The 144,179-nt window shown below is 44.8% G+C and overlaps 1 protein-coding gene across 1 annotated transcript; it reads right to left on the bottom strand.

Annotated features, from left to right (window-relative positions):
- Window positions 1-59,653: 59,653 nt before the first annotated feature.
- LOC137380062 (zinc transporter ZIP12-like) lies at window positions 59,654-143,932 on the bottom strand. Its single transcript, XM_068051626.1, has 12 exons — window positions 143,684-143,932; window positions 123,865-124,152; window positions 122,963-123,170; window positions 120,880-121,070; window positions 115,211-115,388; window positions 111,412-111,584; window positions 103,582-103,734; window positions 99,025-99,126; window positions 88,678-88,753; window positions 84,040-84,198; window positions 78,234-78,421; window positions 59,654-59,782 (listed from the first exon to the last, which is right to left on the bottom strand). The coding sequence occupies exons 1-12, from the start codon at window positions 143,930-143,932 to the stop codon at window positions 59,654-59,656; spliced, it is 2,094 nt and encodes a 697-aa protein (XP_067907727.1).
- Window positions 143,933-144,179: the final 247 nt, after the last annotated feature.

Genomic DNA, 144,179 nt, shown 5'->3' with positions numbered 1-144,179 from the left:
ACATCTTCACTCTGTCTTACTTTTCTCTTACTTTGCTATTGACATTGGAGCTAAGCAAACTAAACCTTGTCCGAGAAGCGTGTTTAAACACTAACTGGTAAAGTGAGCAACCTGTTGTAGACTATGGGGTTACTCTGTAAGAGAACAGAAAATTGTTTAGCCTGTGTCAGAGACAAACATGAAAATTACTGCCTAGCTTGTCACCTAGCAAATACTTCTGCAAAGACCTCTTCACAATTTTTACATTTCTTTCTGCAGCACCATTTGATGCTGGGTGATATGTTGGTATTAGAGTGTGTTTGACTCCATCCTTACTCAGAAATATTTCAAACTCTTCTGATGTAAACTGTGGACCATTATTTGACATTAACACTTCTTGGCAACCCATTAATTACAGACCAGCTTCTCAAAACCTCAATAGTTTTGGCACTTGTGGTGTTGGGCATAGACTCAACATTTATCTACTTGCTATAGATATCAACCAAAACAAAATATCTTCCACTTCAAAGAAATCAACATGTACTTGTTCCCATGTTTTTCTTTTGTTTGACCAAGGAAACTTGGTTGGATTATTTCTCATTCTGGGACACACTTCATAGCTCTTCACCCATTCTTCAATATTTGTATTGTAATGGGCAGGTGGTAAGTGGTGTGGTTGGCTTCCACTTTTCACCTCCCAACTGACCACAATTGTGTTTTGTTAAAAATGTGTGTTAGTCACTGAGTGTTTTTAGGGTCAAATAAACAAGCAAATGACAGGTTTTCTCACTGGTTAAAAAAAGAAAGGTAACCTTTTTTTAAAAAAACAATTCCCGAAATGGTTACAACCTCACCCACACACACACTCACATGCATGCATACACAAGAATAGCTAGATAGAGAGAAAATGGGGGGATGCATTAAAGTCTAAGGTGATGAAAGAGTATGTGGTTTACTGTTGAATCTTCCTGGGAGGAAAATCTTTTTTAAAGGTGCAGGATTAGATGTTTTCAGTCTTGAACTTGCTGAGGTGCTGCAGCTTTATAGTGATTAAAACTCAGCCCAAAGTTGGTGGTAGGAATTTAGTTTACCTTCATAGATGGAGAGTCTCAAAGTCACTTTGTAATTTCTCTGCTGCAGTGGTTGTTCATTTCTTGTTCAGCAGCGTTCTTCTGTTGAGCTGGATCTCTCTCACAGCCTCCAGCTTTCTGTAATCTTGGCTTCATCTCTCTTCTCTATCCATTTATTACACTATATTCGCTGCTCACAATGTAACCACACAGTGTCCCAGACACTGCCATCACTGTCCCCGGGTCTGTTCCGTCCCACCGGCAGGACAGACCCAGCAAACGTGGCAGTACAGTGGTATACAGTCGGGAGGGAGTTGCCCTGGTAGCCCTCAACATTGACTCCAGACCCCATGAAGTCTCATGGCATCAGGTCAAACATGGACAAGGAAACCTCCTGCTGATTACCACCTACCGCCCTCCCTCAGCTGATGAGTCAGTACTCCTCCATGTTGAACACACTTGGAGGAAGCATTGAGGGTGGCAGGGGTATAGAATGTACTCAGGGTGGGGGACGTCAATGTCCATCACCAAGAATGGCTCGGTAGCACCACTACTGACCGAGCTGGCCGAGTCATAAAGGACATAGCTGCGAGACTGGGTATGCGGCAGATGGTGAGGGAACCAACAAGAGGGAAAAACAAACTTGACTTCGTCCTCACCAATCTGCCTACCGCATTTGCATCTGTCCATGACAATATTGGTAGGAGTGACCACCGCACAGTCCTTGTTGAGACAGGAAGTCCCGCCTTCACATTGAGGATACCATCCATCATGTTGTGTGGCACTACCACCGTGCTAAATGGGATAGATTTCGAACAGAACGAGCAATGCAAAACTGGGCATCCATGAGGCGCTGTGGGCCATGAGCAGCAGCAGAATTGTACTCAACCACAATCTGCAACCTCATGGCCCAGCATATCCCCCACTCTACCATTACCATCAAACCAGGAGACCAACCCTGGTTCAATGAAGACTGCAGGAGGGCATGCCAGGGGCAGCACCAGGCATGGTGTCAACCTGGTGAAGACAGGACTATCTGCGTGCCAAACTGCGTAAGCAGCATGCGATAGACAGAGCTAAGCAACCCCATAACCAACGGATCAGATATAAGCTCTGCAGTCCTGTCACTTCCAGCCGTGAATGGTGGTGGACAATTAAACAACTAACTGGAGGAGGTGGCTCCACAAATATCCCCATCCTCAATAATGGGGGAGCCCAGCACATCAGTGTGAAAGATAAGGCTGAAGAATTTGCAACAATCTTCAGCCAGAAGTGCCGAGTTGATGATCCATCTCGGCCTCCTACTGAAGTTCCCAGCATCACAGATGCCAGACTTCAGCCAATTCGATTCACTCCGCGTGATATCAAGAAACGACTGAAGGCACTGGATAGTGCAAAGACTACGGGCCCTGACAATATTCCAGCAATAGTACTGAAAACCTGTGCTCCAGAACTTGCCCCGCCCCTAGCCAAGCTGTTCCAGTACAGCTACAACACTGGCATCTACCCTGCAATGTGGAAAATTGCCCAGGTATGTCCTGGACACAAAAAGCAGGACAAGTCCAAACCAGCCAATTACCGCCCCATCAGCCTACTCTTAAACATTAGTAAAGTGATGGAAGGTGTCATCAACAGTGCTATCAAGCGGCACTTGCTTAGCAATAACCTGCTCAGTGACACTCAGTTTGGGTTCCGCCAGGGCCACTCAGCTCCTGACCTCATTACAGCCTTGGTTCAAACATAGACAAAAAAGCTGAACTCAAGAGGTGAGGTGATAGTGACCGCCCTTGACATCAAGGCAGCATTTGACTGAGTATGGCATCAAGGAGCCCTAGCAAAACTGAAGTCAATGGGAATCAGGGGGAAAACTCTCCGCTGGTTGGAGTCATACCGAGCGCAAAGGAAGATGGTTGTGGCTGTTGGAGGTCAATCATCTGAGCTTCAGGACATCACTGCAAGAGTTTCTCAGGGTAATAAAGAACAAAGAACAAAGAACAGTACAGCACAGGAACAGGCCATTCGGCCCTCCAAACCTGCGCTGATCTTGATGCCTGCCGAAACTAACACCTTCTGCACTTCCGGGGCCCATATCCCTCTATTCCCTTCCTATTCATATACTTGTCAAGATGTCTCTTAAACGTCGCTATCGTATCTGCTTCCACCACCTCCCCTGGCAGCAAGTTCCAGGCACTCACCACCCTCTGTGTAAAAAACTTGCCTCGCACATCCCCTCTAAACTTCGCCCCTCGCACCTTAAACCTATGTCCCCTAGTAACTGACTCTTCCACCCTGGGAAAAAGCTTCTGACTATCCACTCTGTCCATGCCGCTCATAACTTTGTAAACCTCTATCATGTCGCCCCTCCACCTCCGTCGTTCCAGTGAAAACAATCCGAGTTTTTCCAACCTCTCCTCATAGCTAATGCCCTCCAGACCAGGCACCATCCTGGTAAACCTCTTCTGTACCCTCTCCAAAGCCTCCACGTCCTTCTGGTAGTGTGGCAACCAGAATTGCACACAATATTCTAAGTATGGCCTAACTAAGGTTCTGTACAGCTGCAACTTGACTTGCCAATTTTTATACTCTATGCCCCGACCGATGAAGGCAAGCATGCCGTATGCCTTCTTGACTACCTTATCCACCTGCGTTGCCACTTTCAGTGACCTGTGGACCTGTACGCCCAGATCTCTCTGCCTGTCAATACTCCTAAGGGTTCTGCCATTTACTGTATACTTACCACCTGCATTAGACCTTCCAAAATGCATTACCTCACATTTGTCCGGATGAAACTCCATCTGCCATTTCTCTGCCCAAGTCTCCAACCGATCTATATCCTGCTGTATGCTCTGACAATCCTTATCATTATCCCCAACTCCACCAACCTTTGTGTCGTCCGCAAACTTACTAATCAGACCAGCTACATTTTCCTCCAAATCATTTATATATACTACAAACAGCAACGGTCCCAGCACTGATCCCTGCGGAACACCACTAGTCACATCCCTCCATTCAGAAAAACACCCATCCACTGTTACCCTCTGTCTTCTGTGACTGAGCCAGTTCTGTATCCATCTTGCCAGCTCACCTCTGATCCCGTGTGACTTCACCTTTTGCACCAGTCTGCCATGCGGGACCTTGTCAAAGGCTTTACTAAACTCCATATAGACAACATCCACCGCCCTTCCCTCATCAATCATCTTCGTCACTTCCTCAAAAAACACAATCAAATTAGTAAGACACGACCTCCTCTTCACAAAATCATGCTGTCTCCCACGAATAAGTTCTTTTGTTTCCAAATGGGAGTAAATCCTGTCCCGAAGAATCCTCTCTAATGGTTTCCCTACCACTGACGTAAGGCTCACCGGCCTATAACTTCCTGGATTATCCTTGCCACCCTTCTTAAACAAAGGAACAACATTGGCTATTCTCCAGTCCTCTGGGACCTCACCTGTAGCCAATGAGGATGCAAAGATTTCTGTCAAGGCCCCAGCAATTTCTTCCCTTGCCTCCCTCAGTATTCTAGGGTAGATCCCATCAGGCCCTGGGGACTTATCTACCTTAATGCTTTGCAAGACACCCAACACCTCCTCCCTTTTGATAATGAGATGATTGAGACTATCTGCACTCCCTTCCCTAGGCTCATCATCCACCAAGTCCTTCTCCTTGGTGAATACTGATGCAAAGTACTCATTTAGCACCTCACCCATTTCCTCTGGCTCCACACATAGATTCCCATCTCTGTCCTTGAGTGGGCCAACCCTTTCCCTGGTTACCCTCTTGCTCTTTATATATGTATAAAAAGCCTTGGGATTTTCCTTAATCCTGTTTGCCAATGACTTTTCATGACCCCTTTTAGCCCTCCCAACTCCTTGCTTAAGTTCCTTCCTACTGTCTTTATATTCCTCAAGTGCTTCATCTGTTCCTAGCCTTCCAGCCCTTACAAATGCTTCCTTTTTCTTTTTGACTAGGCTCACAATATCCCGTGTTATCCAAGCTTCCCGAAACTTGCCAAACTTGTCTTTCTTCCTCACAGGAACATGCTGGTCCTGGATTTTAATCAGCTGACTTTTGAAAGACTCCCACATGTCAGATGTTGATTTACCCTCAAACAGCCGCCCTCAATCTAAATTCTTCAGTTCCTGCCTAATATTGTTATAATTAGCCTTCCCCCAATTTAGCACCTTCACCCGAGGACTACTCTTATCCTTATCCACAAGTACCTTAAAACTTATGGAATTATGGTCACTGCTCTCGAAATGCGCCCCCACTGAAACTTCGACCACCTGGCTGGGCACATTTCCCAATACCAGGTCCAGAATGGCCCCATCCCTAGTTGGACTATCTGCATACTGTTTCAAGAAGCCCTCCTGGATGCTCCTCACAAATTCTGCCCCATCCAAGCCCCTAGCACTAAGTGAGTCCCAGTCAATATTGGGGAGTTAAAATCACCCACCACTACAACCCTGTTACCTTTACATCTTTCCAAAATCTGTCTACATATCTGCTCCTCTACCTCCCGCTGGCTGTTGGGAGGCCTGTAGTAAACCCCCAACATCGTGACTGCACCCTTCCTATTCCTGAGCTCCACCCATATTGCCTCGCTGCATGACCTCTCTGAGGTGTCCTCCCGCAGTACAGCTGTGATATTCTCCTTAACCAGTAATGCAACTCCCCCACCCCTTTTACATCCCCCTCTATCCCGCCTGAAGCTTCTAAAGCCTGGAACATTTAGCTGCCAATCCTGCCCTTCCCTCAACCAAGTCTCTGTAATAGCAACAACATCATATTTCCAAGTACTAATCCAAGCTCTAAGTTCATCTGCCTTACCTGTTCTACTTCTTGCATTGAAACAAATGCACTTCAGACCACCAGTCCCGCTGTGCTCAGCAACATCTCCCTGCCTGCACTTCCTCTTAGTCCTACTGGCCTTATTTACTATGTCCTCCTCATTTACTTCACTAGCTGTTCTACTGCTCTGGTTCCCACCCCCCTGCCACACTAGTTTAAACCCTCCCGAGTGACGCTAGCAAACCTTGCAGCCAGGATATTAGTGCCCCTCCAGTTTAGATGCAACCCGTCCTTCTTGTACAGGTCCCATCTGTCCCTGAAGAGAGCCCAATGGTCCAGATATCTGAAACCCTCCCTTCTACACCAGCTGCTCAGCCACGTGTTTAGCTGCACTATCTTCCTATTTCTAGCCTCACTGGCACATGGCACAGGGAGTAATCCAGAGATTACAACCCTAGAGTTCCTGTTTTTTAACTTACTACATAACTCCCTAAACTCCCCCTGCAGGATCTTATCACTCTTCCTGCCTATGTCATTGGTACCGATGTGTACCACAACGTCTGGCTGTTCACCCTCCCCCTTCAGAATGCCCTCTGTCGGTTCAGAGACATCCTTGACCCTGGCACCAGGGAGGCAACATACCTTCCTGGAGTCTCTTTCACGTCCACAGAAGCGCCTATCTGTGCCCCTGACTATAGAGTCCCCTATAACTATTGCTCTTCTGCGCTTTGTGTCCCTCCCTGCTGAACAACAGTGCCATCCATGGTGCCACTGCTCTGGCTGCTGCTGTTTTCCCCTGATAGGCCATCCCCCCCAACAGTATCCAAAACGGTATACTTGTTAGAGAGGGAGATAGCCACAGGGGATTCCTGCACTGACTGCCTGCCCCTTCTAGCGGTCACCCATCTATCTGCCTGCACCTTGGGTGTAACCACTTCTCTAAAACTCCTGTCTATGACGCTTTCCGCCACCTGCATGCTCCTAACTGCATCCAGTTGCCACTCCAACCGATCCATGCGGTCTGTGAGGAGCTGCAACTGGGTACACTTCCTGCAGGTGTAGTCGCCCGGAACGCTGGAAGCGTCACGGACTTCCCACATCTCACAGGTGAAGCACTTCACCCCTCTAACTGTCATTTCTATCACTAATTAGTTAATTGATATAAAATAAATAAATACTTATTAAATCCTTACTAAATTATGATACACTTAACTATGTGGTCCCTCGTGCTAGATTTCTACAATAAATATTAAATGTTGTCTAAATACAGTAATCTCCTCCCTCTAGTTTAGTTATTCTACTTATTAATTAGTTAATTAGTGTTTTAATCAATTTTTATCAGTTTTATTTTCAAATTTGGTACTCGGCCCAACCATCTTCAGCTGTTTCATCAATGAACTTCCTTCAATCATAAGGTCAGAAGTGGGGATGTTCGCTGATGATTGCACAATGTTCCGCACCAGACACTGAAGCAGTCCGTGTAAAAATGCAGCAAGACCTGGACAATATCCAGGCTTGGGCTGATCAGTGGCAAGTAACATTCATGCCACACAAGTGCCAGGCAATGACCATCTCCAACAAGAGAGAATCTAACCATCTCCCCTTGACATTCAACGGCATTACCATCGCTGAATCCCCCACTATCAACAACGTAGGGGCTACCATTGACCAGAAACTGAACTGGAGTAGCCATATAAATACCGTGGCTACAAGAGCAGGTCAGAGGCTAGGAATCTTGCGGCAAGTAACTCACTTCCTGACTCCCCAAAGCCTGTCCACCATCTACAAGGAACAAGTCAGTAGTGTGATGGAATACTCTCCACTTACCTGGATGGGTGTAGCTCCAACAACACTCAAGAAGCTCAACACCATCCAGGACAAAGCAACTCGCTTGATTGGCACCCCATCCACCACCTTAAACATTCACTCCCTCCACCACCGATGCACGGTGGCAGCAATATGTGCCAACTACAAGATGCACTGCAACAACGTACCAAGGCTCCTTAGACAGCACCTTCCAAACCCCTGACCTCTACCAACTAGAAGGACAATGGCAGCAAATGCATGGGAACACCACCACCTGCAAGTTCCCCTCCAAGTCACACACCATCCTAACTTGGAACTATAGCGCCGTTCCTTCTCTGTCGCTGGGTCAAAATCCTGGAACTCCCTTCCTAACAGCACTGTGGGTATACCTACCTCATATGGACTGCAGTAGTTCAAGAAGGCAGCCCACCACCAGCTTCTCAAGGGCAATTAGGGATGGGCAATAAATGCTGGCCTGGCCAGCGAAGCCCACATCCCATGAATGAATGAAAAAAAGGACTAGGATATGGAAACCATGGCTATCTATTGTTATCTGAATGGGGACCATCCTGTTATACTGGTTCTACTTCATACATAATCATTTTGGTTTTGGCTGTGAGTCTGTCTGTATCCAGAACCCTTTGTCAGTTCATTCATGTAGATAGGAGGCATCAATATGCAATGGTCTCCTTTAAATTTCAATGGGTTCTCCCCAGAGCTATCTCAGATGAGGTTAACAAGTTTCATCCTCAACAGATGGAGGTGTGCATTTCCAATACAGGAGGGGTAACCTGTTCGCTACTCCATTTTGTCTGTGGTACAAGTGTCCATGTTCTTTTGGTTCAGTTTAACAGTTGGCTTTTTTTATTTTCATAATTCTTCCAATTCATTTTTTATTTCATCATGGCTCCTTTTGAGCATGACACTATCTACCTTTGGATACCAAAAATAGCTTCTTGCTACTGCTTTCATACAGACTATCCTTGTGTGCTCTTGCTGAAATTCCTCTTGGCGGAATAATGACTCTTAAACCCCGTAGGAGACAGCCTTGATCTACACTCACTTCATTCCTACATGCAAAATACTCCTGAAATTTTTCATCATCACAATCTTTAGACCAGCGATTCATGACATAATTGAGTACTTTACTGAGCACCACATCCTGTGAGTTTCTTCACGACTTTTTCTGGCAGACACTGGCATTTTAGTATGTAAAGTAATTCGCAGGTAACTCATTTGCTATAAATGAATCAGTCTTCACGGGAAATCTTGAAAGAACGTTCGCATTTGCGTAATCTGCTGACTTATGTATTTAATATCGTACTGATGGGCCATCAAAATCAGCACCCATTTTGAAGCTGCTAGAGATGGTACTACCTTCTTGGTGGTCAGTTAACAAAGTGAACTTTCTACATACAGGTACTTATGGAACTTTGTAACGCCATATATGACCACTAATGTCTCTTTCTCAACTTGTGAGTAATATTGCTCTGACTTCATTAAAGCAAGTGAAATATTTGGTAAAGGCTAGTCTGCACTATTTTCCATATGCAAGATAACACCACACCTAATCCTTGTGGTGAGGCATCACATAGTAAAACTGATGGTTTCTTGGGATCATAGTAGGCTAAAACAAGATCACTGGCCAGCACTTTCTTCACTTCTTCAAATACTTTCTGACACTCCACAGACCATTCCCAATCTAGTCCATCTTTGAGCAGTTGATACAATGGAGTGAGTCAGGGTTGAACTTAGAATAATACACAACAATTCCTATTAATGTTCCACGTACTTCTTTGTTCTCTGGTCTCTTTGCTTTCAGAATTCCCTCAACCTTCTCCTGCATTGGGTGGACGCCTTCACCATCTATTTGGTGGCCCAGGCACTTGACACCATGAAGCAACACTTGTGCTTTTTAGCTTTGATGCCATACTCTTGAAGTCGATCTTGGACTTTGTTTAGCCTTACAATGGGCTCTTTCTCTGTCTTACTGCTAATTAAAATGTCATCCAAGAAGCAGCACACTCCTTTCATCCCACTTCGTACCTGACCCAAAAGGAACCGACTGCTTTTTGAACTATCACAATGGGTGTGGCCCATTTACTGCTGTTCACCTTTTTAATTACCCCTGTTCTTTCTAATCTATCCAGCTCTTTACTTACTGCTTCTAACTGTACATAAGGCACTGGCTTTGCAAAATATCAGCTGTACATTGCCCTGTATCTTGACTTTGGCCTTGAGATGCCTAATTTCATCATTTGGTCCTCCTTACTCAAAGACCAATTTGTGCTCTCTTAGCACTTCCTCAATGTCAGTCGCACTCTTACTGATCCCTACTGTAAATAACTTGGCCTAGTATAACGTATTTTCTTAAGCCAATTTCTTCCTATCAGGGAGACTTTGTTCCCTCCTCCTACTACCAATGGCAAGTAATAGGATGCATCATGGTATTCCCCCCAACATTAACTTCACCTAACACTTGAATACTGTTATTGGAATAACTAGTCAGTTTCACACCAGATTTTCGTAAAGGAATTTGACTTGTATTCTCCTTCCGAGGTAACAGACACTGCTGCAGCTGTATCAATGATGAAAGTAAGTTGTAAATTTCCGGCTTTCATTTTTACTGTGGGTGCTGGAATTATATCTTCAGCCCTTTTACTCTTATCTTCCATGCAGTGTTTTTCTTGCTCTCTGACTGAGTACAACTCTTGATCTTCCTGCTCGATAACATCAACTTCTAGTTCCATATCGATCATGTGTGCGTTCAAGGACTACCAGGTTCCTGAACCAGATATTAAAGATATCAAGGGATTTGGAGATAGTGATGGAAAATGGCGTTGAGCGACATATAGTCAATTAGGCCAATTAAGCGCCCACTTAGGGACAAGTTTCAGATGCTGACTATATTTTACCAGTAATGGATCGGCCACCTGCCGAGGCCAGAAGCTGGCAGCACCTTGGAAGCAGTCTCCCAGTAACAGGCTGGAGGACCATCAGTGTCTCCCCTCACTGGCGAAATGAATGAGCTGCAGGAATAAAAAGGCTACAGCCTCGGCCATAGCCCTCCTCACCGATGGCCCTAAAAACTGTAGGCCTTCCTCATTTTTAACATGTAAGCAGGCGTCGGAGAGCACCTCCATTTTTGAGGCCATCTTGCACTCCCCTACCTGCTTTAACTGCACTCACCTGTCCTGGTGAGGCTGCCGTCCATTTGATTCTCCAGGTCATCATATAGGCCTCCTGCCTCGGAACCAGCCCTCTGTCTTTAATTGGATGGTGAACACACAGGTGGTCTCTTAACTGGTTGCCTCCTGTAAGATTCCTCCAGTCGGCGCACCTCTGACCGTGTGGGTTTGGGACCCGGAAATGCTCCCAACCTGTGATTATAAACAATGTCGGTAAGATCCTGCCCACAGACACAAACAGATGCAAACACCAAGACGGTCAATCAGTCAGGTTTTCAAATAGAAAGCTGTATGGCCAAATTTAGGCCAGGCTCAGAAGTTGAAAATGCAGAAGGGTAATAAGGAATCATTTAGCTTAAGGCCAAGTAAGATGATCCATTAATACTGGGAAGCGTAGTGTGTTCATTATTTTGTATTATTACAGAAAGGCAAGTTGTACTGTTGGAGCTGTGTAAACTGTATCATAACAGTTGCTCTATATGTTCACTTGCTGTGAAATAAAATAGCTTAGTGATTCATATCTAGGTGCATCTTACTTAGTGCTTTCTCCATCCAACTTCAAGATGATTGCAGAAGCAAACACACAAAATGCATAATATCTGGCTCAGATCATGAGGGGGTATATTGCTATACTGTTGGATTGTGCTATTGTGTAATTAGATATTGAGCAATATGGGCAGAGCCACAGATGTAAAATGACCAGACTGCTTATGTGAGTGACTGGTAACACTATATCCAAGAGAAGAGAGAAGACAGGCCCTCAATTTGTACCGGAATAGTAAGACAGTTAGTAATAGACACTTCCTGCTGTCTATCAAGCCACAAACTTAAGTAAAGAGAGTGAGAAAATTTAAGATAATCACAAATAAAGGTAATTAGAAAACAAAGTCTTTACACTGAGATTGATTTGAATGTGGCATTGTCTGCCACATGCCCTGCTTGAAGCAGAGCCCAAGGGCTGAAATTTTGGGCATCAATAAGGGCAAGAACGGAGACGAGTAAGCGCGGAACTTCCCGCCACCTGTCAGTGTGCCAGTTTCCCGGCAACATCCCATCCCCCGGCCATTTTCTCAGAGGCGAGATAGGAAGTGGCAGGGCTACCCACCTACAAGCAGCGGCTAGCCAGTTAAAGCTGTTTAAAGGTCTATTAAGGCCTATTATCTGAAGCTGACTGGAATTTTCCAGTTGGCCTCCCAGTCCCTGGAGGTGCCAGGGAAGAGTGTAGCTGCCTTGTGATGGCCTCCCAGTGGCAGACCAGGAGCCCAGTACTCCAGGCAGGCTTTGAGGCCCTCCCTGCCTGCCTGGCTTCAGCTGCAGCCACAGGGTGCCCTGTGGAGGGGTTTCCCCTTCCACAAAGGTGGCCTGACTGCTAAGTACATTTCTTATTTTAGAGTTAAAAAGTTGGAGAGAACACGCCTCCATCTTGGTGTGCCCTCTCTCTTTCTTACCTGAGAAGGCAGCCTGCTGCTTCTTCAGTGCTGGTGGGCCTCCTATTGGCCCTCTAGCTTCGAGAGCCTGCCCGACGGCGAGCCTGGCCAAATTGGAGAAAATTAAAGTCAGGTGATTTTTCCCCACACAGTGCGGGCTTCTGACCCCCATTTGGCCTGATTGCAGGGTCCTGAAGCCCGCAAGGAAAATTCTGCACCGTAAATTCTCTTGGAAAGGAATTTGATAATTGCTTGAGAAAGAGGAATGTTAAACGTATGAGGGGCATATAGCACAGAGGGAGCAGACTAAATGGATCATGTGGAGAAAAGCATCAGTACAGATGGGCCTGGTAACCTGCTTCTGTGCAGCAACATTCTGTAATTCTTTGATTTATTTGACAGGAATGAACTCCTCGGGTGTTGTCAAAGAGATAATTCTTTTTTGGTGGCTCTTGCTGTACTTGTCAGTTGTCATGCTCAAAATAATATCAAAAGATTGAGCTGCTGACTTCAGTGACAAAACCATGTTAATCATTAATGTGCGATGACTTGATTAGCAGAAAGAAAACATTTGGAGCTGGTTTTTAGTAAATCATGGTATGATGTCTATATTGGGCCAGCTCAGGAATGGAGATCAGGTCAATAGAAACAATAGAAATTGGGTATGTTAAGACCTTAAAATGGAAGCAAATAAAATTTAAGGTGAAATAAATGTTTGATTAGATAGAATCAGAAAAAAAATGGTTAAAATTCAAATAGTCACAAGAGACTTAGAAAAAGAGAAAATAGAGGGAAAACTCAGGGAGTAGGGCAGATATAAATATTGTAAAATTGTTTGAATTGGTTTTTTAAAAATTAGGCCATTGATATTAAAATGAGAGCAATAAACAGTAACAAAGTCACTCCTGATATCTCAACGGTATTGTTACAGTGATACTAGAATTTGTTTTCGAAAATGTGTTGCCAAAAATATTTTCCTCTTCCTCAACCCTATCTCTTCCCCATTGCTGCTGAAACCTTATTCCCTACCTTTATCACCTCAAGGATCGATACCTCCAACATTGCTTGCCAGCTCCCCACTTCCGTCCTCCATGATCAATGGTCATCCATATTGTCACATCCTCAACTCTATAAAAACTCACACCTTCGTCCTGTCAAAGCTCTACTTGGGCCCCCGCCCCCGCCCCCACTCCCCGCTACAGCAAATTGACTTTAACATCCTCGTGTTGACTTTCAAATGCCACTCCAACCACAGTGTATTTCTTCCTCTGTTTGACCATTACAGAGCAACCCCAGTTTATTCCTCATTTCCCATTCCATTTCGCTTCACCATATGACAGCTCCTTCCGTCACTCTGCTCCCTCCAACTGAAACTCCCTTCTTTAACACCAGCACCTGGTTAGCCATCGTCCTGCTTTCAAAGACAGCTTAAAAAGTCTTGTCTTCAACTGTGTTTTTACAACCCCTTCCACTCTCTGCTGTTGCCCACTGTGTAAAGCATTCTGAGACATCTCTCAATGTGGGAGGAGAACTATACAAGTGTTTGATGTTGTTTAAGTGTCATACGTCTAGGCTGAAAGGGCTTATTTTCCTCTTAATTGCCTGGCTGCAACCCGTTTTAGAAAATCAGACGGGAATGGTCATACACTTGTAAAAGGGCCTGACAGATTTTCCACCCACTTATTTAAATGCACAGAAAATTGGGCAGGCTTCATTATTTATAAACAATCCTTCCCATCTGCCCATTTGATCTGCTGCGCCCTGGCATTCATTTATGTTCAATGTTCAACAAGAAAGAGTTCTGCCGGCAAATCTTTAAAGCCAGCTGACCTTGAGAGCACAGAATTACCTGAGCTGTCATCAGTCTAAGGGTTAATGACACTAATAACTCTTCCATTATATATTACATGATTAATTAACGGCAAAAGTGCGAAGAGAAATGCAGACTGGTTTCAATCTCATAATGAAGAGCTGGAACCTCTCATAGCCGCTAAGCGCATTGCACTTTTGAACTACAAGAAAGCCCCCAGCGATTTAACATCCGCAGCACTTAAAGCAGCCAGAAGTACTGCACAAAGAACGGCTAGGCATTGCGCAAACGACTACTGGCAACACCTATGCAGTCATATTCAGCTGGCCTCAGACACCGGAAACATCAGAGGAATGTATGATGGCATGAAGAGAGCTCTTGGGCCAACCATCAAGAAGATCACCCCCCTCAAATCTAAATCGGGGGACATAATCACTGACCAACGCAAACAGATGGACCGCTGGGTTGAGCACTACCTAGAACTGTACTCCAGGGAGAATGCTGTCACTGAGACTGCCCTCAATGCAGCCCAGCCTCTACCAGTCATGGATGAGCTGGACATACAGCCAACCAAATCGGAACTCAGTGATGCCATTGATTCCCTAGCCAGCGGAAAAGCCCCTGGGAAGGACAGCATTACCCCTGAAATAATCAAGAGTGCCAAGCCTGCTATACTCTCAGCACTACATGAACTGCTATGCCTGTGCTGGGACGAGGGAGCAGTACCCCAGGACATGCGCGATGCCAACATCATCACCCTCTATAAAAACAAAGGTGACCGCGGTGACTGCAACAACTACCGTGGAATCTCCCTGCTCAGCATAGTGGGGAAAGTCTTTGCTCGAGTCGCTCTGAACAGGCTCCAGAAGCTGGCCGAGCGCGTCTACCCTGAGGCACAGTGTGGCTTTCGTGCAGAGAGATCGACTATTGACATGCTGTTCTCCCTTCGTCAGATACAGGAGAAATGCCGTGAACAACAGATGCCCCTCTACATTGCTTTCATTGATCTCACCAAAGCCTTCGACCTCGTCAGCAGACGTGGTCTCTTCAGACTACTAGAAAAGATCGGATGTCCACCAAAGCTACTAAGTATCATCACCTCATTCCATGACAATATGAAAGGCACAATTCAACATGGTGGCTCCTCATCAGAGCCCTTTCCTATCCTGAGTGGTGTGAAACAGGGCTGTGTTCTCGCACCCACACTTTTTGGGATTTTCTTCTCCCTGCTGCTTTCACATGCGTTCAAATCCTCTGAAGAAGGAATTTTCCTCCACACAAGATCAGGGGGCAGGTTGTTCAACCTTGCCCGTCTAAGAGCGAAGTCCAAAGTACGGAAAGTCCTCATCAGAGAACTCCTCTTTGCTGACGATGCTGCTTTAACATCTCACACTGAAGAATGCCTGCAGAGTCTCATCGACAGGTTTGCGTCTGCCTGCAATGAATTTGGCCTAACCATCAGCCTCAAGAAAACGAACATCATGGGGCAGGATGTCAGAAATGCTCCATCCATCAATATTGGCGACCACGCTCTGGAAGTGGTTCAAGAGTTCACCTACCTAGGCTCAACTATCACCAGTAACCTGTCTCTAGATGCAGAAATCAACAAGCGCATGGGTAAGGCTTCCACTGCTATGTCCAGACTGGCCAAGAGAGTGTGGGAAAATGGCGCACTGACACGGAACACAAAAGTCCGAGTGTATCAGGCCTGTGTCCTCAGTACCTTGCTCTACGGCAGCGAGGCCTGGACAACGTATGCCAGCCAAGAGCGACGTCTCAATTCATTCCATCTTCGCTGCCTTCGGAGAATACTTGGCATCAGGTGGCAGGACTATATCTCCAACACAGAAGTCCTTGAAGCGGCCAACACCCCCAGCTTATACACACTACTGAGTCAGCGGCGCTTGAGATGGCTTGGCCATGTGAGCCGCATGGAAGATGGCAGGATCCCCAAAGACACATTGTACAGCGAGCTCGCCACTGGTATCAGACCCACCGGCCGTCCATGTCTCCGTTATAAAGACGTCTGCAAACGCGACATGAAATCGTGTGACATTGATCACAAGTCGTGGGAGTCAGTTGCCAGCATTCGCCAGAGCTGGCGGGCAGCCATAAAGACAGGGCTAAATTGTGGCGAGTCGAAGAGACTTAGTAGTTGGCAGGAAAAAAGACAGAGGCGCAAGGGGAGAGCCTACTGTGCAACAGCCCCAACAAACAAATTTCTCTGCAGCACCTGTGGAAGAGCCTGTCACTCCAGAATTGGCCTTTATAGCCACTCCAGGCGCTGCTTCACAAACCACTGACCACCTCCAGGCGCGTATCCACTGTCTCTCGAGATAAGGAGGCCCAAAAGAAAAGAAAGAATATATTACATGATTAATTATGTGGTAGGATCTACAATGTAATTTGGATATATTAATTTTAACATTTGCGGGTTATCCAGAATTGCCATTTGTTTTGAAAAATTAGTAAAACTTATACTATTAGCAGCGAGTATTAGCTGAACTAATTAATTCCTTAGTTAAGGCCAATTAGTTTGCGTTGTATTTATCAAATACTTTTCCTTTGTAATATAAATGTCCCCATTGTAGCAACCTAGCAATAGTCTACATCTTTATACAGTAAACAGTTCTGGATTCCAGAACTTCGAGAGTATCTCAGGCAGTCTGAATTTGTTAACCATGTTGTTTCAAGTGATGATGCACTGACACACCCCTTTTGTGATAACACAAAGCAGCATAGAGGGAGGTATAAATTCTCATGCTTCCTTACATGTAAGAAGATTGATGTTCATAAAAAAAAAACAATTGAACCTTTCTTTAAATCATTTTTTACAATAAAATGCTTTGAATAATAAGTAAATCACTGAGGCTTACCAGCCCCTTTAAATAATGCTAACATTTCAGGTCTGTGACCTTTCACCAGAACGGTCACAGACCTGAAACGTGAACTCTGTTTTTCTCTCTCCACAGAGGCTGCCTGATCTGCTGAGTGTTTCCAGCATTTTTTGTTTTTATTTTAGATTTTCAGCATCCACAGTATTTTGCTTTTGTTCCTTTAAATAATGCATTTGTTAGGTTGAATGGGAGCTTTCATGCATCACCATATGCTACGTTTTTTTGTCAACATCTTACAACAGCTTGGTTCCATATGCAACTTAATTAAACTCTGTGCAACATATTGGGCAGAATTTTCCTTCTGGGGGCGTGATACAGACTGTTCCTGGGTCCCGATCCCACCCCGGGGGTAATAAGTCACAGCCCCCAATTTTCATGGGGACAGACTGTTAATTGGCTGGAAGGCAGGCTGGGCAGCCAATTAGCAGCTGTGGGGATGAGAACAGAGGTGGGTCTGAAAGACAGCTGACCCAATTTATATCCACTATGAGGTTGGCATTTCACTGAATCAAATGCTGTTGTACTGTTACTGATGGAGCGAGAGAGGTAGAGGGCTAGAACCAGGCGCAGGGCTGCCTTTTGCTTTGCGGATGCCAACTTGGAGGTTCTATTGGAGGCAGTGAGGGAGAGGAAGGAGTTGCTGTATGGAGGCCTGGATGGAGGTTGCGAAGACAGTGTGCAGATGGAATGTGGTCCAGGGGAACTGGGTCAGTAGAGGAAGAGGTTCAAAGACCTCATTCACTCTGGCAAGATGAGTGCAACATCAGACCCTCAGGACAGGCCTCTGGCATTGAAATTCCAGCAGATACACCAGCTGAGGAGTGTGCATGCTACACCTGATCGTGGGAGGAATGCAAGCCGAGGACATTTACTGACCCCTCAGCAAGGTTCAGAGCCATAGTACTGTTGAGGATCTGCCAGCACTGTTACATGCAACTTCAAATGAATGTAAGCCGCTGGCATCATCTTTAGAGGCCAGCAGTGCCTTATCTCTCTCTCTCTCTCTCTCTCTTTTGTCTTTGCAGGAGAAATGGGCTCACAATGCTTGTGAAAGTGCCCAGACAGGAGGAATGGTTCCGTTCCTCCACATCATCACCAGCATGGAAGAGGGAGCCATGGAGATCACCAGGGTGGCTGACCATAAGCAAACTGGGGAAGGCGAGATGGGCATCTCTGTTGGACAGGGTGAATAGAAACTGGAATGCATGCATTACGGGGGCGCATTGCACTTCAGCCCATCTGACAGCATGCCGAAGACAGAGCTGCACTGGTAAGCCTCAGCACTGCAGAGGCTTCTGCTCTGCAACCTAATTCTCACGATCTCATCTTGTGTCTCCCACAGGTTCTCATGTTAAGATGCCAATATCCTGCGCCATCACCGGGCCGAGCGCTGCCAGAGCAGACCTCAGACCAAGTACCGTCACACCTTACAAGCGCCCTGTCCACCAGCACAGATACAGTCACCTCGGTGGGTCCTCGTGCGCAATTAGATAAGGTGGCACTGAGTGATGAGCACATCACAAGTGAGCAGGAGAGGTGAGAAAAGCAGAGGCAGCTGTAGGCAGTTCCCTTTGGAGAATGGAGGACAGAAACAGCCCTTATCAGCTTGGCAGGACCTTGGGAGTCACAAAAAGGAGGCTCTACTTTGACCAGTAGTGAGAGATGGGTGCCCACGTGTCAGAGATCCTTGAGGCAGTGTAAGGTCATGGGCTGAGAATGGAAGAGACCAGTCAGCTCATGTGCACTATCATGGCCTAGGGCTTTGAACACATGAGCTCCTCCATTGAGAGAGTGGCCAACCTCATGGAGAGCCTTATGCAGCAGCACCCAGGGTGCATGCAGGAACTACACGCTAACATTCACAAAATGCATGCCACACTATGCAGCCTTGATCGGTCAGTGACGCTGATGGTGCAGAGATGTCTGGAGGGGATGCCAGTTGCACTTCAGCTGGTGGTCCCCTCCAGCCATCTGGAGCACCAGCCAATTTTTGAGGCAGACACCAATGAGGATGAGGGTGCCACCCCTCATGGGGGTGCCATCATCATCATTGGCCTCTTTGGCCTCTCTGTCTGAGGGAGCATCTGTGCAGCAGGACCCAGTGTTGGAGGTTGGCCCTGTGATATTTATTTTTAAAGATAAAACTGCACACCTGCAAGATTTCACATGCGCAGGTTTAATCTGGGCCACACAAAATTAACAGTGCAGACTCCACAGAATCAGGAATCTGGGACAACATTGCAATATAAATAGTCTATAAAACTTTCTGTATACCAGAACACAAAGTTTCATTATTGTTCAATAGCTAATTGTAAATTCAGAGATTTATTTACTTTTTAAAAATTTACATTCAGTTATGGAGGGAGAAAGCATTTTTACCCGTGACATTGGCCGGCATTTTATGTCCCGCACAGGAGCAGGCAGGAGGCGGGCAGGAGCGTAAAATTGAGTGGGAGGTGGGGGAGGGGGTTCCGTTCCCATCGCCTTCCCGCCCCCACTGCAATTCTACAAGCAGTGATGGCGGCGAGAAGTGGCCCGTCTGCCCCAGGCCAATTAAGGCCCTTAGCTGGCCAATTAAATGCCACTTAAGGGCCTCCTCTAGCTGCTGCAGGTATATTACCAGTGTGGAGCGGGTGGCTCAAGGGCTCAGGAGGCCACTCAGTAAAACCTGGCGGCCTCCTTGTGGGTTGAGGGTGGGGCCCTCCTGATCAGGCACCCTGTGCCCCACAGAGGTCCACCGCTGGACACACGCCACCCAACTGCACAACACTCCCCCCCCACCCCAACTGACCTCCCTTGCCTTGCCAGGGCCCGGTCGATTGTCTCCGGTGAGGCCCCACACACTTACCCTCATTTAGGGCCAGTGTCCCTCTTGCTCCTCTCCCTGGTTGCAGTCACAGCAGTGGTCACCGCTCCTGGTGGTGCTGCTGGGACTGAGAGCTGCGGCCTGCTGATTGGCCTCAGGGGACAGTAGTCCCGCCCAAGGCCAATTAAGGGCCTGGGCCACATAACATCATAGCATGGCTTCCAGGGTCAGCAGAGGCATGCTCACCACTGAATCTTTTGGCTAGTAGGTGTGGCCTCCAGTCCAATGCTTAATTCTGGCCATGATTCATCGCTAAAACTTATTTTTGGGGCTTTTTATTTGGCTCGTCTATTAGTTTCCACAATACAGAAAACTGGGACAGAGGGCCTGATAGGAAAATTGTCTTAGGCCCTAGAGTTGGATCATTACTTTTTCACAAAGGAGAGTATTTGATTTATATATTGATTGTTCTTGGGTCACATGTGTGATATTGTACAAAGTCTTCTTTTTAAATAAAGGAATCTTTTTGATTTGCAGGCCTGAAATCCATGGCGACATAAAGCTTTTCATGTAAATCATTTGTGATTTTGAGGGTTGACTTTTTTGTTCACAATCACACAAGAAACTGTGGTGCAGCTGGTTTGATGCAATAGGTAAATGTCACTTACTGTCAGATTTAATTACATGTACTTTTTGTACTGCCAAATCATATAACATTAGATTGTTAATTCTGAAATAATTTCATATTACTGTAGCATCAAAATTATTTTCTGTCCAAGTTGAAATGGAAATATGGGACTACAATTTTATTTTAGCAAAGCTGTTTTATGAAATGCTTTCTTTAGTATGACAGCAAAATTCAGATATCCTGTAGTCTGATATAACTTTGCTACTTATCAAATTAGTCTGACTCTTATTTGGTTTATAGCATCGAAGATAAATTTATCAGAAAATCTGCTCATTATTAGATAGCATTTTCGATGTGCTGTTTTCAATAAATTGGTTAACATGTTCTACTGATATTTTACATTTAACTAAGTTAATGAAGTCATCAATCTGCATATAAGATGCTGGTAAATGCCCTTTCAGCTGAAGTTGATGATTGTAGAGATGGTGACACTTTCTACTCAACACTGGGATGGAAGGTGCAATGATATTATCCCAACTACATTACTTTTTCCTCACCACATATACACCTGGACCTTTGAAATGTCTTGGCATTTGCAATAAAAATAGAAACTGGAAAGGCACAGCAGATTTCTCAGTGACTAATGTTTCTGGTAGAGACCATTCATCAGCGAGCATTTCAAGAAGAACTGCATCTGGGTGAAAAGCATGGGAAACTATAATTGAACTGATTGCATGGTTTGAGAATTGCAGAATTTATATTCAATTGATATCTCAACTGTTAAACTGGTGAAATTGCAGAATTGCTATCAAATCTTTATCTTTCACTAGTCATCTCATTTTTATTTAGTAAAGTTGTAGACTACAGAGCAATAAACAAAACCAACATAATAGGGACAATTTTAACTCTAAAATAAAAACAAAAAAATGCTAGAAATATTCTGTAGGTCAGGCAGCATCACGGAGAGAGAAACAGAGTTTAACAGTTTCAGGTCAATAATCTTTCATCAGAACTGGCCTTTTTTTTGGACAAGGGGAGAAAAAGTACAGTTGAGATAGGAAGAAATCAGTTCAGTGGAGCAAGAACAAGCTGAAATGATAGGTCTACCCGAGCAGTCCTGCTTGTGGATTTTGGAAAGGAGGTAGAAGCGGGCTGTTCGAGGTTGGAGGACTATGAGGTCAGAGGCTGTGGAGGGAAGATCTCTAGAGGAGATCAATGACAGATGGCTTGATGTTCGGTGGTGGGGTCATGGTCCAGGGGAAGGAGGAGGAAGTGTCAGAGCGTTGGTGTTTGACCTCTTCAAGGTAGAGGTCAGTACACCAGACAACAACACCACTCTTGTGAGCAAGTTTGATGACAAAGTTAGAATTGGACCAAAGAGAACAGAGTGCAGCAAGTTCAAAAAGAGATAGGTTAGAGTGAGTGAGGGGAGTAGAGAAATTGTGTCAGCCGATGTCACACCAGCAGTTCTCAATGAAAAGATCTAGAAAGAGTAAGAGGCCAGACGGAGGGGTCCAGGTAGAGGGAGAATACTGGAGACGGGTAAAAGGGTCCACTGAGCAGGGAGAAGATTCCTGGCCAAAGAAGTGGGCATGGAGGCGAAGGCGACAGAAGAAGAGCTCAGCCTTGTGTCAAGCTCAGATTCATTAAGTTGGGGCATAAGGGGATGAAGCTGAAGCCTTTGAAAGGACAATCGTACAGAGTCAGAGAGTGAAAGTTCAGAGGGAATACGGAAAGGGGTAAGACTGGAAGAAGGTATGAGATCAGAGGGAAGTGAAGGGGAGAAAAGATCCAGAATGGCATTGGCACCCATGAGTTGTTGAAGCAGTTCTGGTGAAAGGTCATCAATCTGAAACGTTAACTCTGCTTCGCTCTCCACATACTGCCAGCCCTGCTGAGTATTTACAGCATTTTCTATTTTTATTTCAGATTTCCAATCCCTGCCATATTTTGCTTTTGCAATTGTAGCCCTAACTGCCATGGTGAGCAGTCAAAATCACCCAGATTACTTACCTGGTGAAAAGCTGTCTGGAACTTACTATTCCAAATGTTAACTTGCTGTCCTGAGCAGACGCCAAGGACTCCTACTCTGAACTGGCGGGATACTTGGCTAAGTACGTACGTTGGGTCCTGATGACATCATTAATGTAAAAAACAAAAGTACAAAGGAAGATGAATCATCAGTACCCAAGAGTGGATGCTCTGGTTTCTTTCCTGTCTATGCTTTTTATCATTTGACTACAGACTAGGTCTTTGTTTAATGAAAAGATTGAAACAAGTTTGTGGGTCATTCAGATGTAAACTATTTTCACAGGTGTTTACAACAAGTGTGACACCTAAGAATGTAAATGAGAACATTAACACAGCATCCACCTTCTCCATAACAGCACACTGCAATCATAATTACTTAAATTGCCATTTCACATAAGGAAGTGCAGAATATGACCCAGCAAATACACACTAACAACATACAGTGGCATGAACTTCAAATATACATTTTTTTGGCATGACACGCATAAATAGTATTCAGTCTATTACATATTGTTGAAGGAAAATATCTGCTTTGAGTTTAAAAAATCATTATCTTTTGGAATAATCATTTTTAGTTACAGAATGGGAACAGATTTTCTTAGCTGAATTCAATTAGGTAAATGTTAAAATGTATGCTGTCTTTCAACTTAATAAAAATAGCCTATGTATAATTCACATTTAATATACCAATGGCCTTATATTTTTTCTCAGATGATGGAAGGCATTTATACAAAAGGTAACTTTAATGCAAAATACAGATTCAGTTTTTAAATTCTTTATAAAGTATCTTTACAGAAATCAGAACATTGAAAGTAAGCTTCTAAAACCTGATTCAGTGGTTTGTTTAAAAAAAAAAGTATATTTTCACCTCTCTGAACTTAAAAATATTGCAGTAGTCATGTGTGTGACACACTGTGGTGACCTACTTACATAAATCAGTATGGAATGCTGCAGCTGACAAGAGTTCTCAGAATAGTATTGGTGATACTGTCAGTACACATTTACTATTGTTTTAAATAGGTGCGAGACACATATACTCCTTCTAACATATATGAAACTCTCATCCCTGAGAACAATGTGCCCAGTGAGACATTTTTCCATATAAAATGACTGAGAAGACTTTGTACTGAGTACAAAGATAATTTAACAGGGATATGACAGTATTCTTTGTTTTCCAACACTTCCCTCAATGTTTTCAGCAGAACTTTTAATTTATGTCAACTACTGGCTTCAAAGATTGTAGAAATGTCCTTCATTTAATTGGCAACCAATATGTTATTGCTTGAATAAAAACAGAAAATGTTGGAAATACTCAGCTGGTCAGATAGCACTGTGGAGAGAGAAACAGAATTAATGGGCAGGATTTATAGGTACTGATGGGGGATGGAATGTTGCTGAGTGGGCACAAAAATTAATGCCGCCTGGCATCGTGGCATTTTGACGCCACCATTCTGACCGCGGTTGATTTTAGGGCAGGACCCGGAAAACCACCTGATTTGGATAATAGGCCAATTGATCTTGTTAATGAGCTTTTGTCAGCTTGTCAAGGGCCTGTTTGGAATTTTGGTGGGGGCACATGGGTTACACCATGGATCAGGAGCGGTCCAAATGGAAGGAGGAGGCAACACTGCGGGAAGCCAGTCATGGTTGCTCCATGCAATTAGTTCAGCCCATAAAAAGGTGCCTGACTGAGAGGGACACTCAACCATTGGCACACAGGTATCATCGGGTGAGAAGAGTTAGCAGAGCAAGTGGTCTGTGTGCGCTTGGGCAGTGGAGGGGATTGTCACCTTCCTGGGATCGTGCAGCCAGTAAGTATTGTGAATCAAGCTGACTGCAAGCAAGCCAATAACTGGACATGGGATTAAGGTACTTGGAGGTAGTATTGAGTCGCAATGAGAATCAACATCCTCAGGAGAAGATGCAGAGACCTGGGCATAAGGAGGCCAGAGGAGAGGAATGAGGGCAGGAAGGCAATGGAGACTATACCCTCAGCATCAAGTGTATCACCAAAGAAGGAGCTACCTGGACATGTTGGAGACTGTGCCTATCTAGGCAGATGGTCACTGAGATTTGTGACCTCATTGAGGAAGACTTTAGATCTCATAGTACTGCTCGCCATGCCCTGCCAGTAGCCATGAAAGTCACTGTGGCCTTGAATGTCTTCGCCTCTGGCTTCTTCCAAGGATCAGCTGCAGACCTTGGTGGTGTCTCTCAAGCAGCAGCACGCCATTGTATCTCACAGGTCACTGATGCCCTTTTTGTGAAAATTGGGCAGTACGCACAATTTCAAACAGATGGGGTCTCACAGGCACAAAGGGATTGGCCTCCATCACTGGATTCCCGAAGGTGCAGGGCATTATTGATTGCACCAATGTGGCCATAAAGGTGCCGAGTGAGCGACCAGTGAAATCCGTCAACAGGAAAGGCTTCCAATTCCTCAATATCCAACTGGTCTGCGCAAGGGGCGGCACAGTGGCGCAGTGGTTAGCACCGCAGCCTCACAGCTCCAGCGACCCGGGTTCAATTCCGGGTACTGCCTGTGTGGAGTTTGCAGGTTCTCTCTGTGTCTGCATGGGTTTCTTCCGGGTGCTCCGGTTTCCTCCCACATGCCAAAGACTTGCAGGTTGATAGGTAATTTGGCCATTAGAAATTGCCCCTAATGTAGGTAGGTGGTAGGGAAAATATAGGGACAGGTGGGGATGTGGTAGAAATATGGAATTAGTGTAGGATTAGTATAAATGGGTGGTTGATGGTCGGCACAGACTCGGTGGGCCAAAGGGCCTGTTTCAGTGCTCTATCTCTAAACTAAATACAACAAGAGCTTCCTCCATGTGTGCACTCGCTTTCCTGGCAGCTGCCATGACTCCTTCATCCTCAGGCAATCCAGGGTTTCACAGCTCTTCATGTCACCACCCAAACTTTATGGATGGATTCTAGGGGGCAAGGGTTATCCCTTGAAGAGATGGCTTCTCATACCTTTATTTCACCCTGAGACAGAGGCACAGAGGCGCTACAACCGGAGCCATCTGCTCATAGGCCGTCGGGTTTCTGAGGATGTGGTTGCAGTGCCCAGACCAGTTGGGTGGTGTCCTGCTCTACACTCCTGCAAGGGTTTGCACATTGTGGTGGTTTGCTGTGCTCTGCATAACATGGACCTCCAGAGACGTGTGGATCTTGAAGATGGTGAGGCATTAGAATGACACAGCTCATCGGAGGATGAGGAAGAGGAGGAGGTGTGCAGGAAGGTGGCCTGGGCTGGTTTAGGAGTCAAAGCTCTCATCAGGATGGCGTCATTATCAACGAACATCTGATCCAGGCAAGTTTCACCTGAGCGATTCTAACCTAGCTGGACTGCCTGCTCTGGAACACAATTTGATCTTCCATTGAAGACACAACCTTGATTAAATCTACTCCTACTGCCAATGCTTGGTGCGCATCTGTCCAGCAGTCTCACCATCTCCGTTCAAAGAGCTTTGTTTCCCTTCACCACATCATCCTTCTTTTCCAGTTTTGTCATTAAAGAATGGAAGCTCACGTATCTGGGGTCATATGTTAACATTTACAGTGTTAACCAAAAGTTATAAAGTGCACAGTAACAAGTGAAATAGACCCAGTGACCCACTCAGTGCTCTGACTAACGCGATGACCTCCAGTCTTGCCCACTTCTACACGTTGCACCCCTTATGACCTCAGATGAGGTGGAGGAAGCCTACTTGCATGTGTCTGTTTGTGACTGAGATGCCCGAGGTGGTCGTCCTCATCATGGAGGTGCCAGTAGGGGCACCTCCAGAGGCTGCTCAGTCTGAGGGGCAGAGGAGGCCTATGATGATGATGACATGCTGTGAGGTGTGGCACCCTTCCTCTTCGACGACTCCCTCAGCACTTGGATGGCACTCTGGATCATGAAAAGGGACCACCAGCTGGGGCGCAACTGACACCAACTCCATGCATTTCTGTGCCATCAGCGCTACTGACTGGTCCATGCTACAGTGCGTGGCATATATTCTGTGCATGTCAGTGCGCTGTTCCTGCATCGACTCCACGTGCTCTCCACCGGGTTGGCCACTCTCTCAATGGAGGAGCTCGTGCATTCAAAGCTCTGAGCCATGGTGGTACACATGAACTGAATAGACTCTTCCATTCTCAGCCCATGACCTCACGCTGCCTCAGGGAACTCTGACACGTGGGCACATTTCTCTCGCTGCGGTCAAAGTAGAGCCTCTTTTTTGAGACTCACCTGCATCTGTGCCCAGCTGAGCATGACTATGTTTTTTTTAAATTCATTCATGGGATGTGGACATCGCTGGCTAGGCCAGCATTTATTGCCCATCCCTAATTGCCCTTGAGAAGGTGGTGGTGAGCTGCCTTCTTGAACCGCTGCAGTCCATGTGGGGTAGGTACACCCACAGTTCTTTTGGAAACGGAGTTCCAGGATTTTGACCCAGCGACAGTGAAGGAATGGCGATATAGTTCCAAGTCAGGATGGTGTGTAGCTTGGAGGGGAACTTGCAGGTGGTGGTGTTCCCATGCATATGCTGTCCTTGTCCTTCTAGGTGGTAAAGATCGCCGGTTTGGAAGGTGCTGTCTAGGAACCTTGGTGCGTTGCTGCAGTGCATCTTGTAGATGGTACACACTGCTGCCACTGTGCCTTGGTGGTGGTGGGAGTGAATGCTTGTGGATTGGCCAATCAAGTGGGCTGCTTTGTCCTGGATGGTGTTGGGTTTCTTGAGTGTTGTTGGAGTTGCACCCATCCAGGCAAGTGGAGAGTATTCCATCACACTCCTGACGTGTGGACAGTCTTTGGGGAGTCAGGAGGTGAGTTTATCGCTGCAGGATTCCTAGCCTCTGACCTGTTCTTGTAACCATAGTATTTATATGGCTACTCCAGTTCAGTTTCTGGTCAATGGTAACCCCCAGAATGTTGATAGTGGGGGATTCAGTGATGGTAATGCCGTTGAATGTCAAGGCGAGATGGTTCGATTCTCTCTTGTTCGAGATGGACTTTGCCTGGCACTTGTGTGGCGTGAATGTAACTTGTCCAGGTCTTGCTGCATTTCGACACGGACTGCTTCAGTATCTGAGGAGTCGTGAATGGTGCTGGACATTGTGCAATCATCAGCGAACATCCCCATTTCTGACCTTATGATTGAAGGAAGGTCATTGATGAAGCAGCTGAAGATGGTTGGCCCATGATGCTACCCTGAGGAACTCCTGCAGTGATGTCCTGGAGCTGAGATGATTGACTTCCAGCAACCACAATCATCTTCCTTTGTTCTAGGTATGACTCCAACCAGCAGAGAGTTTTCCCCCTGACTCCCATTGACTCCACTTTTGCTAGGGCTCCTTGATGCCATACTTGGTCAAATGCTGCCTTCATGTCAAGGGCAGTCATTTTCACCTCACCTCTTGAGTTCAGCTCTTTTGTCCATGTTTGAGCCAAGGCTGTAATGAGGTCAGGAACTGAGTGGCCCTGGTGGAATGCAAACGGAGTGTCAATGAGTAGGTTATTGCTAAGCAAGTGCCGCTTGATAGCACTGTCGATGACACCTTCCATCACTTTACTGAGAATCTGTCCTCCATCTTCTGAGGGAGATTGCCACAGTGCCTCTGCATCTCTCACCTCCTCCTGCTCCTGCTCACTAGTGCCATGTTCTTCGCCTTATCTAATTGTGCAGGAGGAACCACCATTGTAAGAGTATCTGCGCTGGTGGAGGGAACGCTTGAATGATGTGACGATGCTGGGTCGCATATTATGGATGCTTGAGAGGCCACGATGATGCTGCTGTACCTTTTCCCTCTCCCTCCACCACTGACCCTGTGGGAGACACAAGAAGGACATCATGAGAACTAGCCTGTGACAGCAAATGTTTCTCCAGTGCTGAGCTTTCCCAATGCAGCTGAATCTGTCTGACAGGGAGCAGTTCACTCCATCTCCTTTATCTTTTGATTGCAATATCTTTTCACCCTCTCCTCCAGGTATTCCCATCTCTCCGTCGCTCACTTGGTCCTGTGGGGCCACCCTGGCAATTTCCATCGCTGCCTCCTGGGTGGGTGCGAGGATGGTAAGCAGGGGCACTCCTCCTCTTGTGTGATCTCTCTCCCACAAATTATGTGCCCTCTTCTCCGGTAATGGCAAAAGCGACAGAGAGAGATAAGGCACTGCTGGCCTCTCTGACCAGTTCCAGCAGCTCATTTATAACAGAAGTTGCATGTATCAATGCTGCCAGGCCCTCAACAGTGCTAGGGCTCTGAGCCTTGCTGATGGGTCAGTGATCACCCTGGGCACACCTTTCTCCCATGTTCCAAAGCACCATGTGCCCTTAGGCTGCTCAGCGGGTGTGTCTGCTGGAGGCTGCAGAACTGGAGGCCTGTTATCTGGGTCTAACATTACACTCACCTTGCCATAATGAAGAAGGCCATTAAACCTCTTGTGGCACTGGACCCAGTTCTTCCACACTACACCTGCTGCTCAGTTTTTGCCACCTTCTGCCAGACCTGCTTTGTTTGGCTGTGGCCTTCTCCTGCTACCATCTGGAAAGAGGACCACCCTCTTCCTCTCTCACAACCTCCAGCAGCACCTCAAGGGCTGCATCAGTGATGCATGGGACAGCCCTGCCTCAGGTGCCAGGCCTCTGCCTCTCCTCCTGGTGAGCTGGAGCTTGCATAATGTATCAAAATGGCTGGCAGAGTGATAGCTGCCATGATGCCTTTAAATCAGGCCCAAACTCTACAAGCCCCACCTCTATCCTGCACCCACCACCGCTAACTGGCAGACAAACCCACTCTCCAGCCAATTAGCAGCAGAGGTCAGGGAAAATCATGGGCTGTGACGACATTCCTCACCACTCTCACCCCCCGCGAGGAGGGGGTCAGGACCCAGAAATAGTTCTTACTTTGGTTTCCCAACCCCGGGGCAAAATCCTGCCACATGTTATGTTTCAGGTTGATGACCTTGCGTCAGAATTGGAAGATGTTCTGGATTTAATATATTTTAAGCAAGTACAGAGGCAGGGAAAGGGACAGGGAAGAAGGAAATAAAACAAGCAAGATCTGTGATAGGGTGGAAGGCAGGCCTGATTAAATGACAAAAGGAATGAGGGAACAAGTAAACAAAGAAAAGATGGGTCTATAGAGGGTGTAGATGACAACAGCAGAGCCATTACCAACACCTGCTATTTGGGGCAATGGCAGCAATGGTTACGATCTGAAATAGTTGAACTCAACGTTAAGTCCATAATGCTGTAAAGGGCCTATTTGAAAGATAAAGTGCTGTTGCTTGAGCTTTCATTGAGCTTCATTAGAATAGCTGTACCCCTAACCAAGCTGTTCCAGTACAGCTACAACACTGGCATCTACCTGACAATGTGAAAAATTGCCCAGGTATGTCCTGTGCACAAAAATCAGAACAAATCCAACCCAGCCAATTACCACCCTATCAGTCTACTCTTGATCATCAGCAAAGTGACGGAAGGGGTCATTGACAGTGCTATCAAGCAGCACTTGCTCAGCAACAACCTTCTCACTGATACTCAGTTTGGGTTCCGCCAAAACCACTCAGCTCCTGACCTCATTACAGCTTTGGTCCAAACATGGACAAAAGAGCTAATCTCCAGAGGTAAGGTGAGAGTGACTGCCCTTAACATCAAGGCAACATTTGACCGAGTATGACATCAAGGAGCCCTAGCAAAACTGGAGTCTGTGGAAATCGGGGGAAAACTCTCAGTGGGTTGGAGTCATAACTAGCACAAAGGAAGATGGTTGTGGTTGTTTGAGGTCAATCATCTCAGTCCCAGGACACCAATGCAGGAATTGCTCAGGGTGGTGTCTTAGGCCCAACCATCTTCAGCTGCTTCAACAATGACCTTCCCTCCATCATAAGATCAGAAGTGGGGATGTTCACTGATGATTGCACAATGTCCAGCAATATTCGTGACTCCTCAGATACTGAAGCAGCCCATGTCCAGATGCAGCAAGAACTGGACACATCCAGGCAAGTGGCAAGTTAAATTCGTGCCACACAAGTGCCAGGCAATGACCATCTCCAACAAGAGAGAATCTAACCAACTCCCCTTGACATTCAATGGCATTACCATTGCTGAATCCCCCACTATCAATATCTTGTCGGGTCACCATTGATCAGAAACTGAACTGGACCAGCCAATATAAATGCTGTGGCTACAAGAGCAGGTCAAAGTCTAAGAATTCTGTGGCAAGTAACTCACCTCCTGTCTTTCCAATGCCTGTCCACTATCTAAGAACAAAGAACAAAGAACAGTACAGCACAGGAACAGGCCATTCGGCCCTCCAAGCCTGCGCCGATCTTGATGCCTGCCTAAACTAAAACCTTCTGCACTTCTGGGGTCCGTATCCCTCTATTCCCATCCTATTCATGCATTTGTCAAGATGCCTCTTAAACTTCTCTATGGTACCTGCTTCCACCACCTCCCCCGGCAACAAGTTCCAGGCACTCACCACCCTCTGTGTAAAGAACTTGCCTCGCACATCCCCTCTAAACTTTGCCCCTCTCACCTTAAACCTGTGTCCCCTAGTAACTGACTCTTCCACCCTGGGAAAAAGCTTCTGACTATCCACTCTGTCCATGCCGCTTATAACTTTGTAAACCTCTATCATGTCGCCCATCCACCTCCGTCGTTCCAGTGAAAACAATCCGAGTTTATCCAACCTCTCCTCATAGCTAATGCCCACCAGAGCAGGCAACATCCTGGTAAACCTCTTCTGTACCCTCTCCAAAGCCTCCACGTCCTTCTGGTAGTGTGGCGACCAGAATTGCACACAATATTCTAAGTGTGGCCTAACTGAAGTTCTGTACAGCTGCAACATGACTTGCCAATTTTTATACTCTATGCCCCGACCGATGAAGGCAAGCATGCCATGTGCCATCTTGACTACCTTATCCACCTGCATTGCCACTTTTAGTGACCTGTGGACCTGTACGCCCAGATCTCTCTGCCTGTCAATACTCCTAAGGGTTCTGCCATTTACTGTATACTTCCCACCTGCATTAGACCTTCCAAAATGCATTACCTCACACTTGTCCGGATTAAACTCCATCTGCCATTTCTCCACCCAAGTCTCCAACTGATCTATATCCTGCTGTATCCTCTGACAATCCTCATCACTGTCCGCAACTCCACCAACCTTTGTGTCGTCCGCAAACTTACTAATCAGACCAGCTACATTTTCCTCCAAATCATTTATATATACTACAAACAGTAAAGGTCCCAGCACTGATCCTTGTGGAACACCACTAGTCACATCCCTCCATTCAGAAAAGCACCCTTCCATTCATTCATTCTACAAGGCACAAGTCAGGAGTGTGATGGAATACTCTGCACTTGCCTGGATGGGTGCAGCTCTAACAACACTCAAGAAGCTCAACACCATCCATGACAAAGCAATCCGTTTAATTGGCAGACCATCCACCATCTTCAACATTCGCTCCCTTCACCACCAATGCATAGTGGCAGCAGTGTGTACCAACTGCAAGATGCACTGCAACAACTCACCAAGGCTCCTTCAACAGCACTTTCCAAATCCGCGACCTCTACCACCTAGAAGGACAAGGGCAGCAGATGCATGGGAACACCACCACCTGTAAGTTCCCCTCCAAGCCACACACCATCCTGACCTGGAACTATATCATGGTTTTTCACTGTTGCTGGGTCAAAATCCTGGAACTCCCTTCCTAATAGCACTGTGGGTGTACCTACATCCCAAGGACTGCAGCGGTTCAAGAAGGCAGTTCACCACCACTTTCTCAAGGTCAATTAGGAATGGGGAATAAATGCTGGTCTAGCCAGCGATGCCCATATCCCTCAAAAGAATGAAAATTATAGTGTAGGATGCCTAGGACAGAGAGATCAGAGTGGGAGTGCAGCAGGGAATTCAAATTGCTAGTGGTTGGCAGCCCAGAGTCATGCTTGTTAACTGAATGAAGATGCTCAGCAAAGCAGTCACCCAATCTGCATTTGGTCTCCCCAGCGTAGAGAAGACCGAATTGTGAGCAACGAATACAGTATACTAAATTGAAAGAAGTACAAGTAAATTGCTGTTTCACCTGGAAGGAGTGTTTGGGGTCTTGCCTGTTGGAAGGGAGGATGTAAAAGGGCAATTGTAGCATCCTCTGTTCTTGCACAGGAAGGTGCCCTAGGAAGGGGAGGGTGTGTTTGGAATGATTGAAGAGTGGACCAGAATGTTGTGGAGGAAATAATCCCTTCAGAATGTTGAAAGAGGAGGGGAGGGGAAGATGTGTTTGGTGGTGGCATCATGCTGGAGAAATGACAAAGGATAATTTGTTGAATTTGGAGGCTGGTGGGGTGGAAGGTGAGGACAAGGGGGACTCTATCGTGGTTTTGCAATGCAGGGGGAGGGGTGACAGCAGAAGTCTGGGAAATGGGATGGACACGGTTGAGGACCGGGTCAACCAGGAGGGAATCCTCGATTGAGGAAAAGGGAATGCATATCTGAAGCATTGGTATGGAAGGTGGCATCACCAGAACAAATGCAACACAGACAGAGAAACTGGGAGAATGGAATAGAGTACTTATAGGAGGCAGGTTGGGAGGAAGTGTAATCAAGGTAGCCGTGGGAGTCAGTGGGCTCATAGTAGATATTGTTTGACAGCCTATCACCAGAAATTAAGATAGATACGCCAAGGAAAGGAAGGGAAGAGTCAGAGATGGGAATCACGTGAAGGCAAATGTGGGGTTGAAATTGGAAGCAAAGTCAATGATATTTTCCAGTTTGGGAAGAGAACAGGAAGTCACACTGACAGTCAGTAGTGTACTGGAAAAGAGGCAAGGGAGGGGAGCTGTGTAGGACTGGAACAATGAATGTTCCATGTATCCCATGAAAGGCAGGTACAGCCAGGACCCATGCAGGTTCCCATGGCAACAACATTTAGTTTGAGAAGTTGAGGGAGAAAAGGAGAAGGAGAAATTGTTCAGTGTAAGAATAAATTTAGCCAGGCAGAGGATGGTGACAGTGGATGGGGACTCTTCTTTGGCCTCCTTGTCTCGAAAGACAATGGATAAGTGCCTAGAGGTGGTCAGTGGTTTGTGAAGCAGCGCCTGGAGTGGCTAGAAAGGCCAATTCTAGAGGGGCAGACTCTTCCACAGGTGCTGCAGATAAAATTGGTTGTCGGGGCTGTTACACAGTTGGCTCTCTCCTTGCGCTTGGGGACTGGTTGGGCTCTATTCTAGCAAGAAGCAGAGGGTCCACAGAATGTTCTGGTGGGAAATAGAGGTATGGAGGGACTGGATGTTCATGGTAAAAAAGAAACAGTTAGGGCCAGGAAACTAGAAACACTTAAAGTGGCTGAGGGCATCAGAAGCCTCATGGATGTAGATGGGTATAAACTGGACAAAGGGCGAAAGAATAGAGTTGAGATAGAAAGACATTCAGTCAACTAATTAAATCTGTATCTGTATTAGCCATTGTAAACCATGTAACTACTAGATTACCATAAAAACCTGGCTCACTAATGTCCATTAGGGAAGGAAATCTTCCATCCTTACCCAGTCTAGCCTAAAAGCCAGAAGGCTTTCGATAAGTTGCCACACAAGAGGTTAGTAAACAAAATTAGAGTGCAGGGATTGTTGGTAATATACTGGTATGGATTTAGAATTGGTTAACAGATGTAAAGCAGAAAGTAGGAATAAATGGGTCATTCTCAGGATGGCAGGCTGTTGCTAGTGTGGTACTGCAAGGATCAGTGCTGGGGCCACAGCTGTTCACAATCTATATAAAGGATTTGGATGTGGGGGCCAGTTGTAACATTTCCAAATTTTCTGATGACACAAAACTAGGTGGGAATGTAAGCTGTGAGGAAGATGCAAGCAGGCTTCAAGAGGACTTGGAAAGGCTAAGTAAATGGGCAAGAACATGGCAGATGGAATATAATGTGACTAAGTGTGACGTTATCCACTTTGGTAGAAAAACAGAAAGACAAAATATTTCTTAAATGTTGAGAGGTTGGGAAGTGTTGATGTCCGAAAGGACTTGGGTGTCCTTGTTCATGAGTCACTAAAAGCTAGCATGCAGGTGCAGCAATCAATAAGGAAGGCAAATGTTATGTTGGCCTTCTTCGCAAGGGGTTTTGAGTAAAGATGGCTTGCTGCAATTGCATAGAGCCTTGGTGAGACTGCGCCTAGAGTATTGTGTATAATTTTGGTCTCCTTATCTAAGGAAGGATATACTTGCCATAGATGCAGTGCAAGGGAGGTTCACCAGATTAATCCCTGGGATGGTGGGATTGTCTTATGAGGAGAAATTGCAGAAACTGGGTTTGTATTCCCTGGAGTTTTGAGGAATGAGAGGTGATCTCATTGAAACTTACAAAATTCTTACAGGACGTGACTGGGTGGATGTAATTAGGATATTTCCCCTGGCTGGTGAGTCTAGAACCAGGGGACATAATCTCAGAATAAGGGGTCGGCCATTTAAGACTGAGATAAATTTTTGGAACTGTTTACCCCAGAGGGCTGTGGAAGCTCAATTACTGAGCATGTTCAAGACAGAAATCAATAGATAGCTGGAGAGAAATGACATTTAGGGATATGGGGAAAGTGGCATTGTGGTAGATGATCAGCCAAGATCTAGTTGAATGGCAGAGCAGGCTCGACAGGCTGAATGGCCTACTCCTGTTCCTATGTTCCTAAGTGTAACTCCAGACCCACAGCAATGTGGTTGACTCTTAACTGCTCTCTGAAATGGCCTAGCAAACCATTCAGTTGCCAAAAAGGCAGTTCACCACTACCTTTTCAAGGACAATTAGGGATGGGCAATAAATGCTGTCTTTGCCATTTAAGATAGCAGCTGGGATTGCCTGGCAGTACTGCATGATAGTCCAATAGCATCTTACAGAATAGCTCAAGGTGATGTGCTCTGTTCCTCTAAGTTTGGACTACTCTGCTTCTTTGCTACCTCAGTTCTGCTTCAACATTGGTGAAAGAGCATTCATCCATCATAATCCAGTATTCTGGAATTGTCTTCTGAAACCTCTCTGCCTCATTTTCACTTTCCTCACCTTCAAAACTTATCCCATTAACCAGGCCTTTGGTCATATCCTCAAAGTATTTTTCCAAATTCCTTCTCCGTATTCAATATCCTCCCCCTTAGGAACCTTGGGACATTTTGTTACTTTAGGGCATTGTATAGGTGTAAGTTGCTGATGTTATGCCAAGGATGCAAAACACCCTGGCCCCAGCTCATTGGATCTGCAGAGGTTTTAGGATGTTAGTAGCAGATTTTCATGTTATACTTAAAAGGTTTCAGACAAAAATAAATGATCCTGAGGGCTTCCAGATGAATAATAGATGCACTGCAAGTTTAGAAAATCATGGGCTCGGAATTCATGTGTCCCAATGTTTGGGCATCGTTGCCACAATTCGCAGCGTGTCTGCATCCGTTCAGATAGAGGTAAGTAAGACACAAAATTCATCTACCCACCGCATCTGAAAAATTAAGGCATTACATGCCACATCTCCAGCACTGCTCTCTCCTTTTCAAAGCTGACAGCGAGCTCTGCAGACAGCAGGAGGCCCTGGCAGCATTGCTACAGACCATGGGGTACTGCCAGCTGCACTTTCTTAAAGGCAGGCTGCCTCTTAAAGGGAAGCTGTACAAAAAGATTGTTGCAATGGAAACTTGAGAAAACTGAACACCAGGGCAGATAGAGGAAGCAAGCCTGACTGGACTGACAGATGTGGCGCTGGTGACCTTAATGGTGTAGGTGGGAAGAGAAACGCCATTGGCCTGTGAGAGGTTTGGAGACCCTCAAGGACACCCTCAGAAGGGAGTGGGAAAAGGTGGCCAGGAAGATCAGCTCCAGGAGTCTGGACCCAAGGACTTGGCAGCAGTGACATAAGAGGTCTGATGACCTCACGTAGGTGGTCAACATCAGTGAATGCATCTTCACATGACATCTCTTACCCGCCACATCACCAATTCCTCACGCTGCTCAATGCACCCCCATCACTCACTGATCAGCACTTCCTGGCCCACAGGACTCATGCATAACATCCAAACACTCCACCTCACCCTCACACACCTACCAAAGCTGCCAGCCTCACATCCACCTCTCGCTGCCTCAACATACCTTCAGCTATTCAGCTCTGGCAGGTACATGACCCAAACATAGTGCTACACAATCACTGACCTTCTTCCCTCTCTCTTGCAGGAAAAGCTGACACACAGAATAGAAGGAAGCAGAGCAGTGTTAGCAGGGCACAAGGATGCCTGCATCTTCTGAGCCTTATGGTTCTCAGCGTCATGGGTCTGGCTGCGATGGGGCCTGCAGTATCTGTCATCGCTGAGAACATTGAGGATCTTCCTGCGTTATGTCCTTCTCATTCCCAGATCACCCTCATCCTGCTATCTGACATGATGAGCAAGCTGCTGACCTTACTTCCCATCCCACTCACTTCCCTCAGAAGAATCTTCCCCTTTTGAGTTTCTGCTTTCAGACATCCAAGAACTGCAGCTTGCCCAACCACAGGAGTCCCAAGAGGAGGAAAGAGAGTAACAGCACAGCACTGATGAAGAGGCCCTGTCGCAGCCTTCAGCTTAGATACTGGTACCGCACTTACCTGGCTGCATGAATATTAGCTGCTGTTTTCCAGAATGGCCAGCGTAATTTTAAGTGCTTCCTTGGTGGGTTTTGCAAGTCTTCGTGAATGGGAAGGTCAGTGTTGCTCATGACCTTTTCTACCTGACGGAGCATCATGGCATCATGGCAAATGATAGGTGGGACAATGTGGGACAGCACCAGAAGCCACTCAGGCAGTGTGGACTTAAGTGTCCCTGACACCATCCTTGTTTAGCTGCACATCCACAAGCTTTGTGTAATGGCTGCAGGACCATGAGGCAGAGCTCAGGAAGTTGTTGACAACATGCACGTGATCTCCCCATGTGTGCTAGTCCATTGAGACCTTGCCAGCTAATGTCATCAGGAAGACGACCAAGCGCCCCAAGTGGGCAGCCGGTCTGAAAAGCGTGAAGTGGAATAGTATAACTCCCTCACCATGAGTCTTAATTTCATCCTGTAGCAGGACTAGTTAATGTGTTTACATGAAATTGCTTTTTGCTCTATTTTAACACAGTTGTTAGCCTTTTAAAAAGAGATGAATTTATGACTATATTAATGCAGTGCACAAAGGAATTTTAAAAGGAAAGTATTAACCAGTGTGTTATCAGGAGAAAATAAATCTTCTGCAGAAAAGGAAAAACGATGGAAGTGAGTCCTGCCTCACAGAGATGGATATTCTCAGGTAATCAGTAAGGAGCAAGAAGTCAAAAATTGTTGTTAGAAGCTGAGGATTTAAACGTTCAAGAGGAATTAGAATTGGCTGTGGCAGGTGCACAGAAGACAGTTGCCTAGTTACAGACACATGATTTTATAACTTGCAAGGAAAAAGGGCTGTTAGGAACCATTAGACTGAAATAAATATATCACCAACGGTACTTTGTTCTTGCAAAATTAATAATTAATTAGTTATTTGTGGCTTACTGTGTACCGAAATAGGATAATAATTAATCTTATTTGACGAGAAAAGTAATTATATTTATTTGAGCTGCCAGTTGATTTACTCAAAAATCGCATGAGGTGACCGCTGTCTTTTGTAGGTGCATATTACTTTATATAGGCAAGATGGTTCCTGGGCTGTAAGCTCCCTAGGAAGCTCCCTTGCTGTTCAACTCTATCCATGGCCATCTGCTCCCATTCTTAGTGTTTTCTCCCCCAATCTACCCTCTTAAACTGTTTAAACTCCCCTGGCTCTTTAATCAGTCCATTTTAGCCCTAACTACAAGCTAACAGCTAGTTTATGTTACTTGGGCCCACTGCCCTCCCCCAGCCATACCTGCTCGTTGTTTTCTCAATGAAATTGAACGTAATCCGGATGAAACTGCAAAGTACAGCTGTTGATACTTTGATCTCCGATCCTGCTGTCAACACCGTCCAGAGTGTCCGCGGCCACGGCGTGCGGTAAGTCCATTGCAGAGAAGAAGGAGCAGCGGGACCCTAGGGAAATAAGTCTATCACAGAGGGGAAGCCCCGAACACGCAAAAAGCCACGAACGGCTCCACGGCCGCAACTTCAAAGCGCCCGCGGGAGATGGCTCGGAGAGCATCTGCAGCGCACTGTCGGCAATGCTGGTACCGGCGCCCGAGGATGTCGCTCACCTCCCAAAGGACGCGGATGAACTTTCCAGGCGTCGATGGTGGGAACTGAGGAAATGGCTTATTACCTGCATCCCCTTTCCTCCATTTCCCCTTCCACCCCCCCCTTCCCCTTCCCAGCTCCACTCTCTCAGCTCACCACCCCCCCCCGCAACCCCCTCCCCCCTCACAACCCCTTCCCAGCACCCCCTCGCACCATCTTCCCCCTGCACCCCCTTCCTCTGCACCCCCCCCACCCCCTTACAGCCCGCTTCCCAGATCCCCCTCGCACCCCCTTCCCTCCACCCCTCCCCCTCGCACCCCCTCCTCCCACCGGCATCCTCCTACACCTGTGTAGGGGCCCTAACAACCCCACTGCCTTGTGGGCGTCTCGGGAGAGACCAAGGCTAAGGGAATATACCCTAACAGAAAATCCGGAGCGGAACCCCGTAGGCGGTGATGTGTCACCTTTGGCATGTTTCCGGCAGTTCCTGCAGCCATACCAGTGCCAAACGTCGTGCTCTGCACTCCTTTGGACCTCACCAGAAAGGCTGAGAGGGGGGTTTTGACGCTTGGGCAACTCTCAACCTCCATACATTCGCCCAGGCACGCGCCATGGAGAGGTCACTCCATAGTCGCCTCACAGCGACTGAAACAACACGGAAGGCAGCAGTTATGGGTTATAAGTCCAGCTAAATTGGCGTAGAGATTGGGCGCCACGGGTTGCCTTTGTCAGTGAGAGAGGTCAACGCACCTCACTGGACAGCTACTGCCCGCCTCAAAACGGGCAGCCCCCGGTCAATAAGGTTCTGTCCCACCACAGTCCACCTGCTTCAATGGGTGCTTGGAGCTCAGGGTCATTGCCCGAAAAGTGGACTGCAACACCGCACCAAACAACATGGAGAAAGGAAAGAAGGTACCAGCCCTTCGCTTTGCAAGCTGGAATGTCAGAACTATGTGTCCTGGCCTGTCGGAAGACCTTACACAAATCAACGATTCTCGGAAGACCGCCATCATTAACAATGAGCTCAGTAGACTCAATGTAGACATTGCAGCACTTCAGGAGTCACGCCTCCCCGCGAGTGGATCTCTAGCAGAGCAAGACTACGCGTTCTTCTGGCAGGGCAGGGATCCTGAAGAACCAAGACAGCATGGAGTGGGCTTCGCCATCAGAAACTCTTTGCTCAGCATGATAGAGCCTCCCTCAAATGGCTCGGAACGCATACTGTCCATCCGACTGCTCACCACCTCTGGTCCAGCACACCTACTCAGCATCTATGCTCCAACACTCTGCTCCCCACCTGAAGCTAAAGACCAGTTCTACGAGGAACTCCATAATATCATTAGTAGCATCCCCAACACCGAACACCTGTTCCTGCTGGGGGACTTTGCCAGGGTTGGGGCCGACCATGACTCATAGCCCTCCTGTCTTGGGTGCTATGGTGTTGGAAGGCTGAATGAGAATGGGCAGAGACTGCTTGAGTTGTGTACCTATCATAACCTCTGCATCAACAACTCGTTCTTTCACACTAAACCCTGTCACCAGGTTTCATGGAGGCACCCAAGATCGCGTCGTTGGCACCAGCTGGACCTCATCGTCACAAGGCGAGCCTCCTTAAACAGTGTTCAAATCACACGCAGCTTCCACAGTGCGGACTGCGACACCGACCATTCCCTGGTGTGCAGCAAGGTTAGACTCAGACCAAAGAAGTTGCATCATTCCAAGCAGAAGGGCCACCCGCGCATCAACACGAGCAGAATTTCTCATCCACAGCTGTTACAAAAATTTCTAAATTCACTTGTAACAGCCCTTCAAAACATTCCCACAGGGGATGCTGAGACCAAGTGGGCCCACATCAGAGACGCCATCTATGAGTCAGCTTTGACCACCTACGGCAAACGTGCGAAGAGGAATGCAGACTGGTTTCAATCTCATATTGAAGAGCTGGAACCTGTCATAGCCGCTAAGCGCATTGCACTGTTGAACTACAAGAAAGCCCCCAGCGAGTTAACATCCGTAGCACTTAAAGCAGCCAGAAGCACTGCACTAAGAACAGCCAGGCGCTGCGCAAATGACTACTGGCAACACCTATGCAGTCATATTCAGCTGGCCTCAGACACCGGAAACATCAGAGGAATGTATGATAGCATTAAGAGAGCTTTTGGGCCAACCATCAAGAAGATAGCCCCTCTCAAATCTAAATCAGGGGATATAATCACTGACCAACGCAAGCAAATGGACCGCTGGGTTGAGCACTACCGAGAACTGTACTCCAGGGAGAATGTTGTCACTGAGACTGCCCTTCAATGCAGCCCAGCCTCTACCAGTCATGAATGAGCTGGACGTACAGCCAACAAAATTGGAACTCAGTGATGTCATTGATTCTCTAGCCAGCGGAAAAGCCCCTGGGAAGGACAGCATTACCCCTGAAATAATCAAGAGTGCCAAGCCTGCTATACTCTCAGCACTACATGAACTGCTATGCCTGTGCTGGGACGAGGGAGCAGTACCTCAGGACATGCGCGATGCCAATATCATCACCCTCTATAAAAACAAAGGTGACCGCGGTGACTGCAACAACTACCGTGGAATCTCCCTGCTCAGCATAGTGGGGAAAGTCTTTCCTCGAGTCGCTTTAAACAGGCTCCAGAAGCTGGCCGAGCGCGTCTACCCTGAGGCACAGTGTGGCTTTCGTGCAGAGTGGTCCAATGGTCAGATCGACCATAGACATGCTGTTCTCCTTTCGTCAGATACAGGAGAAATGCCACAAAAAACAGTTGCCCCTCTACATTGCTTTCATTGATCTCACCAAAGCCTTTGATCTCGTCAGCAGACGTGGTCTCTTCAGACTACTTGAAAAGATTGGATGTCCACCAAAGCTACTAAGTATCATCATCTCATTCCATGACAATATGAAAGGCACAATTCAACATAGCGGCACCTCATCAGACCCCTTTCCTATCCTGAGTGGCGTGAAACAGGGCTGTGTTCTCGCACCCACACTTTTTGGGATTTTTTTCTCCCTGCTGCTCTCACATGCGTTCAAGTCTTCAGAAGAAGGAATTTTCCTCCACACAAGATCAGGGGGCAGGTTGTTCAACCTTGCCCGTCTAAGAGCGAAGTCCAAAGTACGGAAAGTCCTCATCAGGGAACTCCTCTTTGCTGACGATGCTGCTTTAACGTCTCACACTGAAGAGTGTCTGCAGAGTCTCATCGACAGGTTTGCGGCTGCCTGCAACGAATTTGGCCTAAACATCAGCCTCAAGAAAACGAACATCATGGGACAGGACGTCAGAAATGCTCCATCCATCAATATCGGCGACCACGCTCTGGAAGTGGTTCAAGAGTTCACCAACCTAGGCTCAACTATCACCAGTAACCTGTCTCTAGATGCAGAAATCAACAAGCGCATGGGAAAGGCTTCCACTGCTATGTCCAGACTGGCCAAGACAGTGTGGGAAAATGGCGCACTGATACGGAACACAAAAGTCCGAGTGTATCAAACCTGTGTCCTCAGTACCTTGCTCTATGGCAGCGAGGCCTGGACAACATATGTCAGCCAAGAGCGATGTCTCAATTCATTCCATCTTCGCTGCCTCCGGAGAATACTTGGCGTCAGGTGGCAGGACCGTATCTCCAACACAGAAGTCCTCCAGGCGGCCAACATCCCCAGCTCATACACGCTACTGAGTCAGCGGCTCTTGAGATGGCTTGGCCATGTGAGCCGCATGGAAGATGGCAGGATCCCCAAGGACACGTTGTACAGCGAGCTCGCCACTGGTATCAGACCCACCGGCCGTCCATGTCTCCGCTTTAAAGACGTCTGCAAACGTGACATGAAGTCCTGTGATATTGATCACAAGTCGTGGGAGTCAGTTGCCAGCGTTCGCCAAAGCTGGCGGGTAGCCATAAAGGCGGGGCTAAAGTGTGGAGAGTCGAAGAGACTCAGCAGTTGGCAGGAAAAAAGACAGAAGCGCAAGGGGAGAGCCAACTGTGTAACAGCCCCGACAAACAAATTGTTCTGCAGCAGCTGTGGAAGAGCCTGTCACTCTAGAATTGGCCTTTATAGCCACTCCAGGCGCTGCTCCACACACCACTGACCACCTCCAGGCGCTTACCCTTTGTCTCTCGAGATAAGGAGGCCAAAGAAGAAGATTACTTCCACCCTTTAGCCCTGATTTTAACTCTTGGCCAGGAATTGTGCAGGCAGGGGCTAAGGTGGGCAGCAAACTCTCAGGCTTCCTCTGCACAGGCCCCGTCAGTCTCCCATGTCTCCCACCTGGAGCTGGTGGGAAGTGATGGCTGGCTCGATGCTCAGAGCAGAATTTTGTATGGTAATAGGCCAATAACAGTGATCCAATGAACAATCATCAGCCATAAGGTAAGTAGTTTGTGGGAGAGGGCTATATGTTCAGGGGAAAGGGAGGGAAGGCCACGGCAGGGGAGGCCCAAGCTTTCTTTATGGAGCTGGGAGGAGCATAATAAGCCAGAATTTACTGGACCCAGAAAAACCGGTGCAATCTATTTGTTGAACTTGCCTTGCACATTTAATTTTTCTAACCATTTGCACTGGAATTTGCTGTAAGTAAGAGTTCTATAATGGCACTGTGGCCTCTACAGGGCATCTGGGACCTGTGTGAACAAAACAAACAACTATAGGTCTCCATAGCCAATCTGATTGAAGAATTTTTAATGAACAGCACAGACTCTGAAACAGGAAGTGTAAGTTAAAATAATGAATTCAATGTCAAATGAGGTACAGAAGTGAAATAAATAGAGAATAAAGATTGGATTAAGTGTGAGAGAAAAAAGAGACAGAAAAAAATTCAAACAATTAATTTGCATTTTGTTAAAAATCTCCAGCAACAATTAAAATCTGAATACATAAGTCTTCACACTTGTAAAAGTGTATTTTAAATGCTATTTTCTGTGATAGCAATTAAGACTTATCACATTTTTAAAAAGCGTACTTAGATTGAAATGGATAAGCCCTAACTTTCCAGGGTCTTTTGAAAGGTCAAACAGACCTGAAACATTAACTCTGTTTTCTGTCCACACACTGTCTGGATTTTTACATTTAACTGTGTATCTGCACTCGCCAGAAGTTGCTGTCCAAGTTGAATATAAATAACAGTGAGCGCTGTTACTTTCACAATAAATTCTTGCCCATGATTTTATGCTCACAGCACAAAGGGACTGCATTTACCGGGAAAAATAGCAGTGATACATTGAATATAGACTGAATTAAATTTTGCCAAATCCAGTAACAGCATTTCCATGTAGTTCCACATTCTACTCTTGGTGGTTTGCTAACAGTTTAAAAGCTCTGAGAAAACCATACATTTGGTCCTCTTCTTTAAAATTTCAAAAACGATTCAAATTGATAAAATTATTTTCCAGTTATAGGTTGAATCAACTGGATCCCCATTCAATGGTCTCATTGTGTTTAAGCTTTTCTTTATCAGTTCAAGAGCACATTACTGCTATTTTCCTTTTCCCCTGCCTTGTATCTGTACAGAGCCTATGACGCTTGTGCTGAGCCCTCTAGTGCTTTTGTTGCTTCTTTGGAGACTCAATTTAAAGTATCTCGAACTGGTGTTTCTCAGGAGGGAAGGAATAGTACAGTGTACAGTCAACAATCAGCAATATAATGATACACTCATACAATACTTTAAAACAAGAACAACAATCATACAGCGCCCAAATATCTTCCTGTTCTTTTCAAAGTCTTTTAATGGCGTCTTTGATGAATATAATGTTGATGTTTCAGGTCCACAGAGTACTTCCCCCAACTACAATATGGAAACTAGCATAGGAGCAGAGGAACATAGGAACAGGAGGAGGCCATTTGGCCCATCGTGCCTACTCTGCCATTCAATTAGATCATGACTGATCATCTACCTCAACTTCACTTTCCCACGCTATCCCCATATCCCTTGATGTCATTAGTATCCAGAAATCCATCGATTACTGTCTTGAACGTACTCAACGATTGAGCTTCCACAGCCCTCTGGGGTAGATGATTCCAAAGATTCACCACCCTGTAAGTAAAGAAATTCCTTCTCATCTCAGTCTTAAATGGCATGCCACCTATTCTGAGACTTTGTTCCCTGGTTCTAGACTCACAAGCCAGGGGAAACATCCTATCCGCACCTGTCCTGTGACACCCTGTAAAAATTGTGGAAGTTTCACTGAGATCACCTCTCATTTTTCGAAACTCTGGAGAATACAGACCCAGTTTCCTCAATCTTTCCTCATAAAACAATCCCGCCATTCCAGGGATGAGTCTGGAGAACCTCCGTTGCACTCCCTCTATGGCAAGTGTATCCTTCCTTAGATGAGGAGGCCAAAACTGTACACAATACTCCAGGTGCAGTCTCATCAAGGCTCTATGCAATTGCAGGAAGACATCTTTATTCCTGTACTCAAAACCCCTTGCAATGAAGGCCAACATACCATTTGCCTTCCTAATTGCTTGCTGCACTTGCATGCTAGCTTTTAGTGACTCATGAACAAGGACACCCAGGCCCCTTTGGACATCAACATTTCCCAAACTCTCAACATTTAAGAAATACTCTACCTTTCTGTTTTTTCTACCAAAGTGGATAACTTCACACTTATTCACATTATATTCCATCTGCCCTGTTCTTTCCCATTCTCTTAGCCTGTCCAGGTTAAAGACCCGCTACCCGACCTGAACCCGATGGGACCTGATGACATGTGTTAGGTTCGGGTTGGGTAGTACTTCCGGGTCCGGCATTCGGGCTCGGGTCGGGTTGGCCCGGATCGAAAACATTCCATCACCACCTCTGGTAAGTGACTCTAATGTTAATTTACTTTTTGGACTTTAAAGGTGGTTTTCTTACAGTTATTTTAAGCTTGTGCAGCTAAGGAACAAAGTGAAAAACGGAAGGTAAGTTAACTGATGGTTGGGTCGGGTCGGGTCGGGCACTGGAAAAATTGGAAGGACTCAGGCCGGGTCAGCTCAGGGTCGGATGGGATTCTCTCGGGCTAGGGTTGGGTCTCATTTGCAGACCCGAGCAGGCCTTTAGTCCAGGTCCCTTTGAAGCCTCCTTGCATCATCCTCGCAACTCACATTCCCACCTAATTTTGCGTCATCAGCAAATTTGGAAATATTACATTTGGTCCCCACATCCAAATCATTTATATAGATTGTGAACAGCTATGGCCCCAGCACTGATCCTTGCGGTACCCCACTAGTAACTGCCTACCATGTTGAGAATGACCCGTTTATTCCTATTCTCTGCTTTCTGTCTGTTAACCAATTCTCAATCCATACCAGTATATTACCCCCAATCCCATGTGCTCTTATTTTGTTTACTAACCTCTTGTGGGGGACCTTATCTAAAGCCTTCTGAAAATCCAAATACACCACATTCATTGCTTCTCTTTTACCTACAAGTAACATCCACAAATACTCCAACAGGTTTGTCAAACATAATTTCCCTTTCATAAATCAGATAAATAGCAGACAGACAGGAAACTGAGGATACAGGGAAGCCAGCAGTCTTTATATTGTTCCAAACAACAACAATTTACATTTATACCATTTCTTTAATGTACTAAAACATCCCAAGACACTTCACAAAGGCATTATAAAGGAAAATAAGCCACATAAGGTGGTATTAGGGCAGTTGACCAAATGCTTGGTCAATGAGTTAGGTTTTAAGGAGTTTCTTAAAGGAAGAGTGAAGTAAAGAGGTGAAGAGGTTTAGGGGGGGAAGTCCAGAGCTTAGGGCTTAGGCAACTGAAGGCATGGCCACCAATGGTGAAGTGATTAAAATCAGGGATACTCTAGAGGCCAGAATTAAAGGAGCACAGATATCTCATGGAGTTGTGGGCTGGAGGAGATTACAAAGGTAGGGAGGGGCAAGGCCATGAAGGGATTTGAACACAGGGTTGAGAATTTTAAAATCGAGGTGTTGCTTAACCGGGAGCCAGTATAAGACACTGAGCACAGGGCTGATGAGTGAATGGGATTTGGTATGAGTTAGGACACAGGCAGCAAAGTTTTGGATAACCACAAGTTTATGTAAGGTAGAATGTAGGAGGCTGGCCAGGAATGCATTGGAATAACCAACTCTAGAGGTAAATAAGGCACAGATGAGTGTTTCTGCAGCAAATGAGCTGAGGGGGCCAAGGATAGATCCTGGGGAGACACCTGAGGTATCAGTGCAGGAGTGGGATCAGAAGCAATTGATCGTGATTCTCTGGCTACGATTAGAAAGATAAGAATCGAACTAGGCAATTGCAGTCCCACACAACTGGACTTTGGACTTCACCCTGGGAAACTAGCTGGACCAAATAGTTTCCCATGGAAACATAACTATCCCAAGACAGTATTTATGTGTTATACTGTATAGATTAATCCAAAGGAGTTACTTTAAGAATACAGCTAACTGCTGTCACCTCTTTAAAATTCATAATATTTTGGTTTATCTGAAGTGTCATACGAAAACATGTAAAACATCAATTTGAATTTCAGAATTCGCCTTCCATTACACTGGTGCTGGTATGTGATTAATAATATAGTTTTGTTTTGAGTTTTCAAAGTGCTGCCATACTTTAACAAATGTCAATGTTGCGAAATATAAGAAATAGGAACTGGAGTAAGCCATTTGGTGCTTCAAGCCTGCTCCGCCATTCAACATGATTGTGGCTGATCTGCTAGCTCAACTCCACCTTCCCACATTATCCCCATATCCTTTCATTTCCTTAGTACGCAAAAATCTATTGATTGCTGTCGTGAATATATTCAACAACTGAGCAAGCACAACTCTCTGGGGTGGGGAAATTCCAAAGATTCATAACTCTTTGAGTGAAAAGAATTCTCCTCATCTCAGTCCTAAATTAATATGAACACTTATAGGGAACCCTATATTCAGAATCTGAAAATATATCAGTTAGATCTACACTGGACATTCCAGGCACTCTACAAGATGAACTAGTCTGAGTTGTTGATTGCAACGTTAAGTAATGTTCTATGCCAAATAAACTTGGGTTTTAATGAACATAAGCTCAATTTCAGTCGGATACATCTGTGGACAACGTGCAGCAAATGGCAGTCATATTTTTCATTTACAATATATTTCAGCAAATCTATTTATTGAAGCTTGCTTTTCTGCAAAATACTAAATAAGTCTAATCAATATATTGAAGAGAACATTTGAAACAGTTGGTATCATTGGATACGCACAAGCATATGTCACAATGCCATGCACAGATGTGGCTAACAAATAAATACTTGTTCCAGAATTCACAGGAAATAGGGCAGGTAACACTCACAGTGTTGTTAGGAAGGGAGTTCCAGGCTTTTGATCCAGCAACAGTAAAGGAATGGCAATATAGTTCCAAGTCAGGAGGCTGTGTGACATGGAGGGGAATTGCAGGTGGTTGTGTTCCCATGTGTCTGCTGCCCTTGTCCTTCCAGTTGGTAGAGGTCGCAGGTTTGGAAGGTGCTGTCGAAGGAGTCTTGGTGAGTTGCTGCGGTGCATCTTGTAGATAACACATACTGGTGCCACTGAGTGCCGGTGGTGAAGGAGTGAATGCTTAAAGTGGTGGATAGGGTGCCGATCAAGCTTTGTCTTGTTGAGTTTCTTGAGTGCTGTTGGAGGAGCACTCATCCAGGCAAGTGAAGAGTATTCCATCATGTTCCTGACTTGTGCCTTATCGATGTTGGGCAGGCTTTGGGAAGTCAGGAGGTGAGTTACTTGCCACAGAATTTCCAGCCTGTGACCTGCTCTTGTAGCCACCGTATTTATATGGCTGGTCCAAATAGGTTTCTGGTCAATGGTAACCCCCAGGATGTTGATGGTGGGGGATTAATGGTAATGCTGTTGAATGTCAAGAGGAGATGGTTAGATTATGTCTTGCTTGAGATGGTCATTGCCTGGCACTTGTGTGCCGTGAATGTTACTTGCCACTTATCAGCCCAAGGCTGACTATTGTCCAGGTCTTGCTGCATGCGGGCACAAACTGCTTCAGTATCTGAGGAGTTGCGAATGATACTGAACACTGTGCAATCATCAGTGAACATCCTCACTTCTGGCATAATTTTGGAGGGAAGGTCATTGATGAAGCAGCTGAAGATGGTTGGCCAAGGACACAACCCTAAGGAATTGCTGAAGCCATGTTCTGGAGCTGAGATGATTGGCCTCCAATAACCACAACCATCTTACTTTGTGCCAGGTATGACTCCAACCAGTGGAGAGGTTCCCCATGATTCCCATTGAGTTAAATTTTGCTAGGGCTCCTTGATGCTACACTTGGTCAAATGCTGCCTTGATGTCAGGGGCAATCACTCTCACCTCACCTCTGGAATTCAGCTCTTTTGCCCATATTTGGACCAAAGCTGTCAAGAGGTCCAAAGCTGAGTGGCCTTGGCGGAACCCAAACTGAGCATTGGTGGGTAAGTGCCACTTGATTGCACTGTCGACAACACCTTCCATCACTTTGCTGTTGATCGAGAGTAGATTGATGGAGCAGTAATTGGCTGGATGGGATTTGTTCTGTTTTTTGTGGACAGGACATACCTGGGAAATTTTCCCAGGGCTGATAAGTGGCAAGTAACATTTGTGTCACGCAAGTGCCAGGCAATGACGATCTCCAATAAGAGAGAATCTAATCATCTTCCCTTGATATTCAACAGTATTACCATCGCTAAATCCACCACTATCAACATCCTGGGGGTTACCATTGACCAGAAACTGAACTGAACCAGCCATATGAATACTGTGGCTACAAGAGCAGGTCAGAGGCTGGGAATTATATAATGAATAACCCACCTCCTGACTCCCCAAAGCCTTTCCACCGTCTACAAGACACTAGTCAGGCCTGTACTGGAATACTCTCCACTTGACTCGCTGAGTGCAGCTCCAACAACACTCAAGAAGCTCGACACCAACCAGGACAAAGCAGCCCGCTTGATCGGCACCCCATCCACTGCCTTAAGCATTCACTTCCTCCACCACTGACTCACAGTGACAGCAGTGTGTACCATATACAAGATGCACTGCAGCAACTCACCAAGACTCCTTCGACAGCACCTTCCAAATTCGTGACCTCTTCCACCTAGAAGGACAAGGGCAACAGAAGCATGGAAACACCACCTGCAAGTTCCCCTTCAAGCCACACACCATCCTGACTTGGAAATATATCGCTGTTCCTTCACAGTCGCTGGATCAAAATCCTGGAACGCCCTCCCTAACTGCATATGGGTGCACCCGCACCACATTGTTACGAGTGCTTCTACATTTTTAAATATTTTTTTGAGGACTCATGTATTATAGAGCTGGACATTGGTTTATTTTGGGAAAACTGAAAAGACTCCATGGATGGGTTTTTACCTGGGTCACTGAGAGGTCTGGCTTTGAAAACAAACAATTACTGGAAGAATCATGGAGTGCTAAATACAAGCCCTTACTGGAAGGCACCTGTTTTCAAACAATTACCCATCGGGGTTATTTTTGACTTAGAGAAGACGTTTACAGAGAAGTGACATGTCAAGATTTATAGAGGTCAGGAGGCTTGTCTCTTGTGACATTGTTTATGGTTTCACTTTGACCAGTGAGTTGGGATATGGACAATGGTTTGAAAAGACAGTGGGAGAAAACCTGCCAAAAAGAACAAACCACCACAACTCAATTTGTTCCAGTAGTTTGGAAAAAGCCTGCCAGTGTAAGAAGCAGGCTGTAACTGTGGCTGCATTCTTCCTATAAGGCCTGTTTACGAAATCTCTGTAGCTGCATTTTGCCTGGAAAGTATACCCAAGCTGATCTTCAACGTCACCTGAAAAGAACTGTTCTAGGAAGATACCAGTGACAGCCATCTGTACACATTTGGAGCATCAAACCAAAACAAAGGACATCTTTCCATATCATCTGTTTAGAACCATGGAACCATAGAAAAAGTATGGCACAGAAGGAGGCCATTCAGCCCATTGTGTCCATGCTGGCTGAAAAAACTAGCTGCTCCATCTAATCCCACCTTCCAGCACCTGGTCCATAGCCCTTCAGGTGCATGTCTAAGTACCTGTTAAATGAGTTGAAGGTTTCTGCCTCCACCACTGTTCCTGGCAATGAATTCCAGACACCCACCAGCCTCTGGGTGGAAAAGTTTTTCCTCATGTCCCCTCTAATCCTTCTATCAATCACATTAAATCTGTGCTCCCTGGTAATTGACCTCTCCACTAGGGGAAACAGGTCCTTCCTGTCTACTCTATCTAGGCCACTCATAATTTGGTACACCTCAATTAAGTCACCCCTCAGCCTCCTTTGTTCTAAGGAAAAGAACCCTAGCCTATCCAATCTTTCCTCATAGCTGCAACTTTCAAGACCTGGCAACATTCTTGTAAACCTCCTCTGTACTCTCTGCAGAGCAATTATGTCCTTTCTGTGTGTGGTGGCCAGAGTTGTATGCAATACTCCAGCTGCGGCCTAACCAGTGTTTTATACAGTTCCAGCATCACCTCTCTGCTTTTGTACTCCATACCTTGGCCAATAAAGGAAAGCATTCCATATGCCTTCTTCACCACTGTATCTACCTGTCCTACCACCTTCAGGGACCTGTGGACATGCACACCAAGTCTCTCACTACTTCTACTCCTCTCAATACCCTCCCGTTTATTGTGTATTCCCTCGTTTTGTTTGCCCTCCCCAAATACATGATCTCACACTTCTCTGGATTGAATTCCATTTGCCACTTTTCCGTCCACTCAACCAAACCATTGATATCATTCTGAAGTCTACAGCTATCCTCTTCACTGTCAACTACATGGTCAATTTTTGTGTCATCAGCAAATTTTCCAATCATGCCTCCCACATTTAAGTCCAAATCATTAATATATACCACAAACAGAAAGGGACCCAACACTGAGCCCTATGGAATGCCACTGGAAATTGCTTTCCATTTGCAAAAACATCCGTTGACTACTACTACTCTTTGTTTCCTGTCACTGAGCCAATTTTAGATCCAACCTGCCGTCTTCCCCTGTATCCCATGGGCTTTCATTTTACTGACCAGTCTGCCATGCGGGACCTTGTCAAATGCCTTACTAAAATCCATGTAGACCACATCCACTGCACTTTCCTCATCAATCCTCCTTGTTACTTCCTCAAAAAACTCAATCAAGTTAGTAAGACATGACCTTCCCTTAACAAATCCATGCTGACTATCCCTGATTAATCCATGCCTTTCTAAGTGGCAGTTTATCCTGTCCCTCAGAATTGATTCTAATAATTTACCCACTTCTGAGGTCAGACTGACTGGCCAATAATTATTTGGCCTATCCCTCACACCCTTTTTAAACAATGGTATAATGTTCACAGACCACCAATCGTCTGGCACCTCACCCGTATACAGTGGGAAGTTGAAGATAATTCTCAGCGCATCTGTTATTTCCTCCCTGGCTTCCTTTAACAACCTGGGATGCAATCCATCTGGCCCTGGCAATTTATCCACTTTTAAGGATGTCAGACCCTCTAGTACTTCCTCTCGCATTATGCTAGTCATATCTAATAATTCATACTCCTCCTCTTTAACTACAATGTCTGCATCAGCCCTCTCCTTTGTAAATACAGAGACAAAAACCCATTAAGAACCCTGCCCACATCTTCTGCATCCATGCATAAGTTCCCTTGTGCATCTCTGATAGGCCCTGCCCTTTCCTTAGTTATTATGATCTTAATGTATTGATAAAACATCTTCAAGTTTTCCTTGATTTTACCTGCCAATAATTTTTCATGTCCTCTCTTTGCTTTTCTAATTTCCTTTTTCTCCTTCACTACTGCACTTTCTATACTCCTCTAGGTTTTCTAAAGTATTAAGTTTTTTGTGATCGTCATAAGCTTTCTTTTTCTGCTTTAACTTACCCTGTAAGCTTCTAGATAACCAGGGGGCTGTAGATACCACCCTTTTTCTTTGTGGGGACATGCCTACACTGTGTCTTTAGTAACTCGCTTTTGAGTGCCTCCCACTGGTTTGCCACTGATTTTCCTTCAAGTAGCTGTATACAGTCCACTTTCGCCAGGTCACCTCTCAGCTTCCTCAAATTTGCCTTCCCCCCATTTAGAACTTTTACGCTTGTTTTATCCTTGTCCTTTTCCATGATTATGCTAAAATTAACTGTATTATGGTGACTATCTCCAAAATGGTCACCCATTGTTACTTCATCCACTTGCCCAGCTTCATTACCAAAGACTAAATCTAGAGTTGCACCCCTCTCTTTGGGCTTGTTACATGCTGGCTAAAATGTTCTCTTGCATGCAGTTCAAGAATTTTGTGCCCTCTGTGCCCTTCACACTGTTTGTATCTTAGTTGATATTGGGATAGTTGAAATCCCCAACTATTATTGCCCTAAAGTTTTTGCACTCAGAAATTTGCCCTCATATTTGTTCTTCTATCCCCCTCTCACTATTTGGGGGTCTATAGTACACTCCTAGTAGTGTGACTGCCCCTTTTTTATTTCTAAGCTCCACCCATATGGCCTTGTTTGATGATTCATTTAGCATATCATCCCTCCTCAAAGCTGTTATTGATTCGTTAACCAATAATACTACATTCCCTCCATTTTTATCTCCCTCTCTATCTCGCCTGAAAACTCTATATCCAGGGATGTTGAGCTGCCATTCTTGCCCCACTTTAAGCCAAGTTTCCATTATAGCAATGACATTGTGTTGCCATGTGTCTATCTGTGCCCTCAGCTCACTGGCTTTAATTACTACACTCCTTGCATTTAAACAAATACCCTTTAACAATGCCAAATTCCTGTGCTGTACACTTTTTAACCTTTGCTTCTTCTGTCTTTCAGAGTCATTGCTAATTTTCTGCATCCCATTCCTTGCCCTGCCATTGTCCTATCTGAGACTGCGCTCAGGTTCCCATCCGCCGCCAAACTAGTTTAAACCATCCCCAACATACTAGCAAACCTTCCTGCAAGGATATTCATCCCAGTCCTGTTCGGGTGCTTGAACAAGTCCCACCTTCCCCAGAACAGGTCCCAATGCCCCAGAAATCTGAAGCCCTACCTCCTGCACCATCTCTCCAGCCAAGCATTCACCTGGTGTAGTCTCCTATTTCTATACTCGCTAGCACCTGGCCTTGGGAGTAATCCGGAGATTACTACCTTTGAGGTCCTGCTTGCTAAACTCTTTCCTACCTCCTTTAACTCAGCCTGCAGGACCTCATTCCTCTTTCTTCCTATATCATTGGTGCAAATATGGACCATGACTTCTGGCTGTGCACCCTCGCCCTCCAGAATGGTCTGTAGCCGCTTAGTGATATTCATGGCCCTTGCACAGGGAGGCAACATACCATCCTGGAATCACGACTGCGACCACAAAAACACCTGTCTGTTACTCTTACTATAGAATCCCCTACCACTGTTGCTCTCTGGTCTTTTCTCCTCCCTCCCTGCACAACTGAACCACCCATGGTGCTCTGGTCATGACTCTTGCTGTACTCTCCAGAGGAACCCTCTCTCCCATTGGTACTCAGAACTGAATACTGGTTAGAAAGTGGGATGCCCTCCGGGGACTCCTGCACTACCTGCCTTGACTTTCTTGTCTGTCTGGCAGCTACCCAGTCCCTCTCTGCCTGTGCTCTCTTAAGCTCCAGGGTGACCAGCTCCTGAAATGTGCTATCCACGTAGTTCTCTGCCTCACAGATGCACCACAGTGACTCCAGCCGCCACTTGATTTCCAAAACCCGGAGCTCAAGCTTCTGCAGCTGGTGACACTTCCTGCAGATGTGTTTGTTAAGGACACATGGTGCATCCACGACTTCCCACATGCCACAGGAGGCAAAATCCGCTTGACCGAGCTGCCCTGCCATTACTTAGCTTTACAAACGAATTATTGCTAGTGTAATAAGTGGAATAATTTACCAGTTACCTACTAATCAGCTTCTTCCCCTATACCGTGGAGACTGTAAAGGCAGAAAAGAAAGACTGCATAGAGCACCTCCTTCCCCTAGTCAGTGGAATCTCTCACACACAACTCACAGCCTCACTCTGTCCAAACATCACTATTCTAATTAGTAACTATTAATAAATTACACTAATTAAAAAACCTTAGTAGTACTAACCTTATCACTTACAAGGCAATTCTTTGAGTTTTTTTAAAAAGAACCCTTCTTCAAGAATTAGCAAGTATTTAGCCCAAGTGTTTTTTTCCTCTTTGTTTTTGTAATAGAGCTCTAAAATGACAATCCCTTTATTTTTCTGGTTAACTGGTGTGTGTGTGTGTGTGTGTGTGTGTGTGTGTGTGTGTGTGTGTGTGTGTGTGTGTGTGTGTGTGTGTGTGTGTGTGTGTGTGTTTATACTTTGCTTCATTACTGGTTAAGACTTGTTTTATAATAAACTGATAATTTTGTTCTTTATTAAGGAAACCTGGTTGGTGTGTTTTATTCTGGGAAAAATAGAGTATATGATTGACCATATTGGTAAGTGGGAACATTTAAATATATTGTGACCTCTGGAGAAGTGGAACTAGAATAAACAGTGCACCCCACCCACCTCGGTCGTAACAACATGGACTGCAGTAGTTCAAGAAGGTAGCTCACCATCACCTTCTCAAGGGCAATTAGGGATGGGTAACAAATGCTGGCCTTGCCAGCGACGCCCACATCCCATGAAACAAATAAAAAGGAACATTGTCAGGTTGTGTTGTCGCTGTACTGGAACAGCTTGGCTAAGGATGCGGCTAGTTCTGGAGCACAAGTGTTCAGCATTACAGCCGGGATGTTGTCAGGGCCTTTGCGATATCCAGTACCTTCGGTCATTTCTTGATATCACATGGAGTGAGTTGAATTGTCTGAAGACTGGCATCTGTGATGGTGGGGACCTCAGAAGGAGGCTGAGATGGATCAGCCACTTGGCATTTCTGGCTGAAGATGGTTGCAAATGCCTGTCTTTTGCACTGATGTGCTGGGCTCTGCCATCATTGAGGATGGGGATGTGTGTGGAGCCTCTTCCTCCAGTTAGTTGTTTAATTGTCCGCCACCATTCACAACTGGATATAGCAGGACTGTCGAGCTTTGTTCTGATTCATTTGTTGTGAGATCATTTAGCTCTATCTATAGCATGCTTCTTCCACTGTTTAGCATGCAAGCAAACCTGTGTTGTAGCTTCACCAGGTTGGCATCTCATTTTTAGGTATGCCTGGTGCTGCTCCCAGGATGCTCTCCTAAATTCTTCATTGAACCAGGGTTGACCTCCTGGCTTGATGGTAATGATAGAGTGGGGAATGTGCCAGGCCATGAGGTTACAGATTGTGTTGGATGCAATTCTGTTGCTGCTTCTCTGCAGCGCCTAATGGATGCCCAGTTTTGAGCTGGTAGATCTGTTCTGAATCTATCCTATTTAACATGCTAGTAGTGTCACACAACACTCTGAAGGATCTCCACAGTGTGAAGATCCTCCACAAGGACAGTGCAGTTGTCATTCATGGACAGACATACTGGGGACAGGTAGATTGGTGAGGACAAGGTCAGATAGATTTTTTCCCTCTTGTTGGTTCTCTCATCACCTGCTGAAGGCCCAGTCTGACAAATATGTCCTTCAGGACTCACTAGCCCTTGAGGTGCTGTTGCTACCGTCAGAGCTTCTTCCAAACGGTGCTCCTCTTGGAGAAGTACTGATTCATCAGCTGAGGGAGGGTGGCAGGTAGTAATTAGCAGGAGGTTTCCTTGGTGTTTGACCTGATACTATGAGAGTTCATGGGGCCCAGAATTAACGTTGAGGATTCCCAGGGCCACTCCCTCCCGACTGTATAGCACTGTGCTGCCATCTCTGGTGGATCTGTCCTGCCAGTGGGACAGGACATACCCAGGAACAGGGGCATTCAATGAGTCTGACTATGTCAGGCTGTTCCTTGACTAGTCTGTGGGATAGCTCTCCCAATTTTGGCACAAGTCCTCAAATGTTAGTGAAGAGGATTTTGCGGGGTCGAATGGGCAGGGTGTGCCTTTGTCATTTCCGGGTGATCCGTCCAATTTTATTTTTACTTGACTTTTCTGTAACAGTTTGATGCAACTGAGTGACTTGCTAAGGCATTTCAGAGTTAAGAGTCAACCACATTGCTGTGGATCTGGAGTCACATATAGAGTAAGGATGACAGATTTCCTCCCCTGAAGGGCATTCATGAACTAGATGGGTTTTTACAACAATCGGGTAGTTTCGTGATTATTATTAATGAAACTAGCATATCAGATTAAATTGCTGTAATAAATTAGATAAAATGAAGATTGCAAAATTACATCAATTGATGGATTATATATTAATGATTCGTAAATCATATTTATAAGTCAAAGAAATCAGAAGATTTTGATGTTCGGGGCAGAGTTAAAATCACAAAAAATGGTGAGTGAAGGTTAGCTCAAGGTGTCAATAACAAAGGAGAGATAAAGGGTCGGTTAAAAAAGGGTCAACGTCAGAGACGTTTTTTCAAACTTAAAGTAGCAAAAGTAATTTTACTTAAAGGAGTGACATACCTTTCAATTTTCCTCTGATTATTTCCTCATGCTTGCTCTTTATAGTTCAGTGACATTCACATCAGTGGCAGTGTTGACATAATTATCACCCACAGATGATACAGGTTGTTTAAAATTTAAATTAAATTACTGGTAGTCAACCATAATTACTGAGTTGACAGAAGTTAGAATTGGCTTATCTGGCAGATTGCACGCCTGATAGAAGCACTTAAATAGGAGGCTATAAAGAAGAGGTGAAAGTATGAGGCTGAAGAAAAAGGCAATGTATGTGTGAAGAGGACGAATATACAGATTGAGCACCACTGATGTCACTGAGGTCTGACTGCAATTTTAACTTCAGTCTTGTGAGGTGAAGCTGTGATGGCTTCGCTGCCAAACAAAGCCTGTCAGAAAGTGGCTCCAGGGCTAGAAGAGGGCCAGAAAGTTATTTTTAATTCTTTTGTATTTTCCTTATGTGCCAGGTTCTGTCATCAGGTCCCACAATGAAACCTTTGGTCTCCTCTGCCTTGGACTTCTCTATCCCTGTCCCTAACTGTGATCTTTTCCCGAACCAATCCTGACCATTTACCTTAGAGCTGGAGGCATTTCCTTTCAGTGTCCGATGGCAGCCTCCTGGTTTTAATAGTTAGATAGCTGCCTCTAGCCAACTTCTCAGCTCTTTTGATCGGGAAGTTGGACAGCGGCATGTTAATGAGGTGAGGCCTTTAAAATCTTTAAAACTAACTTTACTGGTCCTTTTTTTTTTGCCTCTGATTGCTGTTTTTGGCAGTTTTATCCCAGCAGGGAAGCCACCATTGCTTCGCCTGTTCAGGCTTCAGGTTAAAATAGCAGAGTGGGCCCCAGTGATATCAATGACATATTTAAAGATGATCTTGCTGGCTTGGGATAAGTGCCCTTGTTACCTGCAATTTAAAATTGCACTCTGCCAAATCAGGAGAGAATTGATGAGTCTCCCACTCCAGTTTAACAGAACCCCTTCCCAGTTTCTGCAGGGTTAAAATTTCCCCAAGATTGTTAATATAATATACATGTGAAGAATGTGGTGAGAAAGATACTGGGTAATTTTCTGAGCACATATACAATGGCTATACAATGGATGGTAGGACCCTACAAAGTACAGAGGATCAGAGGGACCTTGATGTACTTGTCCGGAGAAGGCAGCAGCACAGGTAGATAAGGTGGTTAGGAAGGCATATGGGCTACTTGCCTTTATTAGCTGAGGCATAGAATATAAGAGCAGAGAGGTTATGATGGAGCTGTATAAAATGCTAGTTAGGCCACAGTTGGAGTACTGTGTACAGTTCTGGTCACCACATTATAGGAAGGATGTGATTGAATTGGAGAGGGTGCAGAGGAGATTCACCAGGATGTTGCCTGGGCTGGAGTCTTTCAGGTATGAAGAGAGACTGGATAGGCTAGGGTTGTTTTCCTTAGAACAGAGAAGGCTGAGGGGGGACCTGATTGAGGTGTACAAAATTATAGGATAGAGAGGAAGAAACGCTTTCCCTTAGAGAAGGGGTCAATAACCAGGGGGCATAGATTTAAGGTAAGTGGCAGAAGGTTTAGAGGGGAATTGAGGAAAAATTTTTCACCCAGAAGGTGGTTGGAATCTGGAACACACTGCCTGAAGGGGTGATAGAGGCAGGAACCCTCACAACATTTAAGAAGTATTTAGATGAGCACTTGAAATGCCATAGCATACAAGGCTACGGGCCAAGTGCTGGAAAATGGGATTAGAATAGATAGGTGCTTGATGGCCGGCACAGACACGATAGGCCAAAGGGCTTGTTTCTGTGCTGTATAACTCTATGACTTGCAGTTGTCTTGCCCACTGCCAGCACATATCAGAAAATAGGAAGTGCACTGTGTGCAATTTTCTGGTGTGCATTGGCAGTGAGTGATGTTCTTCACTGCCAATGCATATTTGGAAAATTACCCTCAGCATGTTGATGTAAAGAGATAAGTGTACCTTTTTGTTTACAAGAGGTGAAAAAGCTAATCTTAGACAAATATACTTTATTGCAATCTATCAGCAAAAGTAAGAATTAAGTTTTAATAACATTTCTTAACATTACATAATTAGTCAAACAAAATGGATTAGATAACTATGTGAATAAAAAGTTGATACAAAGTAAAATTTTTAAAAAGTCGAAATCCTGCTCACTGTTGTTTTGTTATTTTTGGTAGCAAACTAATTCTTAGATCTGTAAGTAAATTATTTTGGTTCAAATGTGATTTTTCTTTGATACATATAACAAATGAAATCATCATTAATGATTTTATCAACGTTTATCAAAAATATTTTTTCCAGTAAAACTGCTTCAGATTTGAATAGTTAAAATGTTAATGAAAAGCAATCTCAAAATAACTATGAAATATTAGTGATCATTTGTATGCCTTTCCTGATCATAGCTTCCAGTGTCTCTAAGAACAAATTTTAGTTTCAAAAGCCCAGTACATTATCTGAAATTTTAGTCAATTTTCTGTGCAGGCAGCTTTCATCTCTTGTTAGAGGACAGTACTTGAGATAATTTTATATAGTAAGTCTGTGTTCGAATAGGGCAAGAAGCAGTAGGCAAGCCCAACCCAGAAGCAATCCAATGTTCTGAAAGATGAACATCAACCAGGGCTTTGTTGTTTTTACATGTGCCATCTCAGGAAGCTGTTAGAAATGAAACAAAATATAATTAACTTTGAAATATCATTGTGGTCATGCTGCAAAGGATGTTCCTCCCTCATGCCATGCATTATTTCTCAGCTGGGGAGATGAAGAGGTAAGCTTCTCCCTGGCAACTGGTAGTCTGTAATCAGTCTCTTGCCTCTCCCAAGACAGCACAAACCTATTTTCCATCATTCCAAGGCATAGTGTTTTGACACTTGGTCAAGCTTTGTCACTGCACTAACATTTTAAACAAGCAGTTTTAAATAAAGTCTCTTACATACAACAACTTGTTTTAACTTGGCTGATCCAGAAACACTGTCAGAGGACTGGATTTTGTGCGACTGGTGGGGCTTCTTGCCCTGGGCCGAAAAGGTGGGGGGGGAGGGGTGGGTGGGGGAGCCTGGCCTCTGCCTTTCTGAGCCCCGGCAGCACGATATCTCATTATCTGGCACTTAAGTGGCCGGCGCCAGAATCCCTGTCCCTTTAAAGAGAGAGAATCCACCTCCAAGAGCTGCAGACCAATCAGAGGGCTGGCAACTCAGTAGTATCAGCAGTGCCACCAGGAGCAGTGGTCTCTGCCAGTATTGCAGAGGCTTTGGACACAGGCCCAGCACTGGAGACCCGGATCCCAGGTAAGTGAGGCAGGGTCGCCGGGGCCAGTATGGAAGGCCCTGGTAAGGGCGGATGGGTGTGTAGTACAGGGGGAGGGGTGTCCAGGTAGGTGCAGTTTTTGCCAGCGAGGGCTCCTCCCCAAGCCTGCAGGCAGGATGCCTCACATTACTGGGCGACCTCCCTGCATGGTGGAGGCACCCCCTGCTGCTGGTTAAATCCCAGCATTAATAGGCCACTTAAGAGCCTCACTTGGCCTCTGGGCAGGAAGGCAGTTGTCAGTTTAACCGCCCCCAACAAAATCTCTCGACCCCCGCCTCTTGTCGCAATTCTTTTGGCCCCCCTGCCTTTGACCCCACCTCAGGGAGGCCAATAATATCCAGCCCACAGTTTGACTCCAAACTTTTTGGGTTGGGGAAGGGCAGAAGTCAGCATTTGAAACGGTGTGATGGCAGAAATGTGGGCCAGGCTCTAGATCGGACAAGCTGCTAATTGAATATTATGAATTAAATAATGCATTAATTATTTATACAATGGCATTAAATAAATACCACAAGGAAGCGGCTTGCAATAACAAAATATTTCTTAAATATTTTCAGAGTTAATGTTTTTCTTAGTTACAGCATTGTGGTTAGTTTTAGCCTTCATTATTTTGATGAAAGTGCGGCCGTTTCAGATGTTGTTAGTGACAACAGTTCCAAAGCCACGGATAACCATTAGATGGTGCTAATATCGCATTTCCATACCACATCATCGGGAACTGATAAATAACCAGTTGGAGGCAAACAATAAAATCGTTTCTGTTGTTGGAAAAATTGACATCAACCCAAATTTTCTCCTGGATTCAGACAGCGTTTCTTTCACATTTAAGATTCATTATTAATGTCAGCTTGCACACATTTCATCATTGTTGTGATCTCTAAATTGTATTATAAGATGGGCATAAATGTAAAAGAAATGCAGTCTGATTCCAGGAAATCCACCAAATGTAGCTCACCCTTCCCAACTGAATGCCAGGAAAGTCCATATGGTTAAATTAAATACAAATCATCTCCTCCTCCCCAGTTTTCTCCTTTGGTGTACAGTTTCCCTGCAGACTTCCTGACAGTAAGCATATGGACTTGTCTGGCATTCTGTTGCGAGGGGTACACCACATTTGATTCTTCTCAGATCCTGTTCCTCTGCCAAAATGACTGGGATATAAGTGCATATGTGTTTAAATTGAGTCATGTTGGAATAATCTACAGTCTTAACTCATACCAAGTCCTGTTCCCTATCACTCCTGTGCTCGCTGACCTATGTTGGCTCCTGGTCACACAATCCCTTACTTTTAAAATTCTCATCCTTATTTTCAAATCCTTCCATGGCCTAGCCCCTCCTTATATCTGTAATCTCCGCCAGCCCCACAACCCTCCTAGATATCTGCGCTCATCTAATTCTGGCCGCTTGTGCATGCCTGATTTTAATCGCACCACCACTGGCGGCCTCACCTTCAGTTGACTAGGCCCCAAGCTCTGGAATACCCTCCCTGCACCTCTCTGCCTCTCCACCTCACTTTCCTCCTTTAAGATACTCCTTAAAACCTACCTCTTTGACCAAGCTATCTGTCATCTGACCTAATCTACTTTTGTGGCTCCGTGTTATTTTATTTTCTAATGCTTCTGTGAAGTGCCTTAAGACGTTTATTACATTAAAGGTGGTATATAAATATAAATTGTTATTTCTATGTATAAATCAGATTTTCCCACAGCTGTGCTTGTTTTTCTTTCTGAAAAATAATTGTTCTCATAATATTTAAGAAGGAATCATTTTAAAAAAAAGAGGAAGAAGCAGGAAAAGTAAATGCCAAATCATCAACCCATAATACAGCTCGGACCATTTCTCACTGCTCTTTTACCTCATTAATGTCTCACATCAGCTGAGGAAGCTTCAGGCCTCTCAGCCTTCTGCCTCTGGTTTATGTTCCGTTTCCCAGCTCATATTTTTTTACTTTGCATATATCACAGCCTCTGACTGTTCAAATGTCTGTGCTACTCAACCTGCTCCAGACATCAGCTACTGCCAATCCTTGTGAAACAGGCAGGAGTATGCACTCTGCACATGCGTACATTTTCCTCTTTGGTGCTACAAATTAGCTGTTGTACCATGGTTTTTTGCTGCAATGAGCAATTTACTGCCACAAGAAATCTTGTTTGACGACTTTTCCCCCGACATATTTCTCGTCATCCAGAAAAGCTTCAGTGGGACCTAGAGGGGCTAGCTTCATGTTGTGTAGAACAGTAGCCCAAGGAAGTTGCCTCCACACTGCTCTCATTGCTAGTTCCAGCTCCTGATGCTTTGCTCTGAGATTGGACTTTTTCCCAAGTGATCTGGATGAGAATTCCTGATCTTTCGCAGATCAGGAGCTCCAACAAAATCCACTCCTGGAATAAGACAGCAGCATCAGTCAGGAGCTACAGCCAGGTTCAGAAGTGAGAAACACATCAGGCAGGAAGAGTACCTCCCTGATGTCGGAACCTGTAGGGGCTGGGAAGGAGGGAAATGTGATTATATGAATGGTGGGGTCAGAAAGAGTGCCTTCTTGAGAAGGGTAGAAATTTCTCTGGAGAGGTGAAACAATAATCTGCTAACATAAAAGGGAATCCAAAAGTCTTCTTTGGGCATATAAATAGTAAAAGGGTGTAAAACAGAGTGGGGCCGAATAGGGGCCAAAAGTGTGATCTACGTATGGAGGCAGAGAGCATGGCTGAGGTACTAAATGTACTTTAAATCTGGCTTTACCAAGGAAGAAGATGCTGCCAAGGTTGTAGTGAAAGAGGAGGTAGTTGAGATACTGGATGGACTAAAAATTGATAAAGAGGAGGTAATAGAAAGGCTCACTGTACTTAAAGTTGATATGTCACTAGGACTGGATAAGATGCATCCAAGGGTGCTGAGGGAAGTAGAGTTGGAAATTACAGAGGCATTGGCCGTAATATCTTCTAATCCTCCTTAGATACAGGGGTGGTGCCAGAGGACTGGAGAATGGCAAAAGTTATATCCTCGTTCAAAAAAGGATGTAAGGATAAATTCAGCAACTACAGGCCAGTCAGTTTAACCTTGGTGGTGGGAAAGCTTTTAAAAATGAGAATCTGGGACAAAATTAATAGTCACTTGAACAAGTGTAGATTAATTAAGGAAAGCCAGCATAGATTTATTAAAGGCAAATCATTTTTAACTGACTTGACTGAAATTTTTGATGAGGTAGCATAAAGGGCTGATCAGGGTAAGCCGGTTGATGTGGACTTCCAAAAAGCATTTGAAGAAATGCCAGCAAAGTCGAAGCCCATGGAATAAAAGGGGCAGTGGCAGCATGGATCCAAAGTTGGTTGAGTGACAGGAAACAGAGAGTAGTGATGAATGGTTGCCTTTTGGACTGGAGGAAGGTATACAGTGGTGTTCCCAGGGCTCAGTACTACAACCATTGATTTTCTTGAAGTTTATTAATGACCTAGTCTTGGGTGTACAGGGCACAATTTCACAATGTGCAGATAACGCAAAACTTGGAAGTATTGTGGACTGTGAGGAGGACCGTGATAAACTTCAATAGGACAGAGATAGGCTGATGGAATGGGTGGGCACGAGGCAGATGCAATTTAACGCAGAGGCCAGCAGGTAGGTGCTTAGAGAGGAAACATGATGCTGAGGTGGGCCGGCAGATGTGGCAACAGCCCGTGGTATTTTTATGGAACCAGAAGGAGCACTTATATCCCTTCCAGTTCCACCAAAAAAATAATCAATTTAACGATTGTTCTGGCTGTTTTGTGATCAGGACGCTAGTACAAATGGGCAGAATGTTTGAATCGCAAGCTCTGGCCATGGGCTGAATTTTTGATCCAGGGTCGGGAACCCGATGCCTGGAACATTTCCTGGTCCTGATTTTTAAATGAAAAGGGTCTAATTGACCTGAGGGTGAGGTCGGCGCCCAATTCGAGGTGCCGAGAGCGGCCTGGAGGCAGGACCTGGAAACCGAGGGCGATTTTAAAAGGCAAACGGCAGCTATGACTAGGCTTGCCATTGCCTGAAGGGTGTAGAGCAGCAGGGAGCTCAGAGGGCCATCGCTGGCCTGGGCAGGAGTCCCTGGGTGGCACCAGGATTTTACGATACCTCCCTCAAGACGTTAATGTATGCAGTGGCAGACAGGAATGATGTCCTTTTCCCGGCATCTGGAAGGAGAAATCCACCAAGAGAGACCAAGAGGGCATAGATGGAGGTCAGCAGCCAGTGATCCACCACAAGGATGTGGACCCAGTGTAGGAAGAGATTCAATGACCTTATAAGGTCTGGTAAGATGAGTGGCCAGCGGTACCCAGGAGATATGCCACCAACTCGTAAACATTAGCATGCATACAAGCTGACCTCACAGAATGTCCATAGTTCTCACTAACATTGTTAGGTCAAGCTTACAGTCACATCAATGAGACGGCAGCCACCCTCACATGTGGGCCGCTATTCTGAAGGGGACATCACTAAAGGACGCATTAGCTGATGTGTATGTCATGCTGGAAGAGATGAGGGAAGGCAGCCTACTCATGAATCATTCTCTTCTCATCCTGCAGGGATTGAGAGACCACAATCACGGGAAATGGCTTGAATGGGTGGTGGTGTGGCCCAACTCCATGCTCTGACGCTGATGGAGGAGGTGGCGCTGGTGATCACCAGGATACCTACAAGTCAGTCAGTGGGGGATGGCAAGATGGGAGGTTATGAACCCCAGGGTCATTTGTTTGCTTTATCTTGAGGTGAAGGACATGGAGGAGACTCCTGCCCAATGCATGCTGTGGCTATTCGACCACTATCATCTAAGTTGTGCTGGGGCGATTGTTGAGTAGGACGAGTTCTCATTTCCACTTTCTTCGTTTCCCATAGGTCCAGTTGCAGAGGGGGAAAAAGTGCACCTGCCCAATCGGCGCCGCCCTTCTTGTCGGGAGATTCACTGGAACCAGCACTGTTACATCATACCTGGGTGCCTTCCACCAGCACAGACACACTCACCTCACTTGGGCCCCAGAATAGCAAGGAAAGTGGAGCACTGAGTGAACCTTACATCATGCGTGAGCAGGAGGAGGAACATGAGGCAGTGTCAGCTGTGGGCAGTCCTCGGAGGAGGACAGAGGACAGACACAGTGATGTTTGGTTGGGTCAAGATGCAGTGCTTCATGTGTCACACTCAGGGAGGGCCTTTCTCGAGAACCAGAGGCAGATAAGTTCCCATTTGTTGGAATTCCCTGAGACCGCAAGGAGCCAAAGGCAGGCAATAGAGGAGTCCATGCAGCGCGTGTGCTCTGTCATGACTCAGGGATTCGATTACATGAGCTCCTCCATTGAGAGATTGGGCAACCTCTTGGACAGTCAAATGCAGCACCACTCTGAGTGGGTGAAGGAGAAGGACGCGGATATGCACAGAGAGAGTGAGACTCTCTGTAGCATCAATTCCTCAGTGTTGCTAATGGTGCAGAGATGCTCGGAGTGGATGCCAGCTGTTTCTCAGTTGGTGGCCCCATCCAGCATCCAAAGGCGCCAGGAGAGGGCTGAGATGGTCGAAGCCGCAGATGTGACAGAGGCAGCCATTGGAATGACGCAGGCGCCTGTGGAGGAGCACCCATGGGCATCTCCAAGACAAAGACAAAAGCCATGGGCATCTCAGCCAGAGGCAGAGTCTAGGGAGCAGGCTGCCTCCACCTCATCCTCTGCCACAGCGGGGGCAACTGGAAAAAGTGCCACGCCATTGAATTCACTTAATGGGTCACTTGATTGCTGTTCTCCACATGTGTATGCTCTTTTGTTTTCATTGCAATATCACTTGTTAATATCAATAGGATACGAGTGTTATTGATGTTTTATGTTAAAATAAGGTTGGAGTTTCGTTGGGTGGCTGGGGAGGGGGACACCATAGGGCTCTGGGTTTGCTGTATTTCCATGCTTTGTGACATTGGAGAGTATTAGCAGTGGGAACCTCATTCTCCATGGTCATAACTGGCAATGGGATTTCACAGATGTGGGTATTCGAGGTGTGATAGCTCTCCATGCTGAAAGGTGGGTTTATGTTTCTTCAGTCATATGGGCTCAGAGGTGATCAGGTGAAGCGCTGCTGAATCAGTGTGGTCCTTGTGGCCATGTCAGCCTGTAGGTCACCCTGAGGTCTGGGAATGCATCGCCTTGTGTCCTTCGCTGCCTGATTGCCAGCCACCTCTGGAGTGATCCCTTCTTCCTCCTCCCAGTTCTCCTCTGAGATGGAGTGGCGGTCCAGGTACTCCACCTCACCCATCTCCAGGATTCTTTGTATTGTCATGTTGTGCTGGGCGCAGCAGGTGATCATGATATGGGACACTCTGGCTCGTATTGCGGAGTACCACTGTGCAGTCAAGAGGCCAGTGATCAGTTCATTGCAAGTCTATGTTAGGAGGTGGCCCTGGTTGTAGTGCCTCTCTCTAACTGTGTCTGGGTAGCGGACTGGTGTCAGGAATCATCTCTTTAGGGGATAATCTTTATCTCCCACCAGAGTCTGGATGTGGGTCTGAGGAGGTGTGGCATCTGGGACTCTCAAGATGAAGGAGTGACAGCTGTCTGGGAACTGGGCACACACCTGAAAGATTCACTTCCTGTGGTCACAGACCAGCTGGACATTCAATGGGTGGTAGCCCTTTCTGTTGAGGAATCTGACTCGCTGGTCTGACGGTGCCTTGATGGCTACGTGAGTGCTATCGATGACCCCTGGACCTGAGGGAATCTATCGATGGCAGCAGAGCCCAAAGTCCTCTGTGTCTGTGCTGGCCCATCTGTTTCAAAGTGGACGGTACTCCTCCACACTTTTGAATATGGCAGCAGTGATCTGCCTAAGCCCATAATGAGATACTGACTGCAAGATGCCACCTAGGCTGCAACTGTTCCTGGATTGACCTGGTTGCATAGAAATTCAGGACATTGGTGACCTTGACGCCTGTAGGCAAGGGACAGCCATGGGTGCCGCGAGGCCTCAGGTCAATTTGGATCGAAGCACAAATGTCCGAGACCATCTGCCTGGATAGGAACAGTCTCCTACAGCACTGGCGCTCTGTCATTTGCAGGTAGCTGACTCTTGGGCAGTGGACCCGATGTCTAGGGTAGTGCCTTCTGTCCAGGAGTTTGCATCTACTGCAGCTCATCCTGGTTGCTCTGTCCAATGTCAGTGTAGCCTGTTCCCATCTGAACTCCCTCAGCGGTGCACATTCACTTACTAGGCCTTCCCCTGCCAACCCTACTGCCCAAGTGATACCAGCCACCTCGTGTTCGTCTCCAGATTTCTACCATTCACCACTGACAAATGCAAGCCTTTCGGCTCCAGCAATGGCTACTCTGTGGCACTGTTTGTGCATCTAAGTTTTATTCTGGGCTTCTACAATATGTTAAACAGCCCTTCCAATAGCCCTCTTGACCCCAATAGTGTGTACAACTTCTACACCCTGTTGTGTTCCAGACATGGCCTTTTCCCTGTGCACTCATATTGAAACTTACACACTGCTCCTGACAAGCCTGTCAATGGGCTCCTCAATGAGCTCAACTGCCAATTAACTGGAGGCATTATGACTTCCCATTCCCTCCCTCCCGTCATCCCTTTAAAAATTGCTTCATGTTCCGGAGATGGCAGAAGCCAGTAATGACCTCTGAGAATGCGAATTTCAAATCATGCACACACTCACTCCCACACCCACTGGGATTTCAAAATTCAGCCCAGATGTCCCTTCAAATTGCAATCGTAGTCCTAATCACATGATTAGGACCTCAACTTCGTAGGAAGGAGGCCGACTGCTTGTTTCGGGCAGGCACTGCGGCCACCCAGAGGTAGACCTCTGTAAATGTTACAACTAGCCAATCATTGGGGTTAATGAAACAGTTAGGCTGCCGACCCCAATTGAAGACTTTTATCGCCCTATTAATGCTGGTTTTCCCAAGTGAAAATCCATCCTAGTTAACCTTAAGCATTAGATACACGAGGAGTGTTTTGTGTATTAAATAATGGATCTCAGACTTTAGTTTCTCTTTAGCATAAATTCCAGGAGCCAGATTTATACCATAGGACACTAACAAGTGGTCAGATTTGAAAGAAGGGAATGGGAATTCTGAACTAATGCTGAATTTTGTAAAACATTTTTAAAATGTAAGAGATAAAAAAAGTCTACAGTATTTAAAGGAAAGAGTACCCATGCTACGAAATCAACACATTTATTTACTTTTGAATAAATACTGATTCTCCTACATAAATAAGGAACCAAGGACTGAAATGATCATTTTAAAATTTGAGGTCAAGATATTTCAAATTGAAATATGTTTTTAATAGAATGAACAGTATGTTCATTCTGTTAAAGACATAATGTGATTTCTGAACTCTTCCATCACTCAACAATTTGTATTCCTGGCTACAATTCGCAAATCAACAATGCTTTTATCTTGCCTGCTTCATCATTTCTCAGTGCAGATTACACTGCCAAAGCTCAGGCAGCCTGCAGCCTTTTGTGTGAGAGACTATGAGCTAATCTGAAACAAATTGTTCAGTGATCTTCATCAAGATCAGTCTGCAGGTAAATGAACAGATCCAGAAAGTGTTAATGAAAAATAGGTGGCAACCTGGTGAAACTACAGCACAGGTCTACATGCATGCTATAGATAGAGCTAAATAATCCCACAGCTAACAGATCAGAGAAAAGCTCTGCATCCCTGGACATCCAATTGTGAATGGCAGTGGAAAATTAAGCAACTAATGGGAGGGAAAGGCCCCATGAGTATCCTCATTCTGAATGAGGTGGAGGTCAGCATGAGTTCAAATGATAAGGCTGAAGGATTTGCAACCATCCACAGGCAAAAGTGCCAAGTGGATGATCTTTATTGGCCTCCTCCTGTAGTCCCCACCATTACAGATGCCAGTCTTCAGCCAATTTGATTTACTTAACGTGACATCAAGAAATGGCTGAGTGCACTGGAGACAGCAAAGGCTTCAAGGCCCAACAACATCCCAGTTGTAAACCTGTACTCAAGAACTAGCTCAGCCCCTAGTCCCAGGTTCCCTTCCAAGTCACACACTATACTGACTTGGACATATATCACAATTGCTTCATTGTCACTGGGTCAAAGTCCTACTTAATATCATTGTGAATGTACCTTCACCACATGGACTAAAGCAGTTCATGAAGGCCCACCACCACCTCCTCAAGGGCAACTAGGAATAGGCAATAAATACCAACCTCACCAGTGATGCCCACATCCCAAAAATGAATTAAATAAACCTTGCATCTGAGACTTATACGGAGCAGCAAAAACATTAGAAGTAAAATTAATAAATCTTAGGGTTGAATTTTCGCCACTGAGGCAGGAAACTGATTAAAGTTCAGATTTTTACTGTAGTGATCCCTTAACTGGTGTGGAGACATGTTTCCTATCCACTTAAATCCAGTGGGGATGGGAACAGAGGTGGGTCAGATAAAGTGTGGGAGTCATTTAGACTCCCACGGCAGCCATCACTGAGACTGCTGAGGTAGAGATCTGCGAGTCGTGCCAAAGCCTTCCACTGCACCAGAGGCAACTGAGATGTCACAGGGGAGCCGGAAGCCTGGCACTGGGGGCAGGGATGTCCCTCGCTTCATCAGTGCTGACCTGGGATCTAATGTTGGAGGCAATGAGGGAGAGGAGGGAGGATCTCTTCTTAGAGGGTGGCAGGAGGAGGCCACCTCATCGTGCTGCAGGGGCATCTCTCTGTTCAGCATCATCTCCCTCTGCCTCCTCTTCCTCCTCCTATCTCACTCCTGCTCCTCCCACTCTCCTTCCAGGGCCTCAACATCTTCAAGATCCACACCTCTTTGAAGGTCCATGATATCAAGAGTGCAGCAGACCATCACAATGACCAAGACCCTTGCAGTAGGGTATTGGAGGGTGCCACCTGAACAGTCCAGGCACCAGAATCACATCTTCAGAAAACCGATAGCCTGCTCAATGGTTGTCTTACTGAGCAGGTGGCATTGGTTGTATCGCCTCTGAGTCTCTTATAGAGGAGTCAGTAGCCATCTTTCAAGGGACATCCCTGTTCGCTTAGATCCATCCACACACTTTGGGGGATGGAGTGAAGATCTGAGGCAACCTGAACTGGTGAAGGATAAAAGAATCATAGCAGCTGCCAGGAAAGTGAGCGCACACATGCAGGAAGCTCTTGCTGTGGTTGCAGACCAGTTGGATGTTGAGGGAGTGGAAACCCTGTTGATGGATCACTGGCTGGTCACTGGGTGCCTTGAAGCCAACATGGGTGCAATCGATGATGCCCTCACCTGGGGAAATCCATCAATGGAGGTGAAACCCAATGTCCTTTGTTCCTGCAAGGCCGTGTCTGTTGTTAAATGAATGTACAGTCCAGCTTTAGCAAAGAGGGTATCAGTGACCAGTGAGATGCAGTGGTATGCAGCAGTTTTTGAGATGCAACATGATGTCCACAGCTGATCTTTGGAAGGAGCCAAAAGCGAAGAAGTTCAAGACTACAATTGCTTTGTCAGCTACTGGCAGGGCATGGCGCCTAGTGCTGTGATGTGCAAGGCCTTTGGTGACGAGGACACAGATGTCTGTGACAATCAGCCTGGAGAGTCACAGTCGCAGCACTGGTTGTCAGTCATCACCAGGTAGCTCTGTATTCAACGGTAGATCCTGTGTTGAGGAATTGGCCTCCATGTCATTCCTGCCCCTCTTTCCTCTCCTGTGCCCTCCTGATGCCTGGACTGCTGCCTTTCCTGTGGAGGATGCTGCGCCGCATTTCCACTGTGCCCAAAATCTGCTAGTCGTGCTCCCAATGCGAGCTGGAGCCTTCCTTCTGGGCAAATGGCCGCCCAATTGTCCTAGACAGCCTTTTCCTCTGCTCTTCTGCCCCACAATGCCAGTGGGGGGGGGGGGGGGGGTGGGGAATGCTGACGCCATTCAAATCCCGGGTGCTGAGTGCCCACTCTCCCTGCCACCTGCACAGCTCCATGGGCACCCCCTACCAAGTGGTCAGTCCCCTTTTGCCTCACTGACCCTCTTATGGGGCAGGGGTGATGCCCTGGGGCAGCCATGTTTGGCTCCCCGCTCTGTACCCACCTCCCTTCAGTTCCTGAAGGCGAGGGTAGCATGTCCACCCCTTTAAAAATTGTACCTCAAACCTTCACAAGTTCTTACTGAGCTTTTAAATGGCTTCAGTTGGACTCAATGGGGAGGAGAGTGGGATTCCTGTCCCATCCTCCCCCCTCTCAGGTGATTATTGCTGGTGCCACGATCAGCGCCTTTAAAGTGACACACTGCTCAGCGTCGGCATTTGAGACCCCCAGCTCCTCTGTTCCCGCTTTCGGGGATGGGTGGGGGGGTGGGGTGAAATTTCAGCCCTTAGAGTTAGCATTACAGTACTCTTTAGTATGCGTGTATTTTTAAAAAATGTTCCTTTGGCTGCATTTTGCCATATGAACTAATTTGTTTGGCTGGGAAGGCCTCCATTTTTGAGGGGTTTTTTCACCCTCAATACTTTCCTTTATCATTTTCTTGTCTGCTTGCTTTGATGTGACATCATACAAAGAAGCAAGGGTACGTGTATCTTTGCAGGTTCTGAACATGCTGCACATGGAGGTAAAGAAGAAGATTTTGCAGTTGGCCTAATAGTGCAGTTACAATGACCCTAAGGCTTTCTGGCCACACCTGTCACTATGCTGGGATCTGCAGTTGGAAATGTCAAAGGAGTCCTGTATTCGCAATCGCCACTTTGCAACTTCTATTCTTATGGTGAGCTGCAGCCCTTTAAGATCTATCCCTGTGTGCAATTTTGTAACCCCCAAACAAGGGTGCTGCAGGCCAAGTTTCCCTGCAGCCTAATTGAAATGGGAGTGGACATTATTTGGGGAAATAGGTTGCAGTCTGTGCTATGGACGTTAGTGTGTCCAGTACACAGTTGCGCGGCCCCACATTTGTGTCATTGGAAAATTGGGTCCATTATATCAACAAAGTACTGCTCTAAAAGAAAGACCTGCATTTATCTTGAACCTTTCACAACCTCAGGACATCCCAAAGCACTTTACAGCCAATGGTGTACTGTTGTAATGTAGTCACCACTAGGGCACCATTACTCTGGGGTAACATTACCGGTACAGTAATGACTGGGATGCATGGTCAGCTGTATACGTCATGGGCTGGATTTTCAAACACTCGTGTGCGCGAAGTCAGATGCAGGTGTGCTTTGAAAATAGCACCCCCCCCCCCACCCCCGGATGGTGTGGCAGTCTTCCGACGCCTCTGGTTTGCGCTGCAATTTTCAAAGTGAGGGCAGGAGACGGGGGAGTTGGCAACCTGCTCACTTCCAATTAACTGCCAGTTAAGCTTGTTTAAGAGCTTGTTAATGGGCAGAAGGAAACGTTCAAAGCAGCGAAGAGGAAGAGCAAACGGTCTGGGGCACATTAGTGCACACATGTTGGTAGCACTGCAGGGAGTCATAATGTGATGTTGCTATTGAATTGAAGTGGTGAAAAGAAGGATTATTCAAACTGAGGTGCTCAAGCAGTGGCACCAAGTTGCCATCATTTGAGCAGAGCGGGTCAAGTACCTTGTGATTAACGTTTGATCACCTGTGTGCACCTCTGCTCTCCTGCCTGTTCCACTCTACAAGGCAATGGCAGGCCCAGTCATGGCTGCCATCTGCCTTTGAGCATTGCATTCCAGAGCCAGTTCCTGCCTCCAGGCTGCGGCCGGCACCACTAATTATGCGCTGAGCTCGCCTCGCATATTAAAATAGCGTTGCATGAGCTCAGCAGATGCAGCGTGGGGTCGGGACCCAGTAATGATCTGGGCTTTGGGTTCCCATTTATAATGCGTATGTACATATTGCGTGATCATATGAAAATAAATGCAGGACTAAAATTTAAATGTAACGTGTATGTCACTCTGTAAATGATCACGATGATCCACATGAAAGCAACTGGAAATGAGAGACTCCAACTTTCATTGTACTTTGTTTTGATAGTGCTAATAAGATTAGGAGTTAATGTGGGAAAATTTTAACCAACACTTTATCATTCAGTAGAATATTGTGTCCTCAGTACCTTGCTCTATGGCAGCGAGGCCTGGACAACGTATGTCAGCCAAGAGCGACGTCTCAATTCATTCCATCTTCGCTGCCTCCGGAGAATACTTGGCATCAGGTGGCAGGACCGTATCTCCAACACAGAAGTCCTCGAGGCGGCCAACATCCCCAGCTTATACACACTACTGAGTCAGCGGCGCTTGAGATGGCTTGGCCATGTGAGCCGCATGGAAGATGGCAGGATCCCCAAAGACACATTGTACAGCGAGCTCGCCACTGGTATCAGACCCACCGGCCGTCCATGTCTCCGCTTTAAAGACGTCTGCAAACGCGACATGAAATCCTGTGACATTGATCACACGTCGTGGGAGTCAGTTGCCAGCGTTCGCCAGAGCTGGCGGGCAGCCATAAAGACGGGGCTAAAGTGTGGCGAGTCGAAGAGACATAGTAGTTGGCAGGAAAAAAGACAGAGGCGCAAGGGGAGAGCCAACTGTGTAACAGCCCCGACAAACAAATTTCTCTGCAGCACCTGTGGAAGAGCCTGTCACTCTAGAATTGGCCTTTATAGCCACTCCAGGCGTAGCTTCACAAACTATTGACCACCTCCAGGCGTTTAGCCATTGTCTCTCGAGATAAGGAGGCCAAAGAAGAAGAAGAATATTACGTATGTGCATCAGCAAGCTACAATATCAATGCAAATTCTCATCTCAGAGGTTTTTATTTGTGAAATTGTTTTAACTGAAAAAATGCCTTTCTAACAAATCATCAAATTATCCAGGCTCATTATGGGAAACTTAAAAGAATTGTTCATGAATTAGTTATGTATGGAGATGTTATCTATCGTTGTCAAAGTTTCTGGTATTGAAATACTGTACCAATATACAAATAATTGCTATGACAATAATAAGCACATTAACAAAATTCTTTGAGTTGGAATTTAGATTTAAGTCTTTCAGATCAATTGCCTAGCAATGTAAGTGCTCTACAAAGGAGTTATTGTGCAACACTTAATATAGAAGAATTTTTTGCTTGATTAAACTTAATGACAAATAATAAAAATAACCTTGTTTTATTGTCTGGAAATCACATTTCCCACTTAAACTGGTTTTCAGCTTAATGGATCATAAAATGCCACAATTTGCATCTGAATTTATTTCACGTTCTAATTCCACTTTTTCCTTGATTAAAAACAATTAATACTGCTTCAAATAAATGGCTGAAAGTAAAAGATTGCGGTTGAGAAATTGGGCTCGTTAGCACCCATTTTGTGGGCTCAACGAGTGCCTTTAGTGCTTCAAAATGCCATCTATGGATCACGTGCATTCTTGTGAGGGGAATCATGCCATATGCCATACTGGTGGAGGCATTAACGTGCACACAATAAATATCTGCCAGAAGTATGTAGAGCAGGCAGATCATGACGTCAATCAGGATGCAATGCTGATTTGTTGCCAGCATTGCCATTTTTGAGCTCAATGCTCCAGCCAACACCCTCCCTAAACCTCACACAGCAGAATACACGTGCAGCAGCAGGACCTAAATGTTATTCTCTCTGCCAGAGACAAGCAGGTGGATCATGAATGCAGCTTTGCTAGGATCCCAGGCTTCCCCTTGGTGCAGGGTGTCATTGACTGCAAGCATATTGCTTTGCCCAGTACTGGAACTGAGAGGGATTCCACTCTCTCAATGCCCAGCTGATTTTTGTCCATTGGCAATGAATCATGCAGATCGATGCCTGGTATCCTGGCAACAGCCATGATACCTTCATTCAGCATCAGTCTGCTGTGCCAGCAGCATTTGAGCCACCAAGGCAAACCAAAGGGTGGCTACTGGATGACAAGAGCTATCCTGTGATGACTGCGCTGTGCAACCCATGCAGCCATAGGCAGCATTGTACACAATGATAATGGTGCTGCCACACGAAATGTACTTGTCCACCACTGGCATGCTGAAACAATGATTCCGCTGCCTGGACTGCTCCGGCAGAACCCTGCAGTACTCAGCAGAGCAGGTGTCAAGATTTGTGGTTGTCTGCTACATGCTACATATCCTTGCCATCTTGAGGGGATGACCCTTGCTACCAGTTATACAGGTAGCAGCAGTCTGGACTGACTGGCTGTCAGGCAACAGCAAGGGCAAGGGCACTGGCGGAATGGCAGTGTCAGGAGGATGAATGCTGTCTTCCTGAGAGATGACAGCAGGTTTGTGCTCCATGGAGCCACTGCCACTCTCCCGGGGCGGTACCTCAGCAATCCTAGTAATCTGATGGAGGAGAGATTATTGGACTGCTGTGACACCCTGCAAATCACTTTGAACACTGATATCCACAGCCTTGATGGCAGCACTCTGAGCTTTCGTGGCAGCAAGCTGGACTTGCATGACTACAGTCTGAGCTTTCATTGCAGCACTCAGATGTTGGGTGTCTGCTGCTTGTACTGCAATCAACCATCAAACAGTGAATCATGGTTGGGTCCACTAATGGGTGAATGCAGTTGGTTCCTGCTTCCATGCCGGTAAGGATGGGATCCAAGCTCTGTGTAAAGCCCTCTGCCAGACTCCTCCATGATCCTTGACATTGAAAGCAGGCTTTCTGGCAGGCCTACAAATGTTCTAAGCTTACCTATCAGCCTTCTTCTATAGGTTGCCCCATCAAAGTCTTCATCTGAGTCCTCTGCAGCAGAACTTGTACACAACCTCATCTACCAGCAAGCCAGCAAGATATCATTGTCCCTGCCCTGGCTGCTGACCACTTGTGCCCAGTGGCTAGCCATGTGCAGATCACGCCTCTATGCTGTCCTCTAAATTACATGCACTGTCAATATATAAACTGGTGGCTATGAGTGTGAAATCAAGTTATGGTGCTGTGTCTGTATCATCACTGTCATCTTGCTGTTCCTCCACACTACCTGGCCAGGTTGTACCTCTTGGGTTTGAAAGGAAAAAGGCACAAGGGGAAGTTTGTTGTGCAGGGAGTGGGTGACAGTAAGAGGTGCATGCTTACACTATCCACAGTTTATAACTCAGCAGAAAGTATGGGATGAGGGGCAAGTGGAATGTAAGGAAGAGGATTAGGTATGAGGATACCATCATCTTCGACGGTTTCAGCCCTGCCCCTGGCCGCAGCCTCAGCAGTGGGCGTCCCAATAAAGGCCAGCATTGTCTCCACCACAGGAGTTAGGATTTGCAGGTGTAACTTTCCTACTCCAATTAGCTCCTGCTGCCTCAGTTGTGCATCACCCGTCATGCAAGAGGGAAGGATGTGTGTCAGTGAGTGTTGTATAATCTGTTTGGCTGTTATGGTTGGCATAGCTGAATAGCTGGCAGTGTGTGCAACTTGTGAGATACTGGTGTGATGGTTATTAAGTGTGTTAGGTGAAACCTGATTGATAGTGATTGTTGGTAGGCGAATCATGGGGTGTGCTGAATTGAGCAGTGGCTGAGGCTAGTGGTACAGTTGGTAGGATATGGCATTTGAAGATGCATTCACTGACCTTGACCACTCGTGTGAGGTCCTTGAACTTCTTGTGGCACTGCATCCAGGTCCTCAAGGCTTGACTCCTGGCATTGACCTCCATGGCTATCTGCTCCCACTGCCTTCAGAGCCTGTCTCTGGAGGGCCTCCTCCATCCTGCAGATACCGGACATCTCTCCTGCTTTCCACCTCCTCAACCAAAATCCTTGGAGCCCACTCTCCCCCCTACTGTGCCATTCCTCACTCTTTCCCAGGTCAGATTCTCTACGATCACAACTCCCTGCCCTAGCCATACTGCTCCTCCCCTTTAAGCGGTGCAGGCGTGGTGCTTTAAATGGTGCTAGCCACTCACAATGATGGTGCCCTGCTGATGTATCCAGCCATTAAACAGCACAGTTAATTCTGGCTGGACACAGAAATCATTTGGAAGGATGATGCAGAGGAGATTTACCAGAATGGTTCCAGGGATGTGGGATTTTAGTTACAAGGTTAGGTTGGAAAAGCTGAGGCTCGAGCAAAGGAAATTGAGGGGAGATTTAATAGAGGTATACAAGATTATGACAGGCTTGGATAAGTTAGACAAGGAAAAGTGTTCCCATTAACTAATGGTACAAGGACTGGGGACACAGGTTGAAGGCAAGAGATGCGGGGGGAATGTGAGGGAGCTTTTTTAAATTTCTGCACATTTTAACGGGCGACCTGCCCGTGTGGCAGAGGCCCCACTGTTGTTGGCATTGGGGGAAGAGGCCCTTAAGTAATTGTTAATAGACCTCTTAAGGGCCTCTATTTGCCTCTGGGTGGGAAGGCTGTCTTTGGTCTATCCCGGCCCCAACAGAATTGCGGTGTGACTGGAAGGCAACGAGCCCTCCTCCCCACTGCCTCCCGTCACAATTCTATGGGCTCCCCCACCTCCTTGCCTGCCTCCAGGAAGCCCATAAAATTCAGCCCTTTGCCTTTAGGGAGAGCAACGTTAGCAAAAACACCAGAGAAGTTGACTGAGCCTTCAGTCACATGGGTCCTACTCTCTGGAATCCCTGGTATCTCTCAATGTTTCTCTCCTCTTTTAAAAACCTCCTCAAAACTCATCTCGTCAAACAAGCTTTGGGTCACCTCAATTATTCTCTCCTTCCGAAGCTATGACATGTCTTGGAATTTTATTTTAGGTTAAACACACTATACAAGTACACTTTACTATTGTTGCTATTTAGGGTGCTGAAATACTGTGCAATTCTAGAAATTTCAATGAAGGTGTTAATAAATATTAAACTTCTCTAACTCACCATTTCTACCAACGAAAGGTAGAGGAACATCCCTGCTGTCACAGTGAAAATCCACTGTTGAACATTGAAATCAGCTGACAGAGCGAGACCAATGTAGAGTCCAATGAAAGCAGTTAGTGCACTTAATAAGTTCATCAGCATGGCAAACTTTACAGTTAAACCAGAGTTCAGAAGTACAGCAAAGTCCCCTGTATGAAAATAAAAAGTGTTATTATTGAAAAATGCATGTAAGATAGTATATTTAGTGTACTGAACCATTGGCCCAGAAAGTCTGATGATTTGGCGAGACATAAATCTGCCAAATTTATTCATGTTGTGGGTGGGAGGGAGGGGAAGTTGGAATTTGAGACTTGGAGAGGATGTGCCAGATTTACACAGGCAATGAGGGAAGGTGTAGGTTCTGCACCCGAGCTAAGCTGCAAAGGATGGATGTCGGGCTAAGATGGTGTCCTAGGTCCCATTTTGTGATTTTGTCACACCCTAGGATCAACCGATCTAACTTTACTTGAACCATCAGTTGAGGAAGGTTGAAGGAAGAGACGCCAACTGGGTCGCTTCTGAATTGGGGAGCTCCAGAGCCACAGGTGTAGTTGCTGCACTTCCTTCAAGATTCACCTCATGTAGGTATCATAACATTTGTTCACCTTTTTGCCCCCGATGATGTTATCAAACTCTCTTCTGCTTATCTGCTGCTCACCTATCCTGCTGTTGCAAAATCAGCCACTATTAGATTTTTAAAGGTTGCACTTCTAATTTACAAGTGCTCTGGCAAACAGGTCTTCAAGATGAATTGCTGTGTTTCATCCTGCTGTTAAGCAGAGACTTATGACTTTACTTTGGATTGCTCTTTTTTGAACTTTGGAGGCTCATAATTTCATTTGGAAATCACCCTTGGGCTAGTTTTTAGATGGGCCATTTCCTTAAAATATACTGTTAGGCTGCAGTATGGGTTCCCTCGTGGAGATTTCCCTTTTACGATACATATATTGGAGGAGGAAAACAAAGAATCCAGGGAGGCCAGGCTTATAATGCAGCAATGTACAAAAGACCCAGCCACCAAGATGTTTTGATACAGAAAATGTTATCTGAATATTTCCCGAGAGTTATATGCAAGGAGGCTGCTGTTCTCCCAGAAGTGCTGGAAAGAGCTTTGTTCCATCTAAAGGGAGATCATCAAGTTTCCTGAATAAATAGGCCATTGCCTACTGTGGCTCAGAAAATCAGTGCTGTATTTCATTTCCTGGCACTGGTTTAGTCCAAGGTGCAACAAATCAGTCAGTTTGCTATCAGTAATGCAACACTCAACCTGTTTGCTGGAGCACTTGTAAATTAAAAGTGCAGCTGTTAAAAAGCTAACAGTGGCTGATTTTGCAACAGCAGGATAGGTAAGCAGCAGATAAGCAGAAGAGAGTTTGGTAAAGTAATCGGGGGAAAAAAGGTGAACAAGTAACATGATACCTACATGAGGAGAATCTTGAAGAATGTGCAGCAACTACATCTGTGACTCTGGAGCTCGCCAATTCAGAAGCGACCCATTTGGTGTCTCTTCTTCCATGGAAGCAAAGATGCCAGCTCTGCTGGCAGTAAGGGACAAATTAGGCGGCATCTTTTATATTGGATATCAAACACTGTGGACCAGGGATGCAGGCTGCTTTTTTCAGGATGTTCCAGCACTAATAGCTGCCAATAGACCAGTTAGGCAGCCAATCACGAGAGACACAGATCAAGAGCCAAGTGGGTGGAATGGCTAGAGATGACTTGCCATTTCTCAGGATACCAGTATGTGACAGACATCTATCCCTCGCCCTCAGATGTTACGGCTGAGTTGGAGGAGTGCACTGTCTTTCACTAGTGTCACTTCTCCACAGGTCACAACATATATTTAAATGTGTAGCCAGTTACTGATACAGCCAATTATATATTCTATTTTTATTTCAGAATAAAATCCACCAACCAGATTTTTTTAACAAACAAAAAAAGTATTAATTTATTATATTTATATATATATATATATATATATATATAGTTATGACCAGGTGAGAAAGGAGTCCAGAGGTCCCTCTCAGCCTTCACCTGATCTTAACGTAACAGGGTTTTTTAGCTCCCCCTTGGTGAATCCTTGTTCACTGCTTTCCAATTATAAGGCAAAGAAACCAGCACAAACAGGTTTTATTCGGTGTAAAGAAGAAAACTTGAAATTTGTTAAACTTGAACTTAAACTGTAATTTGGTTAATGCCTATGATACACGACGTGCCCATGCTAGCATGCATACATGATACACACATGCAAATAGAGACAGAAAAGAGCAGAAGAAAAAAATAAAGTGGAAAAGTTTGAGGCAATATCTGAAGAGTTTTTGTTACGGTTCTTCGAGCTCACTGTAGAGTGCTTGATAGTAGGTAGATCTTGCTTTTCATTGGGACCCAGTATTCTTCTTAAACTTTGTTAGCTGGAGGAGTCTTTTCTCTCTTGGAGTTCATGTGTCTTCAGTGGATTCAGAGGCTTGTGAGGAAAAGCTGGGAGCTGACAGGAGACATTTTTTCAGTCCTGGATCAAACAGTCTTTCTGAGTTTAAACTCTCTGTGGCTAGTTCAAACAACCCTGGAACAGTCAGTTAGTCATGGGAGCAGCTGGTCCAACCAATCCTGGCCCCTGTAGATTGCATCACCCCAGCAGGACCTGGAATGCGCTTCCCCACTCCCTCACTGTCCGGTGATCAATATCCATTGTGGGTTGAATGTGTCAGGGAATGGTCCTTTCTCTACAAAAGCACCGTCTGTTAGTATGTAAATGTTTTTTCCAGCTATGGCTGATCTGTTCAACAAGTCATTTCCACACTCCAGCAACAGTTCCAAAATCAATGTTCATATGACAAAACCAATGTGCCTCATTCTTGGCAGGTGGGGACCTGCATGACAGTCAATCATAGACTCTACTTTTATCCCAGAATAAAACACACCAACCAGGTTTCTTTAATAAACAACAAAATTATCAGTTTATTATACAAGTCTTAACCAGTAATGAAGTAAAGTATAAACACACAGATTAAAATATTAAAGTTCCCTTTTTACCATAGCCCCTCACACACACATTTACATTGGTGAACTGGAAAAATGAAGGGATTTTTGCTTTTAGAATTCCATTACAGACAGAAAAAAACCACATTTGTGTTTAATACTTGCTCATTCTTGAAGAAACAGCAGATGAAGTATGTTGTATTCCAAAACTGGCATAAAGTCTGGCCTCCGAGTACACTTAGATGGGTCACTGGGATCTTTTAGAACAGTTCTTTTCAGGCGGTGTTGAGAATTAATTTAGCAAGCTTTTCTTCGAAGATAGCAGACAAGATGAGCTGACACAGTGGACTTCTTAGGGTTTTCTAGAGATGTGCTGGAAAGCTGAGCTGGGTTGTGGTCTTCTCTCCTTCCTTGGGAATTCCCTTCTCTCCATGGAAGTTCTCTTCCTTTTTTATACAGTTTAACCCCAATTCAAAACAACTTAAAAGCGAAACCGACAACAGGTGGTAAACCCTTTGACCTCCATCAATCTTGACCTGTCACTTCTTTGTAAACAACTTCTTCAGGTGTCCAAAGTTCTCTGGCAGCATCTGTGGAAAGAGAAGCAGAGTTAACGTTTCGGGTCAGTGACCCTTCTTCGGAACTGACAAATATTAGAAAAGTCACAGATTATAAACAAGTGAGGTGGGGGTTGGGCAAGAGATAACAAAGGAGAAGGTGCAGATTGGACCAGGCCACATAGCTGACCAAAAGGTCACGGAGCAAAGGCAAACAATATGTTAATGGTGTTTTGAAAGACAAAGCATTAGTACAGATTAGGTGTGAATATACTGAATATAGAACATCAGCAAGTGCAAACCTGAAGAAAAACAACCTGAAAAAAACAATGGGTAAGCAAACTGAACAAACTAAGATGAAATGAAATAAATGCAAAAAATGTAAAAAGGAATGCAAAAAAAAGGAAGAAAAATAACTAAAAATGACTAAAAATGAAAGTAAAGTGGGGGGCTGTCATGCTCTGAAATTATTGAACTCAATGTTCAGTCCGGCAGGCTGTAGTGTGCCTAATCGGGAGCATCTCATCTGTTTTTTTCAGGTTGTTTTTCTTCAGGTTTGCACTTGCTGATGTTCTATATTCAGTATATTCACACCTAATCTGTACTAATGCTTTGTCTTTCAAAACACCATTAACATATTGTTTGCCTTTGCTCCGTGACCTTTTGGTCAGCTATGTGGCCTGGTCCAATCTGCACCTTCTCCTTTGTTATCTCTTGCCCAACCCCCACCTCACTTGTTTATAATCTGTGACTTTTCTAATATTTGTCAGTTCCGAAGAAGGGTCACTGACCCGAAACGTTAACTCTGCTTCTCTTTCCACAGATGCTGCCAGACCTGCTGAGTGAATCCAGCATTTCTTGTTTTTGTTTCAGATTTCCAGCATCCGCAGTATTTTGCTTTTAGTCCAAAGTTCTCTGTTGTTTATTGAGCTGGAAGTCAGGTGGTTTCCCAGAAAGGCTTGTTTTCCTCACTAGACCTCACAGTGACCCTTTTGAAAACATTTCCAGGGACTGTTTTTCAAAGTCAATTGGCCTTTACATGACCCCCTTTGAAAACCCCGAAGTTCAACATTTTTGGGCACTAAGGGATCAAAGGATATTAGGATCATACAGGAAAGTTGGAGTTGATGTTGAAGTTCAGCAGTGATCTTTTGAATGATATTATCGATTGAGTGGTCATAAGGCTGACTTCTGCTCCTGTTTTGTATGTCTTATGGCTTACATCAATAGAGACAAAGGTTATAGACGTGTTAAACAGATGAGAAAATTGCATTGATAATTTGAGTTTTGATGGCCCTTCCAGGTGTGATTGAGGAGTCATCCAAGTGATGGTCCTGCTGACGATCTAGTCCATACTGTTCAATCTCCAAAGCTTCTAGGATTAGCTCCCTGGGAATCTCCACACCCAAGCCTTTGTGGATGCAAAGCACAGCAATCTGCAACTATGTGGGATGCTCAATCTGTAGCATATTGCAAAGCCCTTCCTGATGTATCTAGGCAATGAAAGCACACCTTTAAGACTCAAATGAGGATCTCAATGAACACTTGGGTAGACACATGTGTCTTATAGTGGCTCTGCTCTGCTGCTGTTCTTCCATATCTTGAAAGGTATTATTATTCAAGGCACACACAAGCTATATGTTCATTTGACCAGTTACCTTGAAGATCCCAAAGGGGGAAGAATTGCTGAGAATGAATGCACCTCGGCAGGTTCTAACAAATTTAGCATTCATGTGAAGAATTCTTAGCATTAGGTCAACGTTGGACTTTCAGTGAGGGGTACCCCTTTCTAATGAGAAAGTTGAAGAGGGTATTGGTAGGTACTCAGTGGTATCTGAATGCCATCTATTGGAATGGGAATACAAGTTATAGGATCTGAGAACACCAACACCATCTCTCCTTATAATTTATAGTAATGCACTCCCAGCTGCACTGGCAGCTTATATCATGTTACAAACTACAGCACAACCATTGTGCGGCAAGAAACTCAATGGAAGCAGGACCCATCCCAAAGTGCTGGTACACTCATTTTAAGGCAGAAACATGGTAAAATCATAAGTATGTTCAGGGCCTTCATTTGTATTGCTCCAGAGAGGTTACAATGAAAATCTCACAATCACCAGTAATTTCTATTACTATCTAAGCAACAGAATTATTCACCTTTGGAAGAGTACAATGATGAGATTTAATTGCAAGATATTGAAACGTAGAACAGTTAAGTAAGAACTCACCCATTTCATGGGGAATTTCATGAAACAATATAGCAATTGTGGTGGTGATACCAATCTCGATTGATGATGAGAAAGCTGCGCCTATGGCTAGACCATCAGCAAAGTTGTGCATGCTGTCTCCCACCACAATCATGATGGCCAACAGGTTAAATGTTCCCTCTGTAAAGAATAAGTTTCCCTTATATTAGAAAAAGAAATTGGAATTTGCCCATCATTATATCCGATTTGTCTTTTTCTGAAATAGTTGAAATCATTACTTCATATGGGTTTCAATTTTTCTTGAACAAAGAACAAAGAACAAAGAACAGTACAGCACAGGAACAGGCCATTCGGCCCTCCAAGCCTGCGCTGATCTTGATGCCTGCCGAAACTAACACCTTCTGCACTTCCGGGGCCCATATCCCTCTATTCCCTTCCTATTCATATACTTGTCAAGATGTCTCTTAAACGTCGCTATCGTATCTGCTTCCACCACCTCCCCTGGCAGCAAGTTCCAGGCACTCACCACCCTCTGTGTAAAAAACTTGCCTCGCACATCCCCTCTAAACTTCGCCCCTCGCACCTTAAACCTATGTCCCCTAGTAACTGACTCTTCCACCCTGGGAAAAAGCTTCTGACTATCCACTCTGTCCATGCCGCTCATAACTTTGTAAACCTCTATCATGTCGCCCATCCACCTCCATCGTTCCAGTGAAAACAATCCGAGTTTTTCCAACCTCTCCTCATAGCTAGTGCCCTCCAGACCAGGCAACATCCTGGTAAACCTCCTCTGTACCCTCTCCAAAGCCTCCACGTCCTTCTGGTAGGGTGGCGACCAGAATTGCACACAATATTCTAAGTGTGGCCTAACTAAGGTTCTGTACAGCTGCAACATGACTTGCCAATTTTTATACTCTATGCCCCGACCGATGAAGGCAAGCATGCCGTATGCCTTCTTGACTATCTTATCCACCTGCATTGCCACTTTCAGTGACCTGTGGACCTGTACGCCCAGATCTCTCTGCCTGTCAATACTCCTAAGGGTTCTGCCATTTACTGTATACCTCCCACCTGCATTAGACCTTCCAAAATGCATTACCTCACATTTGTCCGGATTAAACTCCATCTGCCATTTCTCCGCCCAAGTCTCCAACCGATCTATATCCTGCTGTATCCTCTGACAATCCTCATCATTATCCGCAACTCCACCAACCTTTGTGTCGTCTGCAAACTTACTAATCAGACCAGCTACATTTTCCTCCAAATCATTTATATATACTACAAACAGCAAAGGTCCCAGCACTGATCCCTGTGGAACACCACTAGTCACATCCCTCCATTCAGAAAAACACCCATCCACTGTTACCCTCTGTCTTCTGTGACTAAGCCAGTTCTGTATCCATCTTGCCAGCTCACCTCTGATCCCGTGTGACTTCACCTTTTGCACCAGTCTGCCATGCGGGATCTTGTCAAAGGCTTTACTAAAGTCCATATAGACAACATCCACCGCCCTTCCCTCATCAATCATCTTCGTCACTTCCTCAAAAAACTCAATCAAATTAGTGAGACACGACCTCTCCTTCACAAAACCATGCTGTCTCTCGCTAATAAGATCGTTTGTTTCCAAATGGGAGTAAATCCTGTCCCGAAGAATCCTCTCTAATAGTTTCCCTACCACTGCGTAAGGCTCACCGGCCTATAATTTCCTGGATTATCCTTACCACCCTTCTTAAACAAAGGAACAACATTGGCTATTCTCCAGTCCTCTGGGACCTCACCTGTAGCCAATGAGGATGCAAAGATTTCTGTCAAGGCCCCAGCAATTTCTTCCCTTGCCTCCCTCAGTATTCTAGGGTAGATCCCATCAGGCCCTGGGGACTTATCTACCTTAATGTTTTCCAACACACCCAACAGCTCCTCCTTTTTGATAATGAGATGACTGAGACTATCTGCACTCCCTTCCCTAGGCTCATCATCCACCACGTCCTTCTTGGTGAATACTGATGCAAAGTACTCATTTAGCACCTCGCCCATTTCCTCTGGCTCCACGCATAGATTCCCATCTCTGTCCTTGAGTGGGCCAACCCTTTCCCTGGTTACCCTCTTGCTCTTTATATATGTATAAAATGCCTTGGGATTTTCCTTAATCCTGTTTGCCAATGACTTTTCATGACCTCTTTTAGCCCTCCTAACTTCTTGCTTAAGTTCCTTCCTACTGTCTTTATATTCCTCAAGTGCTTCATCTGTTCCTAGCCTTCCAGCCCTTACAAATGCTTCCTTTTTCTTTTTGACTAGGCTCACAATATCCCGTGTTATCCAAGCTTCCCGAAACTTGCCAAACTTGTCTTTCTTCCTCACAGGAACATGCTGGTCCTGGATTCTAATCAGCTGACGTTTGAAAGACTCCCACATGTCAGATGTTGATTTACCCTCAAACAGCGGCCCCCATTCTAAATTCTTCAGTTCCTGCCTAATATTGTTATAATTAGCCTTCCCCCAATTTAGCACCTTCACCCGAGGACTACTCTTATCCTTATCGACAAGTACCTTAAAACTTATGGAATTATGGTCACTGCTCCCGAAATGCTCCCCCACTGAAACTTAGACCACCTGGCCGGGCTCATTCCCCAATACCAGGTCCAGAATGGCCCCATCCCTAGTTGGACTATCTGCATACTGTTTCAAGAAGCCCTCCTGGATGCTCCTCACAAATTCTGCCCCATCCAAGCCCCTAGCACTAAGTGAGTCCCAGTCAATATTGGGGAAGTTAAAATCACCCACCACTACAACCCTGTTACCTTTACATCTTTCCAAAATCTGTCTACATATCTGCTCCTCTACCTCCCGCTGGCTGTTGGGAGGCCTGTAGTAAACCCCCAACATCATGACTGCACCCTTCCTATTCCTGAGCTCCACCTATATTGCCTCGCTGCATGACCTCGCTGAGGTGTCCTCCCGCAGTACAGCTGTGATATTCTCCTTAACCAGTAATGCAACTCCCCCACCCCTTTTACATCCCCCTCTATCCCGCCTGAAGCTTCTAAAGCCTGGAACATTTAGCTGCCAATGCTGCCCTTCCCTCAACCAAGTCTCTGTAATAGCAACAACATCATATTTCCAAGTACTAATCCAAGCTCTAAGTTCATCTGCCTTACCTGTTATACTTCTCGCATTGAAACAAATGCACTTCAGACCACCAGTCCCGCTGTGCTCAGTAACATCTCCCTGCCTGCTCTTACTGTTAGTCGTACTGGCCTTATTTACTATGTCCTCCTCATTTACTTCACTAGCTGTCCTACTGCTCTGGTTCCCACCCCCCTGCCACACTAGTTTAAACAAGAAAGTCTAAAGTTAAATAGAATGTAGGATGAAAACTAACTATTACTGAAGTACATGTCTTTCATTCACAAACTTTAATATCGCAACAAGGCTTTGAAGCCTTTAATAAAATATTGAGCAAAGCATTTGATATGAAAAATTCATGCATTTGTCATGAATATCACACAGTATGATTTCAACAATACTCATTATTGACATACATTTCTAAACCATAGATGTATCTTTCTAAATATGAGAAAGATCATTAACTTTTTAAGTGTCCTGAAACATATGAATCAAAGTATATGAAGATTGATTAAAAGTCAAGAAAAAATTGTGGTTTAGATGCAATTATTTTGAAGAATAAAATGAATGGCTGCACAAAGCTTATTTTCTTTTCTTGATTAAATTCTTTGGAGGAAACATTTGTTTGGATAGTATCAATTCCCCATGTCAATGATATCAATGAAGAATGCCATTCCTGCTGCACAGGTAGCAGCCTGCTGTGCTGTCTGCCCCCGGGAATTGATGTACGTCTGCATCGTGCCACTTGAACCAGCTCTATGTGAGTACGCTTTTCCCCCTTTAAACTTTCCAGCTTCTTCATTGTTGTTAATTTTTTGTGCTTTTTCAGTATATGAAGGCTTTCTATGTTAATCTATTTTCCTGATACCAGGTCACAAAACAACAAATATTTTAAATTCTACTCTAAGGCAAGGTTACCAAAAGATTGGTCTTCTCGTGTTCAGTATTGTTATTGGTTTGATTGTGAGATGAACTTTATATAACGAAATGTTCAAAATTGGAGGTTGACTTATGTATTTGTCTTTTATGGTCCAGCAATCATTGTACAGATGGCCAAACTGTGGTATAGGAATAAGAAAGAACTTGCATTTGTATAAAATTAATATATTTTTATTTATAATGATCTGTCCTGTCACAAGTAATTATGAAGCACTGCTATGTGACTGGCAGGTTAATTGGGCAATTGTCATTAAGGGATTCAGCCAATTGTTTTTGATTGCCAATGAAACAGTTGGTCGATTTTTTAATCTGCAGTTGGTCTCGATAGGCTAACAAGCTCAGGAAGTTACATGGATAGAAGATTCAAGCTAAGATTTTGAAGCTTGGTCTCCTGGTACATTAAGATGAGCCAATTGGCAGTTTCTGCAAAGCATTGGGTTATTAAATGCTGAAAATACATCCATTATTATATTAGTGTATTGAGAATCTAATGGCAGCCAGATGAATCCCTCAGTTTCAAATTCAGTGAAATGGTTCATAAGGTGAAACATTGGATATTTTTGTGTTTTCTGCTATTATTCAAAATGTATTACTTACTCTTGTCATTTTCAGCAATAGTGTTTATTGCATTGTTTGTAGGAATTTCAACATTTTCTGAATCTTCTGGATTTCCCTATTTATATAGAGAGGAGATAAGTTTATAAGAGATAATAAAGGTTATCATAGTCATTACTTTAATATCTTCCATGCTGGATAAACATTAACTCAGTGTTGTTAACACAATAGTTGTTGAGATATCAGTTTGGATAAGATGATTTCATAATATTTTTCAGGAAACTAATTTTCATATTCAGAAACCATTTTTAGAAATGCTTGGAAATAAATGTGAGTCATCACAAAGATAGATGGCATTGATATAATGGACACAAACTTAATTGAAAATATTACACAACAATGGTATTTTGAGTATTGCTGAAAATAGAGACAAGTAGTCGAAACTTTTCGTCTTGCATTCATCAGGACAAACCGCAAGAATACCAATGTAAGGCAAACAACAATTTTACATTGAATGAGGAGAGAGCGCTGGTTGGTTGGCAAGTGAACACTGATTGGTAGAGGAGTTGGCATGGAGAATGCATCAATTTACGGTGACTGACAGTTAACTGCCAAGCTTTGTTTGAAATTTAAACCAGGCAACTTGACTCTGATTGGTCAAGGCATTGCAAATGGCTGTCACTTATTTTGTTTAGCTGAAACAGGCGCAATGATTGTACATGTTCTTTCTGTCTGCAAAGAACAGGGCCCTGTGTATTAATATATCTAGCTTCCAGTACGCGCAAATGCGCTATACTCCAAGACGTACTGACAATCTTAAATTGTTTGTCAGCATAATTCTTAGCACAGTGCAGATTATTCAGCAAATGTTGTGCAATCACGGAATCACATCTAATGTTGGATACTGTTTTGAGTTTTGCAAGCATGGGCTTATTGCTTCACATACAGTACAAAGTTGTTGTTTCCCTTACATTGGTGTGCAGCAAAGTTAGACTCAAACCAAAGAAGCTACATCACTCCAAGCAGAAGGGCCGCCCGCGCGTCAACACGAACAGAAATTCTTATCCACAGCAGTTACATAAGTTTCTAAATTCACTTGAAAAAACCCCTTCAAAACACTCCTGCAGGGGATGCAGAGACCAAGTGGGCCCACATCAGAGATGCCATCTATGACTCAGCAATGACCACCAATGGAAAACGTGAGAAGCAGAATGCAGACTGGTTTCAATCTTACTTTGAAGAGCTGGAACCTGTCATAGCCCCTAATTGCATTGCACTGTTGAACTACAAGAAAGCCCCCAACGAGTTAACATCCATAACACTTAAAGTAGCCAGAAGCTCTGCCCAAAGAACAGCCAGGTGCTGTGCAAATGACTACTGGCAGTCGTATTCAGCTGGCCTCCAACACCAAAAACATCAGAGGAATATAAAATGGCATTAAAAGAGCTTTTGGGACAACCATCAAGAAAATCGCCCCCCTCAAGTCTAAATCAGGGGACACGATCACTGATCACGCAAGCAAATGGACCGCTGGGTGGAGCACTACCTAGAACTGTACTCCAGGGAAAATGTTGTCACTGAGACCGCCCTCAATGCAGCCCAGTCTCTGCCAGTCATGGATGAGCTGGACATACAGCCAACAAAATTGGAACTCAGTGATGCCATTGATTCTCTAGCCAGTGGAAAAGCACCTGGGAAGGAGGGCATTACCCCTGAAATAATCAAGAGTGCCAAGCCTGCTATACGCTCAGCACTCCATGAACTTCTTTGCCTGTGCTGGGATGAGGGAGCAGTACCACAGGACATGCGCGATGCCAATATCATCACCCTCTATAAGAACAAGGGTGACTGCGGTGACTGCAACAACTATCGTGGAATCTCCCTTCTCAGCATAGTGGGGAAAGTCTTCACTCAAGTCGTTTTAAACAGACTCCAGAAGCTGGCTGAGCGTGACTACCCTGAGGCACAGTGTGGCTTCCGAACAGAGAGATACACCCTTGACATGCTGTTCTCCCTTCACCAGCTACAGGAGAAATGCTGTGAACAACAGATGCCCCTCTACGTTGCTTTCATAGATCTCACCAAAGCCTTTGACCTCGTCAGCAGACGTGGTCTCTTCAGACCACTAGCAAAGATTGAATGTCCACCAAAGCTACTAAGTATCATCACCTCGTTCCATGACAATATGAAAGGCACAATTCAGCATAGCAGTGCCTCATCATACCCCTTTCCTATCCTGAGTGGCGTGAAACAGGGCTGTGTTCTCGCACCTACACTGTTTGGGATCTTCTTCTCAGTGCTGCTCTCACATGCATTCAAATCTTAAGAAGGAACTTTCCTCCACACAAGATCAGATGGCAGGTTGTTCAACCTTGACAGTCTTAGAGCAAAGACCAAAGTACGGAAAGTCCTCATCAGGGAACTCCTCTTTGCTGACGATGTTGCATTAACATCCCATGCAGAAGATTGCCGCTGCCTGTAACGAATTTGGCCGAACCATCAGCCTCAAGAAAACGAACATCATGGGACACGACGTCAGAAATGCTCCATCCACGCTCTGGAAGTGGTTCAAGAGTTCACCTATCTAGGCTCAACAATCACCAGTAACCTGTCTCTCGATGCAGAAATCAACAAGCGCATGGGAAAGGCGTCCGCTGCTATGTCCAAACTGGCCAAGAGAGTGTGGGAAAATGGTGCACTGACACACAACACAAATGTCCGAGTGTATCAAACCTGTGTCCTCAGTACCTTGCTCTACAGCAGCGAGGCCTGGACAACGTATGTCAGCCAAGAGCGACGTCTCAATTCATTCCATCTTCGCTGCCTCCGGAGAATCCTTGGCATCGGGTGGCAGGACCGTATCTCCAACACAGAAGTCCTCGAGGCGGCCAACATCCCCAGCATATACACCCTACGGAGCCAGTGGCGCTTGAGATGGCTTGGCCATGTGAGCCGCATGGAAGATGGCAGGATCCTCAAGGGCACATTGTACAGCGAGCTCGTCACTGGTATCAGACACACACTGGCCGTCCATGTCTCCGCTTTAAAGACGTCTGCAAACGCAACATGAAGTCCTGTGACATTGACCACAAGTCGTGGGAGTCAGTTGCCAGTAATTGGCTAGAGCTGGCGGACAGCCATAAAGGCGGGGCTAAAGTGTGGAGAGTTGAAGAGACTTCGCTGTTGGCAGGAAAAAAAACAGAATTGCAAACGGGAGAGCCAACTGTGTAACAGCCCCGACAACCAATTTTATCTGCAGTACCTGTGGAAGAGACTGTCACTCTAGAATTGGCCTTTATAGCCACTCCAGGCGCTGCTTCACAAACCACTGACCACCTATAGGCGCTTACCCATTGTCTCTCGAGACAAGGAGGCCAAAGAAAGAAGGTATTGCGTATTATCCTGATGAGTGCAAGACGAGAAGCTTCGACAGCATGTCTCTATTTTCAGCAATATACAAGTTCAGTACTACCAAACGACTCATAGTATTTTGATTAAATCAAGTGAAAATTTTCAGAGAAAAGCCTTGATTCTGTAAATAATTCAATATTAGCAAAGGCTGATGCTTTGAACTAACAACTTTACATGGCGTTTGTCAATATTTTAAGAGCTGGGATAAATTGCTGTAACTTGGCAAAGCCAGCAGAACCATTCTGGATTTCGCCACAAGCTTCTCTATCTTGGAAAATAATTCCACTTCTATAACAACTAGCTTTGCAAGAATCCATGCTCAGAGGAGAAAGAATATTCTGAGAAAGCGTCATGGATTCAGATGGGACTGCTGTGGAGCAATCCAGTTTGCAAGTCTGGTGTGACAATACCACTGTGTCCACCACTCCATTTCACAGTCTGCCCGATATTTTGATCTGTGTACAGAGACCGACTTACAAGGGGAGCAACAGTGCCCTTGACAACTCAGAACCCATGGATGAAGCCTAGCTCCCCTCCCTGTTCATTGAAAAATGATGGCTTGGAACTCAATAAATCCCTTAGAGGTTAACCCATTAGGACACCATTCACTGTGGATCTTACTGCAAAGGCTTAAGCACATCAGTCAAGAAGTCAAAGGTGTAAGAGACTGCAGTGAATGCATGCTATGCCCATAATCCAGCAGACAAGGGATCAAAACCATTGTCTCCTAGGATGATCTGAAGTTGAGTAGCATTTTTAACCAAAAGTGGAAGAAACTAGCAAAGAATAAGCAAGGGTAAAAGAATCCAGGAGAACACAGACAGGGTAGCATAATGAGCAGACAGATAGCAGATGCTACCAAAGTGTATGGAATGCATTTTTGGAGGAAAATCAACCAATGGGAGTACACACTCACTAGAAAGATGCTGCAGAGTATGAAAAAACAGAGAAACCTAAGGGTTTAAATACATAATTTGATAGTGTAAATGAAGCTGGATAAAACTTCTCAAAGACCAACAACATTCAGAGTTTTATAAATAGGGATATGGTTTATAAGAGTAAAGAGGTGATGATAAATGTGCAGAATGCAATTTTTATGATATTGTGACAGTGTTATGTGAAATTTTGGGTATTCTGTTGTAGAATGGTTACAGCACAGAAGGAGGCTGTTCGGCCCATGTGTCCGTGCTGGCTCTCTGCAAGAGCAACTCATCTACTCCCACTCCCCCACCTTTTCCCCAAAGCCCTGCAAATTTGTTCTCCAGAGATAATTGTTCAAATCTCCTTTGAAAGCCTCGATTGAACCTTCCTCCACCACACTCTCAGGCTCTTAACCACTCGCTGCGTCAAAAAGCTTTTCCTCATGTCACAGTTGCTTCTTTTGCCAATCACGTTAAATCAGTGCCCTCTGGTTCTCGATCCTTCTACCAACAGGAAGTTTCTCTCTATTTACTTTGTCTAAACACCTCATGACTTTGAACACCTCTATAAAATCTCCTCTTAATCTTCTCTTCTCCAAGGAGAACAGGCCCAGCTTCTCAAATCTATCCACATAACTGAAGTTCCTCATCCCTGGAACCATCCTCGTGAATCTTTTATGCACCCTCTCCAATGCCTTCACATCCTTCCTAAAGTGTGATGCCCAGAACTGGACACAATACTCCAGTTGCGGCCAAAACAGTGTTTTAAATAAGTTCATCATAACTTCCTTTTCTTGTACTCTATACCCCTATTTATATAGCCCAGGATCCCATATGCTTTATTAACCGTTTTCTCAACCTGCCCTGCAACCCTCAAAGATTTGTGCACCTATACCCCAGGTCCCTGTGCTCCTGCACCCCCTTTAGAATTCTACCTTTTATTAAATGAATCACTTCACACTTCTCTGCATTAAATTTCATCTGCCACTTTTCTGCCGATTCCACCATCCAGTCTATGACCTCTTGATGTGTATTACTAATCTCCTCACAGTTCACAATAGTACCAAGTTTTGTGTCATCTGCAAATTTTGAAATTGTGCCCTGCAGACCCAAGTCTATGTCATTAATTCATATCAAGGAAAGCAGTGGTCCTAACACCAACTCCTGGAGAACACCACTGTATACATAAGAACATGAGAATATGAGCAGGAGCAGGGCATTCAGCCCTTTGAGCCTGCTCCGCCATTCAATGAGATCATGGCTGATCTTCTACTTCAACAATATTTTCCTGCACTATCCACATATCCCTTGATGTTTTTAATATGTATTATTCTATCAATCTCAGTCTTGAATGCATTAAATGACTGCGCCTCCACAGCCCTCTGGGGTAGAGAATTCCAGAGATTCACCACCCTCTAAGTGAAGAAATTCCTCCTCATCTCAGTCCTAAATGGCCTTCCCCTTATTCTGAGACTGTGTCGCCTGGTTCTAGACTCCCCAGCCAGGAGAAACATCCTTCCTGCATCTACCCGGTCAAGCCCTGTAAGAATTTTGCATGTTTGAATGAGATCACCTCTCATTCTTCTAAATCCAGAGAATAAAGGCCCAGTCTAGTTAATCTTTACTCATATGGCAATCCATCCATCCCAGGAATTAGCTTGGTGAACCTTTGCTGCACTCCTCTATGGCAAGTATATCTTTCCTTAGGCAAGGAGACCAAAACTGCACACAATACTCCAGGTGCGCCCTTAGCAAGGCTCTATATAATTGCAGTATGACATCTTTACTCCTATACTCATATCCTCTTGTAATAAAGGCCAACATACCATTTGCCATCTTAACTGCTTGCAGTACCTGCATGTTAGCTTTCAGTGACTCATGAACAAGGACACCCAAGTCCCTCTGAAGTTCAACACTTCCCAGCCTCTCTCTATTTAAGAAATACTCCGTATTTCTGTTTTTCCTACCAAAGTGGATAACTTCACATTTCTCCACACTGTATTCCATCTGCCAAATTTTTGACATTGCTTAGCCTCTCCAAATCCCCTTGAAGCATCTTTGCATCCTCCTCACAAATCACACTTCCACCTAGTTTTGTGTCATTTGCAAACTTGGAAATATTACATTTAATCCCCACATCAAAATCATTGATATAGATTGTGAATAGCTGGAGCCCAAGCACTGATTTTTGTGGTACCCCATTAGTCAGAGCTTGCCAACCTTAAAAAATAACCCATTTATTCCTACCTTCTGCTTTCTGTCCATTAACCATTTCTCAATCCATGTGCTCTAATTTTGTTTACTAACCTCTTGTGTTGACCTTATCAAAAGCTTTCTGAAAATCTAAATATATCACATCCACCTGTTCCCGCTTATCTATTCTGCTAGTTACATCCTCAGAAAACTCCAACTAGTTTGTTAGACATGATTTCCTCTTCATTAATTCATATTGACTCTGCCCAATTCTACCATTATTTTCGAAGTGCCCTGTTGTCACAGCCTTTATTATAGATTCTAGCATTTTCCCTGCGACTGATGTTAAGCTAATAGGTCTGTAGTTCCCCGTTTTCTCTCTCCCTCCTTTTCTTAAATAATGGGGTTACAATTGCCACCTTCCAATCTGCAGGAACCATTCCAGAGTCTAAAGAATTTTGCAAGACGACCACCAATGCATCTATTATCTCTACAGCCACTTCTTTCAACACTCTGGGATGTAGATCATCAAGATTTATCTAATTTAAGTCCCATTAATGTCTCTAATACTTTTTTTTAGTAATATTAATATGTTGGGGGTTGGGGTGGGCAGTTTGTGAAGGTGAGGAGTGGCTTGCCATGGGGGGAGCAGCTATTGCTACGAGGGGGTGGGGCTCTCCTTCATAGATTGCCCCCAAAGGAGGGAGCCCCCACCCGCCCAAGACTGCTGGGAGGCTACCAGGATTTACCTGGTATGCAGCGATAGGCTCCTGCACCTTTAATAAGATTGAAGCGGACATGGGAAGAGGCCCTTTATTACCATTAATTGGCCATTTAAAGGCCTCAATTGTCCTGGCCTGTGGGATATTTTTCTGCTACTCTCTTGGCCTGTTTTATGTTTCTCCGCTCTGCTCCCAGCCTGCTTTATGTTTCTGTGCTCCACTCCCAGCCTGTCTAATGTTTCTCCAATCCGCTCTGCTCCCAGCCTGTTTTATGTTTCTCCACTCTGCTTCTGGCCTGCTTTATGAGTCAGTTAGTTTAGATGTCAGTTAGGTTAAAGGAAAACATCAGGGCCCAATGGATACATCCTTGGGAGTCAGGGAAGGAAATTACAGATACTCTAAAAATTATGTTTCTGGGCTTTATTCAATGTGAATCATAAAATAAGAGAATTATAGAATAGAATGTGTGATAAAAGACTGGAGAGTAACCAATGTTGTACTTAATTTGAAAAGGGAAACAGAACTAATCCTGGTAATTACATGCAAGTTATTTTAATGTCTGCAGTTAGGAAAATTTTACAGTCTTCAATTAATGAACATATTTAGATAAAGGAAAAATAGTTAGAAGTAGCCAACATGGATTTCATGCTGATCCTGCAGAGATGATCCTGCTTGTCAAACCCCATAGAATTCTTTGAAGAGGTAACGTACATGGGAGTTGGGGCAAATGCAATGATATAGTGTACATGGACTTCAGAAAAGTCTTTGACAGTGTACCACACAGGACTTTGTTAGAGAAAATTGAGGAGTTTGGAATTAGTGGGGGGCGGGGGGGAAGATAGCAAATTGGATTAAAAACCATTTTTCTCTTTGCAATTTTTCTTTGTAAACATTTTTGTGACTGTAGATTTACAATTCTCCACTACAGGATGAAAAATTACCAATGGAGAATGTTGATAAGGTTAGATGTAGAGAAGAAGGAGCAGTCTTGTGAGGATCATAAACACCGGTGCAGACTAGTTAGGCTGAATGGCCTGTTTCGGTGCTGTAAATCTATATGATTCTATGTAAAATGAAGTCAGTAGTGCACTTTATTATGTGAAGATTTATATGCCAAGTGACATTATTTTTTTTTTAACCCCAACATACTGCCTCTGCTATCTCCACAAAACGGTTCTCTGTATGTGTGCGCCAGCTGGTGGTATTCCATATGAATGTACAGAACATGCCAGACCAAGTCTCAGAAAAGCATGTGGAAGATTTTGGCCTCTATATTAAACCTACCACGATGGATGGGTGGAGGTCTGTTAAGTCGTTTAACCCGAAAGAAATGTGAAATGCGACCCCAACCCGACCCATACACGCCTGAGGCCACTTTTGCAGCATGCCACGTGAGTGCCTAATCTTAGAAAGGTGGGAGACTTCTTATCATATTTAAACCAGCCTGCCACAGTCCGGGCTGGATTTTAAGAGCCTGCCGCTGAGATTGGCGGAGAGCTCAAAAAAGAGCCGTCGCAATCTCAAGCACACTGGCTCATTTAAATAGTCAGGGCGCCCCACCCCCAATCTTGCGAAGGGGGCAGGCTGTCCGTCCGCAGCAATGGTGTCAGCTGCCTGTGTGCCGGCGCTGGCACCATTTTAAAATCTTTAAATACATAACCCCCAAAATTAAATGAATAAATTTCTAATGCCCCTTTCTCACCCTCCCCCAATAACAATTACATTAACTATTTGCCCTTCCCCCCAAACACTTACCTTTTACATCTGACCTTCCCCCTCTAAACTGCAGAGTTTGAAGTTCAATCCTTTCCACCATCTTCTACACCCATTACGTTTATTTGACCCCGCTCCGCTCCCCACGCTGAAAATCTTACCTCCTTCTCCCTTCCCCACCAGTGCCACGTGGCCTTTCCCCAGATTGGCAATTGAAGGTGTGCGAGTGCCAGCAACCACGCCGAAGATCGCGGCTGGCCCTCATGTTTGGAGGCGCGGCTATGTAAATTTATTAATTTTATTCGTTTGAATATTCAAATTGAGATCCCATCACCCAATAGTGGGGGTGCTGCCTCAGAGCCTTGCCACCGCCGGGAGGATTGGGCCAGGCCTTCCTGGCTTCAGGGTCTGTGGCGGGCCTAATCCAGACCCTTTTTAAACCCCCCCACCCGCCACAGAACCCGACACCAGGGGAACAACAAGATTCAGCCCTGCATTTGGAAACATGATTTAAATTTAGCAGCTGCTGAGTTGGTTTGCCAGGGTTCAGGAAACCCGGTAGTGAAATGAAGGCAAGAGGTGTCGGCTAGAGAAATTAATTTCATTTTATAGCACTCCATGTGGGTCAGGAGGAGCAGGAGTGTCTGTAATCATCCCCCCACCCCGGATCCTCAAGGAAGCCTTTGGCCTCCCTTTTGACAATCACAGCCTCAATCTCCCCTGCCCCAATTGCTGACTTCCCACCCCATCTCACCCCAATCCCCGATTTGCAGTCTGCTCACCTCACGGTTGGCAGGGACTATCCCCAAGGTTCCCCGGTTGAGGCCTTCTGCCGCTGGTTTTCCTGCCAGCCAGCCTGTCAATTTGTCCGGCTGCCATGTGGGAAATGGAATAAAAAAATGAAACTAAGGTCCTCCTGTTAAATCCGGCAAGATCACTGCATCCCTGGTCTTGTCAAGTTCTGTGACCGCTTTCAGCTTCTCCCACTCCCTCCTCACCTCACCTCACCATAGATTTCAGGACCTACGTTTGTGAGTAAAGCATTGAAATGCAATACTCTGCTTTAACCAGCCATTGTTCTCTTTTAAATGATGTGACAATCAACATTTGAGGTCATGGTCATTAGAGTCAACATTCATCCTGTCACAGAGCCCACCATTATGAGAATGTAGTTTAGAACATGCCTGATTTGCATTACACTTGATTTTACACTGAATAAAACTTACCACTTGAAAAATCAGGAGTAAGTTGAGGCAGTCACTTTAGGTGGGCTGCCCTCCAGTTCCGTTTCTCCAGTCCATGGTCTGGTTGCATGGTGCTCCATGGCAATAGTGGATACTTGTAGAATCTAGCCTATTAAGTTTGCTGGTTGTACTTTACTAAGCTATTAAACAACAGTTAGATGAGCGTTAATCTGAGTAGTATCTTACCAGTTGCATAGTGGAAATAGATTTGCCTCCCTCTGATTGGCTATTCAGGTTAGATTCCATTGGAAGGTCATGTGAATGTGCCATGTGTTCATTTGAAAATGGCTAGTTTGGGAGAAAAGACATTGTACAGTGAGGTTAACATAAACTCCACCACTATTTAACAGCAGCCAAGAACTTATGCATCTCATTTAATTCATTGACTGACTCAAAATCCATGGGGGATGATTTCAGCTTGCTAACACCCTGCTGCTGCTCAGAAATTGGGCAATAGTGAAATTAAAATCAAGCAGCAGCTGGGAGCATTGATGCCTGTTCCTGATTTTCAGGCAGGCATGCCTTTTGGCAGCTAAAGCTTCCACCTGAAAATGATTGGCTCCTCATACATAAATATAAATGAGGAAAAATTCGACTGCATTTTTTTCACTGTCTGCCTGATAACCATCAGTGACTGCTCTCATCCATGGGCAAGTTGAGGCAGCAACTTGGAGGGATACTTAAATGGATCCTTAGCTCCCATCAGGTGAAACTTGGGAGGAGATTTTAGAGACTTTTCTGGTGGTCACTTATGGATTTTCTATCTTAAAGGATCTGAAATCTTATGCAGTTGCTGCTGTAGATTTTGTACTCATGTTGCCTGCTGCTCCACAGTTTTACATCTCTCTGTTCCCAACACTGATTGCAGTTCCCCTTAAAGCTGTTGCTGCAGGTCCTTGACAAGTGACCACACCAGTCGACTTCCCACCTGAAAATCAGCCAGTTGCCCATGGGGAGCACATTACAAGCTGGTAACTCGCTGGCTGCGTTGTAACAATGTGTCACATAATAATTGCCTCTGTAGCAATTTGTCCACCCCTCTATTCTGTTCAAGTTAGTGATAGGAAATTATTTAAAGCAGATTTTATCTGTTGAGCACTGCGGAGAAAATTCATATCAAGTCATTCTCTTCTTCGGCAGCTCAAAGATGTGGCAACTCCTTTGGAGTTATCGAACTTACTTTCATAAAGAATGACTGTCCTGCTTGATGTGGTATCAAACATAAAATGCACATTACAGAATACTTAGAGCACTTATTTTTAGACTTACTGGTGTTTTTATAATATATATATATTTTAAATGCACTCATAATATTGAGCTTTGGAAGAAGGTAACTAAATGATTTGTCCGTTAAAGGCCCAAGGACAATGCAATCTAAACACCAGGGCAGGATATTTAGGTGCACTTTGAGGGGGGGGGGGGGCAGGAAACGGAGGCAGGTGGGTGCTATAAATAGCAGTGCTGGCCAGCAGCTGGTTTCACCTCACCATTCCTGCTGCCAGTGATTTTCCTCAGGATGGCAGAAGACGGGCCCTGGAAACCTACCCGATTTGGGAATGAGGCCAATTAATCTGGTTAATGAGCTCACTGTCGGCTGGCTAACGGCCAGTTTGGGATTTTGGTGGCAGCAGTCAGGTTCCAGGCTGGATCAGGGACAAACCACGTGGAGGGAGGTAACAAGACAGTAAGTCATGGCCTCACTATCAATCTAGGTAGGCCCGTAAAAGGGAGCATGGCTGAGAGAGACAGTCATTGGCACACAGGTGCCAGCGGGTGTGTGGAGGTTGCGGAGAGAGTGGTCTGTACGCACTCGGGCAGTGCAGAGGATCGTGATCCTCCTGGCATAGCGGGGACATAGGAGGAGGGGTTAGAGTTTCAGACATTATTGGGAATCCAGCTGAACACAAGTAAGGCAAGAGATGGTAATGGGAGCATGATTCTCAGATATTGGGTCGAGTGGCGATGAGAACCAACAAACGGAGCAGCAGAGGCAGAGCCCAGGCATCAGGAGGGCAGAGGAAAGGGATGAGAGACAGGAAGGCAACGGAGGCCACAGCCTCATTATAGGGTCTACTGGCAAAGATGGAACTACCTGGACATGTCGGAGAACCAGTGCCACAGGAGACTGCACTTATCCAGGCAGCTGGTCACAGAGATTGTGCTCTCATCACGGAAGACATTACACCTCACAGCACTGCTTGCCATGCCCTACCAGTAGCCGTCAAAGTCACTGTGGCCTTGAACGTCTTCGCCTCTGGTTCCTTCCAAGGATCAGCTGTGGACCTTGGTGGCATCTCACAAGCGGCAGTGCACCAGTGCCTTTCACAGGTCACTGATGCCCTATTTGCGACAGCTGGGCAGTACATACAATTTCAAACAGATGGGGCCTTGCAGGCACAAAGGGCAGTGGGTTTCGGCTCCATTGCTGGATTCCTCCAGCTGCAGGGCATCATCGATTGCACCAATGTGGCCATCAAGGCATTGAGTGACCAGCCAATGAGATTCATCAACAGGAAGGGCTTCCACTCCCTCAACATCCAGTTGGTCTACGACCACAACAAGTGCTTCCTGCATGTGTCCACTCACTTTCCTGGCAGCTGCCATGACTCCTTCATCTCCAGCAGTCCAGGGCATCGCAGCTCTTCATTCCATCCCCCAAACTTCATGGATGGATTCTAGAGGACAAGGAATATCCCTTGAAGAGATGGCTACTCACTCCTTACGTGACTCAGACACAGAGCCACAGAGGCACTACAACCAAAGCCATCTGCTCACAAGGAGCACCATCAAGCAGGCCATCGGGCTTCTGAAGATGTGGTTCTGGTGCCTGGACCGGTCGGGTTGCGTCCTGGAGCGCACTGCTGCAAGGGTTTTGTGGATTATGGTCATTTGCTGCAGTCTCCAAATCATGACCCTCCAGAGAATGGACCTTGAAGAGGGTAAGGCCCTGGAACAACACAGGTCATCAGAGGAAGAGGAGGAGCAGGATGTGGAGGAGGAGGAGGAGCAAGACGAGGAGGAGTAGGAAGATGCAGAGTGAAGAGGTGCCCCAGCTGCACAGGGAGGTGGTTGGGCCCAGCGCAGGACTCGGTCTTGCCAGGATGCCGTCAATTTCAAGGATCATCTTATCCAGGAAGGTTTCAGCCGAGCCTTTCTAACCCAGCGGGATGGCATGGTCTGGAATTCACTTTACGCTGTATGTGTGAGCACTTCCATTGAACACACAGCCTTAAATGGATCCACTCTTACCGCCACTCATTGATGCATATCTGTCCAGAGATCTCTCTGTCTCCCTTCAAAGACCTTTGCTTTCCTTCACAACCTTTTCCCTCTGAGTTTTGCAATTAAAGAATGGAAGATGACATCTCTGGCAATATTTACAGTGTGTTCCGTTAGTACATTTACAAGTGTAGCAAACCCCAGTGACCCTCTCAGTGCTCTGTCCGACGTCGTGGCCTTCGCTCTCGGCCACTTCTATGTGTGCTCCCCTTGTGGCCTTGAATGAGGTAGAGGCAGCCTGCTCGCTTGTTTCTGCTTGCAGCTGAGATGCATATGACAATCGTCCTTGTTGTGGCAGTGCCAGTGGGAACACACTGGTTGCTACACTGGTGTAAAGGCAGGGGCAGCCTCAGTCACTGGACTCTGCTGCATAGATGGTCCCTCAGTCAGAGGGGCCAAGGAGGTCAATGATAATGATGATGGCGCTCCATGAGGGGTGGCAACCTAATCCTCCTTCATGACTGCCTCTGCCTTTAGCTGACACATGCATCCACTCCAAACATCTTTGGGTCCTGTCACAGCCCTTTCTCTGGCATTGTATGCCCTTTTTTCCTGAAAGGGCAAAGGAGAGATAAGGCACTGCTGCCATTTATGACCAATGCAAGCGGCTCATATACACGAGAAGCTGCATATATCAGCACTGGCTGGTCCTCAACACTATTAGGGTTCTAAACCTTGCTGAGGGGTCAGTAGGAACCCTGGGCATACATTCCTCCCATGTTCAGGAACAGCATGCACACTATGGCTCCTCAGCTGGTGTATCTGCTGGAGGTTGAAACCCAAAGGCTTGTCATCAGGATCTGGCATTGCACTCACATTGCCAGAGCGAAAAAGGTTCTTCTGGACCACACTTTGGCTGCTGACTGTCTCAACCACCTCAATCCATGCCAGCTTAGTTTGGCTGCATGGCCTTCTCCGTCCACCCTCTGGAAAGAGGACTTTCCTCTCCCTCACTGCCTCCACAAGGACCTTGAGGTCGGAGTTGGAGAATCGAGGGGCAGCCCTGCCCCAGGTGCCAACCCTCTGCCTCTCTTCCTCGATTCCTGGTGCTTGCATTTCCTCCTGCGAAAAGCAGCCACAGTAATGGCAGCTGTGATATGTTTAAATCAGGCCCGCAATTCTTTCCAGCACCCAAAGCTGTTAATTGGCTGCCCAACCTATCCTCCAGCTAATGCCTCTGCAAAAATCGCGGGCTGTAACTATCCCCCACAAAACTGGGTCGGGACCTGGAAATGGTCTTGACATCAGTTTCCCAACCCCAGAGGGAAAATCCTGCCCCAGGAGTTCAATATATTTGCTGTCCAAAATTATCAGACAAGCATACTGGCTATTTAGGAAAACAAATAATGGTCAACATCAATCAGAGGAATGCTTTACTAAGGATGAATGTTGAATGAGCATTTTCTGACAAGCACTCTTGAGGCATGATGCACATTTTTCAGAGAACATTACTTTTTGACTTACCTGACCTCTTAACGCCAATATGAGTGTGAATAGTTTTTCAATTAGGAAAAATGTGTATATTCCTCCAAGTACTGTAAGCATTTTCCAAATATACCCTGTGTCTTCAGAAGAATGACCAGCATCTTTTTGCTTATGCTCATGTAGACCAAGAACCTTAACACAAGAGGGATGAAAAAAAATGCATGCTTAATTAGTTGTACTACTTCATTGCTTTTATGTCTCTTGGAAACCACACTAGGGAATCATTTTGAATCAACTATCTCCACATTATTTGGTATTGTCGCATTAATCCAAATATGGGCCTAAAAATTGGTACTGGCATTTTTTTCAGGTAACTATCCCTGCACCAGTACAGGTAGGACTGAGGCACACTCAATATTGAGCGTTGTGCGTCAACTAAATGAGATCAACACATGCTGGACTTTCCCAGGCAGCTGACTGACAAATCAGCATTGAATTTTAGCACGCTAGCAACCGATCTCCAGTATATCTGGGTGGGAGGGGGGAGGCAGGTGGGGTTGAGGGGCAGGGCGGTGGTGGTGGGTTCGAGGGCGTTGAGGTGATCGAAAGGGAGGGGGCAACGGGGAGACAGGGGATGATCAAGAGAGAGGGGTCAATCAGTGGAGGGGGCGATGGTTCGGAGGGGAAATAATGGGGAGCTCCTGTGTTCAGGACAAACCAATTTTGCAAAATGGACCTCAAAACAGGCATCAGTTCTCTTATTACATTTGCAAATATACTTCAAAAGTACTTAGTCGACTGTATAACACTTTGAGGCATCTTGAGGTTGATGAAATGCACCATATAAATGCAAGTCTGTTTTTCCTCTTTTACCAATATGGTGGGAGGTGAGGAATGTGTGCAAGCACACTGCTCATCATTTTGGATGCTTTTGGATGCATTTTACACCTGTAAAACTGTCATGGCATCAACCAATATCTGGGCTATTAACTCCATCCAAAGTCCTGAACAGCAGTCAGGGTGCTGTTGCTGACTTCTGGAATTCATGTTTTCATAAATTTGCACTGCTGCTGTATACATTCACTGCTGTCACTCACCGTCAACCTTCATCTATAAGCCAGAAAGGTGGACTGGTCTGGGCCATGTAATTTTTCCACTCAGTACTGTTGATGAGATGGAGCTTTTATGATCTTCACCACTGTAGGGTGTGTCTGATCCAGGTAACTTTTTGTCCCTCTGAGATGAAGATTTTTGCCACTGCCAATGGTTTCATTGAGCAATAAGGTTGTGAACAATAAAATCTCACCCATCAAAAGCAGGGAGTTCAAATGGGTTCTTATTTGCATTTATGCAGTGCCTCATCATGGCCTCAGGACATCTCAATGTGCAATGTAAATGATGTTTAATGTTTAGTCTCTGTTACATAAGCAAATTTACCCAACTGCAAGGTCTCACAAACAGCAAGTAAGATGAATGAGAATTTAATCTGTGCTGTTTTGTTGGTTTGGTTGTGGGAGGAACGTAGGAAGAAACTCCAGGAGAACTCCCTGCTCTTACATACAAACATATGAACATACGAATTAGGAGCAGGAGTAGGTCACTCAGCCCCTTGAGCCTGCTCCGCCATTCAACAAGATCATGGCTAATCTAATTGTAACCTCAACTCCACATTCCCGCCTACCCCCAATAACCTTTCACCCCTTGCTTATCAAGAATCTATCTACTTCTGCCTTAAAAATATTCAAAGACTCTGCTTCCACTGCCTTTTGAGGAAAAGAATTCCAAAGATTCCACGACCCTCAGAGAAAAAAATTCTGCTCATCTCTGTCTTAAATGGGAGATCCCTTATTTTTAAACAATGACCCCTAGTTCTAGATTCTTCCACAAGTTGAAACATCCTTTCCACATCCACCCTGTCAAGACTCCTCAGAATATTCTATGTTTAATTTGTCATGCTAGGCCCCCACCTGCCAAGAATGAGGCACATTAATTTTGTCATGAACATTGATTTTAAACTGTTACTGGAGTGAGGAAATTACTTGTTAAACAGATCAGCCGTGGCTGGAAAAGACATTTGCATATTAACAGATGGTGATTGGAAGGACAAAGGACCATTCCCTGACACATTCAACCTGCAATGGACCTTGATCACCAGGTATTGTGTGTAAGAGGAGCATTCCAGAGACTGTTAAGGTGATAAAATTCAAGATATGGTCAGACCGGTTAGTCACATGACTAACCTGCTTGGCAACCTGGGTTTTTCTGACTTGTACAGTTTGAATTCAGGGTGGCTGTTTGCTCCTGGACTGAGAAGATCTCTCCTGTCTACTCCCATCTCTTTCTCACAAGACTCTGAATCCACTGAAGACACATGAACCCCAAGAAAGAAAAAAAGTCTCCTACAGCGAACAAGGTTTAAGAAGAATACTGGGCCCCAACAAAAAGCAAGAACTACCAACAGTTAAGGACTCTACAGTGAGCTCGAAAAACCGTAACAAAAACTCTTCAGATGTTGCCTCAAACTTTTCACTTTATTTTTCTTCTCTTTTCTGTCTCTATTTGCAGGTGTGTATCACATATGCATGCTAGTGTGGGCGCGTCATGTATCCGTGGGCATCAACTGAATTAGAGTTTAAGTTTAATAAATTTCAATCGTTCTTGTTTAAACCTAAGAAAACCTGCTTGTGATGGTTTCTTTGCCTTATAATTGGAAAAATTCACCAAGGGGAAGCTAAAAACACGGTGTGTTTAAAATTAAGACCCTGTCACGGTAAGCCCAGGTGAAGTCTGAAAGGGAACCCTCGACCTCTTTCTCAGCAGGCCGTAACACAATCAAGTCACCTCTTACTCTTCTAAACTCCAGCACATACAAGCCTAGCCTGTCCAACCTTTCCTCATAAGACAACCTTGCCATTAGTCTCGTAAACCTTCTCTGAACTGCTTCCAACGCATTTATATCCTTCCTTAAATAAGAAGACCAATACTCTACACAATACTCCAGATGTGGTCTCACCAATGCCCTGTATAGCTGAAGCATAACCTCCCTACTTTTGTATTCAATTTCCCTTGCAATAAACGATAACATTCTGTTAACTTTCCGAATTACTTGCAGTATCTACAGACTAACTTTTTGTGATTCATGCACTAGGACACCCAGATTCCTCTGCATCTCAGAGCTCTGAAATCTCTCATCATTTAAATAAAAGGCTTCTTTTTTATTCTTCCTACCAAAATGGACAATTACACATTTTCCCACATTATATTCCATTTGCCAGATCTTTGCCCACTCACTTAACCTATCTATATCCCATTGTAGCCTCCTTACATCCTCTTCACAACTTACTTTCATACCTATCTTTGTGTCATCAGCAAATTTAGCAACCATATCTTTGGTCCCTTCATCCAAGTCATTTACCTGAATTGTAAAAAGTTGAGGCCCCAGCACTGATCCCTGTGACATCTTGCCAACCAGAAAATTACCCATTTTTGCCTACTCTCTGTTTCCTGTTAGCTAGCCAATCTTCTATCCATACAAATATGTTATCCCCTAAACCATGAGCTTTTATTTTCCGCAATAACTTTTGATGTGACACCTTATCAAATGACTTTTGGAAATCCAAGTACAGTACATCCATTGGTTCCCCTTTATCCACAGCACATGTTACTTCTTCAAAGAACTCCAATAAATTGGTTAAACATGATTTCCTTTTCATAAAACCACATTGACTCTTCCTGATTCCCTTGAATTTTTCTAAATGCCCTGCTATAACATCTTTAATATTAGCTTCTAACATTTTCCCTATCATAGACGTTAAGCTAACTGGCCTGTAGTTTCCTGCTTTCAGTCGCCCTCCCTTTTTGAATAAAGGAGTTACATTAGCTATTTTCCAATCTAATGGAACCTTCCCTGAATCTAGGGAATTTTGGAAAATTAAAACCAACGCATCAACTATCTCACGAGCCACTTATTTAAGACTCTAGGATGAAGTCCATCAGGACCTGGGGACCTGTCAGCCTGCAGCTCCAACAATTTGCTCAGTACCATTTCCCTGGTGAATGTAATTTACTTGAGTTCCTTCCTTCCTTCCATTTCCTGATTTACAACTATTTCTGGGATGTTACTTGTATAGTGAAGACCATTGCAAAATACCTGTTCAATTCATCTGCCATCTCCTTATTTTCCCTTACTAATTCCCCAGACTCACTTTCCATATGACCAACATTCACTTGGTCATTTTTCTTTCTTTTTTAAATATCTATAGAAACTCTTACTATCTGTTTTTATATTTCTAGCTAGCTTTCTCTCGTACTCTAATTTTTCCCTCCTTATTAATCTTTTAGTCATTCTTTGCTGCTTTTTATATTCTGTCCAATCTTCTGACCTGCCACCCATCCTTGAGCAATTATATGCTTTTTCTTCAAGTTTGATACTATCTTTAACTTTTTTATTTAACCACGGATGGTGGGTCCTCCCCTTGGAATTTTTCTCTCTCGTTGGAATGTATCTATTCTGTGTATTCTGAATTATTCCCTTAAATGTCTGCCACTGCATCTCTATTGACCTATCCCTTAACCTACCTGCCAGTTCACTCTAGCTAGCTCTGCTTTCATGCCCTCATAATGACCCTTTTTAAAGTTTAAAATACTAGTCTTAGACCCACTCTTCTCTCCCTCAAACTGAATGTAAAATTCAATCATATTATGATCACTGCTGCCTAGGGGCGCCTTCACTATGAGGTCATCAATTAATCCTATCTCGTTGCACAATAACATGTCTAGTATAGCCTGCTCTCTGGTTGGCTCCAGAATGTGCTGTTCTAAGAAATTATCCTGAAAAAATTCTATGAACTCCTCATCTAGACTACCTTTGCCCATCTGATTTTTCCAGTCTATATGTAGATTACAATCCCCCATGGTTATCTCCGTACCTTCCTGACAAGCAGCCATTATTTCTTCCTTTTATACCCAATCCTACAGTGTGGTTACTATTAAGGGGCCTGTACACCACTCCCAACAGTGACTTCTTGCCTTTATCATTTCTCATTTCGACCCAAGTGACTTCTACATCCTGGTTTCTTGAACTTGGGTCATTTCTCTCTATTGTGTTAATATCATCATTAATTAACAGAGCCACCCCTCCACCTTTTTCTAGTTTCCTCTTCTTCCTAAATGTCATATACCCTTCAATATTCAGGTCCCAATCTATGTCATCCTGTAGCCATGTCTCTGTAATGCCTATAAGAGCGTACATTTTATTTCTGTTTGCGCTTTCAGTTCATCTGTTTTGTTTCAAATGCTACGTGCATTCCGATACAGAGCCTTTAGTTTTGTCTTTTAATTATTTTTGTATTTAGGAGTATTGACAGGGAGAGAGATCTGGGCGTACAGGTCCACAGGTCACTGAAAGTGGCAACGCAAGTGGATAAGGTAGTCAAGAAGGCATACGGCATGCTTGCCTTCATCGGTCAGGGCATAGAGTATAAAAATTGGCAAGTCATGCTGCAGCTGTACAGAACTTCAGTTAGGCCACACTTAGAATATTGCGTGCAATTCTGGTCGCCACACTACCAGAAGGACATGGAAGCTTTGGAGAGGGTACAGAAGAGGTTTACCAGGATGTTGCCTGGTCTGGAGGGCATTAGCTATGAGGAGAGATTGGATAAACTCGGATTGTTTTCACTGGAACGACGGAGGTGGAGGGGTGACATGATAGAGGTTTACAAAGTTATGAGCGGCATGGACAGAGTGGATAGTCAGAAGCTTTTTCCCAGGGTGGAAGAGTCAGTTACTAGGGGACATAGGTTTAAGGTGAGAGGGGCAAAGTTTAGAGGGAATGTGCGAGGCAAGTTCTTTACACAGAGGGTGGTGAGTGCCTGGAACTTGCTGCCGGGGGAGGTGGTGGAAGCAGGTACGATAGCGACGTTTAAGAGGCATCTTGACAAATACAGAGATTATTACCTTTGAGGTTCTGCTTCTTAATTTGGTGCCTAGCTCCTCAAACTGACTATGCAGAACCTCTTTCCTTGTCTTGCCTGCAGTGTACAGTATCAATCCCCCTCACTATAATATCCCCTACTAACTCTACTTTCCTTTTAGCTCCCCCACTTGAATGGCTTCCTGTAACATGGTACCATGGTCAGTCTGTTCATCCAAACTACTGCCCTCGCTATTGTCCATACAAGTTGCAAGAACCTCATACTTGCTATTCAATTGCAAGGGCTGAGGCTCCTCCACTCCCACCTTCTCGATCCCCTTACCTGCCTGACTCGCAGTCACACCCTCCTGTCTTTGACCACTGATCAAAACAGACGATCCTATCCTAATGTATGTGACTGCCTTCTGGAACAAAGTGTCCAGGTAACTTTCACCCTGCCTGATGCACCGCAGCATCTGCAGCTCGGCCTCTAGCTCAATGCCTTTGAGCCGAAGCTCCTCAAGCTGCAGACACTTACTACAGGCATGATTGCCATGGCTTCCAAGAGCTCCCACATACTACAGCCGTGACATATCTCCTGTCCTGCCATCTTTATTGTGTTAATATAATTACATTTATTTTTTCTTCAATAATTTTTAGTTCCCCTCCTTTCTGAACTCTCTCACTTTCCAAACTCCTATCTTCACTCTCTGTGCCCTCCAGCAGCACTCAGTGAAGACAAGCAGCACTGAGAGTCCCCTGAGTTTACACTCTCTGAAAACAATGATGTGTCAGCTTTGCTAGAGCTCAGAAACCAGTTTAAGCTAGATATTTAATTTACTAGCTACAGCTACTCAGAGAGCTTGTATACCCCTGTTTAAAACCGCAAGAAACTTAACTTGCCTCTTAACTTAAACAGTAATTTCAGTTCATTGCTAAATGTCAGCAAAACAACAATTAGACTTTAGAGTGATTAACCCTTAAAATCCACTCACTTACCATGCTCCCTTCTTCACACTCTGCACCCTCTATTATTCTTCAAATAATACCACTTGAATAGGTATACAAGGCCTTGATATAACATCTCTCCCAAAAATTTCAGCACTTTCAACAATGTACTGTATTGCACAGAAGCGTCAGTTTGCTCAAGTTTATAGTCAGGCTTGAGCCCACAACCTGCTGACTCACAGAAAATCTGCCCAAGTTATGTAAAGTTATGTTCTGTTCTAAGTTATGTTTCTATAAACAGAAACAAAAATCTGTGTCATAGCCAAAATATCTTTCTTTCCCAGAAACATATAACCTTTACTCTCCATTCACCTTTTTTGTGCAGTAGATTAAACACAGAATTATAAGAACCAATTTTCCAAGTATATGCTGCTGCCAGGGATTGTCATCTGCTGGTAGTGAATGTTTTTTTTTTAGAGACACAGCACTGAAACAGGCCCTTCGGCCCACCGAGTCTGTGTCGACCATCAACCACCCATTTATACTAATCCTACACTAATCCCATATTCCTACCGCATCCCCACCTGTCCCTATATTTCCCTACCACCTACCTATACTAGGGGCAATTTATAATGGCCAATTAACCTATCAACCTGCAAGTCTTTGGCATGTGGGAGGAAACCGGAGCACCTGGAGGAAACCCACGCAGACACAGGGAGAACTTGCAAACTCCACACAGGCAGTACCCAGAATCGAACCCGGGTCGCTGGAGCTGTGAGGCTGCAGTGCCAACCACTGCGCCACTGTGCCGCCCCTCTGGCACATTTTTGTCCTATATTTCCACTGGAGTAGAATTATTTTCCTACATCATAGCCGGTCAGCAACTGTATTGATTTTCTCTTTAAGCGTCTTTATAGTTTCATAGGTTTACTGTCTCCCATACCCGAGGGTGTTTTGCCACAAGAAACTGAGTAATGTCACTTTTATACTTTTGTGCAGTAACTTACCTGTGGTAAAAGATGCAACAATGCATCACCTGACATTGTTCCAACAGCGATACCTACAAACAGCTGTAGAATGAGCTGGTATGTCTGTTTGCATGAGTTGAAGATAAGCAGGGTGATGCCACACATGGAGCTCACAGTGATTATCAAAACAGCCACTGTGCTATAACAATACTCTGGGGGAGAAAAGACCACAGTTAGTATTTTTAAATGTGCATAATATTTCATAAAAGCAAATGCCTATGTGAGAAAAAGGAAAATGGTGTATTAACCAAAGCTGAACACCAATTATGGAAAACAGAGAGGAATCCTTTCAAAAATGAGCAATATTAGATTTCACAGCAAATACTGTAGAAATAAAATGAAGCTGGATTTTGAGATAGATTATATTATGTGAAGTAATTACAGTTAGAAGTGGCCCTTGATGGCTTAGTGAGTAATGAGCCCTCATGATAGTGGCACTAACTATATAGTCTAAGAGCATTTCAGTCATTACCTAATATAACCTGATGGTTTGTGCTATCCATGGCCTCAGTGTAACCAGGTCAAAGTATTTTAAAGTGAATGCCAGATGACAAGGGTTTTTCATGCAACTGTAATGGAATGCGCCCCTGAAACTCTTCATGCTTAAACATGAATAATTGTCTGTTACTGCAAAATCTCATTGGGCTCTGTGATCAATGACTTGAACTTTATAATTTAAGGAGTACATAGGAGTTACGTATAGTCATGTAAATAGTATAATTCCCAATTTTGGATTGATGCGCTTCACTGTCACAAACTCTTAAATTTAGATTTCAGTAAGAATTGTGGGCCTGAAATTACTCAGGGGTACATAACTCTGGCATTCTGTGGCAGAATCTGTAGCATGTCCAGGAGTTTCCTTAGTACCTTGTAAAGGGGACAACCTTCAAGTACCTCTTAATAGACAAATGAGAGTCAGGGGGCAGGGGCAGGGACAGGGACTCCCTAGGCAGGGATTCTCAGTCATGGATGTGGAGGCGACCTGATGCTGAAGTGATGGCTGTACACCCAGTGAGGTGAGGTATACCAGCTTCCACAAGGGTGAATGTGGACACACAGGCAAGTGGAATTAATCCCTGAAGAATTGAAAACTTTTTTTTTGCAACTGCATCCATGTCAACCCCTTTTTCTCCCTTTCTTCTGGGAGCTGATTGTACCAGTGCCAGGTTCTGTGAGGGGAGTGGAGTGGAGGGGGTGGGCGAAGGGTCTGGATGGTTATGATACAGGACGAGCAATTCAGAGGTCATCAGTTAAAATCCCGTCATGGCAAGTTGCGGAATTGAATTTGATAAATATTAAAATTTGTTGGGTGGCACTAATAAACAAAAAAAATGGCCCATTGTTGTAAAAACCCAAATGGTTCATTAATGTACACCCAGTCTGATCTACCTGTGTCTCTAGTCCCACACTGCATTGCTAAGTCTTAATATCGCAGGGAAATCTAGGGATGGGCAATTAATGTGGCTTTATCAGCCCTCCCAACATCCCAAGAACAAATGTTAAAAAGCTAGATTGAAATTTAAAGCGATTATATCTAAAATCTATATTTAATCTGTACTAAGGTTATCTTCAGTGTTGTGGCAATGTTACATATTTTTCAATTAAAAGCTGAAAATACTGGAAGCACACAACAGGTCCATCAGGATCTGAAAAGATAACAGGCCGGTTAACATTGTAGATGGAGCCATTTCATCAGCATAAAGAGTCTATACATGAAATGGTAGTTCACCTTTTCTCGTTAGGGGTGCTGATGGTCCTGCTATGTATCTTCAGCATTTTCTGTTTTAATTTCAGTTTCCTCGTTTCCTTTTTCAATTTTGTATTTTCTTCCATGGAAAGAAGAAAAAAACGGACCTTTTTTTACTGGTTTTAAAAAATTCATATTTGGGATGTGGGTGTTCCAAGCTATTGCTCATCCCTTGTTGCCCTGAGAACATAGTGATGGTTGGCGTTCTTGAAATGCTGAGTGGTTTGATACAGCTAAGTGGCACGTGAGGTCACTTCAGAGGACAGTTAAGAGTCAACCACATTGGCGTGGGATTGGAGTCACATCCACAGCAAGAGAGCAGGTTTCCTTCCCGAAAGGACATTAGTGAACCAGTTGGGGTTTTACAACAATTCAACAGCTTCATTGTCACTTTTCTAATACTATCAGTTTTTTGATTTCCATATTTTTTATGAGAATTCAAATTCGCAAACTGCCATAGTGGGATTTGAACTCATTCTCTGGATTATTAGTCAACCTGTAGAATTATCAACTGCTTACCTGATTCACCAGCATTGTTCACAGTAATGAGGACATGTGGACCAGAAAAGAGAAATATTTAGTTTATTACACTGACTCGGAAAGGGAATAGGAATTATTTAATAGGTGCCATGTTTTATTAAATCATCCTAATATCTTTTTAAAATATTATGCTGGAATGATTTTTAACCGTCACGTTTCCTTAGGTTTTATCTTTGTTCTGAAATGTTCACTTTCTGGTTTGTGAATATTTGTTGTGTAAATATTTGTGAATGAGTGCTCACATCAAGTTTTTTTATTTTTAACAAAGAAAATATGAGTTCTCTCAAAAAGGACCAAGGATTCATTTTTATTGTGTTTTTGTGTACATTAATCCAGTGTGCTATTCATAAAATAACCATTCAGGGTTTCTTTTTTACATTTGAATGTTAACATAGTTACACAAGTGTGAATCAGTGACTTGGGAGGAGATGAAGTACTATAAAATGGCAAATCCTACCCAGAGTCCCTACTCTATTAAGACGACAGGTTGAAATTTATTTATTTATTTTTATTTAGAGATACAGCACTGAAACAGGCCCACCGAGTCTATGCCGACCATCAACCACCCATTTATACTAATCCTACATTAATCCCATATTCCCTACCACATCCCCACCTTCCCTCAATTCCCCTACCACCTACCTACACTAGGGGCAATTTACAATGGCCAATTCACCAATCAAGTCTTTGGCTGTGGGAGCAAACCGGAGCACCCGGCGAAAACCCATGCGGTCACAGGGAGAACTTGCAAACTCCGCACAGGTAGTACCCAGAATCGAACCCGGGTCGCTGGAGCTGTGAGGCTGTGGTGCTAACCACTGCGCCACTGTGCCGCCCCTAACATTCTAACATTTTATAAAATAGTTGACTGTTATGTACAGCTTTACTTCTAACAATACATTAATATTCACCACTGCTGTGCTAGGGCTTTTATACAGTGAGTCTGATTCCTACTTGCTGCATGCAATTTTTTTTCCAAGTGAAATGTCTATTGCTGAAAGATTCAGGAAAATGTGTCATGATTTGTACACAATTACTGACAACTGCATTTTAGCCGTAAAGCAAAAATATTATAAATTGGGCCCCATAGATTGGTCCTGAATAACATGTTCCAGCAGGCACACAGTAACTTGTAACAGGTTCAACTATAATAAATTGATAGGATGATGGTATGAATGGATGCTTTGAAATTTTAGTTGGTAATTATCATTGGTCGTAGTTTGCCCATTACGAGGAAAATACGAGAAATTTGTTCGAAGGAAAGGGGCCCTTTACTCCCAGATCTCTCAAAAATACTCCTTACTTCAGTGAGAGACTTGTGGGAAAATATTTCAAATGATTCTGTGGAAGACTGGCAGACAGCTTAATTGCAAAGAATGTGCAAACTCAGTGCCTGCTAATCCTACAGGACACATAATAAGGTGTGCATGTGTATTGATTTTGTCATTGTAGAGAAGCCAGTTACAAACCATGTTATTCAGTATGACTTACTCTCTGTGTCAGTTGGCAGGATAACGGATTGTGCATATTCCTGTTCACTGTGTTGACAAGCTCCACTAAGCAGCTGTTGAATAATTGCTGGGCTGATCTCGTTGAAGTGCTCTTTTGAAATAGCAGAATCACTGCCATTTACAAAGATTCCTATTAGCTGATCGGCAGAAAAGCAAACCTATTTGAGGGGATATGGAAGTCAATTTATCTGAAGTTGAAGCTTTTTAAAACTAAAAAGGACCGTACAAGCCACAAGTTTCAATGAGCTACAGCAGAACGTAATAATCCAAACATAATGTGTGCAAAATTGCTTTTGTATCACGCCCACTATGCAGATACAAATAACCATATATCATGCAGTAGGAATCACTCAGAATCACAGAATCGTTACAGTGCAGAAGGAGGCTATTCGGCCCATCATGTCTTCACCGGCTCTCTGAAAGAGTAACTCCCTCAATTCCATTCCCTGCCTTCTCCCTGTAACCCTGCACATTCTTCCTTTTCATACAACTGTCTAATTCCCTTTTGAATCCTTCAATCGAACCTGCCTCCAACACGTTCTCAGGCAGCGCATTCCAGATCTTAACCACTCACAGTGTGAAAAAGTTTTTCCTCATGTCACTTTTGCTTCTCTTATCAAATACTTTAAATCTCTGTCCTCTCATTCGCGATCCTTTCACGAGTGGGAGCTGTTTCTCTCTATCTACTCTGTCCAGACTCCTCATGATTTTGAATAACTCTATCGAATCACCTCTCAGCCTTCTCTTCTCCTAGGAAAACAGTCCCAACTTCTCCAATCTATCTCCATAACTGAAATTCCTCATCCCTGGAACCATTCTTGTGAATCTTTTCTGTACTCTCTCCAATGCCCTCACATCTTTCTTCAAGTGTGGCTCCCAGAATTGCATGCAATACTCCAGCACTAGTGTCCTTTACAAGTTCAACATAACTTCCTTGCTCTTGTACTCTATGCCCCTATTAATAAAGCCCAGGATACTGAATGCTTTATTGACCGCTCTCTCAAACTGTCCTGCCACCTTCAATGACTTATGCACAAATACACCCAGGTCCCTCTGCTCCTACACCCCCTTTAGAATTGTACCCTTTATTCTATATTGTCTCCATGTTCTTCCTACCGAAATGAATCACTTCACATTTCTCTGCAGTAAACTTCATCTGCCACCTGTCTGCCCATTCCACCAATTTGTCTATGTCCTTTTGAAGCTCTACACTGTCCTCCTCACAGTTCACAATGCTTCCAAGTTTCATATCCTCTGAAAACTTTGAAATTGTGCCCTGGACACAAAAGTCTAGGTCATTAATATATATCAGGAAAAGCAAGGGTCCCAACATTGATCCCTGGGGAACTCCACTACAAACCTTTCTCCAACCCAAAAAATGTCCATTAACCACTATTCTTCGTTTCCTGTCACTCAGCCAATTTCTATCCCTGTTGCTACCATCCCTTTTATTCCATGAGCTGCAAGTTTGCTCACAAGTCTGTTTTGTGGCACAGTAGCAAATGCCACATCAACAGTATTGCCTCATCAATGTTCTCTGTTACCTCCTCAAAAAACTCCAGCAAATTAGTTAAACATGATTTTCCCTTAAGAAATCCATGCTGGCTTTCCTTAATTAACTCGCATTTGTCCATGTGACTATTGATTTTGTCTAGAATTATTTTTTCCAGAAGTTTTCCCAGCACTGAAGTTAAACTGACTGCCTATAATTGCTGGGCTTATCTTTACAGCCTTTTTTGAACAAGGATGTATTGTTTGTAATTCGCCAGTCCTCTGGCACCACCCCGAGTCTAAGGAAGACTAAAAAATTATGGCCAGTGCCTCGGCGATTTCCACCCTCACTTCCCTCAGTATCCTTAGATGCATCTCATCTGCTCCTGGAGCTTTATCCACTTTAAGTACAGACAGCCTATCTAATACTTCCTCTTTATCAATTTTAAACCTTTCTAGTGTATGATTTACTTCCTCTTTCAACATTGATGGGTTGCAATTTCTTCCTTGGTAAAGACAGATGCAAGGTATTCATTTAATACCACAGCTATGCCCTCTGCTTCCATGTGTAAATCCCATTTTCATCCATAATCGGTCCCACTCATTCTTTTATCACCCTTTTACTATTTATATGCCTGTAGAAAACTTTGCAATTTCCTTTAATGCTAGCTGCCAGTCTCTTTTCTATGCTTCTCTTATTTGCTTTTTCACTTCCCCTCTGGACCTTCTATATTCAGCCTGGTTCTCAATAGTATTTTCTACCTGGCATCTGTCATAAGCACGCTTTTTCTTCTTTATCTTAATCTCTACCTCTTTTGTCATCCAGGGAGCTCTGGATTTGTTTACTCTGTTTTCTCCTTTGAGGGAACATACCTTCACTGTGCGCATTGTTCATCTACCGGTTTTCCTGCCAGCTTTTGACTCCAATTTATTTGCCCCAGCTCCATTCTTACCCCATTGAAGTTGGCCTTCCCCCAGTTAATTATTCTTTCTCTGGATTGCTCACTATCCCCTAAATGCTCTCCTACTGATACTTGATCCACCTGGCCCACTTCATTCCCAAGAACCAGGTCTAGCAGTGCCTCCTTTCTCGTTGGACTAGCAACATACTGTTGTAGAAATTTTTCCTGAACACGCTCTACGAACTCCTGCCCCTCACTGCCCTTTACACTACTATTATCCCAGTCTATGTTTGGATAATTAAAGTCCCCCATTATAACTCCCCTATAGTTTTTGCACCTTTCTGTAATTTCCTTGCAAATTTGTTCCTCCATGTCCTTTCCACTAACTGGTGGCCTATAGACAACACCAAGCAATGTAACCGCATTTTTTTTGTTCCTTAGCTCTAGCCAAATTGATTCTGTCCTCGACCCCTCTGGGACATCCTTTTTTTCCAGCACTGCAATGCTCTCCTCAATCAATACCACTACCCCTCCCCCTTTTTTCCCTTTCCTATCTCTCCTTGTATCCAGAAATATTTAACACCCAGTTCTGCCCTTCTTTGAGCCAGGTCTCTGTTATAGCCACATCATATTTCCACATATCAATCTGCGTCAGTACCTCACCAATCTTATTAACCACACTCCATGCATTCATATACATGCACATTAAACCTGATTCAGACTTTATTACTTTCTTCCTTACTCTGACCCCACCTAATAATTTACTATTCCCTACTCTCGTGCTATCAATCTCCCCAAGTATTCTGTCTCCTTGGTATTCCTCTCTAATACTTGCTCCTGTTTCCCACACCCCAGACAAGTTACCAGTTTTGCTTCCCTCCAATCTGAGCTCCCTGTCACGTTCCCATCCACTTGACAATTTAGTTTAAACCCTCCCCAACAGCACTAGCAAATCTCCCTGTGAGGATATTTGTCCCAGTCTTGCTAAGATGCAATCCGTCCATATTGTACAGGTCCCACCTGCCCCACAACCGGTCTCAATGTCTCAGAAATCTGATGCCCTCCCTCCTACACCATTTCTCCAGCCACATGTTCAATCGCTCAATTCTCCTATTCCTTTGCTCACTAGCACGTGGGACTGGCAGTAATCCTGAGATTACTTCTTTTGAGGTCCTGCTTTTTAAATCTCCTTTCTAGCTCCCTAAAATCTGCTTTCCGGACCTTATCCCCCTTCTTACCTATGTCATTGGTACCAATGTGAACCATGACCTCTGGCTATTCACCCTCCCCCGAGAAGAATGTCCTGCAGCTGCTCTGTGACATCCTTGACCCCGGCACCAGGGAGGCAACACACCATCCTGGAGTCACGTTTACTGGTGCAGAAACACCTATCTGTTCCCCTAAACAATGAGTCCCCCATCACTACTGCTCTTCCACTCTTCTTCCTCCCCTACTGAGCCACCTGTGGTGCCACAAACTTGACTCTGACTGCACTCCTCTGAGGAACCATCACCTTCACCGGTATCCAAAATGGAAAACCGATTAGCGAGTGAGATCATAGGGGACTCCTGCACTATCTGCCTGGTTCTTTTAGATTGCTTGGCGATCGCCCATTCCCTATCTGCCTGCATGCTCCTAACCTGCAGTGTGACCACTTCCCTAAATGTGTATCCATGTCGTCCTCTGCCTCGCAGATGCACAATAGTGACTCCAGCTGCCGCTCAAGTTCCAAAGCCAGGAGCTCAAGCTTCTACTGCCGGTGATACTTCCTGCAGATGTGTCTGTCTCGGACACATGGTGTGTCCACGACTTCCCACATGCCACAGTCTGTACATTCCACTCAGCAGAGTTGCCCTGCCATACCGTAACTTTACAGACTATTTATTATAAGTAGAATAGTTTACCAGGTACTCACCAACCAGTTCCTTCCTCTGCACTGCAGCAAGAACCAAATACTGGAGGGTTAAAAAAGTAAAAAAACAAAGTAGAAAATGGAGCACCTCTTCCCCCATTCACTGAACTCACTACTCACTAAACTCGAATCTCCACACTCATCTTGCAATCTGCACCATTTGCAGGCTGTGCCCAGACCTCTGTATTTACACCTTTTGAACTTGAAACTGCAGCAACCAGATTAGACTGTCAGCTACTTAATTACTCAGCTACTCTGCAGTACAGCCTTTTAATCCCTGTCCAAGACTGTAAGAAACTTACTTTACTTTCTGAACCCTACTTTACTTTCTGAACCCTACTTTAAACAAGAGGGTAAATCCCAGTTAAATGCTAACTGCAGACCAGACTTTTACAAAGATAACAACACTTCAAATCCCCACTCACCAAACTCAAATCTCCACACTCAGCTTGCAATCTGCACACACTCAAGGTAGATAACCATGGTTTAGCCTCAGTTATTGAGCCTTAAGTTTTAGACTGCGAAGCAGTCAAAGGAAAATCAATCAATTTGGTCAATTATTACATAGGAATGTAGGAAATCAGAGCAGGAGTAGCCTATTCGGCCCCTCGAGCTTGCTCTGCCATTCAACTTGATCATGGCTAACCTTCGACCTCAATGCCATTTTTTCGCACTATCTCCACATCCCTTGATATCTTTAATATATACAAAACTATTGACCTCTGTCTTGAATATACTCAATGACTGAGCCTCCACAGCCCACTGGGGTAGAGAATTCCAAAGATTCGCCATCCGCTGAGTAAAGAAATTCCTTCTCATCTCAATCCTAAATGGCCTGCCGCTTATTCTGAGACTGTGTCTCCTGGTTCTAGGCCCTCCCAGCCAGGGAAAACATCCTTCCTGGATCTATCCTGTCGAGCCCTATAAGAATTTTGTATGTTTCAATGAGATCACCTCTTATTCTTCGAAACTCTAGAGAATATAGGTCCAGTCTTCTCAATCTCTCCTCATAGGATAATCCTGCCATCCCAGGGATCAGTCTGGTAAACCTTTGTTGCACTCCTTCTATGGCAAGTATATCCTTCCTTAAGTAACAAGAGCAAAACTGTACGCAATACTCCAAGTGCAGTCTCGCCAAGGCTCTATACAATCGCAGCAAGACTTCTTTATTCCTGTACTCAAATCGTCTTGCAATAAAGGCCAACATACCATTTGCCTTCCTAATTGCTTACTGAACTTGCATGTTAGCTTTGAGTAACTTATGAAGAAGGACACCCAGGTCCCTTTGGACATCAACACTTCCCAATCTCTCACCTTTTAAGAAATACTCTACATTTCCTTTACCTTTGCCCATGTGAATCTATCATCATCATGTATATGATCACAATCATGATGATCATGGCTATGCATTTTTGCAAAGTGTAGATGGCCAGACCCTTTGAAGTGCTTCTCTGTGCTTCGATCGTCTTCATGATCATGTGAATGTGCTTCAAAATATCTTCCCAAGCCAAGCTGATTAAGGAGATGATTCAGGTCTGAATGAAAGAAGAGAATAGATAATGCCAGTAAGCCATTTATCCCACCATAGACCATATACAATTTGCCGATCAGCAGCTCTACCCAGCCCATTCTATCTTCTGTAGCAGGTAAAATTTGCAAAGAGACAGAAGGGTCTATTTTAATCTTTGGGTGTGCGAATGGCCAGTGCACACTAATTGGCTGCTCATTTTGGCAGAGAGAAAGCTTCGATGATTTAAATCTGGCAGATGAGCTACAGGACACCAAATAGGGGTCCTTGAGGCCTCAAGATTGCACCACGAGCAAGTTAAGTTCTGATAAGGTGGCGGGGGGTTTGGGGGGGCATAGTTTGCATGGAGGGTCTGTGGGTGGGAGATCCTAATCACAGATGGTGAGTGTCCCAGGGTGGCAACGGTCCAGATTATTTTAATGGGCCTCGCACTGTGAAGGCTCTGACTAGTTCTGATCAAAGATAGTTTTCAGGGTCCTATTTATGTCACAGGGCCCCAGTGTTAATGGGTCATTAGGGTTTCTGAACCAACTTTGATACTGTTACCACCCACTTATTGTCAGGCGAAGGCAGCCAAAATCAGGTGTTGTCCTTTTTGTTGTAGCTATTCAAGGGTAACTGTAGGTTCTGTATCAGGAACAGTACTCTATGGTTACGGTACTGGACCATTAACCTAAATTTGAGAATTCACAAACCCAACATAGCAACTTATGAAATTGAATTTAATAATTGTGCTAAATTGTGGGCTAGAGGAATGGTCGTGAAAGCTACTTCGACTACAAAACGATATCCTGCTTTAAGCTAGGTATGATGGCAAGAAATTGTGGTTAGTAAAAACAGGTAAAATCAGGGAATGCATCCAATATGATGGTGATTATTATATCTTTAAATCTCTTCATTATCATAGTTATTTTTTAAAATTCATTCATGGGATGTAGGCGTCACTGGCCAGGCCAGCATTTATTGTCCATCCCTAATTGCCCTTGAGAAGATGGTGGTGAGCTGCCTTCTTGAACCGCTGCAGTCCATTTGGGGTAGGTACACCCACAGTGCTGTTAGGAAGGGAGTTCCAGGATTTTGACCCAGCGACAGTGAAGGAACGGCGATATAGTTCCAAGTCAGGATGGTGTGTGACTTGCAGGGGAATTTGCAGGTGCTGGTGTTCCCATGTATGTGCTGCCCTTGTCCTTCTAGCTGGTAGAGGTCGCGGGTTTGGAAGGTGAAGTCTAAGGAGCCTTGGTGCATGGCTGCAGTGCATCTTGTAGATGGTACACACTGCTGCCACTGTGCGGTGGTGGAGAGAGTGAATGTTTGTAGATGGGATGCCAATCAAGCGGGCTGCTTTGTCCTGGATGGTGTCGAGCTTCTTGAGTGTTGTTGGAGCTGCACCCATCCAGGCAAGTGGACAGTATTCCATCACACTCCTGACTTGTGCCTTGTATATGGTGGACAGGCTTTGGGGAGTCAGGAGGTGAGTTATTCGCCTCAGGATTCGTAGCCTCTGACCTGCTCTTGTAGCCACGGTATTTATATGGCTACTCCAGTTCAGTTTCTGGTCAATGGATGTTGATAGTGGGGGATTCAGCGATGGTAATGCCATTGAATGTCAAGGGGAGATGGTTAGATTCTCTCTTGTTCGAGATGGTCATTGCCTGGCACTTGTGTGGCGCGAATGTTACTTGCCACCTATCAGCCCAAGCCTGGATATTGCCCAGGTCTTGTTGCATTTCTACGCGGACTGCTTCAGCATCTGAGGAGTCACGAATGGTTAGAATTGTGACAGATTCACACAACTTTCAATACTGCCAGTTTTTTTCATTTGCATGACAATAATATTCTTTTACTTTACAGAGGATTATCACTGTTTAATTTCAGTGCTCTTTTGATTAATTTACTTACCTGCAATACTTATACTACTTGTACTGTTTAGTGTTCTGAAAATAAATTCAGTGAAAAAGTCTGGATTGGGTAAACTTAAGCTTCTAATACAGAGTCCATTCAGAACAGAGACAATGATTGCACCAGCCAGTTGTGGGGCAGTATTTTTATCAGCACCTAGTGGACCCACTATGCCAGCTTGCTCCTCCAACCAGTCTGCATCAATACACTAGAAAATAAGAAAAAATGTTCTTGTTATGCCTTCATAGTTGGAAAAACTCATAAATGTACTGCACCTTTAAAAGACACATTTTACCAGTACAACATTTCTAAAAAAATAAGTAAATTTTTCGAAGCTGACAAAGAACTGCTAGCAGTTCTGTGTGATTAGGTAAGTTAGGGAATTGCTTTTAATCTCTGGGAAAATGGTTCAAATCGGAATAGAACATAGAATTACAATCTCTTCTGACTGTGTGGACTGAGTTTGACTTCAGTCCATTTCCGAGTGCGTATAGGTCCACTGTATGAAACTGGCATGAACTTGACACCAAACTGGAAATTTCTTGAAGTCCCTGGTGTGTGAAATGGAAAAATGTCACATTGTTGCATGAGGGATTCTTTTCTGAGATTGAGTTATACTTGACCCAGGCAAGCATAATGCTGATACTTTAGGGGGTGAAATTGGTCTTCAAAGTGGGTGATAACTAATTTTACACTCCACCCAATATTGACTTCATTAAGAAAGAAAGTCAAACAGGCTGCCAATTGACTATTGATCACTACTGAAGACTAATTTCACTCCCTCGGTACTCAAAATGAGAAGTGTTCCATTTCCCAGCACTAACTTGCCTCACCTTGATGAGGATAAAATCCACAACAGAATATCTACTGTTTACATTGCTTTTCTAAAAAATCTCACTCACCTGACTCCAGGAGGAAACTGTGTAATGCTCTTGAATGATTTCCAAAAGTTTGTTGATTTCATCATGGGAGAGATGATTTGAGTCTTGATGTGGTTCTAAATTTAAAATCTTATCGAGATAGAATCTGTAATCCCCAACATTTGGATGAATGTTTGACGTGCAGATATCTTTCATATTAATGATATAATAAAGAAGAAGAACTGAAAGCCTGTGAAAGGCATCTTTATGTTGATGGTGTTCCTTGTTACCCTCCTCTATAATTGAGAAGGTATCATTTGGCAAAAGGCACTGTAATTAAAGCACAATTGGATTTGAATAATTCTATATCTTTGTACCATTAATTGAACATAATTATACATATCATTGGTATACCTAATACAAATGCCGCACAGCGACCAAAACAACATGGAAAGCAGCAGTTACGGGTTATAAGTCCAGCTCAATTGGCGTAGAGATTGGGTGCCACAGGTTGCCTTTGTCGGTGGGAGAGGTCATCGCATCTGACAGGACAGCTACCGCCCACCTCAAACTGGGCAGCCCCCGGTCAGAAAGGTTCTGTCCCGCCACAGTCCATCTGCTTCAATGGGTGCTTGGAGGTCAGGGTCATTGCCTGACAAGTGGACTGTAACACAGCACCAAACAGCACGACAAAAAAGGAAAGAAGGTACCAGCCCTTCGTTTTGCAAGCTGGAACGTCAGAACTATGTGTCCTGGCCTGTCGGAAGACCTTACACAAATCAACGACTCTCGGAAGACCGCCATCATTAACAACGAGCTCAGTAGATTCAATGTGGACATTGCAGCACTTCAGGAGACACGCCTCCCTGCAAGCGGATCTCTAAGAGAGCAAGACTACACGCAAGGTAGGGATCCTGAAGAACCAAGACAGCATGGCATGGGCTTTGCCATCAGAAACTCTTTGCTCAGCATGATAGAGCCACCTTCAAATGGCTCGGAAAGCATACTGTCCATCCGACTGCTCACCGCCTCTGGTCCAGTACGCCTACTCAGCATCTATGCTCCAACACTCTGCTCCCCACCTGCAGTTAAAGACCAGTTCTACGAGGAACTCCATCATATCATTAGTAGCATTCCTAATACCGAACATTTATTCCTGCTGGGGGACTTTAAAGCCAGGGTTGGGGCCGACCATGACTCATGGCCCTCCTGCCTTGGGCGCTATGGCATTGGAAGGATGAATGAGAATGGACAGAGACTGCTGGAGTTGTGTACCAATCACAACCTCTGCATCACCAACTCGTTCTTTCATACTAAACACTGTCACCAGGTTTCATGGAGACACCCAAGATCACGTCATTGGCACCAGCTGGACTTCATCGTCACAAGGCGAGCCTCTGTAAACAGTGTCCAAATCACACGCAGCTTCCACAGTGTGGACAGCGACACCAACCACTCAAACCAAAGAAGCTGCATCACTCCAAGCAGAAGGGCTGCCCGCGCATCAACAGTAACAGAATTTCTTATCGACAGCTGTTACATAAGTTTCTAAATTCACTTGAAAAAGCCCTTCAAAACACATCTGCAGGGGATGCCGAGACCAAGTGGGCCCACATCAGAGACACAATCTATGACTCAGCAATGACCACCTTTGACAAATGTGAGAAGCAGAATGCAGACTGGTTTCAATCTCACTTTGAAGAGCTGGAACCTGTCATAGCCGCTAAGTGCACTGCACTGTTGAACTACAAGAAAGCCCCCAGCGAGTTAACATCCGAAGCACTTAAAGCAGCCAGAAGCGCTGCACAAAGAACAGCCAGGCGCTGTGCAAATGACTACTGGCAACACCTATGCAGTCGTATTCAGCTGGCCTCCGACACCGGAAACATCAGAGGAATGTATGATGGCATTAAAAGAGCTTTTGAGCCAACCACCAAGAAAATCGCCCCCCTCAAGTCTAAATCAGGGGAAACAATCACTGATCAACGTAAGCAAATGGACTGCTGGGTGGAGCACTACCTAGAACTGTACTCCAGGAAAAATTGTGTCACTGATACCGCCCTCAATGCAGCCAGTCTCTGCCAGCTGGACGAACAGCCAACAAAATCAGAACTCAGTGATGCCATTGATTCTGTAGCCAGTGGAAAAGCCCTTGGAAAAGACGGCATTACCCCTGAAATAATCAAGAGTGCCAAGCCTGCTGTACTTTCAGCACTCCATGAACTGCTTTGCCTGTGCTGGGATGTGGGAGCAGTACCACAGGACAAGTGCGATGCTAATATCATCACCCTCTATAAGAACAAGGGTGACTGCGGTGACTGCTACAACTACCGTGGAATCTCCCTGCTCAGCATAGTGGGGAAAGTCTTCACTGGAGTCATTTTAAACAGTCTCCAGAAGCTGGCTGAGCGTGTCTATCCTGAGGCACAGTGCGGCTTTCGAGCAGAGAGATCCATCATTGACATGCTGTTCTCCCTTCACCAGCTACAGGAGAAATGCCACGAACAACAGATGCCCCTCTACGTTGCTTTCATAGATCTCACCAAAGCCTTTGACCTAGTCAGCAGACGTGGTCTCCTCACACTACTAGCAAAGATCGGATGTCCACCAAAGCTACTAAGTATCATCACCTCATTCCATGACAATATGAAAGGCACAATTCAGCACAGCAGTGCCTCATCAGACCCCTTTCCTATCCTGAGTGGCATGAAACAGGGCTGTGTTCTCGCACCTACACTGTTTGGGATCTTCTTCTCACTGCTGCTCTCACATGCGTTTAAGTCTTCAGAAGAAGGAATTTTCCTCCACCCAAGATCAGATGGCAGCTTGTTCAACTTTGCCCATCTTAGAGCGAAGACCAAAGTACGGAAAGTCCTCATCAGGGAACTCCTCTTTGCTGACGATGCTGCATTAACATCCCATACAGAAGAGCGTCTGCAGGGACTCATCGACAGGATTGCGGCTGCCTGCAATGAATTTGGCCTAACCATCAGCTTCAAGAAAATGAGCATCATGGGACAGGACGTCAGAAATGCTCCATTCATCAATATCGGCGACCACGCTTTGGAAGTGGTTCAAGAGTTCACCTACCTAGGCTCAACTATCACCAGTAACCTGTCTCTCAAAGCAGAAATCAACAAGCGAATGGGTAAGGCGTCCGCTGCTATGTCCAGACTGGCCAAGAGGGTGTGGGAAAATGGCACACTGACACAGAACACAAACATCTGAATGAATCAAGCCTATGTCCTCAGTATCTTTCTCTACGGCAGCGAGACCTGGACAATGTATGTCAGCCAAGCGCGACGTCTCAACTCATTCCATCTTCGCTGCCTCTGGAGAATCCTTGGCATCAGGTGGCAGGACTGAATCTCCAATGCAGAAGTCCTCGAGGCGGCCAACATCCCCAGCATATACACCCTACTGAGCCATCGGCGCCTGAGATGGCTTGGCCATGTGAGCTGCATAGAAGATGGCATAATCCTCAAGGACGCATTGTACGGCGAGTTCGTCACTGGTATCAGACCCATGTCTCCGCTTTAAAGGCGTCTGCAAATGCGACATGAAGTCCTGTGACATTGACCACAAGTTATTGGAGTCAGTTGCCAGTGATCGCCAGAGCTGGCAGACAGTCATAAAGGCGGGGCTAAAGAGTGGCGAGTCGAAGAGACTTAGCAGTTGGCAGGAAAAAAGACAGAAGCGCAAGGAGAGAGCCAACTGTGTAACAGCCCCGACAGCCAATTTTATCTGCAGCGCCTGTGGAAGAGACTGTCACTCTAGAATTGGCCTTTATAACCACTGCAGATGCTGCTTCACAAACCACTGACCATCTCGAGGCGCTTATCCATTGTCTCTCGAGACAAGGAAACCAAAGAAGAAGAAGGAGAAGATGAAGGTATACCTCATACAAGTGGGTCCAAAGGAGAGATTCAAGAACTTTTGTGAATTCAAAACCAATAAAGCAATTCGTGAAAAATGGAACAGTAGACTAGCTTTAAATTTTTCTTAGCAAAATATTATTTAGTAACAGCACATCTCCCATTGCATTTCTTATTGATAAAAAAAATTCCTCTTCCTCTGAAAGTAGATAAATAAAGAAACATATTTATGCCCTTCATGTACCAGTTACATAAAGAAGTAAATCTCTGTGTCTCATTTGCTTCTGGTTCACATTCTGTGATTATTTACAAATAGAATGGATGAGCATGGAAAACATAACATTTACAATGCATTACATAATATATATATATATATAATGGTTAATTATAAATATATCAAATTATATATATTTAAACAATGTAATTGTAATATAATTTTTATAATTACATATTGAATTGTAAGTACTGTAATTTGATTGTATATACAAATATGTATATATTGAATTGTAAATAGTAATATATGAAATACTTAAAATATAGGGTCAATTTTATAAGTTTATCTTTGTTATAAGTTTCCAGCATAACTGTCCAGACGTTTGCATTTGAAAATGCAAATTCTTAAAATATCACCTTATGTGTAGATGTAAATAACCAATTTGGGGCTTTAGGCAGTGGATCAAGATGGAAAGCGCAGGCTGAGTCTGAGCCTATTCTTGGGAGGAGGTCTGATATGGTCTGGTGTGGAGTGGTGGTAGAGTTTGTATCGAGAGCTGGGCCATAAGAAGGCTGAAACAAAAACAAGAAATGCTGGAATCACTCAGCAGGTCTGGCAGCATCTGTGGAAAGAGAAGCAGAGTTAACGTTTCAGGTCAGTGACCCTTCTTCGGAACTGACAAATATTAGAAAAGTCACAGATTATAAGCAAGTGAGGTGGGGGTGGGGCAAGAGATAACAAAGGAGAAGGTGCAGATTGGACCAGGCCACATAGCTGACCAAAAGGTCACGGAGCAAAGGCAAACAATATGTTAATGGTGTGTTGAAAGACAAAGCATTCGTACAGATTAGGTGTGAATACACTGAATATTGAACAGCAGCAAGCAGGTTTGCACTTGCTGCTGTTCAATATTCAGTGTATTCACACCTAATCTGTACTAATGCTTTGTCTTTCAACACACCATTAACATATTGTTTGCCTTTGCTCTGTGACCTTTTGGTCAGCTATGTGACCTGGTCCAATCTCGACCTCCTTTGTTATCTCTTGCCCCACCCCCACCTCACTCGCTTATAATCTGTGACTTTTCTAATATTTGTCAGTTCCGAAGAAGGGTCACTGACCCGAAACGTTAACTCTGCTTCTCTTTCCACAGATGCTGCCAGACCTGCTGAGTGATTCCAGCATTTCTTGTTTTTGTTTCAGATTTCCAGCATCCGCAGTATTTTGCTTTTACATAAGAAGGCTGATGATGAATCAAATATGATTACTTTTTTTAACCCCCCCCCTCCCCGGCTATCAATCTAATTTGGTCGTGGTAACCATAATGGCTGATTATGCCAGATGACTCACATAGCCCAGTCAGCATGTCCAAAGGGACTACTGCTTCACAGATACATACATTAACACAGACACAAGGGGGTAGAATTTCTGCTCTGGATGCAAAATCATGCTCAAGATTGCCCCAGTTTACGGAATTGAATTTTTTTGCTTAGGTTTCTGCTCAAACACATTTGCTTAATGCCCAAAGCAAAAATCTTTCATGAACTAGTGCAATCAGGCAGTGTTTTAGAGCGTAAATGTTTTTTTCTTGAAATAAAACACATTCATTGATGTATTTAAGAGTACTAGCCTGGTGCAGTTTTATTAATACATCCAAATATGGATTTATCTGAAATAAGCATTTTTATTAATTGTCTCGTCCACCGCCTGTGAGTAACTTGATTTTAAATAACTGAAAACGACTTTAAAAAACTCTGCAGCACCATTTACTAGTGTTATGGGTGTAAAGTACATTAAATATTTTGAATATGTAAAATATATTAAAAATTGTCTACTAGTGCCCTTGCATCGAAAAAAAAACAACTTAAAATTAAGAGCCTTCTCAAAGGGCACAAATATGCACAATTAGTAGAAACCCGCCATGGCGATTAATTCAATCTGGGTGTGTGGCAAGATTTGTTGGCAGGACAAGCTTTCAGTGTGATTTTTTAAACCAGTGCAAAAGATCGCAGCAACATGGTCTGTGCTGGTTGCAGTTTGCACTTGATATTCCTCGATCTATTGTGCTGATTTGGTCGATTTTAGGAAAATTGTGCTTGATGCAAATTAACGTACACTCTAGCCAACAATTTTAATATTGCATGGATAGATTGCCAAAATATTAAACATTCGTAAAGGCCTATTGAAAAAATAGAATTTATTGCCTTAAAATTGTGAATAAGTAAACACTAAGGGCTGAATTTTATGGCAACATTGGGGACACGTCTGACAGGATGTCTAATGCCATGATGTCCCATCCAAATCTTATCTATGGTGGCAAACACGGAGGGTGGAGTTCCGATGGCGAGGCGGCGGGCAGATAATTAAGAGACTGAGTGAATGCAATTTGATGGTCAGGATTGCATTTTATAAACTGAGCACAGGTTTTACAGGTCTTCAGAGGCTCACCTCCTTCAAGGAGGTGACATGGAGGAGAGGAAACATGGCTGCCTTCTAGGGGAGGCCATCAGGAAGGCAACAATCGACTGCCTGGTAGGGTGGCAAAGGGAGGGCATTGTGCAAGGTGTGAGTGAAACAGTGGTGGGACTGCAGGGGGAGGGACGCCATTGCAAGGGGGGCAATAGGCAAGTGCCACTTCGGCAAAAGTCACAAGTGGGGCAAGGGTTGGGGGTGCCACTGGTATAGAAGGACTTGCATTCAGGGCAATGCCACCTATCATAGGCCTCATTCATCCAGACTTTGAGGACCTTGTTGAAGAGGAGGTGCAGCAGAGTGGGAGGGAGGGCCAGGCATTTGCAGTGGTACCTCAACAGTCTGAGAGTGCACAGGAGTGTCAGCATCAGCCTCCAGATGGTAGGGCACAGAGGGGAAAGACAGATGGCTCCCCCACGAAGAAGGAGATACTCTCCAGACAGGCGGATCTACTGGTTGAGACTCAACTAACTGCAGATGTCCAAGAGCCAGTGCCAATGAAGACTCCACCTCTCCAGGGAGGCTGTCAAAGACCTCTGAGTTATGATACATAAGAACACAAGAAATAGGAGCAGAAGTAGACCATATGGCCCATCAATCCTGATCCACCATTCCTTACGATTATGGCTGATCTTGGGCTACAAATCCACTTTCCCATCCACTCACCATATACCTTGATTCCCCGAGAAACCAAAAATCTGTCTATCCCATCCTTAAATGTATGATGCAGGATAGACTGTGCCCCAGGGCACGGTGAAAATTCAATGAAAGTCACCATGGCACTGAACTTCTATGCCTCATCATTCCAGGGATCCACTGGGGACATGTGAGGGATCTTACACTCAGCAGCCCATTGGTGCATCAAGGAGGTCACGAATGCCCTTTTCAGGAGGCTATATTCACTTCCACATGGATCCCAACTCCCAGGTTGGACTCTGGGCCATTGGGTTCAGGGATTGCTAGATTCCCCCAGGTGCAGGGGGTCATTGACCTCATGCATGTGGCCATCAAGGCTCCGGAACACCAGCCAGCAGATTTCATGAACAGGAAAGGCTTCCACTCCCTCAATGTACAACTGGTCTGCTACCACCATAAATGGATCTTGCAGGTCTGTGCATGCTTCCCGGGAAGTTGCCACAATGCCTACATTTTAAGGCAGTTCCAAGTGCCAGAGCTTTCTGGCCTCCCTCACACCTTCAAGGATGGATCCTTGGAGACAAGAGCTACCCACTGAGGACATGACTGCTGGCGCCTGTGAGGAATATGACCATGGATGCAGAGGACAGGTACAACGCCCACCCGTGAGCGACCATATAGCAGGCCATTGGTCTGCTCAAGATAAGATCCGTCCGGTGGAGCACTTCAATATGCCCCAGCGAGGGTCTAGTGTATTGTGGTGGTCTGTTGTGCACTGTACAACCTGGCACTGCAGAGGGGGGAGCCAATGAGCAACGAGAAAAGCAAGGAGTAGACTGCCTCCTCAGATGATAAGGATGCAGAGGTGGAAGATGGGCAAGCAACGCCAGATGAAGGATCCCAGGGACAACAGGAGAGTTGCCATAAGATAAGTGCAAAGGAAGCTCACGATGTTCTTATACATTCACATTTCCTTTGATACTTAATGCCAGTTGTAGCTTGACCAATAAAGTCTTATCTTTTTATATAGCCATGTTGTCACCTTCCTTCCTTCCTTTCTTCAGAAAGCATTCTCTCATTGCAGAGCTGAGCTGGCCAGGCTCCAGAATTGACCCTCCACAGCATGATGTTTTGCCTCCAGTCTCTTCACAGAGGCTGGGTTGCAATGTAGGGCCAAAGGTCTGACAGAGGAAGAGGGAGGTCGTATATGCTTAACAAACAATTTATTGACATTCACAACAGACCCTCCCCTGTGTATGTAAAGGACACACTCACCTCTGATAAACCAGTGATTCTATTTGAACTTCTTTATTCTCTTACGCGAACTCCTACATGGTGCTCCCGCCGCGCAGTCAGCTGAGGTGGAGGCTGGCTGCTGACTGCTGACCTTGCTGCCCCTTGGCTAGGGATGACCTTGCCTGGAGGGCCCCGCATGCTGAGGGACCCCTGCACAGAAGCTATACCACCCTCTGTCAGCAGGGATGAAGGAGGATCTGGCATCACTGGGAGAGGGGCAGAGGAGAAACTGCCCACATCAGGAACACCCTGAGAGGAGCCCCCAGCTGAGCGATGTAGCTGCTACTCCTCATCCAGGCAGACTTCTGCCTTCCTGCTGACCTGAGAGTCCAGAGGACCTGGTGATGACTGCGGGTCCCCTGTCCCCCTCTCACCTTGCCACTGCTGCCTTGCGCCCATGGTCAAGATGAGGATATGCAGATCTGCATGAATATCCTGCAGACACTGAGTACTCTGCTGGATGTGGCAGTCCAGACGCACTGGTACCAGACCCACCGACCATCCATGTCTCCGCTTTAAAGATGTCTGCAAATGCGACATGAAGTCCTGTGACATTGATCACAAGTCGTGGGAGTCAGTTGCCAGCGATCGCCAGAGCTGGCGGGCAACCATAAAGGCGGGGCTAAAGCATGGCGAGTCGAAGAGACTTAGCAGTTGGCAGGAAAAAAGACAGAAGCGCAAGGAGAGAGCTAACTGTCTAACAGCCCCGACAACCAATTTTATCTGCAGCACCTGTGGAAGAGTCTGTCACTCTAGAATTGGCCTTTATAGCGACTGCAGGCACTGCTTCACAAACCACTGACCACCTCCAGGCGCTTACCCAATGTCTCTCGAGACAAGGAGGCCAAAGAGAGAGAGAGAGAATTTTTGATTTCAGTGATTGACGGCTCTGGTGGGGTCCACACCACAGAACCCTGAATGATAGACAGCAACTTCAGGATTTCCACGCAATCCTGCACATGCCTGACATTCTGAAGTTGAGGCCAATTTCAGAGGGGTAATGACAGGAAACCCCTGCTACCCACCAAATCCCCCCCCCCCCCCCCCACCCCACATCTCTTGACAAATCCAGGCCAAAGAATTTAAAGCACTGGTGAAGGGAGTGATGTCGGAGCAAAATAAAATTGATGGATCAGGAGATTGCTTGAATGGTTTAAAACACTAATACAGTGGGACCTTAGCTTCCTTCAGCTCCTTCCCTGCTCAGGTCTCCCCTGGTGGCCCAGTGAGGCATTCCATTCAATAGCTGAGCCATACAAGCTAAAGATGATATCTGTTTCAATTTGCAGTCTGTGTTGAATTTAGTGATTTTGTTTTCTTTCCCTCTTGCACTTTTTCCTCTCTTAACTTTTCCTCCTTCAGCAGCGAACAGTCATACTTTAGTAATGTGTGGCTGTCACCAGCACACTGTCATCAGTCACAATGACACTCCATCTTCTTTATTCCAGATTTTAAAAAATGTTCATAACCTTTTATGATATTAATGGAAACATCAGCAAAACCTTATTGATTTTGTCCCACATCAGAATTTGTGTAATTGTCACAATGTCAAATAGAACTGCTGAGGTTTAATTGCCCCTTTCCCTAACTTTACTGGAATAATATTGTGATATGAAAAGTGAGAGACCCCAATATTTACTTCTCATAAATATTAAGTACTAATATAATAAATATTTATGCATATTTTAATGCATTCAACATTAGTAAAAAGGTAAATTTTAAGTGTAGAAGTTCATTAAATTGAAAACAGTTTCAAATTCCTAATGTGTTATTTAAAATGCAAATGTACAAAGTTGAACTCCACCACAATCATTTGATGCTAATTACTCTAAGTTTTTTTTTTATTCTTTCATCGGATATGGGTGTCACTGGCAAGGTCAACACTAGTTGCCCACCCCCAATTCCCTTGAGAAAGTGGTGGTGAGCTGCCTTCTTGAACCGCTGCAGGCCATCTGGTGCGGGTACACCCACAGTGCTGTTGGGGAGGGAGTTCCAGAAATTTGATCCAGCGACAGTGAAGGAACGGTGATATAGTTCCAAGTCAGAATGGTGCGTAGGTGGAGGGGAACTTGCAGGTGGTGATGTTCCCATGCATCTGCTGCCCTTGTTCTTCTAGGCAGAAGAAGTCGCAGGTTTGGAAGGTGCTGTCGTGGAAGGAGGTGTGATGAGTTGCTGCAGTGCATCTTGCAGCTAGTACACACTACTGCCACTGTGCACTGATGGCAGAGGGAGTGAATATTTAAGGTGGTGGATGAGGTGCTGATCAAGAAATCTTGCACTGTGAAGTATCACATTTTGGTGTGTGTTGCTCTCCACATTAAGAATTTGCAATTTTTATTGTGAAGACACAAATTTGTTACACATCATTTCCCCTTTAAGCTAATTGAGTAAAGTGAAGAAAGACTGCAGAGAAAGAGAGAGAGACAAGAACTGGCCACTGAAGGCTGTAGGATCAGCTAAGAGTGTGTTAGGGTGAGGGTCATTTTTTCTGGGGAGGAGCCAGGGAGTTGAAGCCTCTTGTTGGGGTGGGGAAATTAGGGGCCTCACGGTAAAATCAGCGTCCATGGAGGGAAAGGTCAGAGATGGGGGTTGATGGGGGTGGGGGGGGGGCGGGGGTGGGGGTGGGGGACGCGGTTCAATTGTGGAAGCTCTCCAGGAGATGTAAAGGCAGTCACTTTCTGAATTGGCCAAGTCCTTGCCTCAATGAAGCTACCAGGTTTCCTGATGCTTGCAGCCTCATTATCATGTTTCACCTCCTTGGGGCGGGCTGGTTACCTACCCACATTCCAGCCTCAGTTAAAGCTGAAAATGGGTGGGTTGGAGGCAGATTTGGGTCAGGAAACTAACTTTTCACACACCTGACACATACCCACCTATTACTCAGGCATAAAACCTTGCTAAAATGCTAAGTAGTTTATTATCAATTTTACTAGAATTTGAGCTACTCTTCTAATGTCACAACACTAATTGCATTGATTAACTGTGTTAGTTGTTATGCTTGTTTGTGTACTACTTACCAGTACTCAAATCTCTCTCCTTACAGAAGTTTTGCACCATCCATTTGGGTCACCCCCATAGAAACAGGTTGTGTAAACAAAACAAATATGGCTCAAAGATTAACTGAAAAATAAACTACAGAATGAATAATAAAAGGCTGATCAATCAGTTTGCGAGTCTATTTCTCAGGAAACTGCCAAAATCCATTATATGTCTTGTTCATACAGTGAATTTACTGATCCTGCCTTCCCTGTCGAGGGGATGTATATTTATTAGCACTAATTCTCCTGTTCTCTTCAATCACAACTCCCCACCAATGCCTCAAATGTAAAATTTTCATACCTATGTTCAAATCACTCTGTGGCTCTGTGGCCTCGGCCCTCTCTAACCCTGTACCCCCCTCAAGCCCTACAATCCTGTTTTCTTCCAATACTGGTTTCTGTTACGAGTGCTTCCATTTTTTTTGTTAAATTTTGAAGATTTGTGGTTTAAAACTGAAAAGAGTCCATGTTTTTTTTTTACAAGGGTCACTGAGAGGTCTGGATTGTAAACCGCTACTGGAAGGCACCTGTCTTCAAATAATTACCCAGCAGGGGTTATTTTTGACTTGGGGAAGATTTTTACAGAGAAGTGACAGGTCAAAATTTATAGGGGTCAGGAGGCTTGACTCCTGACATTGTTTATGGTTTTGCTTGGACAGTGAGTTGGGATATGGACAATGGTTTGAAAAGACAGTTGGAGAAAACTTGCCAAAGCAATGCCCAGCTCAGTCTGTTCCAGGTCTTTGAAAGCCTGCCAGTTTTCCATCTCTTAAGAAGCTAAGAAGTAAGTGTAAGAAATGACAGAAACCCCTGTTACTGCATTTTTCCTGGAAAGCCTGCTCAAACTGATCTTCAACATTGTCTGTCAAGAACTAATCAAGGAAGATCCAAGTGACAGCTGTCTATATGTATTTGAGATGCTAAACCAAAAAGGACTTCTGACATCTTTTCATTTTTTTTTCTTCAGGAATTAGCAAGTATTTTTTGTCAACATATTTATTCATTTTTTGTTTTTTTTGTACTAGAGCTCTGAAGAATAAATCTTTTTTTTGGTTAACTGGTATATGTGTGTGTGTGAGGGGCTAAGGTAAAATTTTAAATTTAGATTTGTGTGTTTATGCTTTGCCTCTTTACTGGTTAAGACTTGTTTTATAATAAACTTATAATTTTGTTGTTTATTAAAGAAACCTGGTTGGTGTGTTTTATTCTGGGATAAAAATAGAGCCTGTGATTGACCGTATCAGTAAGTGGGAAAAAAATTAAATATATGTTATGACCTGTGGAGAAGTGGAACTAGAATAAATAGCACACTCCTCCCGCCTTGGCATAACACTTCTAATGCATCCCCACTCCCTTCAACACATAACTGGTGGCCGTACTTTCAGTTGTCTAGGCCCTGAACTCTGGAATTCCTTCCCTAAACCTCTCTGCCTTGCCAACTCTCTCACCTCCTCCAAGACCCTCCTTAAAACCTATTACTTTGATCAAGGTTTTAGTCAGCTCTCTAATATCTCCTTCTTTGGCTCAGTGTCAATTTCTGTCTGATAATGATTCTATAGGTGGGATTCTTCTTGTGTTAAAAATAAAGACTGAGATGAGGAGAAATTTTTTTTTCTTTGAGGGTCATGAGTCTTTTTAGAACTCTCTTCCTCAAAAGGCAGAGGAAGCAGAGTCTTTAAAAATCTCTAAGGCAGAGGTAGATAGATTCTTGATAAGCAAGGGGGTGAAAGTTTATCGGGGGTAGGCGGGAATGTGGAGTTGAGGTTACAATCAGATCAGCCATGATCTTATTGAATGGTGGAGCAGGTTCGAGGGGCCGAGTGGCCTACTCCTGCTTTTAATTCGTATGTTTGTATGTATGTATGTTCATTAAAGGTGCCAAATGAAAACAAGTTGGTGCTTTGTTGTAGTTTCTCTATGGACAAGAAATTCAAATGGTATCTCAGTAACATTTGCATCTAACTGTATAATTTGAAGTATTTTAACCAACATTTGTAACAGTTGAAACATGTACATTACATCTAGGTTGTTCACAGCATTATAAGTAATTCATCACACATTTATGATTGACTTAAATAAGCATTATCTCTCCTGTTAGCTGTACTGAGTAGGTCAAATATCTGATTGTCACTGGTCAAACAAGTAAAGCTACCATTACCAACCTTCTCAGCAACTAAGAGCATTGCCACATGAGATCCTTTCGTTTCTTACGTTTTTGTTATGTAGAGAGGGCAAAGATCTTTAAATGGAAAGTATTCATCATATAACTTCCCTTTAATCTGGGTTTATCATGTGTTTTAAATGTTTTAGCAATTACATGAACCTGATGTAAAGACCAGGTGTAATTAGTTGGTTTATAAAAGTAACAAGACCATCTATTCACAAGATCATTTAGTTGGATCACTAGATTTACATATAGTAGCAGAAAATAATGTGAATATTTATTCTGGTGTGACTATTTCATCTGTCAGATCTTGTTAATTGCCAAATGCCAGCTTGGTTCAGTTGGTCCTACTCCCAAATCTATTTCAGGAAGTTGTGGGTTCAGCAGACTTATGCACATAATCTATGCTGACTCTTCACTGCAGTATCTGCATCCTTGCGACAGCCTGCCATGCAAGTTAACAGTTACAGTGAAGAATTTACCTCTGTGAAGAAATGGAATATATATTTCTACAGAAAAGCTCACCTAGTATGTATTGTGTAAAAATCAGTTTAAAATAGCTTGAAAAGTATGTTTATTCTCTTTATAAGAAATTCATTTTAGGACTGAATTTTATGTTTAAAACACCAATCCTGCAGGAGAGGCCAGCCGTATGCAATTCAGCGACAGCTGGTCAAGAAACCTTAATGAGCTGTGAAACCCAACCAATTGCGTGGTCGGAGTCAGGCCCAGAAGCAGGGAGTATGGCATCAGGTGATGCCTCAGCAAGTGCTGGCACCATTTTTAAAGGGCTGCCAGCCCTGAATTGAATTCTGCATTCTGAAGGCCTGGGAGAGGAGGAGGTGATACAGTCCACATAGAGATGGCTGAGAGAAGACCCTGGGCAGCCCCACACTTCCCTGATGCCTCCCTCTAAGTGCTTTTGCAGGCTGCAAGGGAGAGGAGGCACATTTTGTTACCAAGGGATGGGAAGAGGAGGAGGCCTGGCGGCCAAACCAAGCAGGCCTGGTTTCAGTTCATAGAGGAGGTCAGCAGCCATGAGGTCACACCACGATCATGGATCCAGTGCCACAAGCAGCTCAACGACCTCATCCAGGCTATGAAAGTGAGTACCTTTTAATGCCTTCGCCTCTTGGGCCTTACATCTGGCGAAGCAGGAGAGTGCATTAGGAGGAGAGGAATTAAACCCCCAGACATGGGCAAAGGGTCAAGGGATGTGAGATGACTGACAGTGGCATGGCGAAGTGTCCCTAAAAGGAGGCCCCTTGTCATAGCACAACCCCGTGAGGTGCATGGAAAGGGGCTGCATGCAGGCGGCATCAGACATCAGTGGCACTGGGATGCCACCAGCCTATGTCTTGGGATTGTTCTTGCTGGGTGACCCACAGTTTCCTTCCCTCTGTCTGCAGGAGAAAATAGTACACAATGTACTTTGTAGTACTTTGAGGGCGGCACAGTGGCGCAGTGGTTAGCACTGCAGCCTCACAGCTCCAGCGACCCGGGTTCAATTCTGGGTACTGCCCGTGGAGTTTGCAAGTTCTCCCTGTGTCTGCGTGGGTTTCCTCCGGGTGCTCCGGTTTCCTCCCACATGCCAAAGACTTGCAGGTTGATAGGTTAATTGGCCATTATAAATTGCCCCTAGTATAGGTAGGTGGTAGGGAAATATAGGGACAGGTGGGGATGTGGTAGGAATATGGGAATAGTGTAGGATTAGTATAAATGGGTGGTTGATGGTCGGCACAGACTCAGTGGGCCGAGGGGCCTGTTTCAGTGCTGTATCTCTAAACCAAACTAAACTAATTGGAGAAAATGATCCAAGACCGGTGGTGAGCTGCCCATTCTCCAGGTACTAACCCCAATGGAGGAGGAGAAGGCCATGTAGCTGGCTGGACCTCAGGACAGTCGGAGCGTTGCAGATGGAGAGGCAGGGCACCTTCCTAAGACAGTGAGTAAGGTCACCAAGGGGCATAAGGCTGCGTCTGCAGAAATTGAGCCATGTTGCTCATCAGGCATCCAGTGCCTAGAGGATTCTGCAATGTAGGGGTGTATGCTATGTCAGGACAGGAGGCCCTTGACCCTTACATCTCTCTGTTCTGTCATGCAGGTCAAACAACAAATCAGAGGGCCTCCAAGACCGCAGGAGAGCCTGTCCCCTCTAAGGGGGTGAAAAGAGTCTTAGAGGGTCCATCGTCACTTCATACTTGTGAACCCTCCACCAGTGCAGTTACTTGCACCTCGATGGGTTTGCGCTCACGTTTAGATTTGGGCACAAAACCTGGTAAGCACAGCACTGTCGCTCCCCGAGCAGCTGATGGAGGCTGTTACAGCCCAGGCCTCTGACAGTCAGAGGACTGTGGGAGAACAGGCCTATGCTGAGCCCCAGGCTCATGACATGCTTCTGATGTCAGTAGCATTACGTGAAATGCTGCAGCTGCAGCAAGAGCTCCAGCAACATTTGGCAGAGATGCTGGAGGTAATGTGTGCCGAAGCGCAGATGATGGAGGAGTCCATACAGGCCTTGAGCTCGGCATTGTCTGTGACTGGTACATGAGTGGCATCCTCCACTGAGAGATTGGCAGCTCTCCTGGGATGTTGATGCCCATCTTGATCCTTTCTTTTGCCTTGTGCACATTCTTATCCTGCAAGCACGTAAATGTCATTGTTAGTCACCTGCCAAAGTCATGCACAGTGCCTATGCTGGTGGCAGCCTGACTGTCCATGATGGTGCCGCAGGGACGCCTCCTGCATCCGGCCACTCAGAAGTGGAAGAGCAGGAATCAACTCTGATGGACCGGGGCCCTTTCAAGGAGAGGCTGATATGCCTCTGACAGGCAATACTGCTGCCTGGCTATGGCTAGTGGCTGGGTGGACATGCCCTTTCGATCAATCACACATCCACTCCTAGTCACATGTAAGGCTGTAGATAAGCAATGTGTAGTGCACTCACCTTGGTGGATCGCATTTGGGTCATTAACCAACTTGCAGCACTGCAGCCAGGTTCAAGCGTTGATCCCATGGTTACTGACCTCCTCTGCGATCTCTGTCCAGACTTGCTTCATCTGCCTGGCTGGTCTCCTCCTCCTGCCCTGGGGCAAGAGAACCTCCCTTCTTACCTAGGCAGCCTGGAGGAGAACCTGCAGGGAGGCATCACTGAACTGTAAGGTCACCCTGGATCTTCCTTCATCCATTCCTGTGTTCCGTTCTTCTTCAGGCCTTCAGTCTCTGCTGCTTTTGTGTATAGATCCAACTGACAAATGCTAGCGGCCCTTGAAATATGGCACAAGCACTTCCAACGACATGATCTCATGCCACCCACACTGCCTGAGTGGACGATTCTTGCACCTCCCAGCAGTTAATTGGCTGGCCGCGACTGAATCACAGACTCCAGCACACCAGCACATCACCACCCCCTCGTACCCAGCCCGAGTGACAGCAGCTCCCGCTTTCGGCCCCAGCGGCAAGACCTCAGGCCTCTCTGGACAATTCAATCCAACTTTTGTTTCTCCACTTGTCCCATTACCACTCCCTTTGGCTCTCCACGTCCAACTCTTTTGTTATTTAATCTCTCCTGTCTTCCAACCTATCAAAGGCCTTTCCTTTTGTTCTTGTTCTACCCTGTCCCATTTCACCTGCTTAAAACGTATTCCATTTGTAACTTTTCCCAGTTCTGATGTAAGGTTATTGACCTGAAACGTTAACTCTGTTTCTCTGTCCACACATGCTGCCCAGACCTGCTGCATATTTCCAGCATTTTCTGTTTTTATTTCTGTAAAGTAAGACTCATTGGCTGGGATCTGGATATCCTCACTGATATTTGAATATGGAGCTGACTGAACAGCCACTCATAATATGGACATGAAAGGGATCATTTTACAACTTCACACAGCTGGCTGGCAGCTATGCCTTCTGGCAGGGAATATTGGAAATTCAGGCCCTGGAACACCACAAATAATGGAACACACATATGTTGGAATACCACACCATAAAACATCACACATAATGGATCACCACATGTACTGAAGGGCACACACAGGAACATCACATAGATTAGAACCCTACATACATGGGAATCCCGCATACAGAGACACCACTTATAGAAACATCACATACACTGGAACACTATGTGTACTGGAAGGATACGCACTGGAACATCACATGGACTGAAATCCACCTACACTGGAATACCACTTACAGAAACACTTAATACTGAAACACCACATGCACTGGAACACCATAAACACTGGAGTCTTACATAGATTGAAGCCCTAGTAATACTGGAATACCACATACACTAGAATCCCACATACATTGGACATTACATTGATGGGAACATTGTGTGCTTTCAACATGATAACCACTCATTCAGCAAATAAAGTTATGATACTTGAAATAAATGCTGTAGGCTATCATTCTTTCACTGTGTTGAAAAGAATCTTCATTTGTTCTAAACTACAGCAAACTGACCTGAGGCAGTTGTAAGGCAATGGCTAAACAGGTGAAGCAACTAGCTGTGCCATAAATGTAAATATCCATGATAGGCTTTGATAGCACTGAAATGCACGTTAAAGTGAAGTAGACATTTAATGAAATGAGACCCTCCCACATAGGTTTCACTGGCTGTATTGGTTCACGTGCTGCTGATGGTTACTAATGAGCTCATTGAGTGCTGCTGAAAACTCTGCTATATTCTCCACTTCTGCCAGTGCTGTGGGGAAATGCTGACATCTTGCTCTTCTTTTGCATCACTAGTTCACAGGTGTGAGTGAGTACGTAGCTAAACTTGCTTTATTAGCCAAGGCAATTCTGGAAAATACTATGCAGATTGGCATTAAATGAGTCCTCAACAATCCTTAACGAGCAAGTTTGTTTTGCTTGGCTCATTTTTATTAAGACATTTTGCATAGAAGTTATGGTAAAAATAGAAGCACTAAAACTGGATTTACTCACCAGTTGACTTGTGTTTATTTCTATAATAAACAAACTGGAGACGAAAATGTAGCTGCTTACTATTTCAACCAAGTAACTACAGGTATGAATATTTGCATCAACCTTATTGGTAGTTGGAAATATAGAATATGTTTGATGTCACTTCAAAAAAATTTCAATATATTTAAACTATGGACGCAAGCTTTGTAAAGGAAACTTGCAGGAAAGGAAGCTTCTTTCTCTTGCCCTTCACTTACAAAGAAAGATTTTTGGTATATAGTGCTTTCCGCATCCTCAGGGTGTCCCAAAGTGTTTCACAGCCAGTGAACTAGTTTTGAAGTATCGTTACCGTGTTTTGTGCACACAGCAATGAGGGGAATAACTAATGTTTTAGTGGTGCTGGTTAAGAGAAGAATGTTGGTCAGAGCATCTGCAGAAGTCCCTGCTGTTCTTTAAAAAGGCAACGTGGGATCATTTAAATCTACCTGAATAGGCATTTGGGACTGAACAAAGCAAAGCTTCCTCAATACTGCACTGAAGTGGCAGTCTGGATGATGTGATCAAATCTTGGAATGGAGCTTGAACCCACAAGGGTAGAAAGTGAACCTCATTGCAACTGTTTCACACCTCACTCTAGAAAATTAGGAGCCGGGGTCTGCTCCACTGTGGATTCTTCAGCAGCATCTGTGGCATAAACAGTGGCTGCCTACAAGAGGTGAGTTTTCTTTTTAAAGTTATAAAAAAAGCATTTCTATGGAGCCAGGAGGAGCAGGAGTACTTCTCCAATGCCACAATATCCCAATGGACAACTCCTTCCCCACCCTCCCCTATTGCTGCTTCACACTCGCTCCTTGGGGCAGCAGCCAGACAGGCAAGTGACCCAACATTCACCTTTTTAAAATGGGAGAGCTGCCTGTGGAGGTGTGGCAGGAGTCAATAGCTCTCCCACATAATGTCAATGAGTCCTGAGGCCCAACTTCAAGCCGGTATCTTGTCTCCTGGCTGGGGTGTGTTCTGTGCACAACACCCTTTTCAGGCTTAAAATGAGCCTAACGCAATTTCCACCCCACAAATATTACTGCACAAACTCAGCAGGAGAAGAGCTGCCACTCAAACAAGCTGCCACATTTTTCAGTTTGCTACTTTCTTCTACATTATTGACATGACTGCCAAATCACACAAAGTTCAGTGTCGCTCATTATCCTTCTGAACATTGGAAATGTTTAAGATATAAACTCACCTTGTCACATTGCTCTTTTGTGCCAGCTATTCTTTCTGAGCACTGTACTCGATCCCATAGCTTTTGAATCACAAAGCTTGATTGATTGAATGACCAAGTTGCATTTTCCAACAGAGACAAATTTTGTAGCCATTCGTTCAGGTACTTATTAGCCTGGTTTTGCTCCTCGGCCTGTCCTTTGATGATAAAAATGCTCACCGTGCTGGTATAGATCATCCAGACACCAAAAGGCAATTTCCAAGGCAGCATATTCTTTCTTTGTCTTTTCTTATTTCTCTTTCTGGTGTATCCTTCTTGTCATGCAGTACTCCGTTTCTAGAGAAAGGAAACATTTTCACTTAAGGCAGCAAAGCAAGAGCTAAAATGAAGTGTAATAACTTTGGATGACCAAGCAGCTGTTAACCTGCTCTATCCATTAAAGTTTAACAGATTTGCATTGTATAACCCATTTATTGCTCAATAGACCCCCCCCCCCCCCCCCCCCCCCACCTTTGAG

Source organism: Heterodontus francisci, chromosome 2, assembly GCF_036365525.1.
Source record: "Heterodontus francisci isolate sHetFra1 chromosome 2, sHetFra1.hap1, whole genome shotgun sequence".
NCBI lineage: Eukaryota > Metazoa > Chordata > Chondrichthyes > Heterodontiformes > Heterodontidae > Heterodontus > Heterodontus francisci.
The sequence above is the reverse complement of the archived record's forward strand: the minus strand, read 5'-3'. Positions and strand labels throughout refer to the sequence as shown.

Excerpts from the sequence above, each read along its gene's own strand:
- LOC137380062 (XM_068051626.1), bottom strand. The coding sequence starts at position 143,932 with ATGCTGCCTTGGAAATTGCCTTTTGGTGTCTGGATGATCTATACCAGC. Across the intron at positions 111,585-115,210 it reads CCTGCCAACTGACACAGAGA|AGTATTGTTATAGCACAGTG; the intron begins GTAAGTCATACT and ends TTTCTCCCCCAG. Across the intron at positions 59,783-78,233 it reads ACCTTTCGTTGGTAGAAATG|CTTCCTGAGATGGCACATGT; the intron begins GTGAGTTAGAGA and ends CATTTCTAACAG.